The 109,932-nt window shown below is 41.5% G+C and overlaps 2 protein-coding genes and 1 long non-coding RNA gene across 5 annotated transcripts; all 3 read right to left on the minus strand.

The window, feature by feature from the left end:
* Positions 1-281: 281 nt before the first annotated feature.
* On the minus strand, positions 282-24,260 carry SLC36A3 (solute carrier family 36 member 3). The gene is made up of 10 exons (XM_059919116.1): positions 24,121-24,260; positions 20,343-20,433; positions 17,775-17,863; positions 14,923-15,018; positions 11,258-11,342; positions 10,106-10,324; positions 7,521-7,619; positions 6,979-7,145; positions 3,363-3,532; positions 282-550 (listed from the first exon to the last, which is right to left on the minus strand). Exons 1-10 carry the CDS (start codon positions 24,258-24,260, stop codon positions 282-284), a joined length of 1,425 nt encoding a protein of 474 aa, XP_059775099.1.
* A 9,726-nt stretch (positions 24,261-33,986) lies between these two features.
* SLC36A2 (solute carrier family 36 member 2) lies at positions 33,987-70,396 on the minus strand. 3 transcript variants are annotated; one of them, XM_059919569.1, is made up of 11 exons: positions 70,314-70,396; positions 62,657-62,822; positions 59,348-59,438; positions 58,639-58,727; positions 57,995-58,090; positions 54,234-54,318; positions 50,715-50,933; positions 49,224-49,322; positions 40,454-40,620; positions 38,166-38,335; positions 33,987-35,508 (listed from the first exon to the last, which is right to left on the minus strand). In XM_059919569.1, the coding sequence occupies exons 2-11, from the start codon at positions 62,818-62,820 to the stop codon at positions 35,237-35,239; spliced, it is 1,452 nt and encodes a 483-aa protein (XP_059775552.1). In that variant the 5' UTR covers positions 62,821-62,822; positions 70,314-70,396; the 3' UTR covers positions 33,987-35,236. The 3 variants fall into 3 exon arrangements, with proteins under 3 accessions (XP_059775552.1, XP_059775553.1, XP_059775551.1); XM_059919570.1 differs by lacking the exon at positions 70,314-70,396 and having other exon boundaries at positions 33,987-35,043; positions 62,657-62,894; XM_059919568.1 differs by lacking the exon at positions 70,314-70,396 and having other exon boundaries at positions 62,657-62,894.
* Positions 70,397-70,484: 88 nt separating this feature from the next.
* On the minus strand, positions 70,485-93,816 carry LOC132362654 (uncharacterized). The gene is made up of 3 exons (XR_009502436.1): positions 93,739-93,816; positions 91,153-91,323; positions 70,485-70,549 (listed from the first exon to the last, which is right to left on the minus strand). It is a non-coding gene; the product is annotated as an uncharacterized LOC132362654 (long non-coding RNA).
* Between the last annotated feature and the right edge of the window lie 16,116 nt (positions 93,817-109,932).

The following is a 109,932-nucleotide window of genomic DNA, read 5'->3' on the forward strand; positions in this document are numbered from 1 at the left end:
AATGGCATCCTTTTTCCCATTAAATGAGGCTGATAATACGAATGGTTGAATGTGGTTTTGGTTCAGAGGTACAAAAGGCCTCCAGAGAAATCCAAAACCAGAAAAGACATAGCCTGAGAGGTATCAGTACTGACTTATGTCACCTACATTTCTCTTGGAAAGATAAAGAAGCCACTAATTAATATAGAGATGTTGGGGTTTGATGAATGTATATAACATCCACAATAGAAGTCAAATTGGGGATCGGAGTAAGGGAGAACTATCAGAATAAAAATAGACAGTTATGCATAGACAGCTGTGGAGTTGCCTATGGAATGGTTGATGGGTTGGATCAACTCATAGAGGGCTTGGTATGTTCCAAATACACACCCCAAAAGGCCCAGGATGCTGATCATGATGTCCTTTGCAATGGTGACACAGCTCATGTCTTCAGGGTAAAAGGTGATGAGCTCCAGGAGGGGTGGGATGATGAGGGCCAGGGCACTGCTGCTCACGGAGCCCACCAGGGAGATGACCAGGTCCAGGCGGGGTATGAGGATGGCTGAGACACCTGCGGGGAAATAAGAAGTTTAGAATTGCTGAACGTTCCTACAGGAAGGGAGCCCAGAAACAAACCATTTCTCTGGAGACTTGTGTAATTCTATAAGTGCCTGACAGACCACTGGAGAGGTGGGAAAGGAGCCCATTATGAACTGGAGCAGAACAGGCACTGCGGCTCTGGACCCCCACCTCTGTTTTAGCTGCCAAAACATGCTCTCCTTTTATGTTTTATCTATTGGGTTTTCCAAATATAATATTTATTGAAAAGGATCCTCTACCACCTATCTATTATAACCTTCTCATTGCAGAGCTGGGGAAATCTAGAGCTCTAGAGGGAATGGGTTGTGCCCAATGTCACACAGAACTGACATGAGAAGCCACTGAAATGCCCAATCTAAGGCCCCTCCACCCTACTAGGTGGCCTCTAATGTACGTGAAAGAACTTGGTATAGAGTATGTGCTTGATAAATGCTTGACTCTTGCCCAGGCACTGCATCTACAGTGAATTTTTACTAATCTACACAATATAGTTGCTGTCTAGAAGCAAGGATGGATAAACAATGAGAGATGGCTCTGCTGCTCTCAGACTCTCAACCACTGGTTTTCCTACTCTTAGAAGGAAACTGGTAATTAAGGAGGACATAAAACATGCAGACAGCATTAGGCGGCTCACTCGCTATCTCTTCTCTTCCATAGACACTCTTAGATTTCCATCTTTTATACATACAATGAACATATATCATGGATTTTCGAGGGGAGTCCAATTTTGATAATATTTGAACGAATAAACATATAAATTATGTGACAACTTTATACAGCCATAAGATTTTCCTATGAATAAATTAGGGAAAACCAGTTCTGGAAAGCACTCAGACTAGCTTTCTGGGTCTTGAAGAAAACATCACCTCTTTCTAAAATTGCTCCAGCACATGTAATCAGAGAACGAGAGAGACTCATAGACTCTCACGGTTGAGAATCCATCACCTCTCTGATGGGATGATCGTCGTCCACAGCTTTCTTTTATCAGATATTTAATAAATTGCTTACTGGAGGAAGTATAGAGAAAATTCAGTGTCTGTTCTTTAGGAGAGCTCATGCAGGCAGGGCAGAGAGAAGACACGCTCAAGGAAAGTTATAATGCAAGGTGGACTGGAGGAGTGCTCTAGAAGGGTCAGATCTGGTCATGCTAACCCATGGCTGTGGGCCCTTCCCCACTGCCTGACCTCCTTACCACAAGGTCCCTTAGGACTTGGGCCCTGACAAATCCTCTGGTTTCGTGTCTTATCACTCCTTATGTGTTCAGTTCTCCAGAGAGGCCATATGTAAGTACTTGCCTCCAATCTGTGCAGAGCCTGCTCACTGCACGTGGTACATTCTCCACTGCTCCACCTGCCTCCTAATTATCTTTTAGGTCTTAACTGAAATATCACTCCAGTGGAGAGGTCTTCCTGACCTGGCGCAGGCTAAGTTATAGGACCTTCTCAGGTGCTCTTAGGGTAGCCTCTTCTTACAGTCTTAACTATCCTCTGATACATCACTGTGTACCATCTTAACATTCATCACAATGTGCTATAATTATTTGCCTGCATATATTTCCCACTCAAACTCTAAGCCTCATGAGGGCAGGAGTCATGTCTTTTTCATGATTCATTACTGTATCCCTAGCACCTAGCACAATGTCAGGCACATAGTAGGTGCTCAACAAATGATTACTGAATGAAGGATAACAGAATTGACAGATGAATAAAAGAGGAAGAAGTGGTCATTCAGCACAGAACAGAAGCAGGACATGTCATTGAAAGTCAGCTGTCTCTAGTGATGCTCTTTCCCTGATACCAAGTGGCCTGAACTACTCAGTGTTTCTCTTCAACGTACATCCTTCCTATTGGGAATGATCTCAAAACAATATATTTACAGGTTCCTGATGTCTTGGTACAGACTGGGAACTCTCTGTAACAATACCTTAAGCCAAGCAGGTATGCTGTTTCTGCTTATAGAACTCCAGTTATGTGGAGTATAGCATCTGATAATATATTGTTCTGCTGGTCTGCTCCAAGACTTACACACTTTCTCCTGACCCTGAACTGAGATGGGATTCCCTCAACTTTAAACGCTGACTCTTGGAGACTTTAAGATGAAATTTGCTCTCTCTCTTGCACAATAATCCCACAGGTGTTTGAGAACAGACATAGAATTTCCCCAAGACTTTGCTTCTCCAGGCAAAACCGCCATAGTTCTTTCCCTCATTCTTCATGGGACACCTTTTTTGATCTTCTTTCTCTGAACATGCTTCAGAGAAAGTTTCCCAGCCCTGTTCACAATGTTTCCCAAACAGCTACAATGGCACCTGATGTAGAATGAATGAGGAAATGAATGGATAAATGAATGGAAGGAAGCAGGAAGGAAGGAAGAAAGGGAGGGACGGAGGAAGGGAGGAGAAAATGACTTCCAAGACTGTAACAAATCAGCCCCTTGGGGTTTTTCTCTATAGTTAAACACCACTTTAAGGGGACTTGACCTTAATTTATGATAGGAAGGAATATGGCACAATGGAAAACACAGACTTCGGTGCTGCACAACCTGCATTCAAATCCCAGCTCTGTCGCTTAGCAGCTATTTATGATGTGAGCATGTTACTTAATTTCCTGGGTCATAGTTCCTTCAATTGGTAATATTACATAGTTAGGCTGTCATGAGTATTAGATAATATCAGTGCTGTGCTTGACATATAGGAGGCATATAGGAATGAATAAATGACACTTCTTTCTCCCTCAAACCAGTCAATGTATTCTTTCTATGTGTAGACAGTAGAGATTACTCACAGGTCAGACAGACCAAGGCCGTGCGGACAGACAGGTCTGCAAACAGCACCCAGCTCTCTGACACCTGGGAGATGACGACGGGGATGATGATCTCAGCTGGCACGTGGAACTGGAGGGCATAAGTGAAGAAGATGCCGATGGAGTACATCAGCTTGACCGACTGGTACAACCTGCAGGGAGAGGGACAGCACGTGAAATTTGATGTGGCTCCTGGGCAGGGCCGCACAGGACTCATCACTGCTTGGAGGTTGGGACTTGTTGAGTTATAGAACGGCCTAACTTCCACTGACTCAGCCTGACCCGCCACCAGAGCCACCTGGGAAGCTTATTAAAAGTGTACATTCTTGGAGATTCTCATTCAATAGGCCTGTGGCTCAGGAATCTGTGCCTTTTTTTTTTTTTTCTTTTACTTTTTAAAAAAGGTATACCTGTATGGAGTAAAATTCACAGTACAAAGGTCATACAGGACTCCCTGCCACCTCTGATTCCCAGTCTCCAGTTCCTCTCTCCACAGGCAACTCTTCGAACAATTTTCTTGAAGCCCTTCCAGAAATAGTGTAGATACAAACTTACACAGAATGTAGGTACACACACACACACAGAAGCATCCTCTACACACCATTGATCTCTGTTTTTAGTCATTAAATATTTCTTAGAGATTGTTCCCTATCAGTACACATAGATACATAGATCTGGCTCTTCTATTTAATAGCTGCTTGATATTCCAATTGCATGGATATACCATAATTTTTTAACCAGTCTCCAGTTAATGGATATTTAGATTATTCCTAGTCTTTTGCCAGTAAACAATGCAGTAAAGAATATGTTTGTACATATACCTATGCACATACAGTATACAACCCCATAAGTAAAAATGTTGGGTAAAAGTATATGTGATTTAACATTTTGATAGCTCTCAGAAAAGGGTACTGTCATACACTGTTGTAAATTATTGCAGTCATTGTGGAAAACAGTATGGAGGTTCCTCAAAAAACTAAAAACAAAACTACCATATGACCCAGCCGTTCTACTCCTGGGTATATAACTGAAAAAAAAAATTAAAACACTAATTCAAAAAGATACATGTACCCCCATGTTCATCGCAGTATGTATATACATATATATATATATATATATATATATATATATATATATATATATGTATGTACACACACACACACACACACACACACAGATACACACAATGGACTACTACTCAGCCATAAACAAGAATGAAATTTTGCCATTTGCAAAAACATGGATGGACTTGGAGGGTATTATGCTAAGTGAAATAAGTCAGACAGAGAAAGACAAATACTCTATGATATCACTCATATGTGGAATCTAAAAAATAAAACAAACTAATGAATATAACAAAAAAGAAGCACATTCACAGATATAGAGAACCAACTAGCAACTAGTGATTACCAGTGGGGAGAGGGATGGGGGGAGGGGCAAGATAGGGGTAGGGGATTAAGAGATACAAACTACTGTGTATAAAACAAATGAGCTACAGGATATATTGTACAACACAGAGAATATAGCCAATATTTTATAATAACTATAAATGGAATATAATCTTTGAAAATTATGAATCACTATGATGTACACTTGAAACTTATATAACATTATACATCAACTATACCTCAATAAAAAGAAATAAAATAAAAAATGAAAGTTTGATAGTTCTTGACATATTGTGCATTTGTTGTCCCAGCATAATGGAGTGCTTGCTTCCCTCCATCCTTGGCAAAACACAGTGTGTGAACACATGTTGGTTTGTGTCATTGTGTTTTGTAAAACTGGCATTTCTATGATTATGAGGGAGACAGAGTAGCTTTTCAAATATATAAAATGTCACTTTCTGAGTTGCCTGTGAACTGTTTGCTCGGGTCCATTTCTCCTTGGGTTGTTGGTCTTTTGCTCATTGGGAGGGGATATTTGTTCATTCCTTCTTTAAGGCTCTTCTGGAGAATCTCATCACCAGCCAGGTTCAGAGAAGCTGTGAGGTCCTCATGGCACCCGATGCCCGTTTTTTTCCAGCTGATATCCCAGAAGGAAAGCACCTGCCCTGCCCAAGGTAGCTAGTGGCAGCCTGAATTACCCAGAATAAGCACAGCATATTAGGCTGATATCTTACTTGTGTAAAATAAGTCACAACTTCAAAGAAATTCCACGTTTATTATCTCATCTAGTCATTACCACAACACAGTGAAGTGGGTGGGACTGGTGATATTTTTCTCATTTTATAGCTGTGGCCTTATGGGAAATGAACGCCCCACCACCCTACTCACTTCCAAAAGACCGAGGCTGTGGGGGAGACATAGCAATGATAATAGCTAACACGCAATGAGCACTTACTGTGTGCCAGACACTTTTCTAAGCATTTTATGTATATTAAGCCAATTCACCCTCACAGTCACTCCCTGAGATAGCATGGCAGTCATTTGCGCTGCTCGCCAAATACTTCCCAGTCTTCCAGACACATGGTAGAATTTCACTTCCCTGCCCCTTGGAGTGAGGCGTGGCCACTTGCTTTGACTAATGAAGTGTGAGCAGAAGAGACATATGTCACTTCCTAGAGAAGCTTTAGCAGCTTCATGGTAAAGGGTATGATTCAGTGTGCCCTTTGCCATGGAAACCAATGTTTCAGGGAGTGGCTGTTCCATCAGTCTGGGTCTTGGAGTGGGGATGGTGCAGAGCTGAGCCCCAGCCATCCCATAATGGACATGTAGCATGAACATACAATTAAGCATTTGTGTGTTCAGCCATTGAGATTTTGGAGTGGTTTATTTTATTACCAGAGCATAACCTATCCTGACTGATACAAATAGGCGAGAGTATTATCCTTATTTTATGGAGGATGGAAATGAGGTCTGCAAGATTAGGTTAGCTTATCCAAGGTCACGTGGGAACCAGGATCAAATCCCATTGCTCAGGTGTAGAATCTGTGCTCTTAAACAGTTGGTTCTACTGACTGCTTAGTCATTCTGCACCCAACACTGCCAGAATAATGACAATAGCTAATACTTGATGAATGCTACGTGCCAGTCCCCAAAATGCTTCCTGGATGAATGAATGAATGAGTAAGTGAATCAACGACTGAATGCAAGAACTCCAGTCCAAGTACCAAGTGGGGCATAGCAATGGCAGCTTAGGCCCATTTCCGGAATTGGGGTCCTAAGTAGCAGTCCATATGCAGGCCCCTCAATTACTACTCCGGAGTTATACTTTTTGTTGTTGCTATTTCAGTTTCATAGACACTCCCAGATCATTCCTGTTCGACAGCCTTTGAACCATACAGTCAGACAGATTCAGTTTCAAGTTTCAACTTCTCGTGAGCTGGGAAATTTACTTACAGCCTCTCCACATATCAACTTCCTTATCCATTCAATGGAGTTGATAATAATAATGCTAACCCATAGGGCTGTTGAGAGAATTAAATGAGATAAAACACAATGCCTGGGTTATTAAACGTACCTGTTATTATAATATTAATACTAGCAGTTAATATTTGTTGCTAATGGTAACTCAGGGATGCCACATTCTGTTGCTAAGGCTCAGACCCTGTGACTCTCCTCCCCTTCCCCGCAACCCCAGATGGGCAGGGACGTACCAGCAATTGGGCAAGTTGAGGGTGATGCTGGCCTGGGTGTTCGACCCAAACTTCATGTAGCCCAGTGTCCCCAGGCAGATGTAGAGGACGATGACAAGGGACATCCCCAAGTACAGAACAAAAGAAAACTGCTGTGGATGCTTCATCTGGTTTTTGAGAGACAGAACCTAGAGATGAAAGGAGGTTGAGAAAGAAAAGGTAGAAAGAAAGCTAGCAGGTTCCCCCACAAGCACAGACATCCTTCTCCAGGCAGCCCAGAGTCAGGAAGGGGCCACAACCCCTTTCATCTTCTCCCACATTTTCTACAGCCAGGAGTGCCCCACTCCATCTGGGCTGATGGTAAATTCTCACTCAGTCTTCAAGGCTTGGTGTGGTGTATGGGGCAGGTGGCACCCTGTAAATGGGTACTGACTTTCCCTTCCACCAGGAGAAGATCATATTCTGCACTTTTCATAAATATTACTATTTGGACACCTAGAACAATGACTGGCTTTCATAGAGAGCACTGGGGACCATTCCCTCAAACCCCACACCCATCTTACCATACCGACGCCTTCAAACGTGAAGATGGCTGTACCGAAGAACAGCAAGAAAGTCTTCCAGCTTGCCATCAAGGGTAGGTTCCTGGGATCTGGAATCTCCTGAAAGGAAGTAGAAGAAGGGCATTCATTTTGCCAAGGTGGAGACGTCACCCCAAATCTGGTAGAGAGCTGGGCTTGCCCGACATCAACAGAGACAGTGTTAGAAGCACCCATGAGATATCTCCAGCTGAGTCAGCCTTCTCATCTTTTAAACAAGTTACTTATTTTTATTGTGGTAAAATATACATGGCACAAAAGTTACCATTTTAAACACTTTTAAGTGTATAATTCAGTGGCATTAAGAGCCTTCACATTGTTGTACAACCATCACCACATTCCATCTCCAGAACTTTATCATCATCCCCAGCCGAAACTCTGCACCCATTAAATAATAACTCCCTATTACCCAGCCCACTGGTAACCCCTATTGGACCTTCTGTCTTTATGAATTTGACTATTCTAGGTACCTCTTACAAGTGAAATCATATAATATTTGTCTTTTTGTGGCTGGCTTATTTCACTAAGCATAATGTCCTCAAGGTTCATCCATGTTGTAGTATAAATCAGAATTTCATTCCTTCTTAAGGAATACATTGTATATATTTACATTTTGATTTACCACATCTTTACATGTGGTGAAAATGGAACCCAGGGAGAAGAAGGGAACTGCCCAAGGCCACTCTGCAAGTGAGTGGCACAGCCCAGATAAGAATTCAGGTCTTCTGTTTTCCAGTTCTCTAATACCTCTTTCCCATCACTTCTCTCAGAGCCGTGAAGTCTTCTGGCTGGCACAGTAGCTATCACAGATCTAGAGGGAATGAGTATTTTAATAGACACCTGTGGGCAGAATAATGTCTACATCCTAATCCCTGGAACCTTGAATATGTTACATTACATGGCGAAGGAGAATTAAGTTTTCAGAATGAATTAAGGTAGCTAATCAAGCTAATTTAATTTAATTAATTTATTTATTTCACAGTATTATATATTTTATTTGAGAAGAAATTATTCCTAAGAGATTCATGTAGCCCCTTGAGATAAATGGGAATTTCCAAATATTTCAAATCCAAGTTTGGGAATACAATTGGGAGAGTACGAAAATGACAAAGGGAAAATTTCTCGGATATCAGAGTTATCACAAAACTTGAAGGTGAGTTACGTGAATTGTATAGAGTCAAAATCAAAGTAGAAATTCCAAGAAAAATAGAAGAGGCATGTTCTACTTCCACAATCTCATCAAAGACTGGCAACACTTGGCTCAGGCTTTGAGCTCTGCTATCACAGGCACTTCTTAAGCCCTTAGGACAACAGGACCTTTTATAGTTTCCTTTCCAAAGAGCAATTTCAGGCCCCTCTTTAAGTCAGACTAGATGGAGGGGTTCAGCATGGGTGTGGTCACAGTGTACATCACTGAGGCTATTGCACTTGAATGTGAGCTGTGAGCAGCAGCAGAGCTACTGTACACTCCTGTGCCTGTACAATAAAATAAGGAGACAACTGAGAGGTGAGATGCACAGGTGGATAATGCTTTATACTTCCCCTGAAGCTAATTTTAAAATAACGAGGTTATCCTGGGTTACCTGGGTAGATTCAACGTAATCACAAGGGACTTTAAAAGTGGAAGAGAGAAATCAGAAGAGAGAACCAGAGAGATGGCAGCATGAGAAAGACTTGGCCTGACATTGCTGGTTTTGAAGAGGGAAGTGGGCCATGAGCCAAGGCATGAGGGCAGCTTCTAGAAGCCGGAAAAAGCAAAGAAACAGATTCTCCCCACAAGCCTCCAGAAAGAAATGCGGAAAGGTCCTGCCCAGTGAGACCTCCAGAACTCTGAGATAATTTTGTGTTGTTTTAAGTCACCAGATTTATGGTAATTTGTCACAGCAGCAGCAGGAAACTAATACAACCACAGAGACTTTCAAAGAAATGAAACTATAATGGTGAAATTTCAGGGCCTTAATGATAGCAAAGCATGGGTTTGGGAGGCAAAATGACTGTAATTAGTGGAAAAATTACTTTCTGTTTATCAGTTTTCTTGTCTGTGGACTGAGGATAAAGTAGTATTACTTCCAAAATAGCATCATTGTGAAGATTTAATGAGTTAATCTATGTAAAGAACTTGGCACAAAGTAAATCGAATTCCTTTATCATCCAAGTATCCCTTGTCAGCCTATCACTGCTACAATTTTGTTTGGTTATTTGATTGAGATTTATTACCCCAAGTGATTGTAACCTCCATGAAAGCAGACACCCCATCAATTTTACTTACTACTGAATCCCCACCCCTTGCACAATGCCTGGGTCATAGAAGCTATCAATAACTATTTGTTGAATGACCCATTGTCCAGTGTGACGATAATGATGATGATGGTGACTAGCTTTTATAGCTTGTGGGGCAGGTGTTCACGGACGCATCACTTAGGCAGGGGCTGCTCAGAGCAGGAGGTCACCTTCCTCACTCTCATCTGCCCATGACAACAGTGACCCTCGCCAAGGGTCTCAGAAGCCCTGGACACTGACCCCCTTCTGTGGTGGTTTTGGGAACAGACCTGCACGATATACTCAAAGATCAGAGCCATGCTCCCCAGGGTGGTGATATTGGCCAGTGCTGAGAAGACAGACAGCACCCTGAGGTTCTGGATAAACACCAGCAGGGTCAGGAAGGGCAGGATTGTCAGCATGTAGAAACGAATGTCCAGGGTGGGGGTCAGCACCAGGATCTTCCTGGGTTGGCAGGTGTTGGAGGTCACGTAGGCTTCTTCCACCATCTGATGTGGAGCACAAGGAAGGGCAATGTAGTTAGAGGTGCCACATTAACACAGGACGCCATTAAGTTTCAATTTCAGATAATTAACAGATAACATTTTAGTAAAAGTATGTCCCAAATATTACATAAGGACATACCTGTAGTAAAAAAAAATTATGCTGCTTATCTGAAATTCCAGTTTAACTGGGTGTCATATATTTTTATTTGCCAAATCTGGTAACCCTAAACTGTAGTACCCATGACTGTGACAACCAGAAACCCTTAGAATCATCAAATCTCAAGCCTGAAGGGTCCTTTTGTCATCTAGCCCAAGCTCGTCTTCCGTACCAAATGGTTTTCTTTCATACATCCAGAGAATAGTAATTGATTACACAGGAAAATCTTCTTCAACTTTAGATAGCCCTAAAGGTTAGAAAGCTCTGAATATTGAGCAAAATCTGTCTGCTTGAATATTCCATCTATAATGCCTGTCATAGTTCTGGCTGTTTGAGCGCACGAAAACAAGTATGCTTCCTTTATTCCATGAAACCAAGAAAGAATGCTATGATTGATTTATAATGCCTGTTAGGAATGCAATGAGGGCAATGTTGCAACTTGTTTGCCTTAATTTAAGTCTTCTACATGACAACCTTGAGCCGCCTAAAGAAAAGCTCACCAACACTTTTCAGGCTAAAAATTCTCAATTATTTCTGATTGGACAGGATTGCAAGCCTCTCTTTCCATCCTGGTTACACTCCTCAGATGTTGCTTCGGCTTCCCTATGATCCGTTTCAAGAGTGATTCCCAGGACTGAAAAAACTCCCAAGTGTAGTCTGACTAGGGAGTAGAAATGAAGCCCTCTCTTCCCATGATCCAAAAACTACAATTTTGCTAATGCAACCCTAGCAGCAGGAGGTCTGCTTTCCCCCCCTCTGCCCAGAAGGGGCCTCTTTACCTGTTGTAAATTGTCTGCCATAAACATAAAATAAACACTGCAGAAGCCCAATTGGGTGATGATTAATAAAAAGCTGACAGTGTACCTGAGAAGGAAAACAAGAGGCAGACAGAGGGAGAAACAAATTATTTTTAAATGCATTTATTTTTTTTGAGACAATTATTTCTTTTATTATTTTTAATATTTCCTCATTTTTTAATTTTGAAAAATTTCAAGTCCACAGTAAAAGTTGAAAGACTAGTATAATTAACATCCATATACTCTTTAACTAGATATACTGATTGCTAAAGTTTAGCCCTAACTGCATTAAATATGTATGGATGAATGTGTTTATCCATACACACACACACACATACACACACGTGTGCATTTTTTCAGAACTACTTGAAAATTAATTGCAGATATTATAACACGTCAACCCTAAAGACCATAACATACCTCCCTTAGGACTATGATGTCCAGAAAATCAACTTCAATATACTCAGATATATAGTCTATATTTTAAATAACCCAATTCTCTAAAGTATCTTTTATAGCTGTTTTAAAAATTTTTTTGATTAAGGATCTAATCACGCTTCATATGTGGCATTCGGCTACGTTTGTTTAGTATTTTTTTTCAGGTAGAGCTGCCCTGTACATATCCACCTTTTTTGTTTCCCGTGACATTGCCTTTTTGGGAAGAGTCTAAGCCATCTGTCTTGTAGAATGTCCCACATCGTGGACTTATGTGACTGTTTCCTCGTGATTCAGAGAAGCAAGCACACACATAGGTGATACTGTGTACGTGTGTTTCATCACATTGGGAGGCACAGGATGTCCACTGTGATGGCGAATGCTAAGCCTCTCCATTGAAAGTGTACATTTCCTACTTTGCAACCTGGAGGTAAAAACTTTGAGATGCCACGAATAGCCTATCCTCCTCAACCCAAGGGTTTTAACATTCATTGATGATCCTTGCTGAATCAATTATTTCACTGGTGGTTGCAAGGTGGTGATTTTCTAGTTCTGTCATTTTATCTAAGTTTATTAGCTAACATCTAAGAAAGATATATTCTCCTTTCCTCTTTTTTTATCACAGTAAATTCACATTAATTATTCTTTATTTAATATATTAAACTCTGTTATTGTCGTTATTCTTTTGGATTCTTAAATTGTCCCGTATTTGGAGATGCATTTATTTATTTACTTTAATAAATTTTATTTATTTATTTATTTATTTTTCGCTGTGTTGGGTCTTCCTTGCTGTGAGCGGGCTTTCTCTTGTTGCGGTGCGCGGGCTTCTCATTGCGGTGGCTTCTCTTGTTGTGGAGCACGGGCTCTAGGCGCGTGAGCTCAGTATCCCAGTAGTTGCTCCGCGGCATGTGGGATCCTCCCGGACCAGGGCTCGAACCCATGTCCCCTGCATTGGCAGGTGGATTCTTAACCACTGCGCCACCAGGGAAGCCCTGTATTTATTTTTTAAGAGAACAAAAATATGTTCCTCTACTTAGGTTCTAAGGTTTAGATCCATGTTTTTCAAGACTGGGTTGTAGTAACCATTGCATCAGAATCATGTGAGGTTTATGGTAAGAATACAGAGTCCTGGCTCTCATATCAGCCTATTGAGTCAGAAGCTTGGCAGTGTCATGTGAGACTTCAGAATAGAGATGTTTTTTCTCTTTATTGTTGAGATTTTCAAACACACATGAAAACAATGATAATAATTCAATGACTCCTTGTGTGCTCATCCCAGGTTCAACAATTAACTTTTTGCCAATCCTCTTCCATCTATTCCTTCACCCCCACTGCATACAAGCTTATTTTGTTGGTGCATTTGAAGCAAACTGGAGATGTCAAGTCATTCCACCTGTAAATAATTCAGTATGCAGCTTTAATGGACAAGAATTTAAATAAAATATAATGTCCTTAATCACCCCTTATAAAACTAACAATAATTTCTTATATCACTTAATATTCCATCCATAGTCAGATTTTTCCAATTTTTTCAAAAATGTCTATTTCACAGTTGGTTTCTAAACAAGTCTATTCATTGCATTTTGTAATTAAGTCTCAAGTTTTTAAATCTGCTATATTCCCCTTGTCTTATTTTTTCCCTTGCAACTTTAATTTTTTTGGTTGGTGCTGAAGATACTAGAAAATTGCCCTGCAGTACGTTTCACTTTCTAGATTCAGTTGATGAATTCATAATGTCATTTATCTTGTTCTTCTATCCCCTGTGTTTCCTGTAAACTGATATTAGATCTAGTGGTTTAATAAGACTGAGGTTCTTCATTTATCTTTCTGGCAAGGGTATTTCAGCGGTGGTTCTCTGTACTCCCTATTGTATCCTATTATAAGACACATCATGTCCAGTTGTCCCATGTCTAGACATGAGTCGATAACTACATGGGGTCAGGTGATGCCAGTGTATTCTTCCTTTATAGTTTTCCAATGACCTTTCACAATGAGCATCAGTTGATGATTGTTGCTTATGTGGAATAGGTAATTTTTAATCAAACTCCCCAGGTATTTCTTAGCACACTAAAAATTGCAAATCATTCGTTTAAATAAAATAGTTTCCCAATTCTTTCTCAGCTGCTGGGCCTCCAGAGAAATGGCACAGTATAGTGGGTGAGAGCTGAATGTTCTGGATTTCAGTCCTCGCTCTGATCCCTGGGTAACTTGAGCAGCCTTATTGTTCTATCTGGTCTTCATTCTCCTCCATTTGAATAGGCATGGATATAGTGATCTCCAAGGAGCCTTCCTGCCTGAAAGTTTTATTCAGGGTGTCATCAGAAGCTGATAAATCTTCATGAGAAAGGATGGACAATTGTGAGATCTCTATTATTACTGCCCCATGCCTTTCCTGTCTGACAATCAGAGTGACTCCTGATCAGGAGATCAGTGACCTACTGATATTCCCAAGAGAGGAGCTGCAGGAGGGATCTTGGCAGGTGAGGGGCTAACTCCTGAGGGGCTCTGCTGGGAAAGGCTAACATGTTAGGTGCTTGGTCAAAACTCTGCTTCACCAGTATCTATACCTGTGACCTTGGACACATTATTCTGTCTCTGTGAGCTTTTATCACCATATTTCCTCCCAATAAAGATACACCTGCCCACCTCACAAGGTCATTGAGATGATCAGAGGAGATCAGACAGAGAAGAGCATTTTGTACACCATAAACTTTTTATCCAGCGAGGGTTACAACCTAAATGTTCACCATTAGGGGAAGGATTAAATAAAACCACAGGATCCATCTATACTGGGGAACATCGTGAGCCTTACAAAATAATGAGGTCAATCTCTATGTCCAAATGTGGAAAGAAATTAATCATATTATTAGATGAAAGAGTAAATTTCCAAAAAATATTCCAATTAATATACAAGAAAATACAAAACAAAATATGTATTTCCATTTGTACACATATACACAGAGAAAAAGTACATGCAGAGAAAAAGTCTAGAGGAATGTTTACTAACTAGATATCAGTGATTACTTCTTGGGTGAAGAGTGGGATGGGGGATGGAGCTATCGGAGGAGATTCTCTGTATTGTTCAATAGTTTTCAACAAGAACATATTCATTTAAAACTTGTGTTACTAGAAATAAAGAAAGAACAGGTGAGGATTATTATTATTGTTGTTGTTATTATTACTACTACTACTGTGACATCTATGACTACTACCTTCCCCACACTGAGTGGGTCCTCAGCCAGGCATTTGGGCAGGTTTCGAGGCTGTACATCATGGCCTCTCCATAGTTCACAAAAGTCTTTTGCAGTCTAGGGAAAGGACAAGCAATGAATAACTTAAAACATTTTTTTTTAAAGTACAATGTACTCTCGAAGTGAGTAGTTATTATATATTCATGTATTAATATGGGACATTCTGGTAATTTTCTAGCAACAGTATTATTGAGATATTTTATAATGGTATACTTTTAAAAGTTTCAGAATTCTGCCTCTTTTTTGTAGCTGTCCTTTTTAACACTAATATTTAAGTGGATATTATTATTATTATTATTTAGGTAGACAGTAGCTGTGAATTGATTAGGTCTGCAAACAAGGACAGAGGGGATAAGAAAGTTGTGAGGTGTGCGCACCTGGTTAGAGGGAGGAGAAGGGAGGGGGACGAGGTATGAGTATGGCCAAGACAGTGGTTCTGTCTTTTCTGGACTTACATTCCCTTCTTTCCACTGTTGAGGGTGTTGGAACATTTGGGATGCTTGCCCCGGACCAGACCCCATGCAAAGGTGATCTTTAGCCTCCTGCCCAGCACCCCTGTAGGATGTGACACCCCAGTTCCAGCCTATCCCTCTTCCTTCATCCCTCCTTCCCTAGGCGGCCCTTCCTAAGGGACGGGAAGGCCCTGCTGAGGACTGTCAACAGAGCAAGTGGAGCAAGTTGCCCAGGTCCCTGGAGTTAATTGCATGACTCAGGGGAGTAGCTTGGAGAGGGAAACGGCCCCAGACTTGTCAGGGACTAGGGTTTAAGTCCCAACACACCCCCTTAGATGGCTGGGAGACCTTGAGCAAGTCTCTTTATACTTCCAGGCTTCAGTTTTTTTACACGCAGTCAGTTTTGGGGAGGAGCCAGTAAGAGATGAATATGGTGATGCACTGAGAACACGGCATGATGCTTCTGTTTTTATTGTTACTCAATGCGCTTGGCATATGAAATACAAACGAGGTCACATTGCATAGGACTGGCAAATACATTACTCTGAGGATTGCAAATTGAAAAGCAATGGGGATCAGAAAGGTGTCAGTACTGTGGTGAGAAGGCCTGGGTATGAGACAGAATAGGGGATAGTGGAGACAGTGTCCTAGGCTATGGTACAGGTCTTGCTCCAAAAGGGGTTGATCAGGATGTGGCTCCAGCTGAATGATGAAGGAATGAAGCCGCAGAGGTGGCAGAGTGTCTGACTGGCAAGAAGGTACAGATTTTTTTTTATGTGAAATCTCCAGGTTTTTAAATGCTGGAGAAAAACAAAAAACCAAGGGACTTCCCTGGTGGCGCAGTGGTTAGGACTCTGCGCTCCCAATGCAGGGGGCCTGGGTTCGATCCCTCATCAGGGAACTGGGTCCCACATGCATGCCGTAACTGGGAGTTCACATGCCACAACTAAGGAGCCCATGAGCCGCAACTGAGGAGCCTGCCTGCTGCAACTAAGACCTGGCACAGCCAAATAAATAAATAACTATTAAAAAAAAAAACAGTAGAAGTCCTCCCAAATATATCTGAAAACCACTGTCAGCTCTTAGGCCATGGGTCTATAACCTCTGTATCAGAGGAGAAAAAAAAAAGGAAAAACAAATAATCAAAAGCAAAAATCAGGGAAAGGTTGTCATAAATGACAGAGATGTTGGAAACCTGCATGGTGATAAAATGGTCCTGGCAGGCTTGAGGGAAGAAAAAGATTTGCAGATAGGTTAAGGGGTAGAGTCAGACAGGTCTTGGAATACTGGCTCTGCCACTTCCTAGCTGTGTGACCTTGAGCAAGGCATTTAACTCACCTAAGCTTCAGTTTAATCATCTATAAAATGGGAAAAATAGTGCCTACCATAAAATTTTACTGTAGGGAGTAAATAAAAGAAGACTTGCAAAGCTCTTGCCATGTACCTGGCACAATGTAGTTGTGCAATAAATTTAATTGCTGAATGAGTAAATGCTCTTAACAGTGTTTCGTGGGCTGGAAAGTACCACACAAGTTAGGTGTGATTGATATATACTCCAGATGCACCTATTTGGGTTATGATAATTTGACTTTATGAGGAGCTTCATTTAATATCCGTACTTTGACTCATGAGGACCTTCTCCACATCTATGAGGACATATTTAGATTTGCCTGCCTTGGGAGAAGCTGAGCCCTGTGGACAGAAAGCCATAAGGCTGTTGGCTGTAAAGAATTGTTAATCACCATGAATTGCTAGTTTATAAATATGAAATTCTCAGCATTGTTTGTTTTCACTGCATTTGTCTTTTCCTTCTGGAATTTTGTTTTGCATTACAGTTTTAAATATATAAACGTTGAGTGTTGTATGTACACTTTATTAGGGATTGAAGTGAACTATCCCTGTATTGCTAACTATGTTTTTTTACTGTTACTAAATTGTCCCAAGAAGGGTTTACCTGGAAAAAATTCCCCTTCGAAGGTGTATGTATTGGAGCTGGGGGGAGATGGGGGTGGGGAGATTAAGAGGAAAAGAAAGACATCTTAAGTATCTCGCATATTCATGGATATGTATGAGCACATTTGCATCCTTTACCTCTTTTGATTTCTCTAGGTGGGGATATTTGGGCTCAGAGAGCGCAGGAGCTTGGCAAAGTTGTCCAGCTAGTTAGCAGCAGAGTTGGGCCCAGACCTAGGAGTTCCCAGTTGGGATTTTAATCACTCCCTCCACCGCCTCTGCAGTATCTAGAGCAGCAGGGGTGGTGGCCTGGAGAGGGGGCCAGCTAATTGGGTCAGCGATCCAGGGAAAATTAGCACACCCGCAGATGGAACCCGGCACCAAGTGACAGAGAAGCAGGACTCTCACCTCTGACTTAGGTGATGAGCACAGTTCAACAGGATGACCATGCAGTGCACGGTGAGGATCCCGATGGCAAGCAGGCTGAAAGGACCGACCTGGAGGGGAAAGGAGATGTGGGCACAGTGAGCCACAGGTGGATTGCTCCCATACCTGGCCCTCTCCCCGCCTGGGTGCTAGGGTCCCTCTCATAATAGAGGTTTGGGGATGAGAGCCCCTGCCTGAATGTCCTTGTGCCCCCAGATGCTCTGGCCTGAATACCCTTCTTGGCATCACTGCAAAGCGGCTGCCCAACCTGTGCTACAATACTTCTAGTGACAGAGAGCTCACTACCTACCAGACAGCCCATGCCTTTCCTCGTCGGCCTTTAGTTCCGCTTCTAGACCTCTCATTCCTTCTCACATCCCAGCCCTTACCTCCTCCAAGATGCTTGAAGACCAAGGTTCCTCTTAGGGATTGGCTTCCTTCCTTTAGTACAAAGTCATCAAAAGGGGCACTACTGATATTTTGGGCCAGCTGATTTTTTGTTGTTGCAGGGGCCTGTCCTAGATATTGTGGGATATTTAGCAGCATCCCTGGCCTCTACCCACTGGATTTCAGAAGCACTCCCTCCCCCTCCTCTCCAAGTTGTGGCAACCAAGAATGTCTCCAGACATTGTAAATGTCTTTGGGTGAGGGGGGTGCAAAATTACCCTCAGTTGAGAATCACTGCTCTTGTATGTCTACTTTCCATGTCCCTTTTATTTTTTTAACTAAAAATTGTATGTATTTAAGGTGAACAACATGATTTGATATATATACACAGAGAAGTGATGACTAGAGTCAAGCTAATGAACAAGTCTCCTCCTCACATAGTCTCCATTTTTTTTTATGTGTGATGAGACTATAAAGCAGGGATCACTATTAATCATTATCTCCCAGATGTGATCACAATGGCACAGAGCAAAGAGGGACTCTCTCACCCTCTTTGTGCTGGACACCTGTGCCTTTATGGATGTGACTTGTGCTAACATCACGAAGAAATTTGAGAGATGAAGAGCACCACTAGATTGCACCAGGATGTAGCCTCCCAATAGCAGAGACTCTTTTGTCTTGTTTACATCTATATTCCCAGGGCTTAAGAATAGTAGGTGCTCAATATATATTTCTCAAATGAATCATGATTACAGGTTCTGATGGGAGATGGAGGGTAAAGAAATCGCCTAATAACTCTTAGGAACCAAAAATCAAAGGATAAAAGAGTTATCTTAAAAAGCAAAGACCACACTGGCAAAGAGAGTTTGGTTGAGGGCCATGTGGTAATAATGCTCTTCAGAAGGTCTAGAACCCTGAGAATTCTAAAGGGGAACGTCCCATCTCTGGGTTGGAACTGATTCAGATTGGAAGTCATGTCAGTAGCCAGGGTCTCAATGTGACTTTTTCAGACATGAGGGCCATTTAGCAGGCCTGGAGAGAAGGAGAAATTCGTTTCAACTAAATGGAAATTATCTATTCAATTCCATGGACATAAATTGGGACTTCCAGTGTGCCAGTCTCTATAGCAGGTATTGTGGGGAGGAGTAAAGATGAATCAGAGAGTACCTGCCCTCAGAGTTTTCAGGTAAGTGAGGAAGATAGGTATTTTAAAAAATAAGCATGTTTCATCTTTGTAAGTGCTGGAAGGATTCCAGGTTAGGTAGATATAAGTTCTAGAAAAACACAAGGTGAAGGAATTTTAATAGGAAACAGTCAAATTTTACAGAGGAGGTGGAGTTCAAAAGACAGAAGTAAGGGAGAAGGTAACAGCATAAGCAAGAAGACAGAGGTGGGAGGGCACAGGAAGTGTCAGGGGGTTGGGTTTGTTATCCTCATCTTCCAAGCCACTTTCTCACAATCAATCACAAACAGGAGTCACACACTCAAATGCCTGGAGGGGCCAGGCTGCTGATATAAATGAATGAAATAGCAAGGATATAATCCTAGGGAGTTGGGAGAACTGTGGCAAAGTAGATTCTGCATCAGTATGCGAGTATGGTGAGTCTTTAAGAACAATGGTGGGGAGGGGGAATTGGATGGAGGTGGTGAAAAGGTACAAACTTCCAGTTATGAGATAAAAGGTACTGGGGATGTATTGTACAACACAATGACTGTAGTTAACACTGCTATATGGTATATTTGAGAGTTGCAAAGTGAGTAGATCCTAAAAGTTTTCATCACAAGGAAAAAACACCTATTTTTGTGACTATATGGGGAGATGGATGTTAACTAAATTTATTGCGGCAATCATTTTGTAGTATTCGTATGTCAAGTCATTATGCGGTACACCTTAAATTTATACAAAGCTGTATGTCAATTATATCTCAATAAAACTGGGGAAAAAAAAAAAAAAGAACGGCTTGTCTCCTCCAGGCCTGCTCCATTTAGCTCTGGGTTGGCTCCAGTGGATTGATGCCAATAGGCTCATTTCCTATTGCAAAGGGTGCCCCCCTAAGCAACAGGCTTATTGCCCATTGATAAACAGTACTAAGGCCTTAGGGACCCGCCAACCCTTTCCCCCAAATGGGTAGACCTGGTCCCCATTGCACAGGTCCATCTTACCAATAAGCCGGCATTTTTCATGGCCAGAGGAAGTCCCAGGAGCCCCGTGCCAATGTTGCATTTCAATAAGTGAATCAAGGTTTGCATAATCCTGTAGGGGGAGCATAAGGCAACAAAAGGGTATGTTAGCAGAGGGAAAGGAGACACAACGTTCAGGCTTCTTTCAGCCTCTCCAGGCACCCTGTGGTGGGAAGACAAAACCAGATGAAGGGGACTCTGGTTTAACTCTCAGTTCCCAGGATCTGTTCTGGAACCTCTGATCAAGGGCTGGTGCTAGTTCAGGTGACTCAACAAATATTTAACACACACTAGGCTCTAAAGAAAAAGTTAATAACCATTGCTACTATTCTGGATAACTCCCTAGTACCAGTTTATTCATTAATGCATTCAATGATTTCTTCCGTGATACATTCACTCAAAATTTATTGAGACCTACTAGATGTTTGGCATTTAGATAGACAATGAAAAAAATAATAAGAATTTTCTCAATTTACAGGTAATTATCGCTGCCCAGTCATTCATTAATTCATTCACTAGAAAAAAAAAGTCTGCCACCACATATGGAGTATTTATTGGTTCTAGTTCACTCTTTCACCCATTTACTCAATATTCACTGCAAACTTATTCCATGCTATGCATTGGATACAATTTAATAACAGTTGCTAAACGTGCATATAGAACACTTACTATGTACCTGGCAGGGTGCTAGGTACCAGGGTTCTAAATGTTCTCCACACCAGTGCTGGCAGTGCCTGCTTAGGCACCACCGGTCCACTGGGGAGGGGGAATGTGGAACAGGATCATGAGAAGAGAATCAAAAAGGAATTGAAATGAAAAGTTGACTGCAAAGCACTGAACTGCGGTAGGACCACTGGATTCTGAGTTCTAGCTCTGCCATTAACCGACTGTGTTTGGTCACTATTTTGGGAAGGCCCTCGGCTGCTTACATCTTCTGTTTATTCATCTCGACCTGCCTACCTCCCAAGGATATAATAAGAACCAGAAGAGGTAATGACATAATGAATCTTGGAATTGTGAAGTGCTTCACAGATGTGAGGCATCATCACCATCATCATCATCATCCTCATCATCATCATCCTCATCACCACCACCACCTTTGGTTTGGCCTTACGGTGCTCACCTGTTTGAAAGGGCCTCCTAAAGAGGAGGCAGAGCTGCGGTGATAGAAAAAAGGCAAGCAAGGGCTGGTTTAAGCAGGTAGTGGGGCTCCCTCCTCCTGGAACAAAAGGTACCTGGAGGAGGTCATTGGAGGCACCTCCTTGTGCAGCCTTTGAACTGTCTGGAGGCAGCCCGGAGGGTGAAAACAAACTGACCAAGGTCACATGGCGAGTCAGTGCTCACGTCTCCTGGTCTTGTCCTGTTGGTTAGGGTGTCAGGGCTGTGTCAGGTTTTGGCATTTCAGTATTGCCCAGGGAGAGGGCTGGGGCTGAGAGAAGAGAGTGACTTCCTGTGTCTCTGTGAGTTCAGACTTTTCACCTAAGCAATGCGGGGGTGGGTGGTACAAGATGTCCCTTCACTTCCAACAGTAATTTATATTTCTTGGTAACTGCAATTATTGAAAAATATGTCAAAGCCAAAAAAAAAAACCACACACCCTATTTAAAAAAATCTTTTGTCAATTCTTTGATAGTAATTTCTCCAAAAGATGTGCCCCCTTTCTGTTCTCCATCCCTCCATCTCTCATTTCTTTCCTACAGCAGCGTCTTGCCCAACCTGACCAAATCTCTTGGGAAGGGTGAGATAAGGGTTTGGAGAAAACACTGCACCTTAGTTAACAGCATCATAGATCAGGGCTGTGAGGAGTAAAACACATGTTGGGAGCTCTCAGGGACTTAAAAAAAAGTTTCTATTTTTTTTCCTTGAAAAATGATACATTGTCATTATAAAAGGAAATACTCAAATTCCACCAATTGCAAAAAACTACTTTTAACACTTTAACATTACTCTAGGCATCCTTACTTGTCTTTAAATGCACACAAATTTTACACAAGGAGAACCATTATAATACTGTATTTTAATTTTCTTTATGACTAGTATGTCCTACATATTTTCCCACAACCATAGATTTCCTTCATCACTCCTAATGGCTGTATTGTATCCCACTATGTGTATCATACTTTAAATAATCTCTGGTTGTTTCTCAATTGTCAGTATTACAACCAGATCTGAGGTTAAGATCTGGCTTCAATAAAATTATCATGCATACCTGCATTATTATCTCCTTAAGAAAAATTCCTGGAAGTGGTATTACTGATCAAAGGATTTATTTATTTATATTTACTTATGCTTAAAAAGCCCTAAGTAGGGGAATTCCCTACTTAGGGCACAGTGGTTAAGAATCCACCTGCCAATGCAGGGGACACAGGTTTGTCCACCTGCCAATGCAGGGGACACAGGTTTGATCCCTGGTCCGGGAAGATCCCACATGCCACAGAGCAACTAAGCCCGTGCGCCACCACTACCGAGCCCGCATGCCACAACTGCTGAAGCCCATGCGCCTAGAGCCCGTGCTCTGCAACAAGAGAAGCCACTGCAATGAGAAGCACGCACACCACAACGAAGAGTAGCCCCAGCTCGCTGCAACTAGAGAAAGCCCATGTGCAGCAACGAAGACCCAACACAGCCAAAAAAAAAAAAAAAAAAGCCCTAAGTAACACAGTATGAAATTCAAAAGGTAAAAGAAACTAAAAAAGAACCCCAAAGAACCTTATGTAGTGAACATAAATGTCTCTTCTATCTCTGCCTCTCAGTCTCCCAATTCTCTTAGCCAGAAGCAGCCACTATGGCCAGTTGTTTGTGTGTGTGTGTGTGTGTGTGTGTGTGTCTGTGTACTTTAAAAGAAAGCATAGGCCAAATAAGTATTTGTATGTTTTATATAAATATGTGTTAGGATTCGACATATATTACAACATTGCCATCTAGAAAGGTACCAGTTTAATTCTTCCCAAAACGACAGGCGAGAGGGCGTTTCCTGACATCCTTATCAACACTGGGTATTGTCATTTACAATCTCTTTATACCATGGATATTATCTGATCTGATTACTAAATAATAGTCTGATTGGCAATAAAGCCCTGAGGGAAAGAGCCATGTGTCTGAGTTTATGGGAGTAAAAGTAGGGACATGGGGCTAGGAGGTGAACTTCTATTTCCTGGATGGGTTTGTATGAGGAAGGGAGAGGGAGGCTGGTGGGCGGGGAGAGAGGGAGAGAGCGTATGAATGATAGCAGAAGTCCACAGAGAGGAAAGCAGCTTGAAACTGCTGAAGAAAGAGCAGCCAACCTGAGATAGAAAATCTTTCTGGGAATTGAGAAGCTCATGCTGGGGACTTCCCTGGTGGTCCAGTGGGTAAGACACCACGCTCCCAACGCAGGGGGCCCGGGTTTCATCCCTGGTCAGGGAACTAGATCCCGCATGCTGCGACTAAGAGTTCACATGCCACAACTAAGAAGTCTGCATGCCACAACTAAGATCCCGGAGCACTGCAACTAAGACCTGGCACAGGCTAAATAAATAAATTACTTAATTAAAAAAAAAAAAAAAGAAGAAGCTCCTGTTGGGGATGACTATCTGTGATTTTGCAACACCTGTGAAACAGGTGTAATACCCAGAGCCGTGAAGGTTTCGTCTTTAATCCACGTGTCCCCTGTTCAATGGGGATAAATGTGTTAAGAAGAGAGAAGTAGGAAGTTGTGGCCCAGCTCTGTGAAGGCAGCAGTGCCTGACCTCAGATAGGGGAGGGCCGTGCAGCCACTTACGATAATCCATTGGCTTCCTCTTCAGGACGGACACTCTCTGAAGTGATGCTACTGCTACTCTCCGAGAGTGACTTGGACCCATCATCCCAGGACTTGGGCTCGCTGTTGTTGTCCCTTGCAAGCAGTGAGATCTTCAGCATGGTGGGTAGGTGGTGGTGGCTCAGGGTTAAGGACTGTAACAGCCTTGAACCAGCCTCCCATGGGTTTTTCTCCAGAGGAACCAAGGCTGCAGCACTGAGATACTGGCTCCTAATTCCCAAGGGTGCCTGGCCCTAGAGCTGGTGAGAGGGGGACGCTGATGTCGATTATATGCCTCACTTGGCTTTGGGGACTCACGAGAGTCTCATCTCAGGAGGATCCTCAGTGCCCCTTGTGATTGCCCCGCCACACGCTGGGACTCGCCCCGGGCTTTCAGCCCCTCCCAGTTTAGCCCTTAGTGCTTTAGGGCAAAGTGAACTGTGTGACTGGGAGGAAGAAGACACCATTGGACTGGAGGTTCTGGTGCCTGGATGTAGGGCCAGGCTCAGGGCTTGTCTATCTTTGGTAAGAAGGAAACCAGAATTACCTCACAATGGAGGCTGCCCGGCCAATAAGGTGCTGATGAATCGTAGGATGCAGGTGTGGCCCAACAGAGGGTAATCTGGCTGCCGCCTTCCCTGGGTGGGGGTGGAGTGGCTTTGTTTTTAAATTGATGTGTAGTTGATTTACAATATTATATTAGTTCCAGGTGTACAACATAGTGATTCAAAATTTCTATAGATTAGCCTCTAAAGTTATTATAAAATAATGGCCATATTTCCCTGTGCTGTACAGTATATTATTTTATACATAGTAGTTGGTACCTCTTAATCCCCTACCCCTGTCTCATCCCTCCCCTTTCCCCTCTCCCCACTGGTATCCACTAGTTTGTTCCCTGTATCTGTGAGTCTCTTTCCTCACAGTTTGTTACATTCATTCGTTTGTTTTATTTTTTAGATTCCACATATAAGTGATAACATACAGAATTTGTCTTTCTCTGTCTGACTTATTGCACTAAGCATAATACCCTCCAGGTCCATCCATGCTATTGCAAATTGCAAATTTTCATTCTCTTTTATGACTAATAGTCCATTGTATATATATACACCACATCTTCTTTGTCCATTCATCTGCTGATGTGCACTTAGGTTGCTTCCATATCTTGGTATTTGTAAATAATGCTGCTATGAACGTTGGGGTGTATGTATTTTTTTGAATTAGTGTTTTTGTTTTCTTCAGATATATACCCAGGAGTGGAATTGCTGGATCATATGGTAATTCCGCTTTTAGTTTTTTGAGGAAGCTCCGTACTGTCTTCTATAGTGGCTGCACCAATTTACATCCCCACCAACAGTGTACAAAGGTTCCCTTTTCTCCACACCCTCCTAACACTTGATATTTGTGGTCTTATTGATGATAGCCATTCTGGCAGGTGTGAGGTGATATCTCATTGTGGTTTTTAAAAAAATATATTTATTTATTTATTTATTTGGTTGCACTGGGTCTTAGTTGCAGCAGGCGGGCTCCTTGTGACTCGTGGGCTCCTTAGTTGTGGTGCGTGAGCTCCTTAGTTGTGGCACACAAACTCTTAGTTGTGGCATGCATGTGGGATCTAGTTCCCTGACCAGGGATCGAACCTGGGCTCCCTGCATTGGGAGCGTGGAGTCTTATCCACTGCGCCCCCAGGGAAGTCCCTGATTGTGGTTTTGATTTGCATTTCTCTGATGATTAGCAATGTTGAACATCTTTTCATGTGCCTGCTGGCCATCTGTAAGTCTTCTTTGGAAAAATAAAGATGTATATTTTTAATGGCTATTAATTTTTTGCCTTTAAATATCTAATTTTTAATTCTTACTAGAATCCTGGGTTTGCCACTTACTAGCTGTGTGGCATGGCCAAGTCATTTAACCTTTCTGTGCCTTATTTTCCTCATCTGTAAAATGAGTATGATAGTAATACCAATGTCAGAGCATTGTTAGGAAGATTAAATGAATTAACATGTGTACAGCATTTAGAACAGTGCTCAGCATCTGGTAAGCACCAATAAGTTATTACTGTTGCTAATACATTTTCTAAATGGTTAGCTAGTTTTTCCAGCACCATATATTGAATAATCTATCTTTTCCTCATTTTATTTGAAAGGTTTCCCTCATATTAATCAAATTTCTCTGTAGGCTTGGATCTGTTTTTTTGCATTCTCCTTTTCCATTGGTTAGTCTTTTCTAATGCTAGTACCAAATTATTTTAATTATATAGTATATTTAATATCTGATAAGAAAGGGCCACTCTACCTTTTTCATGATTTTATTCCCCCCACCATTAATCCTTCTAGATAACTTTAAGAATCTTCTAACCCCCTCAACACCCCGCTGAAATCTAGTTGGGCATTTTTATTGTGATTAAGTTAGAGTGATAGATTATATTGGGCAAAATGGTCATATTTACAATCTGAGTTTTCCCATCTGAAGCATGCATTATGACTCTATTTATGCAAATCTTAATTTATGACTCAGTAGACTTTTTCTTCACATAGATATAGCACATTTTAAAAGTTTGTTTCTAGGTGCTTTTGTTTCCTATTGCTACGTGTAGGATTTCTAATAACTCCCCTTTTATTTATTTTTATTATTATTATTATTTTTGAATTGAGGTAACTGATTTATAACATTACATGTTTCATGTGTACAATATTAAATTTCTACTTCTCTATACACTACAGTATGTTCACCACCATAAGTTTAGTTTCCATCCTTCAACATACAGTTGACGCCCTTTACCCATTTTGCCCTCCCCCATCCCTCCCCCTCTGGAAACTACTGCTCTGTTCTTTATGTGTTTGTTTTTGTCCAGTTTGGTTTGTTCATTTATTTTGTTTTTGTTTATTAGTTTTTAATATTCCACATATAAGTGAAATCATAGGGTATTTGTCTTTGACTTATTTCTTTTTAATTAATTAATTAATTTTTGGCTGTGTTGGGTCTTCATTGCTGTGCCCAGGCTTTCTCTAGTTGTGGAGAGTGGGGGCTACTCTTTGTTGCGGTGCATGAGCTTCTCATTGCGGTGGCTTCTCTTGTTGCGGAGCACAGGCTCTAGGCACGTGGGTTTCAGTAGTTGTGGCACATGGGCTCCGTAGTTGTGGCTCACGGGCTCTGGAGTGCAGTTGTGGCTCATGGGCTTAGTTGCTCCACGGCATGTGGGATCTTCCTGGACGAGGGCTTGAACCCTGTCCCTTGCATCGGCAAGCAGATTCTTAACCACTGCGCCACCAGGGAAGTCCCTGTCTGACTTATTTCACTTCACATAATATCCTCAAGTTCCATCCATATTGTCACAAATGGCAACATTTTATCTTTTTTGGTGGCTTAGTAGTATTCCACTGTATATATATACCGCTTATTCTTTATCCACTCAGTTTCCATATCTTGGCTCTTGTAAATAGTAACACAGTGAACACAGGGGTTCGTTTATCTTTTCCAATTGGTGTTTTTACGTTATTTGGATAAATGCCCAGAAGTGGGATAGATGGATCATATGGTAGGTCTGTTCTTGGAGAATCTGAAGAATCTTGGAGAATTCTGAAGAATCTGCATACTGTTTTCCATAGTGGCTGCACCAATTTACATTCCCACCAATAGTGCACAAGAGTTTCCTTTTCTCTACTTCTTCACCAACACTTGTTTCTTGTCCTTTTGATAACAGTCATTCTTACCAGTGTGAGGTGATATCTCATTGTGGTTTTGATTTGTATTTTCCTTATAACTAGTGATGTTGAGCATCTTTCCATGTGCCTATTGGTCATTTGTATGTCTTCTTTGGAAAAATGTCTATTCAGCTCCTCTGCCCATTTTTTAAATGGGTTGTTTGGGTTTTGTTGTTGTTGTTGAGTTGTATGAGTTCTTTATATATTTTGGATATTAATCCCTTATTGAATATATCATTTCCAAGTATTTTCTCCCATTCAGTTGGTTGTCTTTTCCTTTTATTGTTTCCTTTGTTGTGCAGAAGCTTTTTAGTTTTATGTAGTCCCATTTATTTATTTATTTTTAAATTTATTATTTATTTATTATTTATTTTTGGCTGTGTTGGGTCTTCGTTTCTGTGCGAGGGCTTTCCCTAGTTGTGGCAAGCAGGGGCCACTCTTCATCGGGGTGCGCGGGCCTCTCACTATCGCGGCCTCTCTTGTTGCGGAGCACAGGCTCCAGACGCGCAGGCTCAGTAGTTGTGGCTCACGGGCCTAGTTGCTCCGAGGCATGTGGGATCTTCCCAGACCAGGGCTCGAACCCGTGTCCCCTGCATTGGAAGGCAGATTCTCAACCACTGCACCACCAGGGAAGCCCAGTCCCATTTATTTTTGCTTTTGTTTCCCTTGCCTGAAGAGATGTATCTAGAAAGATATTGCTAAGACTGATATCAAGGAGTGTACTGCCTATGTTTTCTTCTAGGAGTTTTATGGTTTCATGTCTTATATTCAAGTCTTTAATGCACTTTGAGTTGATTTTTGGGTATGGTGTAAGATAATGGTCTAGTTTCATTTCTTTGCATGTGACTATTTATTGAACACTATTTATTGAAGAGATTATCCTTTCTCTATTGTATGTTTTTTGCTCCTTTGCTGTAAATTAATTGTCGATGTATGTGTGAGTTTATTACTGGGCTCTCAATTCTGTTTCATTGATCTATGTATCTGTTTTTCTGCCAATACCATGCTGTTTTGATTACTATAGCTTTGTCATATAGTTTGAAATTAGGGAGTGTGATACCTCCAGCTTTGTTCTTTTTTTTCAGGATGGCTTTGGCTATTCAGAGTGTTTTGTGGTTCCATATAAATTTTAGAATTTTTTCCTTTTCTGTGAAAAATGTTGAAATTTTTATAGAGATTGCTTTGAATATGTAGATTGCTTTAGGTAATATGGACATTTTATCAATGTTAATTCTTCCAATCCATGAGCATGGAATATTTTTCCATTTATTTGTGTTTTCAATTTCTTTTAATAATGTGTGATAGTTTTCAACGTACAGGTCTTCCACCTCCTTGGCTAAATTTATTCCTAGGTATTTTATTCTTTTTGTTGAGATTGAAAATGGGATTGTTTTCTTAATTTCGTTTTCTGTTAGCTCTTTGTTAGTGTATACAAATGCAACAAATTTTTGTATATTGGTTTTGTATCCTGCAACTTTACTGTATTTATTATTTCTAATAGTTTTTGGTTGAGCCTTTAGGTTTTCTATATATAAAATCGTATCATCTGCTGGGCTTCCCTGGTGGCACAGTGGTTAAGAATCCGCCTGCCAATGCAGGGGACACAGGTTCGGACCCAGTCCGGGAAGATTCCACATGCCGCAGAGCAACTAAGCCCGTGCTCCACAACTACTGAGCCTGCACTCTAGAGCCCGCAAGCCACAACTACTGAGCCCTCATGCCACAACTACTGAAGCCTGCACGCCTAGAGCCCATGTTCTGCAACAAGAGAAGCCACCGCAATGAGAAGACTGCACACCTCAACGAAGAGTAGCCCCCACTCGCCGCAACTAGAGAAAGCCCACGTGCAGCAATGAAGACCCAACACAGCCAAAAATAAATCATAAAAAAAAAATCATGTCATCTGCAAATAGTGACAGTTTTACTACTTCCTTTCCAATTTGGGTGCCTTTTTTCTTGCCTAGTTGCTCTGGTTAGGACTTCCAATCCTCTGTTGAATAAGAGTGGTGTGAGTGCGAGTCCTTGTCTTGTTCCTGATCTTAGAGGGATAGCTTTCAGGTTTTTACCATTGAGTATGATGTTAGCTGTGGGGTTGTCATATACGGCTTTTATTATGTTTAGGTACGTCTCTTCTCTATCCACCTTAATTGAGAATTTTTATCATAAATAGGTGTAGTCTTGTCAAATGCTTTTTCTGCATCTATTGAGATGATCATATGGTTTTTATCCTCCATTTTGTTAATGTGGTGTAGCATGTTGATTGATTTGCAGGCATTCAGCCATCCTTGCATCCCTGGAATAAATCCCACTTGATTATGGTGTATAATCCTTTTGATGTATAGTTATTATGTGTCTTGGAGAAAGTCTTTTTGCATTGAAGTAATTAGGTTTTCTCTTTAATTCATGGACTTGTATATCCAATTCCTTCCCCATGTTTGGGAAGTTCTCAGCTATGTTTTCTTTAATAAACTCTCTGCTCCCTTCTCCTCCTGAGATACCCGTTATCCTAATATTACCTTCCCTAAAAGCATCGGAGAGCTCTCATAGAATTTCCTCATTTTAGATATCTTATTTCTCTTTCTTCTTCTACTGGTATCATTACTAGATTTCTATCTTCGAGCTCTCTGACGTTCTCTTCCATAAGGTCTGCTCTATTTCCAGTGCTTTCTAATGCATTTTTCATCTCATTTACTGAGTTCCTCAGCTCCAGAATTTCTGTTTGGTTCTTTTTCAGAGTTTCAATCTCTTTGGTAAAGTATTCCTTCTGTTCATTAATTTTATTCCTGAGCTCATTTAACTACCTTTCCGTGTTTTCTTGTAGCTCATTGAGTTTCTTCATGACAGCTACTTTGAACTCGCTATCAGTTAAATTGCAATATTCCATCACTTGTCTATGAAGAATTCTCTCTCTCTCTCTCTCTCTTTTTTGGTGGTATAATGTTACCATGGTTCTTCATGGGTCTTGATGAATTGTCCCTCTATCAGCACATTTGAAGTTAACGACAGGTTAGAAGTTAGAGTCCTTTCTTTTGTTTTCAGGTAGGTGGCGCCATAACACAAGGTTTTGGTTTCTTACCTGAGCTGCCCCTGGTTACATTTGAGAGTTGGCACTTTCTAGCCTCTGTCTCTGTAAGAGGTGTGGCTCCGTGCCTTTGTTATTGTTTCTTGTGCCTCTGGCGTCCTTGCTGCCTTGCTTCTGCCAGAGCCACTGTTGTCACCCGGATGGTTGGCTCTTCCCTAGCATCTGTGATCCCGAGTTGCAGGCTCTGCTGCCGTGGTGGGAGGGGAACGGTGGGGGGGGGGGGGTGGTGAGCTGGGGTCCTGCACGTGCCTCTACTGGGTCTGGTGTTGTAAGGTTCAAGGGCTCCCCACTGCAGATGAAGGGGGCAGGCTGGGGTCATGTGTGCCTCAGTGGCTCGAGGGACAGGGTCCCAGGCCCCACTGCCACTGCTGCCCAGTTACCTGTGGCCGCAGGCACAGCTGTGGTCAGGAGGCCGGAGTTGTGTGCTCCACCTCCCAAGAGTATCTGCTCTTGGGTTCTCTGAAGCTGCGGCTTAGCTGCCACGGTCAGAGGGCTGGGATTACAGGCCCCAACTCTGCTGGTCCCTCAGTTCTGCCTCTTCTGTGTGTTTCAGTCTACCCACCTTCAGGTATACAGATGTTTAGAATTCTCTAGTGTCCTGGTGTGTTGGGCAGGGGTGCCTTTGTTGAGTTGTGGATGTTTGACTGGTTGTAGATTGAAGGGGGAGAGAGAGAGGTAGCTCTTCACTCCACGTTGCTGATATCATTCCACTCATTTTGTTTTTTTGATGACAATTAGTATGTAGGAAAGATAATGATTTTGCAGATTATTTTTTAATTAATTAATTTATTTATTTTTGGCTGTGTTGGGTCTTCGTTGCTGCATGCGGGTTTTCTCTAGTTGCATTAAGGGGGGCTACTCTTCATTGTGGTGCGCGGGCGTCTCATTGTGGTGGCTTCTCTTATTGCGGAGCACGGGCTCTAGGCACGTGGGCTTCAGTAGTTGTGGCATGTGGGCTCAGTAGTTGTGGCTCACGGGCTCTAGAGCGCAGGCTCAGTAGTTGTGGTGCATGGGCTTAGTTGCTCCGCAGCATGTGGGATCTTCCCGGACCAGGGCTCGAACCAGTGTCCCCTGCATTGGCAGTGGATTCTTAACAACTGCGCCACCAGGGAAGTCCCAAAGATGCTTGTATTTATGTTTATATTTGGTCATGGTTTTTCTGTGTGCTTTGTCAGATTTTGGTAGCAGAATCAGGATATCTTTGTATAAAAAGTAGGGAAGACTTTCTTCTCTCTCTAGGCCTGAAAAGAGTTTAAATAGCATCAGGCAGACATGAAGGGTGGCAAGGACATCCTGGTTTGCTCCTGATTCACCATACAGTCTCCAGAAACCCCCTCCTCAGTTCACAGCTGATTTATTACTTATAAAGGGAGGCTGTGGGGTTTCTAATTTAAAAAAATTTTTAATCCACTGGACACATTTTTCCCATTTTTACTTTAACCACCATCATTCAAAGGTCTCTCCTGGGCTCTACAAAGCAGTGAGGAGTGTTGGTGTGGAAAGTCTTCAGTCCTGAACCCATTTGTCACTACATGTTTGATTGTCAGCAAGTTACTCAATATCTCTAGGCCTATTTCCTTATCTGAAAATGAGAACAATGACACTACATACCTCATGGTTTCATTGTAAGGATTAAATGAGATAATCACATGCAAAACACTTAAAAAGTGCTCACTGAGGGATGGAATGATTTTCTCTGATGCTTGATTCAAAAGCAAGCTCCCAAAGTTAAAGAATCAGTAGGGGGGTAGGGAGGGGGAAGCCTGTGTGTGTGTGTGTGTGTGTGTGTGTGTGTGTTTGTGTGTGTGTGTGTGTAAAAACCCAGTATCGAAGAATTAAAAAATTTTAATATCCCCAATGCTCACACAATTCTAATAGTTATCTTTAGTGTTGCTGACAATTACTAATAAGTCTCCCCAGATTGCTTTTATTGCTTATATCCATGTTGCTAAATTTATATTTTCTTTCCAAGATTTAACTTTAGCCAGACTGTTGTAAATGATAAGATTAACCTGATCATCTTACACAGTAGGGACTTGTCCTTGGAGAATGAGAGTGACCATTTTTTAATAACAGAGAAAACAATCTTAAACTTAGCAATGTTGGGTGGGGTGACAGTTGAGCCAGGTGGAGGAGACAGGTTCAGAGAGAGGAAGACCACTTTGCCAAGGCTCTGAACCAATCAGTGGAAGTCCTTTGGGTCTTTTACATTTCTGATGTAGAAATGATGACCCAGCTCTCTGGCCAGGTAGGCTGTGGACCACTGCAGAGGCTATGAGTGTCCCATCTCCCAGCAGGTACTCTGCAGACTATGGGATCTGAGTGTGGAGCTTGTGTTCATGAAGTACCTTCTGGAATCCAGCAGGTAGAAAGTAACACACAAAAACAGGAGACCAGGACTTGGGAATTGGGGCAGACACGCCCCTCACCCCTCCATAACTTCCCTAGGCTGCAAAGGGAGGATGATGGATAAAAATAAGCAGGAAAGGGCTTTTTAAAATGGTATCTTAAAACTGAGGCTGAAACAAGCATGGGTCACTTTCCAACACCACAGAGAGTGTAATAAGAAACATCCTTACCCCCCACTGAACTACAGATCTGCCTACAACATCTCATTTATCTATATGCCTTTCCCCAGTTTTAGTGATTTTAGGGAGAAGGGAGGGAGCCGTCACCACCAAGAAGGGTGAAGTGTTGTGTTGGGTTGAGGGGCCCCTGGCTGTCAGCCAAGGTCAGACATGACAAAAGGCACGGGAATGTCAAGGCAGCAGGACTGAGTGGAAGAAGGGTCAGATTCAGTGTTGGGAGACCCAAGTTCTACTCAAAATCCAGCTCTAATGGTGCCACCGGTGGAAAGTCAGGTGGAAAGACATGCTCAGTACTCCAGAGCAGTTAGTGTCCCCCTGCCCTCAAAAGGACCTATGATGGTATTAACTTAGTTGATGACCTGTCATTATTCCCCAGTGGAGAGCAGACTAGCTGGAGGACGGAGATTCTTTTCTCATTAGTGTATCCCCTTTAGAGTAATGTATCAGTTAGCTTTTGCTGCATAAAAACTTCCACATCTTATGGCTTAAAACTAAAAGCATTTATTATTTCTCATAATTCTGTGGATCATCTGAGCAATATTTATGGTCCAGGCCAGCTTGACTGGTGCTGTATATAGTCTAGGATACTTCACTCACATGTCTCGAAGTCAGCAGGCTGGCTGTTCTGGGAGATGGGGCTCAACTGGGATGATTCATTTCTGCTCCACGTGATCTCTCCTCCTCCAGTAGGCTAGCCCTGGCTTCTTCACTTGGTGCTCTTATCTCCACAGAGCATCACGATGAAAGTTCCAATGCATTAGCCATCACGAAACCTCTGCTTGCATCACATTTACTATGTCCCATTGGCCAAAGCAAGTTACAAGGCCAAGACAAGATTCAAGGGGTAGAGATATAGATTTCACTTCTTGATGCGAGCTGCAACGTCACATTGTCAAGAGGAATTTGTCGCCATTTTTGCAAACTATTACAAGAACTTTGAACTATGCTTGGTGCGTGGTAGGTAAGAAAGAATGCTTGTTGCAAGAATCAAGAGGTTAAAGAAAAAAAAAGAATCAAGAGATAAACAATGAAATAATCATTGTCCATCCCCACCCTACCCCCCACCCCCCGCCATTGGCACATCCATTTCTGTGACAGCTGTCCTTTGTTGAGATCTTTGAACTGGGCCAAAACTTTATCCAGTTGTTTAGAAAGTTTATTGCCCTTGACTTAAATATGGTGGTTCCTTTCTGTCTGAGAGTTGCTGCTCACCATGGACCTGTGGATCCTATCCATCTTGACGCTGGAGCTGTGCACACCTTGCTGGATTATGGATTATGTCCCCACTCTTAATCTTTGCTCTTTAAACAGATCTGGAAAAGAGGACACCCTTTGTCTACCAAATCACCATCAGCCTTAGCTGGCGGCACCTCCTTCTGTCAGTTGCTGCCTGTTGGATGCCCCTTGGTGGCTTCCTCTTGCATAGCCCCACTCAAGGTGTGAAATTGATCGTGTGAATTGCCAAAAAGCTGGATGGAATCAAGAGCCTTCAGAGAGAGAGCTCCTTCTGAGAGAGCTCTCAGTAGAGTGGAAAGCTAGGGATGGAAAGAAAATAAATTTTAAAAAAATTTTTAAATTACCATCTAGACCTTGTAGCTGGTGAGTCCGTGCTTGTTTCACTGTGACTTGACCCAGAGAAAGGTAAAGCAGCAAAATATAGATAATGCATATAAAAGAGATTTATATCTTTAAATGTCAGGTGCTGGTGGGTAAGAAGCAGTGCCATTTTCACTGAATAAAAATGGTGGAGTTGGAAAAGGTGAGAGGGTCTTCTGACTGGATCAGCTCGTCCAGGGCCTGGTAGGTCCCCATCACAAAGCCCACGAAGCCCAGGATGCTGATCAGGGCATCCTTGATGATGGTGATGGGACTCATGCCCTCTGAGTAGTAGGTGGTGATCTCCAGGAGGGGTGGGATGATGAGGGCCAGCGCACTGCCGCTCAGGGAGCCCACCAGAGAGAGGACCAGGTCCAGGCGGGGGATGAGGATGGCCAAGATGCCTGCAGGAGATGACACGGGATAGATGGCTCTTCCCAGGCTTAGCCAAAATTTTAAAGTTTGTTTTAAAAATCTTTTTCTTAAAACATATACCAGTTGTTTCTCATACATTCAGTTACATAAAGAAAAAGTTGAAACTCCTGTAATACCCCCAATCACATTCACTAGAGGTTTATACATTAAAATTTTGGTGTGTCTCCTTTCAATCATTTTCAACCAATTATTGTTCAAATATATACATTCATATTGTTGGGGAGAAAAACCTTCTCTCTTCCCATTTAGGTTCAAGTGTTTGGGGGCCTGCAAATTTAACTGACAATTAGGCAATTAACAGGAGGAAAGACAAAGTTTATTTAGGGCTAGGGAGCCTTCAGATGAATTGGCTCTCCAAACAACAATAGGGGTTTATATACCCACTTCAGAAGGGGAACTGGATGGGGGAGAAATAGCTTCCATGCAAGAACAAGTGGAAGGTATGACATTCTCTGATAATTTAAGTAATTACTCAGTCTGTGATGATGGTTAGTCTTCTTTCTGATTGAAAATCTCCCAGAAAGGGGATTTATGGTGCCTGTATTTTTCAGAGGTTCCTGCTTAATTCAGCAAAGGAAGTTTAGATAAGGTTTTGCGCCCCCTGCGGCTGCTTGTTCTAATGCTTTTAGCCTAAGATAATTTTTATGCCACAGAAGTACATTTCGAACCTCTACATGTTCAATGATTAAGCTCTTACTTAATAAATAACACTAAATAACAGTGCTGGGAACTGTCCAGCTGTTTGGAATGTGTCAATGTACAAAATAGACAAAAAAACCCCTTACCTTCGTGGAACTAACATTAATAAGTAACATGACTGCAAGAACCTCTTACTTGCAAACAATTAGAACGTGAAATTATTTATAGAAAGGGGTCTTCGGTGGGAACAAGATCACAGAGTCCCTTTAAAGGAGTATCTTCTCCAGGTTTTATATACATGTCAGAAAACATCTAACAAAGAAATACTAAAAGTTAAAATAAAGATTTTGAAATTATATATATATATATATATATAATATATACAAATAATATATGTGATATAATTATATAATTATAATATATAATTATATAATTATAATATGTAATATATATAATATATAATTATATATTAAAATTTTTATATATAATTATATATTATTTATATATATATATTGTTTTTTTTGTAGGCTGTTTTATAGGCCTGGGCTTTTACATTTTTTATTTTACTTGATGGACAATTTTCCTAGTTACAAAGAAAGCCCAGAAGGCTCCCCCAGGTCTCCTAGGATGGAGTGTGGTATAACAGAACAAAACAGGACTGGAAGGCAGGATTCTGGTTTCTCCCTGTGTGGCCTTGGGTAAGTCTCCACCCGTTTCTCAGCTTTTTTCCTCATCTGCCAAATGGGGATGGTAGCTATCCTTTTAGGTATTATGGTTCATACTCCAAATGGTGTTAAAGTTTTAAATGAGTTAATTCGTGTAAAGCACTCAGAAAAGTTATTTTTGTTATTATTTCATTATTACTTTATTATTATTACTTGTTTGCAGGTAACTGTTTGCATATGTACTGATTGCGGCAATGCATGCAGAAGCTTAAGGAATTGTTATCTTCATATCTGGGGCAAATTCATTGATCTCTCTGGAGTCTCTAATATTCTGAAGGGTAGTGTCCCTGCCTCCTAGGACAAACTGGGAACAAATAACTTCAAAGGAAGAAAATCAGTGTCCCATGATTTATATGGGCTGGTCTAGCACAGCAAGAATCACAATTAAAAGGAGCCTTAGGGACAGCTGGGCCATGGCAAACACAACGCAGGAATCTCTATCATCTTCGCCTCCACTAAAATACTTACAGAAAGGGGCACCCTGGATCATAGGGCCTGAAGCACAAGGAGGGCTGCCGAGGGGGTGAGTGGGGACAGTTGAAGCCAACAGGTGAATACCAGCCCATCGGAGGCCAAGGAGCTGCTGCCAATGGGGATGTGACCCTAGGTTTGCCAAATCATTTTATTTTTCCCCCAAACATTAGAAACCTGCATTTGTATGCGAGATCTCTCCCACATTTTTAATGTTGGCCCAAATTTATACAACATTATGAGGGTGAAACAACATACCTCTGACGCCAGATTAGACTCACTGGCCACCATTTTCAACCTCTGTCCTGGAGGTGAAGGGTGATGGGCCTGGACTTGCGTTCAAATCCCACCTCTGGCACTTCCTGCCCAATTACTTATCACTCTCTGCTTCAGCTTTCTCATTTACAAAGTAAGGTTTATCACAGTCCTACCTCATAAGAGTTGCTGCAAGGACTGAATAAAATACTATGAAATATGGAACAGAAAGAGCTTAGCACAGTGGCTGGCACGTAGTAGGTGTTTAATAAAAGTCAGTTCTTATTGTGATTATTTGATAAGTTGTCACTCCCTCAAGCTGGACACCAGTAAATCTGTCTGATTAGGTACATGTAAGAATTAAGTTGTCCCTAAAGCATAAATGAAATGAATTACTACTTGGAAAGCCTTAGAATGGACCCTGAAACACAGTTAGTATGCAATCAATGCTGGTTATCATGACTATTGTCTACCATCTGGCTGATTCCTGATAGCCCTCAGGAAAACAGCAACGAGGTGCTCTGCCTCCTACTCACATGTCAGGCTGACCATGGAGAAGCGGATGAACAAGTCCAGAGGCAGCGCCCGGCGCTTTGACACCTGGGAGGTGGCGAAGGGAATGATGATTTCTGCAGGGACGTAGAACTGCAGGGCGTAGGTGCACAGGATGCCAATTATGTAGAGGATCTTGACCGACTGGTACAGCCTGCAGGACAAACCAGAGCAGTGCTCTCAAGGTCAACGTGCTCTGACACCTGGCCTCCTTGTTTTTTTGTTTTTGCTTTTTTTTTTTTTTGGCCTCTCTGCAAGGCATGTGGCATCTTAGTTCCCTGACCAGGGATTGAAAGCCCCCTACATTGGAAGTGTGGAGTCTTAACCACTGGACTGCCAGGGAAGTCCCTGGCCTCCTTGTACATTAACCTCTGACCTTGGAACAGTCCCGTAGGCAAATGTTTCCTTGTCTGAAATTGACGGGGAGGGACCTTCTATGAGAGGAAGTCACAGCACAGCACGCAGTGGAAATAGCATCACAGATTCAAATGGAAACAGTTCAGAGGGTCATCGCTACATAAAAAGGTATGGGTATATATAACACCTTCATAAACCATCATCACTTGATGCTGAATTTTAGATTTTAGGAAAGAGAGGCTCAGGCCCAGTACCTTGCTCAGGGAGATACAAGTGACAAGTGGTGAAGACCAAAAAACCTGGGTCTAAAAGATCTGGTCTTTTGTAATCTCTTTTATTAGGAATTCTCTGGATCCCCCAAATCACCTGGCATATAACAGGCTCTCAACAAATGCTTCCAGGTGGTTGAATGAACTGCAGAATCCCAAATCCTTGAGGGAAGAGGTAGTCTACACAGAGGATTGTGTGAGGGTTGGGGAATAAAAGGAGAGGCAGGGTTACTTGCAGGCCTCAGACTGGGGGCAGGAGAGCATGTGACGGGGGATGCTGAGTTTTATCGATGCCTTTTTTGACCAATGGAGATAAGGCTCTTTTCGTTTAGCCCACTAATGTGGCAGATGCATCTGGCATGTTAAATAAACCTGTATGACTATGTCTATGTATATTTAGTCCATTCCTTAAAAAGGCAAACGTCCACATTTCTGTGTTTCTTGCTCACACTAGTTCTGCTGCCTGGAACACCCTCTCTACTCCCTTTCCATCTGTGCAAACCCCACCTATTTTTTGAAATTCCCATCTTTTGAGGAGGTACTACATTCCAGATGCTTTTGGGCATGCCCAACTTAATCCACGTGATAACTCTGCTTTTTAGAAGAGGAAACTGAACATCAGAGAAGTTAAATAAACCATCCACGACCATGAGCTAGGAGTTGGTGTAACTGGGTCTTGGATCCAGAGGTGCTGTCGTTGTCCTTGGTTGGACGGAGTCGTCTCATTGGACAGGAAGATTCCCTGTTCTCCCATTCCAATGTACTTTCTTTCCTTGGGAGTCCCCACATCCTCTCTACTATTCTGGAGGGCTTCTTTTTCTGTTCTATGTTGTATTTGTGTACATACACTATCCATTCCCCATTCCCATTGGACCATGGGCTGAGGAAGAGAGTGAAGCACAAAATCATAGTCTACTCACATCAGCACCCTCCACACCATGTGTCTAGACTGGCATCTGCGTGTAATTGGGATGCAGTAAATGCTTGATGAATGATATTGATCAACTTGGGAAAGGAGCCCCATTTAGACAAATTAAGCCTCCAAGTGACGCTTAAAAAGACAGGCACCTGGTAATTAATGACATGCCTCAGTGTGGGAGAAAGTGCTGCACAATGTGATAGGGGTTTGTGTCTATTTAAATATTCAGTGTTGAAGTCTGGGTCAGCTAACGGTTGTATGAATTGGTCATTTGATATAAACATTTTCCAGATTCTAATGGTCTTCCCCAATTGGTTCTTGTTTTACTACTTTTTCATCCTAGCTACTCTGCAAGACTTGGTAGTGCAGCCTTAGTAAATGTAATTGGAGCCACCCACCGGCTCCACTCTCTGCCTCTTGCCCTTCTCTGTGCCCCTCCTTTCTCTCCTTAGGTGACCAAGGACTCTGACTTCTCCCCTCTCTTCCTAAATCATGTCCTTCCTCATACTAAGCTATCAAGGCCTCACTCAACATGGGAGGCTGTTGTTGAAGAAGAGCTCCCTGGACAGAGAATCCAGAGCCCAGGGTTCCAGCGTCAGGTCTGCTTCTCCCTGTGGAGACCCTCCAGACCTCAGTTTACCTTCTGCGGAAAGGAGGAGAAAGTAACCTATATATTCCTGTTCCCACTGGCCCTGAGTCCCTACCGCCTGAGAGCGCATAGAGTTACCAGCAGTTGGGCAGGTTAAGGGTTATGCTGGCCTTGATGTCATTTCCGAACCGCAGGTAGCCCAGAGTCCCGATGCTGATGTAGAGGGCAGTAACGATGGACATTCCCAAAGACAGGATGACTGGGAATCGGCGGGCATCCTTCATCTTGTTTTCCAGGGGCAGAACCTACAGAAACGCCACAATGTAAGAAGAGAGGAGGAGAAAGAGGAACACAAGCATAAAGAAGAAAGGCATGCCACTTCCGGGGGTATGTACACAAAAGAATCGGAAGCAGGAACACGCACAGATATTTGTATACCTACGTTCATAGCAGCATTATTCACAGTAGCCAAAAGTTGGAGGCAACCCGAGTGTCCACCGATGAAGGAACGGATAAACAAAATGTGGTCCATACATACAATGGAACATTATTCAGCCTTTAAAAGAAGGAAATATGCCCCAACATAGATGACTCTTGAAGACATTAAGCTAAATGAAGTAAGCCAGTCACAAAATGACAGATACTATGTGATTCTACTTATATGAGGTAACTGGAGTAGTCACATTCAGAGTCAGAAAGTAGACTGGTGATTCCCATGGGCTGGGGGGAGGAATAAATGGGGAATTATTGTTTAATGGGTACTCAGTTTTGGTTTTGCAAGATGAAAAGAGATGGATGGTGATGATCTTTGTACAACAACATGAATGTACTTTATGTCATTGAACTGTACACTTAAAACTGGTTAAGATGGTAAATTTTATGTCAGGTACATTTCACCACAATTAAAGAAAAAAAAAAAAAAAGAGGGACTTCCTGGTGGTCCAGTGGGTAAGACTCTGCGCTCCTCACGCAGGGGGCCCGGATATGATCCCTGGTCGGGGAACTAGATCCCACATGCATGCTGCAACTAAGAGTCTGCATGCGGCAACTAAGAAGTCCACATGCCGCAATGAAGATCCTGCGTGCTGCAACTAAGACCCAGCGCAGCCAAAATAAGTGAATAAATAATAAAAAAAAAGAAAAAAGAAAAAAAGAGAGAAAAGAAAGGAAAGGAAGGCCTGGAGTCACAAGATGATCCCTGGACCGTTCAGAGCTGGAAGCACCCTGCAGGTTGACCAGACCAAGGAGCTCAACTCCCTGGGGCGGCCCGATCTGGCCAGCAGGTGCATTTTGTTTGGCCAGCCTTTCAGACAACTGAATATGAATGCCTTTAAGCACAACATTCTTTCTCCACCTACGAGGCCCACCTCTCCCTCTCACGCTGACATATACCTGGCTTCTCCACCCACGTTGTCTTCCAAAAGCACTTGAGTTTGAGGCTCCCAATTCTAGTGCACTTGCCCCTCTCTGTACAGATGGGAAGGCCAGGACTCAGGTTATGCAGTGGGCTGGCAGCAGCACTGGGACTAGAGCGCCCGGGCTCCCCAGAGGCACATTTCCCCACATACCATGTTCTCAGGATCCTTCTTCCCCAGATGCATACCTGGCTCTAAGAGAATCCAAACTGAGGCCAGCCTGCCTCTTGGGCCTGTTGGGCATTCCAAGGTCTCTTCTATCTTTGGTAGCAACTCTTTGGCCTCATCTCATAATTTCCTCCTCAGACTTCTACTGACCGAGGGCCCACCCTCACCTTCCCCTTCCCCTTCTCCTTGATCCAGCCATGTGCTAAGCACACTTCATGCACCATTAGGGTGATCTGTGCCTCAGTTTCCTGATCTGAAAACTTACCTGTTAGAATCTTTTGGAGAATTATGTGAGCATTGAAATGGCACACAGTAAGGACTTAGTAAATGTTAACTACAATTATTTTGTAATACTGCGAAGACCACAACTCTATGAAGCTGGTACTTGTGTAATTCTTATTTTATAACAAGGCTCTGAAGATGATATAACTTACACCAAGCTATACAGCTTGGAAGTGGCAGAGGAAGGCTGCAAACCAGGGCTGTCCTCCAAAGTCCAAGTACTTACTTCTACCCGATCTTGCCTAAACTCGCACAGCCCTGGGCTTGCTTATTACTCAGTGAGAACTTAGCACCTACTCCTTTGTATTGTTAAATCCTTCTTTGTCCTGTATGCACCTCCCCTCCCTCCCCATGCAAATGGCAGACGCTTGAGGGGAGTGCGTGTCTGGGACTGTCCACTTTCTTCTGGGTTAGGTGCACATTCCTAGATGCAGCAGGTGCTTGGGAAAATGTCCAGGGGATTAGGTGAAGAGCAATCCAACATGAGCTCTTCTACCCTGCAATACATTTTTGTTGCATAAATTCCCCAGGCTAAAGATGATCTTTTTACAAGGCCAGGTCATACTAAGTACAGTAAGTTCCCTACATAAGAACAAGTTTCATTCTGAGAGCGCGTTCATAAGTCCAATTTGTTCATAGGTCCAACAAAGTTAGCCTAGGTACCCAACTAACACAATCGGCTATATAGTGCTGTACTATAATAAGTTTATAATACTCTTCACACAAATAATACATAAAAAACACACAAAAAATAAACATTTTTAATCTTACAGTACAGTACCTTGAATAGTACAGTAGTACAGTACAGTACAACAGCTGGCATACAGGGGCTGGCATCGAGTGAACAGGCAAGAAGAGTTACTAACTGGAGGAGGGAGAGGAGGTGGGAGATGTAGAGCTGAAGTATCGTCAGCAATAGGAGACAGAGGGCAAGCTGCACAGTTTCACTCCTTATGTTTGCATCTTTGAAAGTTCCCAACTTGAAGGTTTGTATGTAGGGGATTTACTGTAACTGGCTTTCTCGCTCCGCTCCCCGCGCCTCCCTACAATCAATCAAAGAGATTAAATGGCCATTCACATAAAGTGGGAAGGTCTCTGGCTTGGGAGTGAGTAGTACCAGCTGTAGCAGTTCCCAGCTGGTGACGCAGCTCAAGACCCTGTCCTTCTTTGGGGTTAGGCTCCTCTTCTGTAAAATTAGAGACTGGAATAGAAGGTTTCTAAAGGTAATTTGAACTCTGATACTAATAATCATTAGCACATAGTAGATGTTCATAAACACTTATTGAACACGTAGAATCATCATTTTATAGTTGAAGAATTAAGGTTCAGAGATTAGCCTGTGACTAAACTAAGATTCCAGCACATTCTGCCTCCAAAGTCATTTGCTCAACCACTGTACTCTTCTTTTTGCCATGACTGTTCAAAATTCTAAATATAAAGTGCTTCCGGGTCCATTAAGATGGTGTAAGCACATTGCGCCATATCTCTCTCACTAATTAAAACTAAAAGCCCTGGACAGAATACATAAAGCAACTATCCATGGACTCTGAAAAGTATATAATAGAAGGTGAATTGCTCAAAACCAGTAAAAATGACCATCATGGCAGTGAGTTTCCTGATTTTTTTTCTTCTTGTATCTCCTAGTTTAGACTCAAGGAGAGCCCAAATCCTAGAACTATGTAGTGGATACAGACAGAAAAAACTCAAAAAGAAACCCTCTTTCTGGCCAGTGGGACCTAAAATAGGGGACCCTGTGGGACAGAGAGCATGGAGAGAATCCCTATTATTCTGTTTCCTTTTTTACTCTCCAGGTCATACTCCCTAAGGCAAGTCTCAGTCACAAAGCAGCAATCTGTTGTATCAGGGACTGTGGTGGTTACTTAGGCACCTAAAAATCTGAGATAAGACAAACTCCTTCTCTTGGAGCAGAGGAACAGGGAAAGAGGGCTTTGGGAGTCCAAAAAGTAAAGGGGGAATCGGATTGGCTACATAATTTGTGGGGCCCAGTGCAAAATGACAACGCAAGGCCACTTGGTCAAAGATCAAGAAATTCAAGATGATGAACACAGGGCATTAAACCAAGTGTGAAATCCTTTTAAAGGCAGGGGCCCATGTGACCACACAGGTTACATGCCCATGAAGCCAGACCTGGAAGGAACCCCTATTGCTCTTTTCTTCTCTTTTTACTCTCAGTGCTCACCCTCGAGTTAGGCCCAGTCACAAGAAGTGTATAGGAGTATAGGGAGGCTAAAACCCTGGCTTTGTAGCCAGAGGACCAGAAAAAGAAGCTGCTGGGTGAATGTGCAGCACACTGGTGAGTGTGCAGGAAAACACGGAAAGGAGGGAGCCAGAGAAAGTGATTCCCTTCATCCCTGTGAATGAAGTCTGGGCTTAGCCCTGAGCTGTACATGTATGGAACTGATGTGAAGCATCAAACTAAAGGCTTTGAAAACTATTGTGTAGACAGACCACCGTCTGGCCCCTGGGTAGCATATAAGCAAGGTGAAGCCAAACATCACTTCAAAGTCTTTGAAAACTAATCTCATATTAAAACCATGGTCTACTGAAGGTAGATCGGGACTTGTAGTTTGAATCTAATCGGATTGACTGCTTGCTAAAGTAAAAAAGTCAACATTCTCCAGAGGATTTTAACAGGCTCCAGAGTCTCATAAAATAATATTCAAAATGTGTAGGATACAGTCTAAAATTAATCAACATACAAAGAGCCAGGAAAATCTCAACACTTCTCAAGGGAAAAGACAACAGATGCCAACCCTAAGATGACTAAAATTATGGAAATATCAGACAAAGACTTTAAAGCAACTGTTATAACCATCCTCTGTGAAGTAAGGGAGAACACTGTTGAAACAAATGGACAGATATAAGTTCTCGGCAACGAAGCTGAAGGAATAAGAACCAAAGAACCAAATGGAAATTTTAGAACTGAAAAACCCCACTGGAGAGGCCCAATGTAAATGACAGAACACAGTCAGTGAACTTGAAAATAGATCAATAGGAACTATTGAATCTGAACATAAAAGAGAAAAAACGATTTTAAAAAATGAATAGGGCCTCAGAAAATAGTGGGACATATATCAAAGTGTCTAACATTCAGGTCACTGGAGTCCCAGAAGGGGAAGAAAAAGAGATTGGTACAGAAAAAACTTTTTGAAAAAAGAAAACTTCCCAAATTGTAAAAGACATATATTTACAGATTCAAGAAATTAAGTGAATTTCAAACAGGACAAATTCAAAGAAAACTAATCCAGACAATACAATACAACTGCTGAAAACCAAAGATTTTTAGAAAAGTATCTTGAAAGTAACCAGATAAAAAACAACATCACATATAGGGGAACAATGATTCAAATAACTGTAGATTTCTCACCAGAACCACTGAGGGCAAAAGGAAGGGATACCATATTTTCAAAGTGCTAAAAATAGACTGCCAACCTAGAATTCTATATTGTGCAAAAACATCCTTCAGGAATAAAGGCAAAAAATAAAGATATTCTGAGATTTAAAAAAATGAAAAAAATTTGTCACCAGTCTAAAAGAAATAATGATGGAGTTTCTTCCTGTTGAAGGGAATGATGCCAGAGGGAAACTTGTGATTTCAGGAATAAGGAATGAGCAACAGAAATGGTAGTTACCTGGATAGATACATTTGACTATTTTTCCCTTAGTAAGTTTATCAAAAGGGCCATGTGGCACTACTGAAAGCAAAAATTATAACATTTTTCTGATGGTGTTTTGATATATTTAGATGTATTGGGTTGGCCGAAAAGTTTGAGTTTTTCTTTAAAAAACCCGAACGAACTTTTTGGCCAAGGCAGTAATACATATGGGCATTACAACAAAAAGGGGGGAAAGAAAAAAAAACTCTACAACTATAAGATTTCTATAGTTTACTAGAAATGATAAAATATTAACTGTAAGTAAACTGTGAAAAGTTATATATGTATACTGTAATCCCTAGAGCAACCATGAAAAGTATTATAGAAAGAGATACAGATACAGATACAACCTCCGATGGGCAAACTAAAGTAGAATACTAAACAGTATTCAAAAGAATCCAAAAGGAGGCAAAAAGAGAAAATGGGAAAGCAAAAGGAAGGGTAGAACAGAAAACAAATAATAAAATGCAGACCTAAGAAACATAATAACTGCATTAACTGCAAATGGTCTCACCACACCAATTAAAGGACAAAGATTGTGGTTGCCAGGGCTGGGAGCAGAGGGGAATGGAGACTGACTGCTTAATGGGCATAGGGTCTCTTTTTGGGATGATGAAAATGTTTCGGAATTAGACAGTGGTGATGAATGCACAATATTGTGAAGGCAATGAAAACCACTGAATTATATATTTTAAAATGGTTAAAATGGTGAATTTTATCTCGATAAAAAAATTAAAAGGATGGAAAAAAATGTATCACACAAATACTAATTAGGACAAAGTTGGAGCTCTAATATTACATGATTTTAAGGTAAAGCTTGTGTTATCAAGATATTTTGGTATTCGTGAAAGGAAAGACACATTGATCAATGAATCAGTATAGGAAGTCCAGAAACTGACCCATATTCATATATCGATTAGCTTTTTACAAAGATGCAAAGGTAATTCAATGGAGAGTAGACAGTCTTTTCAACAAATGATGAAGGAATAATTGGCATCCTTAAAAAAATTGAACTTCAACCTATAAACACTTTTAACAAAAATTAACTCAGAATGTATCATAGATCTAAATGTACAATGAAAACAAAACATTTAGAAGAAAATACGGGAGAAAAGTCTTTGTGACTTTGGAGTAGGCAAAGTGTTTTAGATAAAACACCAAAAGTAGGAGCCATAAATGAAAAATTTTGATATGTTGAACTTCATCAAAATTAAAACTTTTTCTCTGTGAAAGACAATGTTAAGAGAATGAAAAGACAAGCTACAGACTAGAGAAAATATTTGCAAATTACACATCTAATAAAGGATTTGCATTTGGCATATATAAAGAATTTTTTAAACTCAGCAATAAAAGACGACTCAGTTCTTTAAAAATTCGCAGATTTGGGGCTTCCCTGGTGGCGCAGTGGTTGAGAGTCTGCCTGCCGGTGCAGGGGACACGGGTTCAAGCCCTGGTCTGGGAAGATCCCACATGCCGCGGAGCACCTAGGCCCGTGAGCCACAATTACTGAGCCTGCGCGTCTGGAGCCTGTGCTCCGCAGCAAGAGAGGCCGCGATAGTGAGAGGCCCGCGCACCGCGATGAAGAGTGGCCCCCACTTGCGGCAACTAGAGAAGGCCCTCGCACAGAAGCGAAGACCCAACACACCCAAAAATAAATTAAAAAAAAAAAAAATTAGCAGATTTGAACACTTATACCAAAGACGATACACAGATGTCATATAAGCCCATAAAAAGATACTCAAAATCATTGGTCATTAGTAAAATGCAAATTAAATCACAATCAAATAGCACTACACACCTATTAGAATGGCTAAAAGTTAAAAAAACACTAAAAACACAGATAAGAACTAGCAAAGATGCAAAGGAATTCTAACACTCATACATCCGGTGGGAATGCAAAATGGTATAGCAATTCTGGAAAACTGTTGGGCAATTTTCTATAAAGTTAAACATACATTAACATGTCACCTAACAAACCTACTCCTAGAGAAATGAAAACGTATGTTCACACAAAACCCTGTACACAAATGCTTACAGTAGCATTACTCATAATCGTCAGAAACTAGAAACAACCTAAATGTCCTTAAACAGGTGATGGTTAAACAAACCGTGGTACTGCTCACACAGTGGATGCTCAGCGGTAGAAAGCAGCAAGCTCCTGATGCGTGCAACCACGTGGATGGCCGTACATGCAGCTAAGTGAAAGAAGCCAAGCTTAAGAGGTTACATACCGTATGATCCCATGTGGATGGCATTCTGGAAAACGTGAAACAATAGAGACAGAGAACAGAAGGCGGATGCCAGGGGTTAGTGGGAGTCGGGGGAAGTTGACTACAAGAAGGGCAGCACAAGGGAGCTATTTATGGTGGGGGAATTGTTCTGTGTTCTGATTGTGGTGCATCTATGACTCTGCACTTCTCAAAACTTAAAGAGATGTACACCAAATAAAAGTGAATTGTACTGTATATAAATTAAAAGTAAACTTAAAAAGCATAGAGGTACAAGAGGTACAAACTACTACTTGCAAAATAAATGAGTCACAGGTATGAAATGTACAGTACAGGGAAAACAGTCAATAACTATGTAATATCTTTGTATTGTGACATTTATCGTAACTAGACTTACCATGGTGATCATTTTGAAAGCCATAGAAATATCGAATTACTATGTTGTAAGTAACAGGAACTAACATAGTGCTGTAGGTCAATTATAAATATAATTAACACTATTCTATATATGAAAATTAAGTAAATCCTGAGTTTTCATCACAAGGAAAAAAATTTTTTTCTATTTCTTTAATTATGTATCTGTATGAGATCATGGATGTTCACTAAACTTACTGTGATAATCATTTCATGACATATGTAAGTCAGCTCATTATGCTGTACACCTTAAACTTATACAGTGTTGTAAGTCAATTATACCTCAATAAAACTGGAAGAAAAAAATTATACACAGCACTATCCTTCCTCAAGTGTGGCAGTAGAGACTATATAATAATCCATTGTAAATAAACTGTACTTTTCAGTTTAAAACTCCTTTATGTTTCATAAAAGTCCTGTAATTTAAGTTGTACACCTCCATTTATCTTGATTTTTAAAGATTAATAAATACATGTTGATATGAAGATAAATGTTTAACAAATGTACTGGGACAGGAATAAAACTCTCCTGACTGCTCTAACCTCTCTGCTATAACCTACTTTCTCCTGCTGGTCCAAAGTGAGGTCAGAGGTTAGTTTCTCCAGCTGACCCAAGTGAGGTCAGGGGTTAGTTTCTCCCATGCACACAGAACCCAGAGCTCCCAGCTCCTGTTCAGAAGGCCACCCACAGCACCTTGCAAAGTCTACCCCAATTGAAACCTTACCACACCAATGCTTTCAAATGAAAAAACGGCTGTTCCAAAGAAGAGCGAGTAGGTCTTCCAATTTGCTACCAGTGGCAAGTGGCTGGGGTCTGGAATTCCCTATGGGGGAGAGAAATGTGGTAAAGACATTTTCTCTCAAAGCATGTTTGGGCTCCCTTAAGAGAAGAGTATTCTGAGAGTAAAGCTGAATTATAAAAAAAATTGAATATCAAGAAATTCAGAAAACTTCAAAAGGAAGTAGGCAACAATCAGAGTTGATTTTAACACTTCCCAATACCAAAGAGCCAGAGGAAAGAAAGATTAAGGTATTATCAAAGTACTGAAGGATCAGGGATCTCACAGAGGGAGTCTGGTTTATCAGAATCCTCCAGAAGAAAATCTTACACACCACAGTTTAGTACTAGCCTAAAGTGCCCAAGAACACTTTGAATGTACCAGTGGTTATAGATGTTGGAAATTACTGTGACTATAGTTACAGTGATATTCTAGGGAGCCCAAAGTAATTAGTTAAATATGAAAGTCCCCTTTTCTTCTTCAATGAGCTGTAAATAGAAGGAGAAGAAAGTGTGTGGAATAAATATTTTATGTACCCTGTGACCTAGTATGTGAAAATAATGACAGAACAATTTCTCTAACTGAGCAACCTCTGGAATAGTCCAAAAATAAATCAGAGGTAGCTATTTCATTGGGGAATTCAATTTTGTAGAATCTATCAATATTGCCTTAAGACTTATCTGTGGTTATCCTAAAATATTTGGCTAATCTGTTATTTTTACTAAATTCCATGGACAAAATAACGTTTTTTTCTTGTGACTTCTGAAAGAGGAAAACATCTTGAAAGGTATTAGGCATGCCAAGGGTCTTCTGGATTTAAATTTCTATGTAGGCTTGTCCATTATAAAATGAAAATTAGAAAGGAGAGAAAAGTGGGAAACTGAGGGAAAATGAATATCCATACTCAACTTCAAAGATGTGTGATTTACACCATGATAGATTTGTTTGTGGTCTTTCAAGACTTTCTATTTATACCTCTGTGACTAAATATTAGTTGTTGTTGTTGTTTTCTCTTGAGTTCCCTAGGGGTAATTTTGCAATTACTTGGAATTATAGCTTAGAGGATGTAAGACTAGTTCAATAAGGTTTAGCTGTGGTAGAAAATCCTGCTTTTTATCTGCCTTTTGCTGCTATCCAGCCATTACAGGAATGGTCTATAGTTAACCAATCAAGATATTTTCCTTGCAAAGCATAATTTTTTTCTAAAACCAGGATTTGACATAAAACGAGTATTGGAGAAGGAACATCAAAGAGAAGATACCCAGAAAAATGAGAGTGCACAGAGACATCTTTGTGGAAGAAATGCTACAGTAAAGTGGGTTCTAAGCTGACGAGGGGAGTGCATACCTATCTACCCTCAGGGCTGGCCCCAGGTGTCAGTCTGTCATTGATAAAAGGCTCTGCCCACTAGAGGAGTGAGGAGTGTGGTGTGCTAACCTGGATGATGGACTGGGCGATGATGATCAAGCTGACCAGCATGGTGATGTTGGCCAACAGGGAGAAGATGGTCAGAACCCTGAGGTTCCGGATGAGGACTATCAGCACCAGGAGGGGCAGGAAGGCGAGCATGTAGAGTCGAGAGTCCACGGTGGGCGTCAGGATCACTGTCCCGTTGTAATGGCAGTTGTTGGTTGTGCTATTAACCGCTTCCACTACCTGGGAGAGGAATGGGAAAAGCAAGGGGAAGATTCGATGAATCTTCTGGCCACATGATTAGCTCAGTGCCTGGCCCATAATCAGACTCCCTCACAAAGAGCTAGCATGTCTCACGTGCCAGGGTCTCAGAGTGAGTGAGAGTGACTTTAGGACTTCTTACTGCACATCTTCTGCACCATACTTCCTCAACAGAAGCTGCAGAAATAACTTTAATAAAAAACAAACTTAATAAACATAAATACCTAAACTTAGAGTGGCTATTTGTTAGCTTTTGGCAACGCAGAATCCATTCCTCCTGAGTTTGATTTATTTTTGGTGCATTCTCTCCCACATGAATATAACCTTAGTGGACTGTAAATCACAATCATGTGGCAGAGCCAAAGCACTGCCTTTGACTCAAGCAGAGGTACTCACATCTCTCCCTGGAATATGAATCTAAATAACAAGCAGAATGACACAAGGCAGACCTAGAAAAGGGTAAACAGTAATTATGAGAGGGAATCCCTGAGAAGACTGCTCATCAGTTCTATCAACATCCCCCTAGCTGCCCTGTTTCCTGTTCCTGTCCTTTTCTGAGACCGATTTTTTTTTTTTTTAGTTTTCTCTGTCATTTTGGAAGTTAGCTAATATTCTTCCACTAAACTCATTCTCTGCTTAAGTTCCACTGAATCTGTTTCTTTTGCTTATAACCAAAAAAGCTCATCACTTACTGTTTCTTAATTGGACCAACATTGACATTTTGAGTGAAAGAAGTCTTCCTTGTGAGCATTTGACCATTCATTGCAGGACATTTAGCATCTCTGGACGCCACCCAGTAAAAGGTATTAGCATCCCCCCGTCATTGCGACAAACAAGGAACACCCCCTGCACACTGTACAAATACCTCCCAGCAAAGTGGGGGTAGGAGGGAGGGTACCACCCTCCTTTGGAATCAGCATGACTTAATGGCTACAGTCTTATTGTGCAAGCAACACAGTCCACTGCAGAACAATTAGAAACTAGATTTAAGCAAGAAGAGAATGTAAAATCAATGATAATCTCAGTACCTATGGGTAGCCATGGTAATGCCTTGCAATATATTCATTTGTACATTTTCTAGGCAGTATCACAAATTACATGTATTTCACGTATCCTTTTTATTTTACAAGACTGAAATTATAGTATACACTCTTATTTTGAAATCTCCTTTCCGGGACTTCCCTGGTGGCGCAGTGGTTAAGTATCCGCCTGCCAATGCAGGGGACACGGGTTCGATCCCTGGTCCGGGAAGATACCACATGCCACGGAGCAACTAAGCCCATGTGCCACAACTACTGAGCCTGCGCTCTAAAGCCTGCGAGCCACAACTACTGAGCCCGTGTGCCACAACTACTGAAGCCTGTGCGCCTAGAGCCCTGCTCTGCAACAAGAGAAGCCTCCACAATGAGAAGCCTGCGCACTGCAATGAAGAGTAGCCCCTGCTCACTGCAACTTGAGAAAGCCCATGCACAGCAACGAAAACCCAACACAGCCAAAAATAAATAAATTAATTAATTAAAAAAAAAAAGAAATCTCCTTTTCATTTAACACATCATGAATACTTAAATAAATCATTAAGTCTTGTTGTTTTCCTGATTCCTCACTACAGTAGGAAAAATACTTGGAACATTAGCCAGGTATTCAAGGCCTTCCATAAATGGACCCATTCAACTGTGAAAGCTCTTCCTCTCCCAAGGCCCACACCTTCTTCTACAACCACTTGTATTGCCTCTCCTGAGCAAGTCCTGTACATTCCTGCCTTCAGGTGTTTATTCCTCCTCCCACCTTGGCTGCCACTACTTCTCCAACCTGCCCTTCAATGCCCAGCTCAGGTGCATCTCCTCAAGGGAGCCTTCTCTTGCTCCAACGATCTCTCCTGCTCCCATACATTTCTGCCCCTTAGCTCACAATTAAGCATCCCCAACCTCAGGGTGTTAGTGGAGTCCTGACCCAACACCGACATATTATATTGATATTTAGCTTTTTATATGTCTTAGAGCACATCCCACTTAGTCTGAAAACTCCTTGAGATAATGCTTAGCTTGTCTCTAGACAGATGATTGATAAAGTTCTGCTAATGTCAGATTGATTTCCAAGCAGCAATCTGGCAATTAAGAGCCTTCAAATCAAATTCCTTGACCCAGTAATTTTACTTAAAAAATACATATACTAAAGTAATAAAGGGTTGTACAAAGACTTGTACCGATTATAGTAGAAAAACAGATTATAGTAGAAAAACAGAAAATATCAGATGATAAAAGACTAAGTCATCTGTACGATGGAAAATTCTAAAACTATTAAAAATTACACTAAAAAATTGAAGGACATTGAAAAATGCTAATCAGTTAATACTCATTTAAAACAATCCATGAGTGGTTGGATTAAGAATAATTTTGTTTTATTTTGAGAAGCAGTATAGCATAGTGTTTAAAAACTTGAGCTGTGATGTTAAAAAGGCCTGTGTTTTTAACCTTTGTTCTGTGACCATATTTATATACATTATAGAGTTCATAACATCAGTTTTCTCATCTGCAAGATGGGAATAACCATAGTACCTACTCTGATAAGACCATGGAGAGAATTAAATGAGGGAAAGCTTATAAAATGATCAGCACTGTACCTGACACATAATAGAAGCTAATTCTGAATTCTCACTATTTTTTTCCTTCTTTTAAATTTTTTTTTTACATTTCCAAATTTCTGGTAGTACTATAAACAGAAAAAGAGCCCTGAAGAATAGTTTTCTTTTTTAAGCTTATTGATTAAGGATAGCCTCTGTTATTACCCACATTACTTTGCTCAAATTGCTCCAGGATAACTATTGGGTTAGATCAGAAGAATTTCTCGGGGACAAAAAACTGTTAAACCAAGGAGACTAAACAGCTAAAGGTAGATAAAGATGGCCCAAAGATTAGGTATCATTCAAAAAGACCTATATCAGTTTAAGAAGAGTTAAGGATGATTACGTACCAAGGCAGGACGATTGACAAAATCCAAGGTTACTTCCAGCTCAATTTTAAAGACCAACCTTGAGGACAGGTCCAGTTTTAGAGACAACTCTTGGACAAAGGGTACTGTGGATAAAGTAATCACTTACAGAAATCTGCAGATATGTGAACTGGGGGAAGCCTGGGTTCTTTGATAACACTCAGTTTAACTTTCTTCATTGTATGATGAGGACACTAGGGCCCAAAGAGAAGAAGCTATTTGTTGAACAACTAGAAAAAGAGGACCCTCCTTTTCCATGTTCTTTTCCCTCCCACCTTCTCTAGAAGACTCTACCTGTTTTAAATTATCAGCCAGAAACACAATGTACACGCAGCAGAAGCCCATCTGGGTGACTATAAGAAAGAAGCTCACCATACGCCTGAAAGAGAGGAGAGAGAGAAAAAGAAAAAAAACTTGTTATAAAAGAAGAGCTGGCTTGTCATTTCCGTTTCTGTTCCCAGGGGTTGGTGACCCTCGACCAGCACCCTCGGTCCTGCTACCACAACCAACAATGGGGCAGTAGAAGGGACGTAACAATAGTTCTTTGAAAAACATGTTTCTCAACCACCTCCACACTCTCAACTCAGCAGTGGTAAAATTCTTCATCCTCAGGAACCTTGCCCCATACCCAGCTCTGTGTTGATACTAATTGATGTAAGGCAGTAGGCACAACTTATTAGCAATCATTAAAATTTTTTCCTACCATGTACCAGACACCGTATTAGGCACTGAAGATACACAGACAAATAACATGTGTTCTTTTCCTCTAGTGGTTTAGAGACTAGTGGGTGAGATGGATAAAAAATAACATGGCGGGACTTCCCTGGTGGCGCAGTGGTTAAGAATCCACCTGCCAATGCAGGGGACATGGGTTCGATTCCTGGTCCGGGAAGATCCCACATGCCGTGGAGCAACTAATCCCACGTGCCACAACTACTGAGCCTGTGCTCTAGAGCCTGTGAGCCACAACTACTGAAGCCTGCACACCTAGAGCCCGTGCTCTGCAACAAGAGAAGCCACCGCAATGAGAAGCCCGTGCACTGCAACAAAGAGTAGCTCCCGCTTGCCGCAACTAGAGAAAGCCCGCATGCAGCAACGAAGACCCAGTGCTGCCAGAAATAAATTAATTAAAAAAAAAATAATATGGCACTAAGGGCCATGGTAAAAAGGGCATTTTACCCGAATTAAAGAGCAGACAGCCTTCTTAGAAAAAACCAATACCTGAGCGGGAGTCCCCTGGGAAGAGGAAGAAGGAGAGTGAGAGAAGAAAAAAAGGAATAAAGAGGAGGGGCAGATGGCGAAGAAGTAGTGAGGAAAAAGCATTTCAGCAGAGGGATTAGGCAGATTTCTCTAGCTGCCATGTGGAGAGTCCATTGGAGGGGGCAAGACTGAGGATGGGAAGACCAGATAATGGAGGTGAAAGATGGCAGCCACCTGGACAAAGACGTAGCTGTTAGGGTGAGAGAACTGAAAGCATTTTAAGAGATACTAGGGAACTAGAACTTACAGAACCTGGTGACCACCTACATCTAGGGGAAGGAAAAAGCAAATGACTTAAGGTGAGTGACAAGTTTTTGGCTTGGACAACAAAATGAACTGGGAAACTCAGAAGGAAGAACAGGTTTTAGGGGAAGGGGAAGAAATGGCACATTCAGTACCTGAATTGTTGAGCTTGAGGTTCCTACAGGAGACATTCAGGAGACAACCACATACTGGGGTCTGGAAATGTTGATTTGTCAGCGATGGATAAAGCCTTGAGAAGGCAAATTAGTGTTGGAAAGTGTGCAGAGTGAGAAGAGAAGGCAGCGTTCCAAACCCTAGAGAACACCAACATTTAAAGGGAGGATAGAAACGAAGAAGCCTGCAAAGTAATGACCAGAGAGGTAGGTAGGAAACTAGGATGAAAAAGGGTTTAATAGAAGCCAAGTGAAGAGAGAATGTTTGAAGAAGAGAACAGTCAATTGTACCCACTGCTGCTGAGAGGTTCTCTAGGGCAAAGAAGGTGCAACAGGGAGGTCTTTTAGGACACTGGTGGAAAGGACTTCAGTAGAAGTACAGGACAGGAAAGCCAGGTGACCCATGAAGGAGGTGTGAATGGGGTGTATGGATGTAAAATTAGAGGGTGGGCTATTCTTTCATAAAGCTAGAGTGTGAGTTCCAGTCTTGAAGGTGCCCATTTTGTTCATCGTTGTAAACCCACTGCCTAAAGCACTTCCTGACACACTGCAGGTATTCAGTATATATCTGTTGAATAATCAGATAATGAATATGAGATAGAGGACGATATAAGGTCCAGGAGGCTTTATTAATTTATTTTATTGTTTTTAAGATGGAGATACATGAACACATTTCAGTGTTGAGAGGAAGAGCCCATAGTTCAAAAAAGAAGTTCAAGTTATAGGAGAGGAGATAATTAGTGGAGTGAAATTCCTAAATAGAGCAGGAAGATCTACCTTACATGCCCAACAATAAGTAGAAGGATCTGACGGGTTGCGACAGGCAAAAGCCACCTCTTGAGTCACACAATTGGGAAAATACTGGAAATCATCCCATAGCCTTACTAGTCTGCTCATAGGCTGAATTTATTAATTCAGTATGTGAATGGGCTTTGGGTCAAGAGACATGCCAGACCCATGATGCTTGTGGGCAAGGCACACCTCAGGTAGTGCAGTTTGGGGTATCACAGTTCAAGAGAGACTTTGATAATCTAGAGGTGAGTAGGAAAGAGTAGACAGACAGGGTGGGGAGAGGTGGGAAAACAAAGACAAAAGAGTAGATTTAGTCCCAAGTACCAGGAGACAGGCGTTGACTGTTTTCATCATCTCCAAAAGCAAAAAAGTGGAGGTTGCAGGAGGTAGACTTCAGCTCACCAAGGAACCCTCAACGTCTTGGTCTTTTTCTCTCTTTTCTTCTCACTATATACTCTCTCCCTAAGAGACCTCTTCTGTCCCCTGGCATCATAGCTGATGACTTCAGTGTCTCCTGCATGAAGACAGGTTCAAACCTATACATATAACTACCCACTTGACATCTCTGCTTGAATATGCAAAACACAAGTCATCAGAAGCCTGAGTCAACCTTGACTCTTTCTTTCCTCTCCCCACAACCCTGGGATCCAAATCATGACCAAATTCACTTTTCTCCATCCCCACTGCCACCAGCTTGGACCCAGCCATCACTGTCACCTGCCTGGACATTGTCAACAGCCTCTTCATGGGTCTAACTCTATTCTTGCTCCCTTACAATTTCTTCTCCTTACAGAAGCCAGACAGATCTTCAGACAATGCGAATATGATTAAAACAGGAAAGCCGCTGATTAAAACCCTCCAATGGTTTCCTGGTTGCTTTTAAGAAAAGAACAAGACCTTGAAGAGGGTCTAAAATGTACACCTTGTTTGGGCCCTTGGATCCTTCTTCAGCATCATCTCCCTATCTGCCCTCAAGCTACCTGGTCGTTCTTTACCCTGAAACTGTCACATACTCCCTCTTGCTTCAGGACCTTCATAGCTTGCTCCTCTTCCTGGAAGGCCCTTCAGGCTCCTGCCCACTTTTCCCTAGGTAATTCCTCATTCCTAAGAATGCCTTCCTTCAGAACTCATCTCAACTGTTCCATCCTAGGAAGCGTACCTGAACCTACGTACATCTCCTTACCTGCTTGGTAGCAACTAGTGCTTCTTTCCTTCATGGTACTTATCCCGGTGGCTATTAAGTAACTGTGTCCTAAACTGTTTAAGGTCTGTGTTTCCCATTGGACTATGGATTCTGCACGGGCAAAGCTTTGTTTGCCTTGTTGCCCACAGTATTTCTAGGGCCTGGTACATAGTCGCAACTAGATAAATGTGGTTTAATAAAAAAGTGAATGATATTCAAGTTGCATAGCAAAGGAATGAGAACCCTGTATATACAAGGAGCGGGGCTGGATCAGGAAGACTGCCATTGAATCCCTTTCATGTGAAGTCCAGTGTTCTGTGTTACACAAGCCAACTTTCCAGGGAAGAGAGCATCCCTGACAGCCGCACGTCCTCCCTACTTTGGGCAAAGCAAGACCAAGGTACCTTCCCCAGTGGGCGTGGTGCCGGAGCCAGGTGCTGGGGCTGCCTTCTAGTCCGTGCATCACCGTGTCCCCGTAGTCCATAAAGGGCTTGTTCAGTCTGCAGGAGAGACTGCATACAGTTACCAAGAGGCAGTTTAAATTAAGATAATATACTGAAAAGTCAGGAGACGCATAGCAAGACAGAACCCAGCTAGAATGGAAAGAACACTGGGGCAGAAACCCAAGTTCTAGTTCAGGTTTTGACACCTGGTGGTATTTCCTTGGTGGCTTGTTTTCCTTACATGTCAAGTGGGACGGTGACTATATAACATGGGTAATAATACACACCTTGCATGGGTACAGTAGTTCTCATATCCTTGATCCCACTGGATCCTCATGACAATTCTCTGAGGCAGGGTTAGGCATGGATTGTTTATGCCCAATTTATAGATGAGCCAAACAGATAAGCACAATGGCCTGATTGAGATCACCTAATGAGTCATGTGGTAGAGCTTCATTTAGCTCCCTGCCCCAAATGCTTTTCTCTTTTTCTTGGCCTTGTTGGAAGAAATTAAGAAGTGAACTCTTGTTATATGTGGATGCTTCTGGGATGTCCCTGAGAACCAAGTACCAAAGGAAGTGACAAGAGGACGGTGTTTTCCTCACCTGTGGCAGAAGCGCTGGGCGCACCTGACCAGGATGTGCATACAGTGGCAGGAGATGAAGCCCATGGCCAGCAAACTGAGAGGGCCCATCTGGAGGAAGGGCCAAGGGGCAAGGGAAGAGAGAAGAGAATGGACTTGTGAATAACTCGGCCAGGAGAGATTTGGTAGTGCAGATATTATTCCGAACTCCAAGAATTTTCTAGCAAACTGGTTTGCAAACCCTTTTTAGCAGTAACAGCGATTCTTTCTTTTCTTTTTTCTTTCTTGAAGTATACTTGACTTACAATGTTATCTATTCTTGCAAATATGCTCTCAAGTCGTACTCCGGGAAAGTGCAAAAGGCAGTCACAGTGGGGTACGGTGGAAGGAATAAGGGCTCAGAACTGTGGTCCTCAGTGGCCTCTGAGGTGCCCCTGGGAGCTAGTGCTCTACAGAGCACAGCTGGAAAACCAGTCATAGTCCAACCCTTGCATTCCACAGGGGAGGAAGCTGAGGCCTGCACAGTGGACAACTGGCTTGCTGAGGCCACTCAAAGCCTGTGGCAGGGCCAGAACTCAAACCTAGGCTAGATATTTAGACTCCAAGTCTGGACCAAGCTGCCTTTCAGAAAGATTGCTCACTGTAGGCCACTATAAACCTTTAGAGGCTGTCCTCGTACCTCCTTGCTACCATCCAGTTGTACTGGCCCCACCTGTGGCAGCCCCTCTTACCAGGATGCCTGCATTCTTCGTAGCCAGGGGTAGTCCCAGGATCCCTGTGCCTATGTTACCTTTCACCAGGTGAACCAAGGTCTGGAATGCTCTAAAGGAGAGGAAAAAGACATGAGCATGTGGGTGTGCAGAGGTGAGGAGATCCAACAGGCATTCTGTCCCAGCGTGCCCACACCAGAGTTGAGCTGGATAGGTGGGCTCCTGGTTGTCTCTCAGTCTCCACGGCCTTTGCTGGCACTCTGGGTCTCATGTAGGGTGACCAACCATCCCAGTTTGCCCAGAACTGTCCTGGTTTTATCAGCTAACACTCAATATATGCCATTAGAACACTTACTATATAACAGACATTATGCTAAGGATTACATGTATTATTCTCATTTAATCCTCTTGTCAAGACAAGGAAGTAGGTTATTGCCCTTATTTTGCAGATGAGGAAACTGAGGAATAGAGATTTTTAAAAATGACTTATCTAAGGATATATTGCGGAGCCAGAATTTGAACCCAGAACTGCCTCAGAGTCTTTATTCTTCATCCCACTTCTACTGGACTGCCTCCCGGAAAGGAGCCCAGAGAGATGGGTTAAAGGGACAGCCCCATTTCATAATTGAGGGAAGTAAGGCTCAGAGAGGGCAGCAAACAGCCCAAGGTCATAATACTGGTAGCAGATATAGGACTGAACTCAGAGAAAAGGAGAAAGGGCAGGCAGCAAAGAGAAATCATTGTGACTTCTGAATGAAGAGGCCAAATGACTTGGTCCCCAGACGGGGTCTGTTGGGACAGGGTTATTTAGGGTTTGGGCTCCAGAGGGATTTTTTTTTCCCTCAAGCCAGGACATCAGACTGGGGAATGGCAAGTCTCCTCCTACCTCCGGCAAAAACAAAACACAACACTCAGACTTTTAAGACAGATGTGAAGGTGGTCCAGAAGACAAGGTCTAAGCCACCCGGGGTGAAGTTCTAGGGAGGTATCCTCTCTGGCGGTGAATTAACAAAACAACCTATTTTTACACCTCTTTGTACCTGGACGAGGTTAAACTAAGATGAGTATCGGGTTAACATTTATAACTTGAGAAACCTTGGAAATTCCCCAGGAGAGCCTTCCAAGTGAAGAGACTTACTGTGAAGAAGAGCAGAGGTATTATGGAAGGAGCCTGGTCTCTGGGGTTGGACAAACCAGGGATTAAAACCCAAGGCTGCACTTCCCTGGTGGTCCAGTGGTTAAGACTCCATGCCTCTACTTCGGGAGCATGGGTTTGATCTACTACTTAACTAGCTGTGTTATCTTGGGCAACATGTCCACTTTGCTGAGCCTCTATGAATGTTAGGAGGTATATTTTTGGAAGAACTGCCCCAAACATTCAGGGATTAATATAAATCTTCTTTATATTAATCCCTGAATCCTCTAGCTTCCTGAGGATCTGCCATTTGTTAAGGGTTAAAGGGAAAAACTGTGGGAGAAAGAGGGTGGAGAGTCTCTGCGTCCCTTTCTCTCTCCCTGTAGGTGTCAACATTGCTGATTGAGCACTGCACCCCACGGCCCTCCAATCCAATGATGGGCTTGTTTTGCAACTAGGGTCAAAGGGTCACTTGGAAATTTCTAACTAAAGGACTTAGGACATCAGAATTTAACTTTGGGTGACTAAGACAACTTAATAATGTGGTGAGTTGTGCAAACCACTGGGCTGGGAGGCAGGAGACCTGGGTTCTCGCCTTAACTCCTTTGGTGACTTCGGAACGTCACTGTAGTCACAGTAGTCGGCTTACGGGCACTAAGCTTGGGGGCTTCTTGCACAAATCGCCTTTGCAGCCACCCTGGGGAGGAGCCAACTGTTATTTCACAGGGGAGAAATTAGAGTACTAAGTTCTATCACTTGCTCAGGCTGGTAAGTAGCTGAAGTGGGAATTCAAACCCCGGTGAGCTAACTCCATAGGTACCATGCTTACCCAACCTGTTTATTACCTCCCTCCAAGCCAGGAGCTAGTTCTGACTTGCCTTCTTCTCTGATTCTTAAGTAGCTAAAATTGCCATCAAACCATATCTTATTGGGTTGGCCAAAAAGTTCGTTTGGGTTTTTCCATAAGATGTCACTATTCCAACCCAACCGTTCAGGACTGGTTCCCTCAAGGCCTCTGATGGAGAAATAGCCCACCTCAGCAGTGGATGCCCCAAGGCCTGGAGATCTCACCCTCAGGATCCTGAATTCTTAGCAACCCTGGGGGACTAGCCCTGGGGCAAGTGAACCCGGTCACAACGTCAGTCACTGTGTCCATCCCTGAATGGTCCTGCAGGGTGGCAGTGGGAGGAGCTTTGTCTGCCTCTTTCTCCCTCTTTGCTGCACACTCTTCCCCAACCCACACAACACTCAACCTTTCAGATGTAACTGCCACAGGCAACCTCCTTAAATTCACACTGCCAACAATGTGTCCCCATTTTGCATATGGGGAAAACTGAGGCTTCGAGAAAGAAGGAGCAGACTCACACCTTGGATGCAAGTGACCTTTCTACTACACCGACAGGGTCAACATTTTCTTCATAAAGCTGCGGAACCTGACCACCACGCCAGCCAGTCGCCCCATCCATTTTTCCTCAGTGAACTAGTCATGCTGCTTTAATGGTGGAGGCGAAGGGAGCTGGAGCTTGGCTTCCCTGCCGAAACTCTTTCAGTACACCCCTCCTTATCACGGTTTGAAAGTCTCACGAGTGAACCCCCCCTCTTCCCCCCAAACACACCCCAGGGAGGTGGAAGAAACTAGACTCTTCTACATACTGTGCTTTTGATGTTGTCACTGCAGTTGTCAATGGAAGTAGAGGCCCGGGTAACCGCAGGAAGGAGGCAGTGCTTGGTTGTCTGTGGTTTTAGCTCAAGTGTCACCTTCTCCACCAAGAAGCTGGGGATTCTGCCCCCCTCCCGGACATTATCAGGACTGGCCAGGAGCAAAACTGACTCTAAGGCTATACTTCAATTAAAAACAAACAAACAAACAGACAGACAGACTCCAGGGCCAGCACTGGAGTCCAGCCCCCATCCTGCCAATGAGCCAGTGCGTGGCCTGGGGTAACTTGCCTTAGTTTCCCCACCTGCACATGTTGGGGGCTAGATCACTCTATCCTAAGGGCTTTCTGACAGTCTCCCCTCCTGCCCCTTTAAGTTCTCAAGTTGACTCAGCCTCTGACTGCACCTTTTGCAGCTTTGGTTTCCCCAAGGTTGCATGATGGGTTGGGGGTCAGACACACCCCCCTCAGGTTTTTTGCCACTGCAAGCTTCCAGGCTGGAAGGCAGAACTGGGGATGGCAGAAAAGAGCACTCACGTTATGCCCTTGGTCGTCTCCGAGTCCGGCGACTCAGAAGGGCTTCCATCCAAGAAACCGGAATCCTTGTCCTGCAACTTCTTGGCACTTTCGTAAGAGGACTTGAGGTCCAGTTTGAGGTCAACAGCTCCCTGGGGACCACCGGCACTCTTTGTCATGGGCATGGCTGTTCACAAAGAGAGGGCTCCCGGTGATGGTGGGGTCTGCACTGAGCAGGAAGGTGTCCAGTCAGGTGCAAACCCCAGCTCAGCGGCTTGTGCCTTAGCAGGCGCTGGCCAAGTGGGAACGAGGCCCCACCCACCTCCGCTGGAGGGTGTGCCTCCTGCCCCGAAGAAGCCCAGTGGAAGAGGAGCAATGCCCAGGAGGAGGAGGAGAGGAGGGCAGGGGACTGGGGAGGGAGTCATCCCCGCTTACCTAGCAACAGTAACGTCAACAGCGACTATGACACTGATCATTTTGATAACTACTATTTATTAATCACTTCACTAAGGGATAGATGCTCTTCTAAGTGCTTTACCTACATTTTCTCACTTAGTCCTATAAATTAACTAATGAGGAAATCAGGCTCTGAACTAAAGGGACCTGCCTAAGGTCACATAGCTAAAAAAGTGACAGAGTAGGGACGAGAGCCCAACGCGTCAGGCTTTTTAGCCAATAACCTATTTCTACATCCAAGAGAATATCTATCCCGCCCCGCCACCTCCGTTGGGGCAGGGGCTCCGCTTCTCACTGGCTGCATGCCTGCTCTAAGGCATCCTTCTGGGAGCTCCCCTTTCTTAAGCTGGAAAAAAAAGGAGCACTTACTCACCTCGAACTGCTTCTTAGCTTCTGTGAGGCTCCAGGGAGAGAGGAGTCGGGATTCTTTTGGAAAGGGGCGGAGAGGCAGAGATTGTTCAACCCCTAGCCTAGCGCTGGCCTCAGGAGAGGGTGTGAGTTGCCTAAGGTCACATGTGGCAGTCAGGACAGAACTCTGCAGCTAAAGAAGGCTTTGGAGGTTTCTCTAGTGTTCCGTTCTCTGTCATTATCTCTGCTTCAGTGACAGATGAATGGGCCAAAATTTCCTCCTCCCTCAAAATTATAGCATTTACTCAAGCCATACCATTCCCCACGTCATCATCTCATGTGCCATGAGCTTTATTTAAATGGTCTCACAGCTAACTGGTAGCATGGGAGACAGATTTGTCTGGGCCCCTCCCTCACATGGGACCCTTTCCAAGGTCTTACATGCAATTTTGAATTTGTAATTTTGTGTTCTTTTTCTTAAAGAGGCTCTCTCCACCCCTTACTGCTACCCCCAATCCCCTTCCCAGTGGTATAAGCTTCAGACTCCACAAAGCCTGTCTACCTCTCTGGGTAGCACTGTTATTTTGTTTTTACAGATGTGGAAACTGAGGCTCAGGGAAGTAAAGAATAGCTTGCCCGAGGCCACAGCAAATCCTCTGCAGAGCCCAAACTCTACCCTAGTCAGATCTTTCTATCTCTGAAGGCTGAGGCTTTGACCATTACACTGACCTATTGGTTTGAATCCTTGCCCCACTCTTCAAGTTTCTTGCTCTGAATCAACTGAAACACTCACTGTGGTTTGAGAAACATCCTCTATTCCCTTGCCCAGCACCATTTAAGTGGCAGTATTCCTGGCCTGTGGGGTGGCAGAGATTCCATAATGTGATGCTAATCTCAGATCTCATCCACCGATAGATCTTTTTTCTTGTTCTGGCAACAAGATCAGTAAATAAGATTGTCTTGAGATGTTCAGATATAAGAGTAGTTCTTGGGACTTCCCTGGTGGTCCAGTGGTTTGGACTTGGCGCTTTCACTGCGGTGGTGGCCCCAGGTTCAATCTCTGGTCAGAGAACTAAGATCCCACAAGCTATGCGGTGCGGCCAAAAAAAAAAAAAAAAAGACTAGTTCTTGCTTTCCTCTCCAGGTTTGGAGAAGAACCCTGAGTTAATCTTCAAGCCTTTGGGAACAGGGCTGCTGGAATATCAGAATTTGGCTAGGGCCCTTCCCAGATATCATCACCTACAAGAAAACCTGCAGGGCACTGCCTGCAGACTTCCAACTTGTTGTACCACCTGTCAGCAGGCAAGAGGGATTCTTCCAGGATGAGAGCCTCCAAAATAAGCCCTTCTAACACTGGTCCAGGCATCTGTAGCTCTGGGTTCCACTACAGCTCTACCATACAGCTACTGTGATCCTGGGAAAGGTATTGCTCCCCTTTCCCCCTTGGCGAAATAGGTGCTAGATTATAGAGGACCTCCGAGGGACTGAGGACCCCAGGGCCTGTGTTTTTCATTCCCACTGGATGCTGAGATGCAGGTCCAGCTCCTCTTGGGTTGGGGCACATACAACTTATGTGAGGACAGCCTAAACTGCCTGATCTCTCCATAGAAGGTGGAACAAATGGGATTTAAGTAATGAGAATCATTTATGACCCTTTAGAGTAAACAGAGAACCTTGTGTTTTTTATCCTTTCATCGCAGTTTGGAAAGTTGGTGTGTTATCAGAATCATCTGGGGAGATAATAAAGCACACAGAGACCCAGACTTATTGAAGTAGGGAGAATTCGGGCCTTTTTATTTTTACCAAGTTCCCCAGGTGGTTCTGATACTGGCCAGAGTTTGAGTTCCACTACTCTATGGACTAGGAAGAATTGCCCCTCTTTAATAAATTAGAGAACTGAGGCAAACAGCTGGGGAATGCTTTGCCTGAGGTTGTATTGAGTTGGCCAAAAAGTTCGGATTTCTGTAAGATGTTACGGAAAAAGCTGAACGAACTTTTTGGCCAACCCAATATAATCTGGTGGAAATGAACACAAGTACTCTTTTGGGCTGGAAGTTAGGGACTTCAAAAACAACAATGAAACCAACACTCAGGTGGAATTTATTACCCCATCCTTGTTTCCTCAGGCACCTTTTCATAGCCTGTGGTTGTTTACTATGGCTCTCCTGTTGCCTAGATAAAAATGATAATACACTCACATGTGCCTAGCTCTAGACTAAGTGTGTTACATAAGGTAGGCACTCTTATTATCCTCATTAGATGAGGAAACCGAGGCTCAGAAAAGTTTACTTCACTTGCCTAAAGGCAGGGCTCTGATTTGAATCCAAGCCTCTGAAACTGTAGTTTAGTTATTCCCATGTTCCCTTATATCCCTAGTGCATAGTAGAAACTCCAGAATTAGAACAAAACAAAACAAAAAAACCCCTCCCATGTACATAGTTTATGTGGTTCAAGACTTTGGGGTTTCATGCATCAATCAAACTTCCAAATGAATTTTAGGGCCTGCCATTCCAGTTCTGCAAGGACTAGGCCGTTAGCCACTGCAGTCGCCCACTGACAGTGCACCCTGAAGGAAATTCAGGAAGCATTCTGTGCTTTGACTGGCTCTAGATAGTTAAGATGCATATCTAAAGAATAATTTCAATGAACTCAGATGCTTGCATCTTCCCATACAAAGAAAAGCACTAAAATTGTTAGCTTGAGATGTGTGTTCTTTGTGATTATCTTTTGATGTTTGACTATGTTTTTTTTTGTTTTTTCAGCAGAAAAACTCATATATCCTGGCGCCTCCCTTATCTCTTTGGATAAGATACCTCAGAGGTATCTGAGAGGCTGTCTATTGGGCTATAGTCCTCAGTAAGGTCCCTGAATAAAACTTAACTCGCAACTTTTACGTTGTGCATTTTTCTTTCAGTCAACAGTTTTGGTGACCATGAAAGGATTCAGAGAAGATTTTTCTCCTTTGAACTCTATGAGGATACAGAGTCTTGGTACTAGCAGAGGCCCCTTGTGCCTGTCTGCCTCCTCAGTGATTCCAGATGAATTTGGGTGAGTCTCTCCTGGGTCTTGGATCTCCTGTTATTGGATGATGATCATAAGTTTTATTTGTTGGTGGATAAACTCCTCCCTGTGAGGAGTAGGTCTTCCTTGAACTTAGTTTCAAGAAGAGGTACCTGGGTTGCCCCAGTTGAAAAACACTGAGTGGGTTTAGACTGAGTGATTAGGTAGGAGACTGGCCTGTTATTTTCCCTTGAATTGGCTACTTTAATTGGGTTTGTCAGAATAAAAGTAAAAGTGTTACATGAGCGTTTTCAGCTCTGAAGAAGAAAAGGGACATCTCCTCTTGGCCAGCAATGGCTTTCTCAGGCAACTGAGAAACTTGCAGGAGTGGTGGAGGCAAGTCCTCATACCAGGTAGCAGTCCCATAGGGAAACCCAGTTATTTAATTTAAAAAACTTGCTCCTCTGGGGAACCACGTATAAGAGCTGGCCACTCAGTGATCTGAGCAACCGCGGCGGTCTTAGATTGCCAGAGGGAAAAGCCAAGACATGTAAAAGAGCTGAAACGACTCTAGGGTGACACCTAGAGGAGTTAAGCTCACAGACAGCACCTTGGCCCACCACACAATCATCAGTAGCAGTTTTATCCTGACAAACCAACCCAGAATGGGAAACAAAGCTTTCAAAATAAAAAAAAAAAGGAGCAACAGATTGCCAACCTCCAACTAACACCCCAGCCTGATTCATGTATGTTACCTGTGAAAATTATACTTACAAATGCTTACTTAATTGGGGAAAATATACTAAAGGAAACCTCAACCTAAAATGGCCAAATTGGGGTTCTTTTGACGTTCCAAAATTAATTTTTGTGTGTGTGTGTCTACAGTTAAAGAGCAGACTGAATGGAATGCTTATTTTGATTGGTATTTAAAAACTTCTGGAAGAGGAAATGATAAAGTAACTTCTTTGTGGGAAACCAACCAAAAAATTGCTTGAAACAACATCAGAATTTTTAAAAAGCTGCTAATGTTAACCCTGCCTCATTCTCTGCTCCTCCCTCATATGAACTTCCATATGAACTGCCTGACCCAGATGCTATCTCTCTCTCTCTTTCATCACCTTTGCCTCCTGCTGCTTCCTCTTTCCCCAGTAAAGGAGAAACTTGCATTTCTCTCCCCATGCCTTTAAGATGTAAATGTTCTAACTGATCTTTTTAGGCATTTTGTTCTGTGTTTCGAGAGCTTGGTCTCTGCCATCCAGAAGGTACACATACATTTGGCAGTCAGTCAAATAGACTGGGATTCCGAGCAGTCTCTTTGTGCCAATTTTCAGGGAAATTTATCAGAAGGGGTTCCAGCCCATAAGGAGCCTCTGTCATCTCAGCCTTTGTTGCATCGCCTCTACAATGCAGGCCTTTACTTTCTTAGACTACTTTGGGGAGTAAACTTTCTGGATCTTGTGAAGGCTGCATCTGTAACAGGGAAGAGCCAATTCTGAATCCATGTTGGATCTGTTTCTTTTACTTTAACCTTTGCTTTTCATTGTTTTTGTTATTATAACCACTGTCTAAGGCTGTAAGCATCCTGCCACAGGGTACCAAAGTGTCTTTGCTCAGCTCACAGAGAGACATTTTGACCCTACCCACCTGTGAATGGCTGCAGAAAAGAAATTAACAGATCTCCTCCTATTTTGCAAGATAAATGGCCTTTTTACTTTACTTCCTCACCTCTTCTCCCTCTCTGTTCTATAAAAGAAACTGGCATCCAGACCCTGATAAGATGGTTTTGGGGGACCCTAGTCCGCCATCTTCTCGGTCTGCCGGCTTTCCAAATAAAGGTGCTATTCCTTGCCTCAACACCTCGTCTCCCGATGTATTGGCCTGTTGTGTGGCGAGCAGTGAGCCTGGACTCGGTAACACATCCTCTGAATTCTCTCTTGAGGATGACTCTTGTGTCGTCTTGGTTTGAGTTGCTATTAAAATACTACTCATCAATGGCCAGACAATGGATCCTTTAAGTTGGAGAAACTTCTAAATTGGTAAATTTTTAGAGAGTTCTCTTATAAATAGCTGTTTTATTGGTACCATGGAAAGACCAAATTAGAAGGTGGATACAGGGCTTCCCTGGTGGCGCGGTGGTTGAGAATCTGCCTGCCAATGCAGGGGACACAGGTTCGAGCCCTGGTCTGGGAAGATCCCACATGCCGCGGAGCAACTAGGCCCGTGAGCCACAATTACTGAGCCTGCGTGTCTGGAGCCTGTGCTCCGCAACAAGAGAGGCCGTGATAGTGAGAGGCCCGTGCACCGCGATGAAGAGTGGCCCCCGCTTGCCACAACTAGAGAAAGCCCTCGCACAGAAATGAAGACCCAACACAGCCATAAATAAATAAATAAATAAATAAATAAACCCAAAGTTTAAAAAAAAAAAAAAATAAGGTGGATACAAAAAATATAGCAGCTAATCTTAAGAACACCCTTAATTTAAAACAAATTAAACAAACAAAAAATGGTTTAGGAAGCCTTATTTGTGGTCTTGGCTTCCCTTCAATGGGTCTTAGAGATGCTAATAAAAACATTAGATTAATTAATGTTAATTAGGTTGATTAACAAAGAAGAAGCTGAGGAGAAAGTCAAGAGACTTCTCCCCAACAAGGTGGAAATTTTAAAAGTACTTCGCCCAACAGGACGGAAATCTTTAGATGGTTATTAAGAAGTGGGATAAATAAAATGAATTGATGGGATTAAAACAAAGGTTTTAATACAACACCACCTAAAGTTGGATGAGCCAAAGAGACCCTATTAGCATTCCACCCCAACATTAAAGGGACCCAAACAAGTCTGCTCTATTTACCCCAGTTCAAAAAAAATGTATAAGGCTGGAAGAAAATTACACTGAGATACCTGAGCAGCAATTGCTTGGGGCAACAGTTAGATCAATTAATCAAGTTAAAAGATTGACAAAAGGGCCTGAGTCCCTTGGCTCAACCCATCACTGTGGACCCCAAAGCCTTTTACACAAAAATGGATAAAATGGCCAGGGGATAAAAATGAAAGTTTCTGAGACTCCTTGTAAGACCAAGGCCTGTTAAATGGGTCCTAATGGAAGCTAAAGTTAAAGGTATAAGAGTTAATAGAATTGAGATGAAAGTTGATAAAAATTGATGGGCTTTATATAAGATGGTTACACCTCTTTTGCCTAATTATATTGTGGGATAGACATTATGTCTCACTGGGGAATACTTGCACAGTATTCCTGGTACTAGAAGACAAGGCGTATAAATCTGCCACCCAATCAATATTAATTAGACTACTAAAAGAAACCAATAGCGTTACCAGAGCCCACACAATATGAAGTAAAAACTGGGGGCTAATATTCAGGGGATAATAAAAGCAATAATGGAGACTTTTTTTCCCCTAGGGTAAATTGCTCTGGGTTTAACTTGTGCGCTCAGAAAGAGGGCCTTTGCTGAATGCTTTGTGCAAACTTCTGGAAACATAATAAATTGAATCCTAAAGTTCTAGAACATAGAACCCTTGATTTTCAGTTTAGTTGGAAATCTACTTGCTGATATTAAAAAAAAAAATCAAATTAAGGAAAATGTAGTCTAGCAAATCAATCTTCTGATATAATTTAGGTGGCAGACCAGTTCTTTGGGGGAATTAAAAGTAGGTATCTTTGTCTTGCAAATCTCTACAAATCAGAAATGTAAATATAGCCCACAATGACCTGAGACTGAGCCTAATTAGCTCAATCAGATAGAACCTGAAACCAAAGGGGGAAAAAGAATGTTTTAAAACTCAAACTGCTAGAAAGGCTCCCTCACCCAAAATCTTAATTCACAGTCTCCATAAAGATTTATTAAGAACAAATACAAACCTTAGAAGTCTTCTCCACAGGACTTCCCTGGTGGTGCAGTACATGAGACTCCGCGCTCCCAATGCAGGGGGCCTGGGTTCAATCCCTGGTTGGAGAAATAGATCCTGCGTGCATGCCGCAGGATGCGCTAAGCCTGCAGGCCGCAACTGAGTCCACATGCCGCAACTAAGAGTCTGCATGCCACAACTAAAGATCCCGCATGCCACAGTGAAGATCCTGTGTGCCACAACGAAGACCTGGAGCAGCCAAAGTAAATAAATAAAAATAAAATAAAATTAAAAAGTCTTCTCCACAAATAGTAAAAAAGCCTTAGTCATCTGAGCAAATAAATTTAACTTATTCCAATGGTTATTTATAAACTAGTAAGTTTATACTGTATCATTAATACCTGATTCATGACTAAGATTTAAAATGAAGCTATGAGATCTCTGGTAATGTCTGTTTATATTCTGTGTGTCCATTATACATGTGATATGTCTCTACCTTCAGATAGTATTATCAAATCAAATTTATAAAAGAGCTCTATTTAACTGACTTAAAAGTAAGTGCTTACAAATTAAATATTTCTAAATGTAACAGAAACTAACCCAAATGAATTTCAAGTTCACATGATCTAGGAAATATTCAATATTAAATTAATATTTGTTACTAGAGTTTGTTGGTTTAATTAATACAGGTTTACTAAAAGTCAAACAAGGTTATATTATCTCTCTTATAAAATTCACCAGTAAGGACTTCCCTGGTGGTGCAGTGGTTAAGAATTCGCCTGCCAGTGCAGGGGACACGGGTTTGAGCCCTGGTCTGGGAAGATCCCACATGCCGCGGAGCAACTAAGCCCGCGAGCCACAACTACTGAGCCTGCACGCCTAGAGCCCGTGCTCCACAACAAGAGAAACCACCGCAATGAGAAGCCCACGCTCTGTAATGAAGAGTAGCCCCTGCACCGCAACTAGAGAAAGGCTGCGTGCAGCAGTAAAGACCCAATGCCGTCAAAAACAAAATATTAATTAATTAATTGATCAATCAATCAATTTAAATAAATAAATAAATAAATAAATAAAATTCACCAGTAAGAAAAATAGCTTAAAATGATGGCTGACTTGGTCTAATGTCTCATAAACGTTTCATGGGTAATCTAAACATAATTGTTGGGAACAAGTGAATTAAATAGATATAAATGGGGTAAGAGCTTTCAGGTGATCTCTTTAAGAATACTTACATGTTATGGTATGTGTACTTAAAATTAATTTCTCCAGATTTTTGGTAACTTGAAACCTGAGAGTTTTGCTAAGTTAAGTTAAATGATGGAAGTTCATTAAATATCTAGATCATTCCCAAGTAAGATACTGAAACATTAATTACTGAACATAAGCTTCCTTTTAAAGAGAAGCTAAAGATATTTCGGACTGAAATTTAAGTGTAGCACCAGGGCGCTACATTGAAATTTTTCTATAAAAATAGCACATTTTAAAAAATCATAAATAATATTTATAAGTTTACCAATCTATAGAACACTAATGTAAATGACAGTTCATAATTGCTTACTTCTTGGTTTTCACTAGAAATTAAGTGAAAATAAGGAAAACACCTTTATATGAAAGGAAAAGGTATATGGGATGGAAATGCATTTTGCTAAGAGAAAAGAAAGTAATTTTGTCCTGGAGAGAGACAAAGAAAGGGAAAACACAGGACAAAATCTCAAAGTGAAAAAGAAAGTTTTAGAAGGTTTGTGGGAAAGGCAACCCGAGAAAAGTTTTGTACAGGGTCAAGACTGGCTAATATTGGCCTCTCGCCTTCTGAGATGGCCCACACTCTGTCTATGGAGTGTGTATCTCCCTGAATAAGGCTTCTTTCACTTTGGCTCACCCTTGAATTCTTTCCTGTGCTGAGCCAAGAACCCACACTCAGCAGCCGTCCTAGGGATTCGCCTGAGACCTGGGATGTGACCACCCTCTCATGCCCCACTTTCTTTTCTGCACTAATTTTGTGATCTAAGCCTGGCTGCAATGCTTGCCCTTGAACAGTTCTCAGTAACTAATGATCTTAAGGGAACAAAGGAATGCATGAACAGAGAAATGGCAGTCAAACAATCGTGTGGTGGTAAAGCAGAGTCTTAGTTCCTCCCAAAGGATATACATAATAATACATCTTTGAGTTCTGCAGGAACTGAGGGCCCCCCACCCACGTGGAGGACAGAATGATGATGTGGACCCTCTTGACTTCAATCAACTAAAGCTTGTACTGTCAACCTTTGCCCCAATTCTATGCTGGATTTTCCTCTGCTCAAGCCCCCTCATGAATATGCATGTACCCTTAACTTAAAATGTCCCCAGTTTTGCTGTTTGGGGAGACACTGCTGTGGGAAAGATCCTCAGTGTTCTCCTTACTTGTTGCAAGAAATAATACTTTCTCCTCTCGGAAAAAAAAAAAAAAAGACTGGCTAATAGTAAAATTTAATTGAGCAAATAAATTTTAATATTAAAAGTAAGCTGGTACAAAAACTGGAATTCGGTTTTCTCTCTCTGTTAAGAGAACAAAGTTTTCTTAGAATACTGATCTACTATGGGTAACATATTGTAAAGTTTCTTTACTGGTTAAGCAATCTGGTATAACTTTCTATAGTTGTCTTTAAAATCTTTTATTGTCACTTTGGTTGAATGAATAAGTATTATTTCACAGTGACCTGAGATCTTATCTGACCAAGTGTTTTAAAACCTTTTGTTATCTTTGATAAACTTTCCCAAGTCAAATTCTAAATGAAGTTTTTTTGACCTCTAGCTAACTTAGGGATGTTTCAAAGGACCGTGAAACATCCCAAAAAGAGATATTAAACTAATTAGGTTTATTTGGTAAGCTTAATTACATGGGAAACATTGTCAAATAGGTGGTAATAAACCTTCTTAGGTTATATTGTATGGGTAAATGACATTAATATAGATACCCAAAAATTATACAGAATGCCAAAAAATCTGGTATGTCCTGTTATAATGTTCCGTCATAATTCTAGTTATCTTAAAATGTTGTATGTCACAGAAATAACTAAGTTTCTTTGTTAATTGCATGTAGTCAGATCTTTAACCATGCCATTTTAAGTCTTGTGTCATTTATAGTCATTGTTTTACTCTGATGCTTCAAGAAGATCTTCAAGAATATTCATAAAAGGGACTTTTTGACAAATAAGGTTTCTGACTTTTAGATCATATCACTAAACTTAGTAAGGAATTACAAAACTCTAATGAGAAACCTGATGGCTTCTTCCAGATCAACAGGAATTAACTGCATGGGACTGAATGAAATGATAAATAATTTTATGACTTTTTGTCTGAAACATCACAGGCTTTTAATCTTTATTTTCTAGAAAACCTTTCCTCTTACTCTAACTATGACCCACAACAAGTTGATAAAGTATACCTTTGCAAACAAAGATGAAATATTTATCTTTTTCTCTCTGCCTGATTCGTCCAGAATTTGGCCTCTCCAGCTGGCTCCCCTTTGGATTTGACGGCTTATTATGATCCAGATTACAACTGGTTATACTAATCATTGTTTTAAATTGTTTTCTCAGGACTTCTCTGGTGGTGCAGTGGTTAAGAATCTGCCTGCCAATTCAGGGGGCATGGGTTCAATCCCTGGTCCTGGAAGAACCCACATGCTGTGGAGCAACTAAGCCCATGTGCCACAACTACTGAGCCTGTGCTCTAGAGCCCGCAAGCCACAACTACTGAAGCCCACACACCCTAGAGCCCACGCGCTGCAACTACTGAGCCCACGCACCGCAACTACTGAAGCCCGCGCACTCTAGGGCCCGTGCTCCACAACAAGAGGAGCCACCACAATGAGAAGTCCGTGCACCACAACGAAGAGCAGCCCCTGCTCCCCGCAACTAGAGAAAGCCCGCGTGCAGCAACAAAGACACAACACAGCCAAAAAATAAATTAAAAAATTGAAAAAAAAATAAATTGTTCTCTTTGTTGTTTTCAAAATGTTTGCTCTTTGTGTCTCTTTCTGCTGTACTATGACTTATTAATGTTACTAGGTATATTACTTATATCCTGTCTATTTTATGAGTGTTTTTGCATTGCCCAATGTGTAACCAGGCTGCTGACAAAATCAATGATGGCTAAACATCTTGAGGCAATTGATCACATATATAACTCTATATAAAATAATTGTAATAGTGCAACTCTAGGTATGGGAAGAAGCAACAAGATAAAATATTTCCTGGATAATAACAGACTAGTAAGACAGGAGATTCAGAGAATTTTGGGTTATCAATAGGCCTAATCCCCAAAATAGCACATTGAGTGGCTTATCAACATAATCCTCGTCTGACCTAGGAATGAGATTTCCTAGACAAATGGGACAAACTGGTCATGAAATTGGCCCCAAACTTTGGTCAAATTTATTACTTACAAAGGGCACTGTAAACAAAGAATGTTGCCTGCCATTCCAGTTCTGCAAGGATCAGGCCATTAGCCACTGTAGTTGCCCACTGACAGTGAGCTCTGAGGTGAATCCAGGAAGAATTCTGTGCTTTGGATACTGGCCCTAGACAGACAGTTAAGATGCAAATCTAAAGAATAATTTCAATGAACTCAGATGCTTGTATCTTCCCATAGAAAGAAAAGCACTAAAATCACTGACTTGAGATGTGTGTTCTTTGTGATTAGCAGTAGTCTTTCGATGTTTGACTACATTTTTTTTTCCAGCAAAAAAACTCATCCTATACATGCTGCCTCCTCCTCCCTTAGCTCTTTGGAGCAGTTCCTCTGAGGGAAGTGAGAGGCTGTCTCCCGGGCTATAGTCTGCAGTAAGGTCCCCAAATAAAACTTAACTTGCAGTTTTTACGTTGTGCTTTTTTCTTTCAGTCGACATATTGAACACCACATTCTCATTTTTCTCTGTTAAGGTCCTTAAAAATATCACTGTCATTTCTTAAAAGAAAGAACATTCCAACCCTCCAAAGCTGAGGGATGCATCATAGCATAAAGAACAATGTTTTTAATGCTAAGGGCGTTCCTCCCCTTTCTGGCTGGTCAAAGCTCTGTGCCTTGGGTTCCTCATCGTGAAATGCTGATGAGGGCATCTGTAGTTTTCTAGGCAGGAAGGAGGATTCAATGGGAAAAGAGACAAGTACAGGGCCTGGGTCACAGGCAGTGTGCCTGGATGGAGTTATTTTTATCATACCACTTTATTACTAGAGGGAACTAGAAAGGTCAATTCATTGAGTTGTACTGTCTCACCAACTGGGGAACTGAGACTCAAGAGGGGAAGGGACAGAGTGAGTTAAGAGTAGTGTGCCATGGCAGGACCAAGACTATAGCCCAGGCCAGGTGTTGCTTTCACCACTTCCCTGGCACCTTGAAATGCAGTACAAACAGGAAGTTTAATTCATTCATTCAACAAATATTTACCAAATCTCTGCCATGTGCCGAGTGCTATGGTAGGACTGGGAAGAAGGAGAACCAACAAGACAATTGCCTGTGTCTTAGTTAGAGATGCGTGACAAAATACCACAGGCTGGGTGGCTTAAACACAGACATTTATTTTATCACAGTTCTGGCAGCTGGAAGTCCCAGATCTAGGTCTGGCAGGGTTGGCTCCTGGTGAGAGCTCTCTTCCTGGCTTGTGGATGGCTGCCTTCTCCCTATGTCCTCACATGGTCTTCCGTGGTGTGTGTGTGTGTGTGTGTGTGTGTGTGTGTGTGTCTGGGTCTGTGTGTGTCTGTCTGTGTGAGAGAGAGACATAGACAGAGAAAGGCCTAGTCAATGATATCTTGAGTTTTCACATAAATATTATATTAGGGCTAATCTCCAAAAGTCCACCGGACTTACCATGGCATTTATAAAATTAAAACCCATCCCTCAGAACCCCCAAGTGGCCTAATGATGTATTCATGTATGCAGGTATGGGCTCAGACACATTTCCAAGTGACTGAACTTCTTGGGGGGAGGGGATGGGGGCTGGGATGGGGAGAAGGCCAGCGGCTTCAGCAAGTGGCTTCTCCTGATGAACAGGAATGGGGACACAATGGGGCCTCTCTTGGCCTGGTGCAGGTGTCAACTCTGCTCATACTATCTAGTATGAGTTTCATTCAGCTAAGTTTGTTTTCAGCAGAAGCTAGTGATAAAGATGATAATGATGATGAGAATAATAATAATACCATAACCAGAACTCCTATTTATTGAGCATTTCCTATGTGCCAGGTACTTAACACTCCTTATGTTATTTAATGTTCACAGCAGTCTTTCATCCTCACCCCCTCTGCCCTCATCCAAGGCAGCATCATCTCTCACTTGGAAGACAGCAAGAGCTTCCTAACAAGTTTCTTTGCCTCCCTCTTCCTTGCCTAAAATCTACGTCCTCACGGTGGCTAGTGATGATGCCTCTCCCTTGCCCAAAACCTCCCCCTGAGAATACAACCTGGACTCCTGACCGTGGCTCCCAGGCCCTGCAGGCTCTAGCCCCTGCCACCCTTCCCACCTCATCCTGTTCATCCCTCTCCCTAGAACACTGCAGCCCAGCCACACTGACCTCCTGTTTGTTCTCCAGCGAAGTCTGTCCTTTCCTGCTTGGGTGTCTATGCACTGCTCCCTGCACCTGCATTGTTTATCCCCTGCATTTTGCCTTGCTGGTCTTAGTTCAAATTTCTTCTCCTCCATGGGTCTTCCCCGACCACACTACCTAAAGCCAGCCTCCTCTACATGCCTAGTTACTCTCAGTCACATACCCCGCTGTTTTCCCTCATGTTGCTTCTCCTGGTTTGTAATCATCTTGCCTTTATGTACTTGCTTCCCCATTGTTGCTTATCTCCTGTCACTAGAATTGAACTTCATGAAAGTGGGAAGGCCTTGGTCACCTCCATGTCTCCAGTGCTTAGGCCTGGCCCATGGTAGGCTCTCAAAAATATTTGATGAACGAATGTACTATTGTTCCCATTTAACAGATGAGGAATAAATGTCAGAGAGGTAAAGTGTTTGCCTTGCCTACACTAGTTTCCTTTGGCTGCTGTAAGAAATTGCCACAAACTTAGTGGCTTAAAACATTACAGACCTGTCCTCTTACAGTTCTGGATGCCAGAAGCCTAAAATCAGTTTCAGTGGGCTAAAGTCATGGTCAAGCAGGACCATGTTCCCCCCAGACGCTATGGAGAGAGTCTGTATGCTTGATTTTCCAGCTTCTAGAGCTCCATTCCTTGCAGTCCTTGGCTCATGACCCTTTCCTTGGTCTTCATGTAGTGTCTCCTTTCTCTAACTGTTTCCATCTAATGGTTTTCTTCTCTTTTGTCTGTAGTCAAATCTCCCTCTGACTCTCTCTCATCAGGATAACTGTGATTACATTTAGTGCCTACCTGGATAATCCAGGCTAATCTTCCCATCTCAAGATTCTTAATTTAATCACATCTGCACAGCCCAATATAAAGTAACATTCACAGATTCTGGTGATTTGGACATGGATATCTTTGGGGCCATTTTTTCACCATATCACTGTTACATAACCATTCATCCAACCCAGATCTGTCTGAGTTCAGAAGCAAGCTGTTGGCCATTAGGCTGTGGTGTTTGCATACAAGCATTTCTCTTCCCTGGCTGGGTTAGATTACCTAGCACACAACTGTGCACAGGATTACTGCTTATTTAGTGCTCATCAGATAAATGTAACAGTCCCCCTTGGGGCATCAGATCTTTTCGCATTCAGGGAGGACTAAAGACCCAGATGTGGCTCCTGGGCCAACCTACTTTCCTTTATATTTACCCAAAGAGGAGACCACTGATGGCTCTGGCTTAATCAGGCTTCTTCCTTAGTTCTTTATCTACTACTCGATGATTTCACGGGTTTTCGGTCCCTTCCCGCTTCCCTTTCTGCTTCTTCTCCCCCTACACATCTCCTTTTTTCCTTCCTTCTTTTTTTAAAAAAAGTATTTATTTTCATTTTATTATTTATTTTTATTTTATTATTTATTTTTTGGCTGTTTCGGGTCTTAGTTGCGGCACGCAGGATCTTTCGTTGTGGCACACGGGCTTCTCTCTGGTTGTGGTGTGCGAGCTCCAGAGCGTGTGGGCTCAGTAGTTGCAGCACGTGGGCTTAGTTGCCCCACGGCATGTGGGATCTTAGTTCCCCGACCAGGGATCGAACTCACGTCCCCTGCATTGGAAGGTGGATTCTTAACAACTGGACCACCAGGGAAGTCCCGTTTCCTTCTTTCTTTTTTACCTGTTAGATATCACAGATTTGTAGTACTTGCACGCCGCACAGACTAGTCTTTTCATTCTACAGATTGTGAAACTGAGGCTCAGAGAGGGGCAGTGAACATACACAAAGACACACTGTGTTTGGGATAAAGCCAGGAATAGAACCCAAAATATGGTTTCCAGTTTAGAAAATGTGTACCAAAAGCTGACATTGTCTTTTAAGATTTTTTTATTATTAATCAATTTTATTTTTTTAGAGCAGCTTTAGGTTCACAGCAAAACTGAGCAGAAGGTAGAGTGTTCTCAGACACCTCCTGACCCCTATCACTCAGTCTCCAGCCTCCCCTACTATCAACATCCCCCACCCAAGTGGTACATTTGCTACAAGTGATGAACCTACGTTGACACATCATCATCACCCTAGAATCATAGTTCACATTAGGGTTTACTCTTAGTGTTTTATATTCTACGGGTTTGGACAAATGTAGAATGACACATATCCACCATTATATCATTAGACACAGTAGTTTCTCTGCCCTAAAAATCTTCCATGCTCTCCCTCCCTCCCTCCTAACCCCTGGCAACCACTGATCTTTTAAAATCTCTCCATAGTTTTGCCTTTTCCAGAGTGTCTTGTAATTGGACTCATACAGTATGCATCCTTTTCAGGTTGACCTCTTTCCCTCAGCAATATTCATTTAAGGCTCCTCCATGTCTTTTCATGGCTTGATAGCCCATTTCTTTTTAGTGCTGAATAATACTGCACTGTCTGGATGTACTATGGTTTATTTATTCATACACCTACTGAAGGACATTTTGGTTGCTTCCAAGTTTTGGCCATTATGAACACTGTTGTGGTAAACATTCGAGTGGGTGTTTCTGTGTGGACATAAGTTTTCAACTCATTTGGGTAAATACTGATGTCCTCATTCTATTAGATCAGGTTTGCAGAACAACTACTCCAGAGGAAATGATCTCCTACCTGGAGAAGTCCCTATGCTTCTCTGTGTTTCATGTATGCAAAATCACACGAGCTAAAATGACCTTGGAGATCACAGAATCCAACCTCCTCATTTTACAGAAGGGGAAACTGAGGCCCACGGAGATTGACCTTGCCCTGTCCCTGGGGCCCCGGGGGGTTAGGTCCCTCTGCTGGGGTTAGGAGTTGTTGGACTGGGTTCTACTCTGGTTGGAGGACAGGAAGGAGAGATGCCTGCAGGGCTCTTCTCCCTCTCTCCCAGTAGCTCCAGAAACAGTCCTGACATTAACTGCTATTGGTTAGCGCACATGCCTAAACCAGTCATTGCAACTCTGATGGTCTAGCATTGGGTTATATGTTCACCCCTGAGTGGGAGGCAGAGCCAGCCTCATCAGAACTGTGTAGATGGGGATGGCAGAAGTGGTTTTCCAAAGGAGAATTAGGGAACGATTGCCAGGAGAAGGGATGATGGATGCTGGGCAGCAGAAACAGATGTTCATCTCATAGGAGAAATGAAACTTGAACATTAGGAGCTGTATTGCAAGGGACAGCATGGCAAGACCTATCTACTGACCAAAGACAAGCATATTAAAAACAATGACGAAGCACTAGAAGTTAATCTGACGATGTTTGTCAAAATTTTCATTAACACATTACCCTCAACTCAGCAACTCCATTTCTAGGAATCTATCTTATACAAGTGCTTGTACACCTATACACCATGGTGTTCACTACAGTGTTATCTGCGCCATTAAGAGATTGGAGACAATGTGCATGTACACTGAGGGGAAAATGATTAAATAAATTATTGTAATTCTATTGAGTAAAATGTTGCTGTACTTGTTAAAGAGACTCAAATATATCTGTATATGCTGATGTGGAAGCATGTTCAGGAAATACTATTGTGAAATATGAAATGCTCAACATATTAAGTATAATATCTCATTTTTCTCAAAATAAGAAAGAAACCACATATACACACAACCACAGACTAACACTCAAACACAGAAAATACACACACAAACACACACACTGCTATGGTCTGAATGTTTGTATCCCTCTGAAATTCATATACTGAAATCCTAATGCCCAGTGTGATGATACTAGGAGATAAGGCCTTTAGGAGATGATTCGGTTATGAAGGTAGAGACTTCATGAATGAGATTAATGCCTTTATAAAAGTAGCTTGAGAAGGCTTCCCCGGTGGCGCAGTGGTTAAGAATCCGCCTGCCAATGCAGCGGACACAAGTTCGAGCCCTGGTCCAGGAAGATCCCACATGCCGCGGAGCAACCTAAGCCCGTGCGCCACAACTACTGAGCCTGTGCTCTAGAACCCACGAGCCACAACTACTGAAGCCTGCTCACGGCTAGAGCCTGTGCTCCGCAACAAGAGAAGCCACCACAATGAGAAGCCCGCGCACCACAATGAAGAGTAGCTCCAGGCTTCCCTGGTGGCGCAGTGGTTGAGAATCTGCCTGCCAGTGCAGGGGACACGGGTTCGAGCCCTGGTCTGGGAAGATCCCACATGCCGCAGAGCAACTAGGCCCATGAGCCACAATTACTGAGCCTGCGCGTCTGGAGCCCGTGCGCCACAAGAGAGGCCGCGATAATGAGAGGCCCATGCACCGCGATGAAGAGTGGCCCCCACTTGCCGCAACTAGAGGAAGCCCTCGCACAGAAACGAAGACCCAACACAGTCATAAATAAATAAATATATAAATAAACCCAAAAAAGAAAAAAAAAGTAAAAAAAAAAAGAGTAGCCCCCACTCGCCGCAACCAGAGAAAGCCCGCACGTAGCAACGAAGACCCAACGCAGCCAGAAACAATAAAAAAAAAAAAAAAGTAGCTTGAGAGAGTTCCCTTGCCCTTTCCACCATGTGAAGACACATTGAGAAATCTGCAACCCAGAAGAGGGTCCTCACCTGACCAAGCTACCACCCTGATCTTGGGCTTCCAGCCTCTAGAATTGTGAGAAATAAAATTCTGTTATTTATAAGCTACCTAGTCTGTGGTATTTCATGTAGCAGAGTGAATGGACAAAGACACACACATGTTATATCCATGTTCGTATATGCTCAAAAAAGGTCTGGAAGAATTTACAATAGTTCCTCCTACACTGTAGAAGTATAAGTGGAGATCTATGGGTGGAAGCAGGGGTTGGAATTTTAAGTTTTAATTTAAATGTTTTGATTTTTAAAGACATATATGCTGGTTTTGCAACAAAAATTGAACATTTTAAAGGGGTATGATAAGAATAAGGGGGGTGGTACAGGCCAATATCTTTGATGAATATAGATGTAAAATTCTCAATAAAATACTAGCAAACTGAATCCAACAACACATAAAAAAGATCATACACCTGACCAAGTTAGATTCATCCCAGGGTCACAAGGATGGTTCAACATACACAAATCAATCAATGTGATGCATCACATCAATAAAAGAAAAGACAAAACCACATGATCATCTTGATACATGCAGAAAAAGCATTTGATAAAATTCAACATCCATTCATGATAAAAACTCTTACCAAAGTGGGTATAGAGGGAACACATCTCAACATAATAAAAGCTATTTATGACAAACCCACAGCCAGTATAATACTCAATGGTGAAAAACTGAAAGCCTTCCTGCTAAAATCTGGAACAAGACAAGGATGCCCACTCTCACCTCTTCTATTCAACATAGTATTTGAAGTCCTAGCCACAGCAATCAGACAAGAAAAAGAAATAAAAGATAAATCAGAAGAGAAGAGGTAAAATTGTCATTATACGCAGATGACATGATACTATATATAGAGAACCCTAAAGACTCCACACGAAAACTACTAGAACTGATAAATGAATTCAGCAAGGTAGCAGAATACAAGATTAACATACAGAAATATGTTGCATTTCTTTACGCTAACAGTGAAATATCAGAAAGGGAATGTAAAAAAACAATCCCTTTTAAGATCTCATCAAAAAAAAAAAAAAAGAAAGAAACCTGACCAAGGAGGTGAAAGACTTATATGCTGAGAACTATAAAACATTAATAAAGGAAATTGAAGATGATTCAAAGAAATGAAAAGAGATCCCATGTGCTTGGATTGGAAGAATTAATATTGTTAAAATGGCCACACTGCACAAAGAAATCTAAACATTTAATTCGATCCCTATCAAATTACCCATGACAGAACTGGAACAAATAATCTTAAAATTTACATGGAACAATAAAAGACCTAGAATTGCCAAAGCAATCCTGAGGAAAAAGAACAAAGCAGGAGGCATAAAAAGCTACAGTAATCAAAACAGTGTAGTATTGATACAAAAACAGACAGGTGGATCACTGGAACAGAATAGAGAGCCCAGAAATAAACCCACACACCTACAGTCATTTAATCTTTGCCAAATAAGGCAAGAATATACAATGGAGAAAACACGTTCTCTTCAGCAAGTGGTGTTGGGAAAGCTGGACAGCCACATGTTAATAAATCAATGAAGTTAGAACACACCCTCACACCATATGCAAAAATAAACTCAAAATGGCTTAAAGACTTACATATAAGACATAATACCATAAAATTCTTAGAAGAGAACATAGGCAAAACATTCTCTGACATAAATCGTACCAATGTTTTCTTAAGTTAGTCTCCCAAGCTGATAGAAATAAAAGCAAAAATAAACAAATGGAACCTAATCAAACTTACAAGCTTTTGCACAGCAAAGGAAACCATAAAACGAAAAGATAACCTACAGACTGGGGGAAAATACTTGCAAATGATGCCACCAACAAGGGCTTAATCTCCAAACTTACAAACAGCCCACATAACTCAATAACAAAAAAACAAACAACCTAATCAAAAAATGGACAGAACACCTAAATAGACATTTCTCCAAAGAAGACATACAGATGGCCAACAGGCACATTTGGAACACGGTCTGACACTCAATAATCAGGTATTGAAGGAATGAGTGGACTCAGAAGCTTTGAGGAACTCTCTTCTGTCATGTTGCCAATCCATCAAGAAGTGTAATACCAGACAGAGACAGCCATCATGCCTTGCAAACTGCTTCAGCAGAAAATGTGTGGGAAAGCACAGTGCCTACCCCATAGCAAACGTTTGCTGCATAAGTGAAGGAGGCAATGGAAGTTTTCTACATTCATGAAGAAGACTTTTCCCAGAAGGTTTTTGCCCCCTCCCTCAAATGTCAAATACTCACAAGCGTATAACTGACCTATGTGAATACAAATCAGGTACAGACAGACAAGGAAATCCAAATAGCTAATAAACATATGAAGAGATGGTCAACTTTGTGGAAACAATGAAATGAATTTTCTTTTTCTTACCAGTCAGATTGGTAAAGATAAAAAGTAAAACACAAAGGAAGTTTAACAATAGCAGGTGTTGGCAAAGGTGTGGGGAAAGAAGTCCTGTCATACTCTGTCAGAAATATAAATTTGTAGAGCCACTCTGGAGGACAATTTGGCAGTAACTATTTTTTTCATTCGCTCTTTCAGAAATTCGGGTGTCAAAGGTTGAGTTACTCATATTGTCAGGAAACACTTTTCCTGTCATCATGGGTCCATGCAAGGCTCCTATCTGGGTTTACTAATTTATCTTACCCCTTTATTTAAATCAGTGGTTTGAACTGGGGGCAGTTTTGTACCTCTCACGAACACTTGGCAATGTCTACAGATACTTTTGCTTATCACAACTGCTATTAGCATCTAGTGGGTAGAGGTCAGGGATGCTGCTAAACATCCTACAATGCACATGACAGTTCCCATAACAAAGAATTATACAGCCCAAAACATCAACAGTGATGAAGTACAGAAATGCTGATTTACACCAATCCTTTCCCCACCATAAGCAATGATTCTGATCTATTTAGAGTATATTGTCTTGTATTTACTCGTTTAATGTGTGTATTGTTGCTTTGTTGCTGTGTAAGCTTAATGTAAATGGTATTATGTTAAAATCTCATTCTGTTTCCTGCTTTTTAAATTTAGCCTCTATTTTTATACTTCATCCATGCTTCTAGGTTTATAGATATTGTTAAAACTAAGAAGGGATGTGCCCTTGGGACATCCCTGGTGGCAAAGTGGTTAAGAATCCACCTGTCAATGCAGGGGACACGAGTTCAGTCCTTAGTCTGGGAAGATCCCACAAGCCGCAGAGCAACTAAGCCCGTGCACCACAACTACTGAGCCCACGTGCCACAACTACTGAAGCCTGCGCGCCTAGAGCCCGTGTTCCGTAACAAGAGAGGCTACTACAATGAGAAGCCCGTGCACCACAATGAAGAGTAGCCCCTGCTCGCTGCAACTAGAGAAAGCCCGCACGCAGCAATGAAGACCCCATGTAGCCAAAAATAAATAAATTAAAAAAAAAAAAAAAAGAATGGATGTGCCCATTGGCCCGGCTACTCCACTCCTTGCTATCCACCGTGAAGAAACCTTCCTATGTTTCCTAAGAATGCATATGCAATAATATTCTTTGTAGCATCATTTGTAATAGCAGAATATTGGAAACAAGTTAAATGGTATAGAAATAAAAGATTGGTTAAATAGATTACAATATGACATCTGTACTTTCTTACTCAATATAAACTTTCCTGAGGCCAGTATCTGATTTAAATTGCTTCTAAGTGGTGAGCTGTCCTGTGTATTGTAGGATGTTAAGCAGCGTCTCTGGCCTCTACCCACTAGATGCCAGTAGCACTATAAAACCTAGTTGTGATCATCAGACAACGTCTCCAGACGTTGTCAAATGTTCCCCTGTGGAAGGGGGTAGGGAATGCCTCCAGTTGAGAACCACTGGTGTAAATAAAAAAGGAAGATAAACAAATTCAAGGAGGGACTTTTCATGGATCAATGATGATCTTTCCTTATATTGGTATAGAACTTTGGAGTTTTTCTATAATCTGGTTTTCTAAAAACCATATTCAATGTATAAAAATTAAAAATATACATAAGCAAATAGGAAGTGAACATATACACAATTCTACCACCTAAAGATCAGTTGTTATCCCCTCTTCTAGACACACAAAATAAACATACACACTCTCACACACATTCATTTTTTCAAGTAACATTGCATGATACATATTTCCCTACTACCTGCCTTTCTCACTTAATACGTCATTAGCAGTTTTTGATGTTACATTATAGCATTTTAAAGCCTAATAGGGAAACAGAACAGAAATTTATCCCATTTTAGAGATGAGGTCATTGAGGCTTAGTGAGGATAAAAAAATCTCTAGTTAATAATAATAATAATAATAATAATCTGTTTTATTATCAGCTCCAACTATCAACAAAGATTTAGAAAAAGATGTTCAAGAGGCTAGGGCAAAGTCTTGTTCTCTTATCCCTTCCTTTTGTGAAAAGGAATTAAGACTCTATATCCAACAACATTACATAACACTTTAGAGAAGACAAGTGCATGCTGATCTTCTTGGTTTTTCTTCTTCTGATCAGTGGCTATGTTACTCCTGGTGTATGTGGAGGTGGAGAACAGGAGAGAGGAGATCCTGCTTTTATTGTGACTGTGGCACAATGAACAGGGACTCCCTCTAGTGCTGCTTTAACATCATCATCCTATTTGAAGGAAGACAGCTTCTTCCCTTTGGCCTCAGCTGCCTTGTGAGTTGGTAAATTCCTGTCTTTGGTGTTTAAGCTCTTAAGTTCAACTCTAAAATATTATGAATTTTTTTGAACCCTAGCTTCCAAGATTCCAAGATGACAAGCTTCTAGAATTCTGAGATTCTGTGACTCTAGTGGAGAATCTCAAGGTCGTTATCCTGGTTGTCCTCTACATAAGGCTGTTCTCACAGCAAATTCAACCTCAAGACTGTTCCCCACCATCCCAGAAGGCAAACGAATTAAGAACATGACTATTTCTGAGTACTTCAAGGCATTTCTGAAGTTGATTTAGAGAAAATATGTGAACGAATAGAGAATTCAGTGGACAGATGGAAACTAAAAAATTTATCAAATTGAATACAATAAAAATTTAAAAAATCATCAAATTGAAATGCTGGTAATAAAAAATACTGTGAATAATTTTTGATAGGAAATGAAGAATTCTTTCGACAGGATTATCTTTATCTAGATGCAATAAAGCCATTGAAAGAATCTGTGAACTTGAAGATAGGTCAATAAAAATTACCCAAATTGAAATACAAAGAGAAAAAAGAGTGGAAAAATAAGAAAATCCAACAGCTATAAGACAATATAAATCAGTCTCACATATAAGTTATTGGAATCCCAGAGGGAGAAGAAAGAATGTGGCAAAAGAAATATTTGAAGAAATAAAGGCCAAGAATTTTCAGAAAATAATGAAAGATATAAAACTACAGACCAAGAAGTTCACAGAAAAACACCAGAACAGAATAGGATAAACACCAGCACACACACAAACACACACACACACACACACAATATACCACACATGCACACTCACCTAGACATATCATATTCAAACTACCGAAAACCAAAAACAAAGAGCAAAACCTGAAGGCAGCCAGGGAAAACATTTACACACAGAGAAACAAATACAAGAACTGCAGCATCCTCATCAGAAATCATGCAACCAGAAGACAAGGAAGTGATATCTTTAAAGTGCTGACACAACAACACTGTCAACCCAGAATTCTATACCCAGAGAAAATATTTTTCAAAAATGAAGGAGAAATAAAGATTTTTTTAAAAAGACAAGCAAAAAACTAACATATTCATTACCAGTAGATCTGTGCTACAAAAAGTGTTAAAGGAAGTTATTCAGGAAGAAGGAATATGATAACAGTTATCTACAAGAAGAAACAAAGATCTTTGGAAATGGTTAAAAGAAAGGTGAATATAAAAGTTTTTAAACTTATTTTTAATTGCTCTTAAAGAGATTTGATTATCTCAAGCAGGGATCATCAAACTATAGTCTGTGGGCTGGATGCCTATTTTTATGTTTTTTTGGGTTTTTTTAGATTAAAAAAATTTATTTTTATTTTTAAAAATTAATTAATTAATTAACTTATTTATTTATTTTTGGCTGTGTTGGGTCTTCATTGCTGCACATGGGCTTTCTCTAGTTGTGGCGAGCAGGGGCTTCTCTTCGTTGTGGTGTGCGGGCTTCTCATTGCGGTGGCTTCTCTTATTGTGGAGCATGGGCTCTAGGCACACAGGCTTCAGTAGTTGTGGCACACGGGCTTAGTTGCTCCGTGGCATGTGGGATCTTCCTGGACCAGGGATCGAACCCGTGTCCCCTGAATTGGCAGGTGGATTCTTAACCACTGTGCCACCAGGGAAGTCCCTTTTATGAGTAAAGTTTACTGGAACACAGTGATTCTCATAACTTATGTATTGTCTTTGGCTGCTTCTTTTATTGAAGTATAGTTGCTGTACAATATTATATAAGTTACAGGTGTACAATATAGTGGTTCACAATTTTTAAAGGTTATACTCTATTTATAGTTATTATAAAATATTGGCTATATTCCCCATGTTGTACAATATATTCTTGTAGCTTATTTTATACCTAGTAGTTTGTACCTCTCAATCCGCTACCCCTATATACCCTTCCCCACTTCCCTCTCCCCACTGGTAACCACTAGTTTGTTCTCTATATCTGTGAGTCTGCTTCCTTTTTGTTATATTAACTAGTTTGCTGTATTTTATGTGTGTGATATATATACATCACATCTTCTTTATCCATTCATCTGTTTATGGACACTTAGGTTACTTCCATATTTTGGCAACTGTAAATAATGCTGCTATGAACATTGGGGTACATGTATTTTTTTCTAATTAGTGCTTTTGGTTTTTTTTGGATATACACCTGGGAGTGGAATTCCTGGGTCATATGGTAGTTCTATTTTTAGTTTTTTGAGAAACCTCCATACTGTTTTCCACAGTGGCTGCACCAATTTACATTCCCACCAGCAATGTACGAGGGTTCCCTTTTCCCTGCATCCTCTATGGCTACTTCTGAGTTATAATGGCAGGGTTAAGTAGTTGCAATAGAGCCTGTATGGACTGAAAGGTTAAAATACTTGCTATCTGGCCCTTTAATAAAGAGTTTGACAACCCCTGGTTTAAAGCAAAAATAGCAGCAATGTATCATGGGTTTATAGCATACATAAAAATAAACATATGACAAAAATGGCTCAAAGATGGAAGAGAGGACTTGGTAGTAAACTATTGTAAGGTTCTTATACTACACATGAAATGGTATATTATTATTTGAAAGTAATCAGTGATTAATTAAAGATGTATATTATAAACCATAGGGCAACTACTAAAAGAGGTATACATAATAAGACAGACTCTTAATAAATACTCAATGAATCCAAGAGGAAACAGAAAGAAGAAATGGCAAAGAACAGATGAAACAAATAGAAAACAATTAACAGAATGTTAGATTTTAGTCCAACCATATCAATAATCACATTAAATATAAATGGTCTAAACACACAAATTAAAAGACAGAGATAGTCAAATTGGATATAAAAACAAGATCCAACTAAATGCTCCCTACAAGTAGCCCACTTAAACTATAAAGACGTAAGTCTGCTAAAATTAAGGGATAAAATGTATTTCATGCAAACACTAATTTAAAGAAACCTGGAGTGACTATTAATATTAGACAAAGTAGACACTGGAACAAGGAATATTGTCAGAGATAAAGAGAGACATTTTATAGTGATTAAGTGGTCAATTCATCAAGACAAATCTAAATGATGTAAATGCATATGCATCTAACAACAAAGCTTCAAAATATATGAAGCAAAAACGGATAGATTTGAAAGAAGAAATAGACAAATTCAAAGTATATTTGTAGACCTCAATACTCCCCTTCCAGTAATCAATAGAATAGATGGAAAATCAGTAAGGATATATAAGACCTGAACAACACTATCAATCAACTTGGCCTACTTAATGTTTATAGTATGTTCCATCTAACAGCAGTAGAATACACATTCTTTTCAAGTGCACAAGCACACACCAAGATAAACTATATTCTGGGCCATAAAACAAACCCACAAATTTACAAGAATTGAAATCATAGAAAAAGAATGTTCTCTGACAAAAATGGAATTAAAGTAGAAATCAATTAACAGAAAGATATCTGGAAACCCACCAAATATTTGAAAATTAACACATTTCTAAATAACCCATGCGTGAAAGAGAGAGTTGTAATGATAATTAGAAAATATTTTGAATTGAGTGAAAAGAAAGCACAACATGTCAAAATGTGTGGGATGCAGTTAAAGCAGGGTTTAGAGCACCACTGTCCAATAGAAATATAATGTGAGTCACGAAAGCAAGTCATATATGTAATTTTAATTTGTCTAGTATCCACTTTGAAAGAAGCAAAAAGAAAACAGGTAGAATTAATTTTAAATACTTTACTGGACACAATATATCCAAAATATTACTATTTCATGTGTAACAATATAAAAATTATTAATGAGATATCTTACACTTTGGTAATGAATTTTCAAAATCTGGTGTTTATTTTACACTATGGCACATCTAAATTCAAACTAGTCACATTTCAAATCCTTAATAACCACATGTGGCTACTGTATTAATGCAGGCTTACAGAACACTTTATAGCATTAAACGCTTATATAAGAAAAGAAGATAAGTCTCTGATCAATGATCTAAGCTCCCATGTTAAGAAAATAGAAAAAAAAATTAGCTCAAAGTAAGCTGAAGGAAAGAAATAATACACATAAGAGGAGAAATCCATGGAATTGAAAACAAAAAAACAATCAATGAAACCAAAATTTAGTTGCTTCAAAAAAATCAATAAAAGTGATTTTATCTATCCAGACTGATCATGTTTGCATACAATTCCAGAAAGTTGATAGATCATTGTTCAGGTTGTCAGATTAAGCCTTTTAAAAACAGAGGGCTGGTTGTTGAACTTACTTTCCATCCTGATCTACAACTTTCACTGTTTTTAATGCTTGAAGATATTATGATCATTTCTTTAAGTTGACTAACGTCAAATCTGATTCTCCTGGTTACTCACAGTTACCGTTACCTGGGGACGTCTGTCATCTGCATGGTGATGTTCACTTTCTATGTACATCTCTTGCTATTAACACCACCCACTCTCCATCAATTCCCTCTTCTTTTGGTGCAGAACCCCATTTTTTTTTTTAGAACCCCATTTTTGATTTGCAGTACCACCCCTCTCTCATTGCATGGGCATCTTGGTGGCATTGTCAATCAGAATGCCCCAACCTTCCTTGCCCAGTGGATGAGCATGTGCAACTGGACTCTCTCTCCATAGAGTCTGCATCTTGAGCAGGGAGCCCAAGGACAGAAAACAGGTGGAGGAAATTTATCCTAGGGACAGAGTCTCTTCATTCCTCTGACTTTAATCTTAAGCTCCACCTGGTTTCTGTCTTTTTCAAGATCTTCTTCTTTTGCTTTTCCTTTGACTCTGTGAGTTACCCCCAAACCCCTTTGTTTTAGCTTAAGTTGGCCAGAGTTGTATTCTGTTGCTTGCCACCAAAGAACCTAACCGATGAGGTCCTCTTAGCCTCAGCTTAATTCTACAAAGATATGCTCTGCCTGGAGTTTCCCTAGGGAGGTCCTGGTGGCCTGACTACTGGAAATTTCTGGGGCCTGGTGGAGAGATAGGAAAGAAGCAAGGCTGTCTGCCTTTTACTCACATGTCAGACAGATCATGGCAGTACATATGCCCAGGTCTACCACGAAGGTCCAGAGCTTCAGTATCTGGGAAACAGCGAAGTGCATGATGATCTCTGAGGGGGACACAGAACTGTGGGGGGTTGGTGGGGTAAATATCATCCAAGGAGAGGAGCTTGACAGACTCGTACGACCTGTGAAGGCAAAGGGAATCAGGAAAGATCCATTTGCAGATACTAGCAGCACCTGGAGGACCCGTTGAGGAATAGCAGGGAAACCAGAGCATGAGGCAGAAATTGGGAATTGTCAAAATTGTCTTGAATAATCCCTTAAACACCCTAAAATACAGCAATGTGTTTAGAGGCCATATAGTAGAAAATATTATAGACATACCTCTAGGCACAAGAGTCTCACCCTATGAAGGGCATGAAGGGACCAAGACCTAACAGAGAAGATGTGGATCCACATTTCCCATCTCAACTCCTTCAGAAACATCTGTTCAATGAATGCGGTGATGGGTGAAACTGCCTGCACCTCAAAAATAACTCCGTCTCACAATTGAATCTGCATGAGATCAGAGAGCGTATAATGTGTATGTTGGAAAAAATGGATTGAGTTTCAGAAGACCTGAATTCTAACTCAGCCTCTACCACTATCTAGATGACTTTACTTCCCCTGAACTTCATTTGCCTCATCTGTAAAATGGGGATAAACTCTGTACATGCTAAAAAGTAGGGGCTGGAAATGATGGTCATTGAAAGTGTATGATCATGAAATGCTCACAACATGGAACTAATTTTTATCAAGAGCAGAAAAAATACATTGCTTTTTAGTGGACAAAAGACAGAGAAAAGATTAGTGATTACGTTACTGTAATGCTCAAAAAGTCTTTAATGGTATCTCATTGACTATAGGAAAGAGTTCCAAACTTGAGCCTGGGATTCAAAGCCCATTGTATTTCAAGTATAATTCCCACTATCTCATCTCACAATACAGGTAGACCCTCTCTCTGTCTCCACCTTATGTGCTCAACACTGCAACCAGACTAGACAATCAGAGGCATTCCCTGAGCATGAGATACACCTTTACAATCAATGTCTTTGCACATGCTGTTCCCTCTGCTAATAATGCCCTTTCCCTCCATTTGTAACCTGTTACACTCCTGTTCATGGTTCAAGTCTCAGAGGCTTCTGTGATGCCTCTCTGTTCCCTGGTCAGGATTAATTATCCTTCTTTTGAGTTCCCTTCTGAGGACACTTGGTCCTCACCCAGGTTACAGAGCATCTCACGTGGACTGTGAATTGGTTGTATGTGTGTAGTCAACCTTTCCATGAGGCTAGGGAATGTGGCCAAGTCATGTCAGGATCCCTTGACTTGGTCCTTATCTATGATAAGGACAAACGAGATCATGTAAACTACTTAGTACATGGGAAACATGCAATAAATACTTACTATTTTTTCTTCTCCTTTTTATTAACGATGACTATGAATTACTCAGAAAACTAAGTGATCATGATTAAATTTTTCTAAACATTATTTATATATTAGATTAAGAATGTGAATTTCTGTTCTTTAGGACCATTAACTTACAGTAGCCAAAACTCAAGTTAGGGGGTCATATACAAGAAAAAATGTATCCTGGTTTAGATTTTCCTTTTTTTTAAAGAAAGAAGAATGATGTGTATGGGACTGCATTTTTTGGGGAGATAATATTAATAATAACTAAAATTTATTGAGCCACTTCTATATGACAGGCACTGTGCTAAGCTATTTACTTGGGTTTATATAGATTATTTCTGACTACAACCCCATGAAGCAAATACTGTTATTATTATTTTTTTAATTGAAGTAAAGATGATTTACAATGTTATATTAGTTTCAAGTGTACAACATAGTGACTTGATATTTTTATAGATTACACTACATTTAAAGTTATTATAAAATATTGGCTATAATCCCTGTGTTGTACATTACATCCTTGTATCTTATTTATTTTAAACATAGTAGTTTGTACCTCTTAATCCCGTACTCCTATATTGTCCTTCCCTCTTCCCTCTCTCCACTGATAACCACTAGTTTTTTCTCTGTATCTGTGAGCCTGTTTCTGTTTTGTTATTGTCATTCATTTGTTTTATTTTTTAGATTCCACATATAAGTAAAAACATACAGTATTTGTCTTTCTTTGTCTAACTTACTTCACATAATACCCTCCAGATTCATCCATGTTAAGCAGGTACTGTTATTATCCCATTTTACAGGTGAGGAAGCTGAGCCTTTGATGGGTTAAGTAATATTACCAAGGTCATGCAGGTAGCAAGTGGGGAGCATGGACCTAGCTTTAGGTCTGACTGGCTTCAGAAACCACGCTCTTAATCATTTCACAAGGGCTCAGAGAGACAGCCTCTCCATGCAGCAGAGTTCTCTGTTACCCACACTCTCCTTGTCAGTGATGTGAAAGATGCAAGAGAAGCTGGAGTATTTCATGACCATCAGGATTTTGACCAGAGCAGTATGAATCCACATGGACATCCCTGTGGGCCTGGCAAAATTAATAGCAATCACCACCCAATCACATGTGTAGAGTTTATAAAGTACCTTCATAACCTTACCTCTCGGGATCCTCACACCAACTCCTGGCCCCAGGCAGGCAGCTCTCAGCTGTAGTTCACCATTTGAAGCTTCCTGCATCTGCCTTTAAGAACGGAACACTTTCAGTTGTATTCATCCCATGCACAGACACAAGAGAACGTTCCCAGTGAGGATGTTAATGTAAGGGCATAAAGCGGGGAGCAGAATGCAAGAGGGGGTCCATGTGCCTGAGACCCTGAGCGCTTTTGGAAAGTCAAGATGGTGAGAAAAAGGGAGAAGCTGCTAGCTACCCTATAGTGATATCCTACTTACCACCCTTTTCAATGAGTCTCACACCTTGCCTGAGGCTTACTGAGAAGTTGTAAGAATGTCTATTAAATGATCTGTGGTCCCCAGATTTGGCTATAATTATTATATGCTCTAATAGACCTCAGTTGGATTAACTGACCCAGCAACCATTACTCCTTCAGTTAACAGGAGTCACTCTGTCACCACTCTCAGTTCACTAGGTTCAGGGTCCCCCCGCCCACTCCAGCAAGGGATGTGATCCAGGCCCGGCCAATCAGCATATTTTATCTACTGGCCATAGGACTGGTTCAGAATGAACATGTGACCCTAGTGGAAGGATCAGAATTAATCCCAAGGATTTAATGGACGTTGTGAAATAGAGAAACTCTTTACACTGGGGCTGATGAAAGAAAGGTCTGTAACTGAGGGGTGCCGGCAGTTATATGCCACAGTATACTGTATGGGAAGAGTGTACTTGAACGAAGTCCATGCAGAAAAACAAGCTTGAGTGATGGAGAGAGACTGAGTCCTGGGGATACCACTTGAGTAGCTGGATCCAGCCATGCCCGAAGTTAGATATATGCATGGACTTTTCTCGTTGTTTTAAAACTTAGGCCAGTTTACATTGGATTTCAGTCACTTGTAAAGGAGAGAGACCTGACTAAATACCAATCAAAGTTGGGAGGGCTCTTAAGAATCATTTAGTTTAATCCCTTTGTTTGGTAGATGGGGAAAATGAGAGGAGAAATATCTTGCCCAAAACATAGGAGAAGTAATGGCCATGTTGGACAAGAATCCAGGTCTCTTGAGTTATCCAGTCCACTTCTTTCCATGGTTTCCTGGCATCTCTTCTCTGTGCAGAAGACTTAATTCTCAATCATGTCTTTGCTACTCCCCTCTGATGAGGGGAAGCCAGCCCCACCCTGCACATCATCCTTCTGGCTCTGAGGCCTGAACTCACTCACCAGCAGTTGGGGAAGTTGAGGGTGTTGCTTACCTGGGTGGTGGCCCCAAACTTGAGGTAGCCCGAGGCCCGGAACCTGGTGTACAGGGTGGTGATCACCAACATCCCCCCACGTAGGATGAGTGGAAACTGGGCACGGTCCCGTATCTTGTTTTCCAAAGGCAAAACCTGCGAATGGAGGGGCCATAATTACTCAGTGGTCTCCATTTATGTAGAGACCCCATTTACCCACTGTTTATCCTTCTAAATTAATTCATTTCAACCATCAAAAAGCTTGATAGAGAAAACAAAAAACAAAAAAAGCAGGGAGTTCCCTGGTTGCCTAATGGTTAGGATTCTGGGCTTTCACTGCTGCGGCCCAGGTTCAATCCCTGGTCGGGGAACTGAGATCCAGCAAGCTGCGGGGTGCAGCCAAAGAAAAAGAGAGAGAGAGAAAAAATAACCAAACTCCAATACGTGGCACCACTAGGTTCAAGAAACCACTGAATTACAACAACAACAATTACTAAAAAGACATTAGGGGTCTACCAGTCCAGCCACCCGTAGTTGAGTATCCTCTTCCACCCTCAGGAAAGGCTCTACTTCTGAGCAGCTCTGTGGCCAATGGGTGATGATGATGATTATGATGATGATGATGATGGCTGTTACAGAAAATTACTGTTAAAATGTATAAGCTGGTATCTTTGCGGGACTTGTGCTTCTGGGCTCAGACCACCCAGAGGAGAACCATCCCTAATTTTAGGTCTGGAAAGTGACCTAGCAGCACAGGTGTGCAGGCTGCAGTATAATTCTGAATTCCTTTTGTGTGGGGGGAGAGGGGAGAGGCTCTTACACACCAGAATATGCAGCAGCTCCTGTCCAAAGGATGGAAAAGGAATGCAGATTAAACAGGCACCAGGACTGTAGAAACCTGTTTCCCTATTTGTGGTATGAGTTAGTTGTCTAGAAAACTTCCTACGTGCTCATCCTTTATTCCAGCTCCAGCTGTCTGTGATCTATAATTCTATGTCTCAGAGTGGGAATGTGAGGGCATTAGCTCCGAATAATGATTCAGGCAGCCTTGCTCGTGTGTGTGTGTGTGTGTGTGTGTGTGTGTGTGTGTGTGTGTGTGTGTGTGTGTGTGTGTGTGTGTGTAGAGAGAGAGAGAGGGAGCAGTGGGGGAGCTGATGGTGGGGAGACCCAGAGACAGTCCTGTTAAAGGAGAACTAAAAAGGAAACTGTTTGAAGATAAAAGAGGAAGACCAGAAGGAGCAATTGAGAGGGGGAATGTGGTCTGGAAGCTGAGAGATGAGCGCTTAAGCCTTGGCTTTAGAGTTACCCTATGCTCTTCGACAAGCTACATTGCTTCTAGCCCTTGTTTTCATTATCTGTGAGTGGATGTGAGCACATACATTTAGTGCTGATTTTTTCCAATAATTTTTCTCATGATGGATTAAAATAGCTCTAGCACTCAAATGTGTCAGTTAAGAGCATATCAAAGTAAATAGATTTTTAATATGGTGTTTAATAGGTTGTTTAAATAGGTTGACTTGTTGGCAGGGATTGTCATAGAAGTCTTCACTTCTCCCATTTTATAGATGGATAAAATGAGGCCCACTGAAAGGAGAACAGTTGTTCAACATCCCACATCTTTCTGTCAGATAGCTTTCTCTGGCATGTTAGAGGATGAGGGAGGTGGATGGTCAGAGATGCTCAGCCCTCTCATCTGATGCCTTCACTCTACAGATGGGGAGTGTGAGGCTCAGAAAGACTATCAGTGATCATATTAATAAGGCTCCTCATCTAATTCTGATACTACGAGCAGCTAACATTTCTTAGGTCTGTATGATGGGCCAGGCAATGTGCAAAGTGCTTTAAATGCACTGTTTAATTCTCACCACAATCCTACAAAGTAGGGATTATTATCTTTATTTTAAGGATAAAAAAATTGAGGCTCAGGGTCTCTCTTGCTTTAGTTTCTTCTTCCATAAAACGAGGAAGCTGGACTGAAACACCATGTCTGAAACTTCAGTCATTTATCATATATGTGTTCTACCTATATTATTTTTCTCATCAAGTCAATATTTAAAATTTAAATTTTAAAAAGAAGTATTATAGTACAGTTCTAAGTCACCATGAATAGAACATATTAACACAAATACATAATTAAGAAAGCAAACAAACATTACCCATCACCCCACTAAGTTCATCACACGCACCACCAGAGGCATGGTGAAAAACCACTGAATTAAAGGACTTCCAGGTGCAGTCCTATCTCTGACTCTCTATGAACACAGAATCCTGGAGGCTGGTGAGGCCTAACATTCAAGAACAATGCTTTTTAAGAGACATCAGCCATGAAAGGGAACACTACTAAAACTTCACTGTAAACAAGATGTCCTCCAGGTTATCTACAACAAAGGACTCCAGAAGCCTTCAAAGGTTCTTTATTCTTTCTGGGTACAGGGAGATACTTTCCCAGCCGGGAGAGTGGTAAGCGGATGACCTTCTTCTGGGGGGTTTCCGTCGCTGCTCAGGTGGGGGGGGGGGCGGGGGGGGCCGGTCCTCAGGAGACAGAGGCCATCTGAAGAGTTGACACACAGCATCCTTTCCTTACTTTGCTTTTGGCTCTTGAGAAGGAGAAACAATGGCAGCTATTGCAACTCAGCCCTTTGGCATTCAGCAGGCTTTGGGTCCAGTAGCATTACTGAGGGCTTGGAAACCATAATATGCAGGTATAAAGTGCTTTGGAACATTGTGACTCAAAGGACTGTCAGAGGACCAGCAGCACTGGCCTCACCTCGAGGCTTGTTATTAGGAAAGCAGGATCTCAGGCGCCACCGAGACTGCTGAATCAGAATCTACATTGTACCAAGGCCCCCAGGTGGTTTGTGTGCGCACTGGAGTTTGCTCGGAGTTGCTGCTGATGCTGCTGGTCTGAAGACCACGCTCTGAATAGCAATGCTTCCGAGCAGTCATCCCCATACTTGGCTGATGATCAGAATCAGCTGGGGAACTCTAAAACCCCCAGATTCCTGGATTCCAAATTCCAAAGATTCAGAGCCAGTACAACTAAGGCAGGGCCTGGGAGTCTGTTATTAGACAAGGTTTCAAGGTGATTCTGAAGCTTAGCCAGGTTTGGGGGAGATAACAGCTTACATTTAGGGAAAACTTACTATGTACCAGGCAGGGGCCTAAGCTCTTTACATGTATTAATCCATTCCATCCTCACAACAGTCTTAGGAAATAGTTTCTAGTATTAGTCCCATTTTCCAGATGGGAAAACTGAGGTACAGAAAAGTAATCTGGTAATTTGCCAAATTTTGAAGTGGTGGAGCTATAAATAGAATCAGGTAACTTGGCTCTAGAGCAGGGTTTCTTAGCTTCAGCACTATTGACATCTGGGGTTGTCCTGTGCATCACAGGATGTTTAACTGCATCCCTGGCTTCTATCCACTAGTTGCACCCCCTCCCACTTGTGACAACCAAAAATGAATTCACACATTGCCAGATGTCCCCTGGGGGCAAAATCATTCCTGATTGAGGACCACTGTTCTACAGTTTATACTCGTATTCACTAAACTCACTCTGCTGCCTCTCTAAGAACCCCTGGGTTCTCACCAGTAGTTTTTCACCACAACAGCCTAGCAAGAGAGGAATTATTAGCCCCATTCTAAAAGCATGACTTATCCAGGGCCGCACAGCTTGTGAGTTGCAAAGCTAGGACTCATATCCACATTTCAAGCCTTTCCAGATATGGTGGATGTCTGGGGTAAGTTTTTGTGCCTCTTGAATGAGCAAAACTGAAGGCTAGGGACAGACTAGGCCCAATTTTTATTCCTGATTTATTTTTTCTTTCTTCAAGGCTTGTCATGGATGTCTATGGGATTATCTGCTCAGAAACCCTCCCCGCATACCTGAAGTGACCTGATCCCTCTTCTGTATTAGTTGTGGTTTCTAACAGCACTTCCCTAACTACAGTTGATTGGTTCAGGGGTAGCACCTGACCCAAGGTGAACCAATAAGTCAATTCCTTCCCTAGATTATTGGGACCAGGCATCATCAGATTAGTTTCCTGCTGGTAAAAAGTAAAACTCAAGAGCTGTGGATAGAGCTCGTTCACATCAGAAGAAAGGAATGAAGCCAATACACGGAGTCAACCTGAGCAGAGGCACTGGAAGCCCTGATATGACCTGACTCCTGGGTGTGTCTGCTCCCACCTCTGACTGCCTCAGGATCCTTCCTGGGGCTTGACCCTTCCATGAACATTCCCAAGATCTTTCTCATACAGTCTCTTTTTGTTCCCCATTTACTTTAGGTTGAGTTGAATGAGAGCCCTTATTACAGTTTTTCCCTAAAAACAAAATACCTACTTGTTGTGGGGAAAAGAAACCCTTCTTAACATCAGTAACCTGTTCCTAAAATTTTGACCTGGGCAAGCATGCCTGATAATCAAGTTCCTATTATTTTGAATTGGAAAGATTATGTCACATGACACATCAACCCAAACACTCAGCCAATTTTTGAAACATAACTAAAACTCAGTAGAATGTCGCTATGTACGTAACTAACTGACGTTAGGCTATAAATGCTTACAATGTGATACTGAACACAAATTAATGTGCTTGTTACAAAAAGTTGCTTTGTTTACAGTAACATCTTCCACATCCTCTTTGTGGACATTTGTTCTGTGTTCTAAGCTGTCTGTGTGGGATTCTAACATTTGGCTGTGTCTGGGATGTAAGACAGTGTAAGAAATATCTCAAGATATTTCTCAGATTGTTTTGTTATACCTGTTGTATTGAGTCTGGGGACATAACTGTAAATGTTTCCTAAATAAATATTGTACAGAAAAATTATAGTGGGAGGGATATATTTATGCTATGAAGTTTGGGCATTAAAAAATAGAGAGGGGGGGCTTCCCTGGTGGCGCAGTGGTTGAGAGTCTGCCTGCCAATGCAGGGGACACGGGTTCGAGCCCTGGTCTGGGAAGATTCCACATGCCGCGGAGCAACTAGGCCCGTGAGCCACAATTACTGAGCCTGCACGTCTGGAGCCTGCGCTCCGCAACGAGAGGCCACGATAGTGAGAGGCCCGTGCACCGCGATGAAGAGTGGCCCCCGCTTGCCACAACTAGAAGAAAGCACTCGCACAGAAACGAAGACCCAACACAGCCAAAAATAAATAAAGAAATAAATAAAATTTAAAAAAAAAAAAAAAGAGAGGAACTTCTCTGTTGGTGCAGTGGTTAAGAATCCGCCTGCCAATGCAGGGGACACGGGTTTGAGCTCTGGTCTGGGAAGATCCCACATGCCGCGGAGCAACTAAGCCTGTGTGCCACAACTACTGAGCCCGTGTGCCACAACTACTGAAGCCCACGCGCCTAGAGCCTGTGCTCCGCAACAAGAGAATCCATCGCAATGAGAAGCCTGCGCACAGCAACGAAGAGTAGCCCCTCCTCACCACAACTAGAGAAAGCCCGTGCGCAGCAACGAAGACCCAACGCAGCCAAAAATAAATAAATAAATAAATAGATAGATAGATAAATAAAACGGGTACCTTATCCTTAAAAAAAGAGAGAAATATTCTATTAGGTGTCGACTTAAGAAATTATTCACAACCTAAAAGTTGAGAGTTATGTTTTACTCGGCAGGAATTTTTTGGACTTCAAGCCCAGGAGGCAGCATCTCAAGTAACCCTGAGAGAACTGCTCTGAGGAGGTGAGGGGGTGAGCCAGGTTACACAGGAGTTTTTGCAACAAAGGGCAGATAGTCGGGAACATCAGAAGATTATTGTTAATTAAAGAAAACCAGATATCTCAAGTTAAGGAATTTAGCGCCTTTCTATGTATGGGAAGGTGCAAGAGTCTGGGCTCACTGAACTCATTCCTTGGATATGCACCTCAGCTATCTGGGGCCAGTATCCTGTATTTTCACACCCTGAGTTTCCTCAGGGCTCACCGTAGGGAGTGGCCCCAGTCTGATGGCTGCTAGATGGCAGGAATTCTTTCCTTCCTGAGTTCCCTCAGGGCTCACCAGTTCACCATCTGTGGTGGCTGCAGTCACTGATGACTGTGACATCCTTTGTTTACTGATATGGCAGGAAATATTCCATTTCTCAGATCCTCCTCTTGGTCTGGAATTCAACCAATATTTGGGAGACATTTCATGACCAAATTTTGTCCCATGGTGTTGGGAGGCTCATTCCAGATCAGGTGAAAATTCCTGTTGGTATGCTACTCCAGGTGCTAATTTCTGGATTAGGCCCTGTTGATAATTAAAGATTCTCTGGATCCTCTGTCTACTATGATGCAGGAAATGTTTTCCTTTGTTGCTTCCTCCCATACCTAGAGTCACACTATTACAATTATTTCATGAGTCATAAATGTGATCTATTTCCTCAAGATGTTTAGCCATCATCAATTTTGTTGGAGGCCTGGTTACACACTGGTGATAAATGGAATATTTAAACAAAGGATGTCACAGCTGTCAACGATTGCAGCTCTCCAATGTGAGCCAGTGAGCCCTGAGGAAACTCAGGATTGAAAAGAATACCTGCCATCTATCAGCCATCAGACTGCAGCCATTCCCTACGGTGAGCCCTGAGGAAACGCAGGATGTGAAAACACAGGACACCGGCCCCAGGTAGCTGAGGTGTATATCAAAGGAATGATTTCAGTGAGCCCAGACTCTTGCATCTTCCCATACATAGACAAGTGCTAAATTCCTTAACTTGAGATATCTGGTTTTCTTTAATTAACAATAATCTTTTGATGTTCAGACTACCTGCCCTTTGTTACAAAACTTCTATATAACCTGGCTCCCCCCCTCGCCTCTTCAGAGCAGTTTCTCAGAGCTATCTGAAACTCTGTCTCCTCGGCTGCAGTGCTCATTTTGCCCCAAATAAAACTTAACTTACAACTCTCACATTGTGCATTTTTTTTTAAGTCAACAGTTATGGCGACCATGAATAAGGGACCCAGAGTGGACTTCTCTCCTTTGCCTGAACTCTGTGAGGAACCGGAGCCTTGGTACCAGCAGAGGCCCCTTGTGCCCGTCTGCCTCCTTGGAGAGTCCAGATGAATTTGGGTAAGTCTCTCCTGGTTCTCGGACCTCCCATGTTGGTTGATGATCCTGAGTTGTATTTGGTGGTGTATAGCAGGTACCTGCCCCTGCCCAGGCTTGGCTGAAAGATACCAGGGAAATACCCACCCAGTTGAAAGATACTGGGCGGGGTGAGGGTGGGGTGGGGTGCGGGAGTGCCTGGTTGAAAGAAACCAGGGTTTGCTCAGTTGTAGGAGACTGAGTGGTTGGCTGAGTAGTTAGGTAAGAGGTTGATCTGACGCTTTTCCTCAGTTTGGCTGCCTTAACAGAATTTGTCGAGATAAAAGTGAAGATATTACATGAGAGCGTTGCTCTAAAGAAAAGGGACAAGACTCCCCCCTGCCGGTTACAGCTTTCTCAGGCGACTGAGAAACTTATGGGAGTGGTGGAGGCAGAGGCCTCATACCCGTGCAGTGGTCCCATAGGGAAACCTACGCATTCATTAAAGCACTTGCTCAACCAGGGGTCGCGGATAAGAATTGGCCATTCAGTGATCCAAGCACCTGCAGTGGTCTTAGACCACCGAAGGGAGAAGAGGGCTGAAACGACTCTAGGGTGATGGATAGAGGAGTAAAGCTCACAAGCAGCACACCGGCCCACCACACAACTTCACTAGTAAATTTCATCCCTGACAAATTCAACTTAAAATGGGAAATAGAATCTCTCAAACACAGAAACAAGGGGCATCAGAAAACCGACCTCCGACTAACACCCCAGCCAGATTCATGTACAACACTGTATGGCGCTCATACTTACAAGTACCTAGTTAATTGGGGAAATTATACTAAAGGAGATCTCAACCTAAAAGGGCCAAATTTACGTTCTTCTGATATTCCAAAATTGCTATATTTGTGCGCACAGTTAGAAAAAGCCGGCCATAAGATCAACCAGACTGAATGGGAAGCTTACATTGATTGGTACCTAGAAGCTTCTAAAAGAGGAAATGATAGAGTAACTTTTTGAAACCATCAGAACTAAAAAAGGCTGCTAGCACTCTGTCTTTGACTCTGTCTCTCCCTCTGCTCTTCCCACGTATCCTTTCCTATCAGAATTCCCTGGCCCAGATGCTATCTCTTTTTCTCTTCCAACTCTTCCACTTCCAGCTGCTCCCTCTTCCCCAGCAAAGGAAGATAAAAAATCAGAAGTGATTATAGCTCTCTTTAAGGAGAAAACTATTACAGGGAGAGGTGAGCCATCCTTGTTGCTTAGGTACACACCCTGGACCGAAACAGAACTTAGAGCCTTGGCTAAGGAACTTCCCAATCCAAGTCAAGATCCATTGGGATTTGCTGGGACTTCCCTGGTGGTCCAGTGGGTAAGACTCTGTGCTCCCAATGCAGGGGGCCCAGGTTCGATCCCTGGTCAGGGAACTAGATCCTGCATGCATGCCGCAACTAAGAGTCCACATGCCGCAACTAAGAGTGCATGCTGCAACTAAGAGCCCACGTGTTGCAACTAAGACCTGGTGCAGCCAAAATAAATAAATAAATATTTTTTAAAAAATCCATTGGGATTTGCTAAGGAATTTGAGTTAACCATCTGGACCTATGAGCCCGGGTTTTCAGATCTATATCAATTAGTATTTACTTAATTGGAAATTAAAGGAAATCTCGCCATAAAAATGAGGAGGCCCTTTTAGTGCATAGGCAGTTAAGTTAAATTAAGGTTAAAAAGCTGGCTTGATAAAAATACCTTTTCAGAATTCTGACTTTAAACAAAGTCCTTCTAAAGGGAAACTTGCATTTCTCTTCCTGTGTCTTTGAGATGTATATGTTCTATCTGATCTTCCTAGAACATTCCATGTATGTCTATGTGTATGTATATGTTTTGAAAACTTGACCTCTGCCATACTGTTTTTGAGAGTAAACTCTCCGTATTTTACTTTGGTTACATCCTCCCCCACTCTCTTATGGGGAAGCCTCTTGCGTCTTAATGATTTGAATCACTATAAATATATATGTTATTAATGGCCAAATGATGGATCCTTTTAAACCTGGAGAAACTAACAAATTGGTGAATCTAGTGCACTCTCATTATAAACAACTGTTTTACTGGTACCTATAAAAACAAAAAAAAATCAAATTAAAGGTGGAAAAAAGAAATACATCTAATGATTAACCTAAGAACTTCTTTAGTTTAAAACAAGTAAGAAAAACTGGTCTGGGAAACTTCATTCGTGGTCTTTGCTTTCCCTCAGTGGGTCTTACAGATGCTAATAAAAACATTAGAATAATTAATGTTAACAGGAAAAATCCTGTAAGGAAAGTCTGGATACTATTTCCACCAAGGTAGAAATTTTAAAGGAATTATCTCAAATAAATAAAGAAATCTTTAGGTGGTTATTTAAAATGGGATAAATAAAATGGACACTTATGTAATTAAAACACAAGGTTCTGACATTACTACATGACCTAAGGTTAAATGGGTCAAAAGGGACCCCCCTATTGGTCCCCAACATTAAAAGCCAAACAAGTCTGTTCTATTTACCCCAGTTTTAAAATATATTTAAGGGGCTAGAAAAAAAAATTTTTTTTTAACGCTGAGATACCTGACCAACAATGATTTGGGACAACAGCTAGGCCAAAGGGTCTGAGTTCCTTGGCTCAACCCCACTCTGGGGATCCCAGAGCCTTTTATATAAAAATAGATAAAATAGACAGGGAACAAAAAAAAGAAAAACTTCTAGAACTCCTCCTGTAAGCTGGTTGATTGGATCCTAATGAAAAGTAAAAGTATAAAGTTGACGGAATTGAGATGCAAATATATAAAATTGATATATTTAAATGGACTTTATATAAGATGGATACATCTGTTTTGTTTAATTATATTGTGGGATAGGCATGCTTCTCTGGAAAATACCTCCCCTACATGGTATTATAAGACAAGGCATATAAATCTGCCCCTCAGGAAATATTAATTGAACATACTAAAAGACACCAATAGTGTTACCTGAGCCATAAAAATAAGTAAAACTGGGAAGTAACATTCAAGGACTAATTAAAAGAAAAACAGTGATTTTGCTCTGGTCTAACTTGTAAACTCAGAAAGAAGGTCTTTGCTGAATGCCTTATACAAACCATTAAAGGCATGAGAAATTAAACACTAAAGTTCTAGAACACAGAACTCGTAAAATAAATTTCAGTTTAGTTAGAAATCTTGTCACTGATTAAATCTTTTAGTACGGTTTAGGTAACAAACCTGTTCTTTGGGAAACTAAAAGCAACTGTCTTTCTCTTGCAAATCTCTACACACCGAAAATGCAAATACAGGCCACAAAGACCTGAGACTGAGCCTAATTAGCTCAGTCTGGCAAGACCTGAAACCAAGGAAAAAAAAATAGCAAAGTGGCAGTTTTAAAATTCAAACTGCTGGGAATGCTCCCTCAGCCAAACTTTACAAATAGTAAAGCCTTAGTCATCTGAGCAAGCAACTTTAATGTATTCCAACTGTTCTTTGTAAACTGGTAAATTTATATTGTAATACCTGATTCATAACTAAGTTTTTTTTTTTTTCTAAAGTGAAGCCATGAGATCTCTAGTTTTGCCTGTTTATGTCTATGTACACATTATATATATGAAATATCTCTACCTCTGGAAAGTATTATCAAAATTGAATTTATAAAGAGCTCTATTTAATTTTAAAAGAAAGTGCTTACAAATAAAGAAACCAGTCAAAATGACTTTCAGGTTCACATGAACTGGGAAATATTCAATATTAAGTTGATATCTGGTATTAAAGTTTGTTTGTTGATCTAATTACTATAGACATATCCTTAGTCATCAACATTAAGTATAATGCTTTATTACCTAGGTTTAATAGAAGTCAAATAAGACCTTATTACATCTATTGCAAGGAAATAACTTGATATGCTGAAACTTTAAAGTAAATGTAAATGAGATAAGAGCTTTTGGGTAAACTCTTTAAAATTAATTATATTTTAGAAATGTCTAGTTAAAATGATCTTTACAGTTATTTGATAACTTAAAGTTCTAGAGTTCTGCTAATTTAAGTGATGGAAGATTATTAAATAGCTACATAATTTCCAAAAAAATAAGATACTGAGACATCAATTACTAAATAGAGAAACTAAAGGTATTTAGGACTATTAATGAAAATGTTTGGTGCTACCCTGAGATGTCCTCTATAAGAAAACAAATGTTTTTAGAAATCATCAGTGGTATTTATGTCCACCAATCTACAGAATGCTAATGTGAAAGACAGTTCATAATTGCTTACTTCTTAACTTTCACTAGAAATTAAGGTTTTTAAGAGTTGAGGATTCCAATTTAAACATGTAATTAAAGCTAACAGGAATAAGACGGAAACATTTCAGTGTACAGTAGCAAAGTAGAATGTGCGTTTTCAGTAAAGAAGGTTTGAGGACTGGAATTACATTTTATTGAGGGAAAAGAAAAAAATATGTCTTAGGACTGGTTGGTTTATTTGGATAAAAAAATAAGGGACAGGCTGATATAAAGACAGAAAGTGATGAAAGGTTGTGGAAAAAAACCCTGAGGCGGGGGAAAAAGTTTTGTACATGGTCAGGATTAACTAAATTTAGATTGAAATTAATTAAGTAAATAGATTTTGTTGTTAAATAAGCTGGTACAAGACTGGAATTTGAACAAAGTTTCTCAGAGTGCTCCTTTTTGATAACAGATTGTGTGAGTTTCTGTGCCCTTTTTGTGACTTTGGTTAAATGAATAAGTATTGTTTCACAGTGACCTGTTATGTTTTAAAATGTTTTTGACATTTTTAACAAACTTCCCAAATATTAAAATCCACCTAAAGCTCTTTTAGCCTCCAGCTGACTCTGGGATGCTTTGAAGGAACATGTCTGGGACATCTTAGAGAGGAATGTTAAACTAAGTTTATTTCGTATGTTTAATTACTTCAGAAACAATGTCAAGTGACTGGAGATGAAAATTAGGTTATAGTGTATGGATAAATGTCATTAATATAGATATTCCAAAATTTATATGGAATCCCTAACATCTGGTATGCCCTGATATAATGTTATCAGTCATAATTCCAGTTATTCTAAAATGTTACATGTCACAGAAATATCCACGTTTCCTACTAATTGCCTTGTACTCAAATCTTTAACCACGCTATTTTAAGTTTTGTCCTGATGCTTTTACAAAATGAAGATTTTCAAGACTCATGAAAAGAACTTTTTTTTAACAAACATAAGTTTCTGATGGCCTTTACTGTGTAACAAATGACAGAAAACCTTATTACTTCATCCAGATCAACAGGAATCAATTACATGGGACTGAATGAACTGATGAATATGATTTATAACTTTTATGACTTTGGGAAGTATACTAGCTTTAATCTTTGTTTTTCAGAAAAAACTTTTCACTTATGCTATGACATACAAGCTGATAAAGTATACCTTTGTAAACAAAGATAAAACATTTATCTTTTTCTCTCTATCTGATCCTGTCCATAATTTGGCTTCTCCAGCTGGCTCTCCTATGGACTTGATGGTTTATTACAACTAGTTATACTAATCATTGTTTTAATTTGTTCCTTGTTTCCGAATTGTAGATGATTTGTGTCTCCCTGCTGCACTATGACTTTGTCAATATTACTAGCTGCACTACTTATATCCTGTCTATCTTATAAGATTGTTGTCTCTTACAGTACTCAGTGGGTAATCAGGCCTCCAACAAATTTGATGATGGCTAAACATCTTGAAAAAATAAATCACATTTATGACTCTTATAAAATAATTGTAATAGTGTGATTCTAGGTATGGGAAGAAACGATAAGGAAAAATATTTCCTAGATCATAGTAGACTAGTAAGACAGAGGATCCAGAGAATCTTTAGTTATCAGTAGGGCCTAATCCAGAAATTAACACCTGGAATGGCATAGCAACAAGAATTTTCTCCTGATCTGGGATGAGCCTCCCAGCGCTGTGGGACAAAATTTGGTCATGAGATGTCTCCCAAACATTGATCAAATTTCTGACCAAAAGGAGGGACTGATAAATGGAATATTTAAACAAAGGATGTCACACTCATCAGCGATTGCAGCCCTCCAATGTGAGCCGGTGAGCCCTGAGGAAACTCAGGAAGGAAAGAATACCTGCCATCAGGCAGCCATCAGATTGCAGCCACTCCCTACTGTGCGCCTTGAGGAAACTAAGAATATGAAAATATAAGATACTGTCCTTAGATAGCTGAGATGCATATCAAAGGAATGAGTTCAGTGAGCTGAGACTCCTGCATCTTCCCATACACAGAAAAGTGCTAAATTCCTTAACCTGGGATATCTGGTTTTCGTTAATTAGCAATAATCTTTGGATGTTCCCAACTACCTGCCCTTTGTTGCAAAACTTCTATATAACCTGGTTCCCTCCGTCACCTCCTTGAAGCAGTTCTCTCAGGGTTACTTGAGGTGCTGCCTCCTGGGCTTGTAGTCCTAAAAATTCCCACTGGATAAAACATAACTCTCAACTTTCAGGTTGTGAATATTTTTTAAGTCGACAGGTGGTTGATGGAAACTAAACTTTTGGTGGTGAGAAGTCGAAATATAATGTCCTACACATGAAATTTATATAATGTTATAAATCAATGTTACCTCAATAAACTAAAAAATTTTTTAAATAAATAAATTAAAGGAAAAAAATAAATCTACCTCCTCCTTTTTTTAAAAAAATAGGGTTGAATTGGGAAGGGTAAAATAAGGTGGCGATTCTGCTGTGTGGATCAGGAAAGGGAACAATACCCAGAGGAGGCGGGCATGTAGAATGGGTGTAATTTAGACCAGCGGTCCCCAACTTTTTTGGCACCAGGGACTGGTTTCGTGGAAGACAATTTTTCCACGGACCAGGTTGGCGGGGGGGGACGGTTTCGGGATGATTCAAAGCGCATTACATTTAGTGTGCACTTTATTTCTGTTATTATTACATTGTAATATATAACAAAATAATTATACAACTCACCATAATGCAGAACCAGTGGGAGCCCTGAGCTTGTTTTCCTGCAACTAGATGGTCCCATCTGGGGGTGATGGGAGACAGCGGCACCCAAAGTGTATTGCTTATGTCCAGTCTACTCCATTATCTCATTTTGGTTGCTGTCACTGCAGAAAACTGCTTCACAAAGACAGGATGTTGGAAATGGAAGCAGGCTTTTCAGTGCTTTTGTGGCAATCTCAGGATATTCCGCCTTGACTTTAATCCAGAACGTATGGAGATTTGAAGTTGTCTCAAACATGCTTTTAAGGCCACTGTCATTTGCGATCTCAAGCAGTTGATCTTCTAGCACGGACAAAGTTGATTTACCTGGCTTATTCACAAATGGGTCACAGATCCATTCCTTCTCATTTCGGGGGTCTTTTGTGGTTGGGAAGTTATGCTTAAACTCCTTTGAAAGCTGAGATAGGTGATCATGCACCAGCTGGGAGAAAGAAGGCCCTGGCTCCGTCTCTTTCAAAATCTCTGCTAATGTTTGAAACATGTCAAAAATCCCAATGTTCACTTGTCGCCCCCCCCTAATTCCGGTTTGGCTTTGAATGCAGCCACTTTATCTGCCGACTTCAACACAGCTGTTGTTCTCCCCTGAAGTGACAGATTGAGTTCGTTGAGCAGGTTGAATATGTCACACCAGTAAGGAAGTTTTGTGACCCATTCTGTGTCACTGGAATGTGCCGCCAGTGGTGACTTTTTCTAAAAGAAATCTCTGGAGCAGCTCTTGTAACTCAAAAACTCTGGGCAGAGATCTACCTTTAGAAGCCATCTCACTTCTGTGTATAAGAGAAGACGTGTGTGTGTGTGCTCTGCGACCACCTCCTCACAGAGCTGCGCGAACAGATGTGAGTTAAGGGCATGTACTTTAATGTGACTGATAATTTTAATTACATCCTGC

The sequence above is a fragment of the Balaenoptera ricei genome, chromosome 3 (genome assembly GCF_028023285.1).
Source record: "Balaenoptera ricei isolate mBalRic1 chromosome 3, mBalRic1.hap2, whole genome shotgun sequence".
Taxonomy (NCBI): Eukaryota; Metazoa; Chordata; class Mammalia; order Artiodactyla; family Balaenopteridae; genus Balaenoptera; species Balaenoptera ricei.

What these genes read in the sequence shown, in the direction of transcription:
- SLC36A3 (XM_059919116.1), bottom strand. Translation starts at nt 24,260, where the DNA reads ATGCTGAAGATCTCACTGCTTGCAAGGGACAACAACAGCGAGCCCAAG. An exon ending in GAGGAAGCCAATGGATTATC is followed by an intron (nt 20,434 to 24,120) that starts GTAAGTGGCTGC and finishes CTCCCCCTACAG; the next exon opens with GATTATGCAAACCTTGATTC. An exon ending in GCTCATCACCTAAGTCAGAG is followed by an intron (nt 15,019 to 17,774) that starts GTGAGAGTCCTG and finishes TCCTTTCCCTAG; the next exon opens with ACTGCAAAAGACTTTTGTGA.
- SLC36A2 (XM_059919569.1), bottom strand. Translation starts at nt 62,820, where the DNA reads ATGCCCATGACAAAGAGTGCCGGTGGTCCCCAGGGAGCTGTTGACCTC. An exon ending in GAGACGACCAAGGGCATAAC is followed by an intron (nt 59,439 to 62,656) that starts GTGAGTGCTCTT and finishes CCTCTCCTTTAG; the next exon opens with AGCATTCCAGACCTTGGTTC. An exon ending in TCGCCCAGTCCATCATCCAG is followed by an intron (nt 49,323 to 50,714) that starts GTTAGCACACCA and finishes TCTCCCCCATAG; the next exon opens with GGAATTCCAGACCCCAGCCA.